The sequence below is a fragment of the Salvia splendens genome, chromosome 7 (assembly GCF_004379255.2).
Source record: "Salvia splendens isolate huo1 chromosome 7, SspV2, whole genome shotgun sequence".
Classification (NCBI taxonomy): domain Eukaryota; kingdom Viridiplantae; phylum Streptophyta; class Magnoliopsida; order Lamiales; family Lamiaceae; genus Salvia; species Salvia splendens.
In genome coordinates this window covers 36,094,284-36,216,179 of record NC_056038.1, presented here as the reverse complement: position 1 = coordinate 36,216,179, position 121,896 = coordinate 36,094,284, and the positions used below count along the sequence as shown (strand labels likewise).

Genomic DNA, 121,896 nt, shown 5'->3' with positions numbered 1-121,896 from the left:
AAATACTTTAATGATGCAAAGTTGTTAAAATTGAAAGAGAAACTTGATCTATAAATTCGGCTTCAAAGTCTGATAGTTTCCGAATCCTATTGAGCAATTCGATCAAATATGTCGGTAGTCAGATTCTGCCATTGCATGATTGGACGAATCGAATTTCTCATACAAAACTCAAAAGTCAATACTATTAATAAGTTTTTTGAAGTTATTTTTATCTAGGTGGATTCAAAATCTAAACGATGTAAATATCTCAATTCTCAACTCAACCAAAACCATTAAAGCCAAATAAAGCTTGAGCCAAATCAGAGCCACAACGGCTCCAAGATTTTTAATTTCATCATCGTAAACAGCGTCCGACGTGGACTCAGAAAACGTACGACCACAGTCCTACGTGGCGGAGCGGCTTCCCAGTGAAGCCAAGGCTCTACACCAACACGCCGTATCTTCTTCACTGCCTATATAAACCCCTCTCGATCATCATCATAAGGTCCACACTCACTCCTCCACTCCCCTCTTCTCTCAGCAATCTCGAGTTTAACATTCTCGCAGTTTATCTGTTCGATAAATTGCTCCAATGGCTAACCGGGCCGCGATTCTTGCTGTTTTCGCCGCATTTGCGATGGTGGGCCTCGCGAGTTCCTCAAAATTCGACGAGCTCTTCCAGCCCAGCTGGGCCTTCGATCATTTTACCAATGAAGGAGAAGTTGTTAACATGAAGCTTGATCATTTCTCTGGTATTCCTTCGTTTTATAGCATGAAGCTTTGTTTTATTGCTGTTTTGATTTTAATAATTTGTTCGAATGTAGGAGCTGGATTCTCTTCGAAGAGCAAGTATTTGTTTGGGAAAGTTACTGTGCAGATTAAGCTTGTTGAAGGTGACTCTGCTGGAACTGTCACTGCTTTCTATGTAAGCTCACTATTTCCTATTCTCTCTCTGTGTTTCTCATTTGTATGAATGTTCAAATTGCTTTTTTTAAACTAAAGTTTGATCTTGAGGGAGTAATAATTTGTGTATTTTGAAAGGGGTGAAAGTTTTATCTTAGCAAAGTTTACTCTGTGTATGCTTTCTTTCCTCATTTTAACTACTGTACCACATATGTCCTTTTTCTTTCTGCAAATATGATTCATTTTTTTGATGAAAGTATGCAGCTGTCACAAGTTCATTTAAGTTTTGTGATTAATTTTTATAGCTTGAAATGAATAAAAATTTGATCTTGGTAAAGTTTACTTACTATCAAAGCTTACAGCTGGCTTATTACTGTACAAATGTGATTCATATTTGATGAATGTAAATAGTTCTGTAATATCTTGTGATGTGTGGAGATTGTGTGAGAGGCTGATTGGTTTTACACGATGTGCAGATGTCATCAGAAGGCCCTTACCATAACGAATTTGATTTCGAGTTCTTGGGCAACAAAACAGGGGAGCCTTACCTTGTCCAAACTAATGTTTATGTCAATGGCGTTGGCAACAGAGAGCAAAGATTGAACCTTTGGTTCGACCCCACTACAGATTTCCACTCTTACTCCATTTTCTGGAACCAACGCCAAGTTGTGTAAGTTCCTACTGTGTGTGTGTGTGTTCCAGAGGTGAAATGGGCCTTGCTGCAGATGGAATAATTTGCTCTGAAAAGTGAAAAAAGCATAAAGATCAAAACTTGATCACCCCATGTTGTAAAAAGATCAATCACCATTCACAATTATTTGAATTAGGGCATGATTTCAAGAACATAGGGTTGTGTTGTTGTATCTTCATCCCTAATTTCAATACACAGTAATATTTTAAATTGGAATATTGTTTGATTAAAAATGTTGTTTCTCTCTCTTGACAGATTCTTGGTGGATGAGACTCCTGTCCGTGTGCACTCAAATTTAGAGCACAAAGGCATCCCTTTTCCCAAGGACCAAGCAATGGGAGTCTACAGCTCAATTTGGAATGCTGATGATTGGGCCACACAAGGTGGGCTTGTGAAGACGGATTGGTCCCACGCCCCCTTCGTGGCGTCCTACAAGGGCTTCGAGATCGACGCGTGCGCGTGCCCCGAGGTGGCTGCTGCCGACGTCCAGAAGCAATGCAGCAGCAGCGCCGATAAGCGGTATTGGTGGGATGCGCCGACCGTGTCGGAGCTCAACCTCCACCAGAGTCACCAGCTTGTGTGGGTGAGGGCGAATCACATGGTGTATGATTACTGCTCCGACACGGCTAGGTTCCCCGCCACCCCTGTCGAGTGCCAGCACCACCGCCACTAGTGTGTGTTTGTGTGTGTTTTGGAATTGTAAAATAGGGCTTGTCCATGTTTCATGCATAGCTTGTCATCTACGTTATCTTTCAACTTTTCTCTGTAATATACTTTCATTTCATTAGTTTTATAATAAATCTTTGTTCCTTGCAATTATTGGTGGGTTGGGCTATATAACAACTTACTAGTAGTATTTAGTGGCGGACTCCGGAAATGATATTAGTAGGGGTTATATTTTTAAATTTTCTCTAGAAATTTATTTTTGAGTAGTTTAAATTATTAATCAGAGCTTTTGTATAATAGTTGTATGTTGTCCCACCATAAGTAGTAAGTACTTCTACTACGACAACTTAGATCCACATGGTCGTACCTAGAACCACATAGGAATCTTCGTAAAATACGAGACTGAAACACGAGTATGCACATAGATTGGCTATGACAAATTTTGAACTATCCATAAAGTTAGACTCACATGGCAAGAGAGCATGCCTCTCTCAATCACAATTTTCGTATTTTTCAAAATGCTATGCGATAAGTTGTCATTTATCCGTGGCCTCATAATCAAAGTCTGTGAAAATAGGAGATTGAAATATAATTTATAAAACATTGATTTTGACTTGTTTTGGATTGGTGTGATGAATTTGAACACGTGAAAGCTGTGAAAAATCTAGGAGGTCTGTGAAGAATTTAAGGGTGGCAATAATTGAAAAGGATTGAAGGATTAGTGGGCACGAGATCCAATTTATCACGAGCTTAATTTAAATAAAGTTGGAAGAGGACTTGATTTGTGGGTAAATTATTGCTAATAATTAAATGAGATTAGGAATATATTTCTTCAAAAAAACAAAAGGAATATATAACCAAATTAATGAAGCCTTTCTGTAGTGTTATAATTTTTCTTAATTAAAATTGATGACTTGCTTTAAATACTTTAAGCAAAGTGACTTCGAGTTGTTTAATAGTAAGAATGAGTGTTAATTTGCTCGAAATATTTTGAATTATGTCTAGACTAATTTCAATACATTTTCTTATCCAAACAATATTTATAAGACTTAGATCTAGTATTTAATCCATCAAATGATTTAGAATTTAGAAACGGAAAATTGAACCATTCAACGGTAGAATAAATTATGATAATTACAACTAGAACTCGCATGAATATATTTAATATTTGAGGTTGTTTTGGAAACTAGTAACTTTTATTAATTCTAAGTCGTGTTAGGAAATAATCGTTTATTCACATGATAATTTGGGTAGATGAACAATTAATTTTGATTGAATTTTTAGGGGTATCATATATTCAAGTATCAAACAAATAGTATTCAACTAAAAAGGGAAAACGACAAAACATTATTTTGCAACATGAGTCACATTATTATTTCATGTTATTTAGAGGAGATTATATACTATTTTGTAATAACATTTAAAAGAATATTTAAAAACACATTTTTGTTTAATAAAGTTCAATACGAATCTATGTACGTTACAACAAAATATTCATAATGAAGATGCATGATTGCGCAAACTAATTTCACACAATATTTGATAATTTATTGTTTTAATTTATTAAGTCATATTATTCAATTGAAACAACTAAAAAGAATTTCAACTGATTCCATATTGCAACTATTTAGCGAGAGTCAAAATTAGTTTTCAAACAAGAATAATACTTTAATTCATTGTACTGTAATTTTTATATCAAACCTTTTAGTCAATAAATTCATTTTAATATACCTTGATGGATTGTGGTCCAAAAATCGGAACTCAATTATTTCCTTAAACAAGACTAATATTTATTGCAATTTTTATATCAAACCTCTTAGTCATTAAATTAAATTTAAGTTGCATTGATGGATTGTGGTCCTAAGATGAAAAGACGAAGATGGAGTTAATAAAAAGTGTTATCTATAGAAAAGTAAAGGGTTTTAGTAACCATATTGGAAAGTAGGACTAATATAGAGCATATTTTTTGTTTCTTTTTGTTATTTCAAACTGCATTAAAATTTTAGTATTATGTAAATGTGTATGTAATTTTAGAGAGAATAAAAATGAAGTTAAAAAGGATAAAAACTTGTACAGAGTAGTATATAATTAGATGCTACTAAATCTTTATTATTGGCGTTCGGTTCGTTAGATAACATAAAAGTGAAATACTATACTATAATATAGGATAAGCCCCCAATAGAATTTGTCTAAGATTAAATTATTGACAAGAGGAATGTGAGATGGTTAATCATGAGATATAATCTAATCTTGATGTTATAAAGATGGCCAAGATACATTGTCACGAACTGACCTTTTAAGAAAAACTAGTATTCACACCCGTGCTATGCACGGGGCATAAGATTTTTAACTAATGAATATAAACTAAGAATTAAAAACAATATGCAGGTTTTCACAAAAAAAATAAACGTAAGGAGGGAGGATGAAGGAGCGGTGCTCTGGCCGGGGAGATGGTTTCCGCCGCCGGTTAAGGAGGAGGAGGAAGGAGGGAGGGAGAGAGAAACTTGAGAGAGATGGAGGCATCGCATGTTGCATTAGGGTTTTAGAATATTATTAATTTATTGTATATTGTTTGAAATTTTTGTTTAATATTTTGTAGGCTTTTAGTACTTCTTATAAAACTATGTAATCAATTTATAGTACATCTTTCTTGATTAAATACTGTTTTTAATTTTCATTTTATATTTATTGAACTTTGTATAATATATATTTTTAAATAATTTTTTAATAAATATTTAAGTTTATACATGGTTAGAATTAAGTTGACTTTGATTTACTTATATTTCTATCTTTTAGACTTTCCAAAATTTTGAAATATTTATATATTAAATTTAAATTTGGCTAAACCGAAATAATTATACAAAATGAAGTTAAATTAATGTTATTATTAAATCACACTAATAAGATGTATGACTAATGAGAAAAGTATAAGTGGAGTAAAATAATAAGATGTATGAGTAATGATCAAAAAGTATAAGTTTGTTAGATAAAGATACACAAATAAAGAACCTGTTAGTTGAGTAGAGATTAAAGGAAAAAATTAGAAAGGCCCAACAAACAAACCAATTGTTCATAAGTTTTGAAAAACTTCTTTGTAAACAACATTAATAGTAGCATCACTTCTATTATCATCTTCATCTCCACAAACTAAAATCTTGAGACCTCCACGACTCGTAACTCTAGATATAGCAACATACAACTGTCCATGACTGAAGACTGGTTTTCGTAAAAATAATCCAACATGAGATAGAGATTGTCCTTGACTTTTGTTGATGGTCATTGCATACGACACAGCCAAAGGAAATTGTCGTCGTTGGAATTTGAATGGCAACCTTGGATCAGATGGTATTAAAGACATTCGGGGGATCAAAACTTTATGACCAACATTATGGCCACCCAATACTTGTCCCTCCAAAATATAATCACCCAAACGCGTAATTACCAGTCTAGTGCCATTACACAATCCATTCGAGTGATCTATATTCCTTAACAACATCACAGGAGTACCGACTTTCAATAACAATTCATGATTAGGTGTACCTGAACACTTCAACTTATTCAAGAATTCAACAGAATGTATCTCAGCTAAGCCATTTGAGGTCAAATCTGAGTTTGAGATACTATCAGAACTCAAATAAACTCGACCCTCAGACTGATCCAACGACATCATGAATTGGTTAACCTCATCGACAACCTCTAAAGTAGGAGCAAGTATGGCACGATCATGCAAACATTTCATCAAGTCCTCATGATTCATATAGGATGGATATATCGTTGAAACAATTGTTCTAAGAGGATCCCCAGAATTAGACAAAACAATGTCAGAAGGAAGATCAATAGTGACATCACCATCATTTGGACCACCAACAACTCCATCTCCAATAGAAGCAACCCAAGAAGAAAATTCCTTCAGTTGTGAAACTTCATCAGAAGATGCAGCACTCAAAAGTCGCATGTTTTTGGTCAACCTCAGAACTGTGCAATTCCTCCAAAGATATGAAGAGTTAAGAGCGGCATTCACAACATCTTGCCTATTACCCTTAGGAACAACTGGTAAGATTTGTCTGAAATCACCTCCAAAAACAACTGTTTTTCCGCCAAAGGGTTTGTCCGTACTACGTTCATTACATACACGCATAATATCTCTAAAAGTCCTATCCACAGCTTCTACGCAATGTTTATGAATCATCGGAGCTTCATCCCATATGATAAGCTTAGCTCTTACAATCAGTTCAGCAAGTGCACTCCCTGGTTTTATATTGCACATAGAATCTTCATTAACAATGATGGGAATCTTAAATCGAGAATGAGCTGTTCTACCTCCAGGCAAAAGTAAAGAAGCTATGCCACTCGATGCCACGTTTAAAACAATATCACCCTTAGAACGAATCCCGGCTGACAAAGACTTCCATATGAAAGTTTTACCAGTACCTCCATAACCATAGACAAAAAACATTCCTCCATCACTTGAATAGACAGATGACATAATAGTATCATGAACATAAAGTTGTTCATCAGTGAACTTGGTAAGAAATTCCAAATGTTCTCTTCCTAAAGATTCACGATCATAACATAACTCATCGCTAATCAACTTATTGTCAAATGATTCAAAATACTCCGATCTTGGATAAGGCATGCCCTGGAAATCGCGCAAACTTTTCCCAAAATTTAACAACAATTTCTCAATCTCCGCCAATGCAAAATTCTGAATTTCTTCGTCATCCAACATCAAACCTACGATAATACATAATTCATTACTACAACTAAACAATAATATGTAAATAAAAAAAGAAAATAATAAACTAATTGTATACCTGCATCATTTCTTAATTTTCGTTGGTTATACTGAACATCATCTGATAAATATTTCCAACAACTTCGCCAAACAAAATCCGGCCTTGAAATAGATTCTGATGTCAATAAACTCACAAATAACAATCTTATAGAATGCGCAGAAGACCAAAAGGATGCCTCTATAATGCCATCAACATATTCTTTATCATCATCCAACAATCCTAATGCATAGCAGGCATCTCGAAACGTATCATATTGAACCCCATTGACACATCTAATGTCTTCGTATGATGTAGCTCCTTTAACAATATTCAACAAACATCTCAAGTAATAGATATCACCAGAACCTGGAGCAACATAAAACAACCTCCCTATGGAAAACCGTTGTTTTCTAGGTTGCCAATGATGGGTTTTCCACACAAATTTGGTCGGAAATTCTCCATAAGTGAGATTTCGACCTTCAGAATAAATCTTATTTGCCTCCATCCAACCCAAAAACTTGCTTTGATGAATAGTATGACGATTTAGAACGTTGTCCAACGGATCTGATTCATTAAAAATAACATGTTGTTCATTCGGAAGGTGAAAACTCAGTCTTTCAACAGAAGGCTCCTTATATTGAATTTCAAATCCGAAAATTCTCCAAGCAGCTTCACATGACGATATATACCTACAATCATAGTACAAACTAACTTCATCCAAATTCTGCCTAGCACCATCCGCACCAGTTTGGAAAAAAGACGTTGTAACACGATCATGACCCTTGTTTATGTACTTGAACAAATACTTGATGGATTGCGATTGATTGCACCACTCAACATTGATGTGACCACCGTATTTCATAAGCAATGCACGGTTGTGTGGAACAATATATCTATTATCCAAGGGCACACCATCCTTCATAACAACACGACCATTATCTCTACGTCTGTAAACCGGAAAACCATCATCATCAAACTTTGTGGCATCAAGATATTGCTTTGGGAAATATTTTGAACATCTTCCATCACGCATGCAGGGAGAAGATTTACGAACAACACCACATGGTCCATGCACCATGAATTCTTTGACATTTTCATAATAGCAAGGATCAATTGCTGGATCAGGAATTTCAGCAGAAATAATCTCATCAATGCGTCTAGGTCGAGGTAATTTGTCCTCATTGCTTAAGAAAAGCAAAATATGGGCATGAGGCAATCCACGTTTCTGAAACTCAATAGTATACACAACTGCAAAGATTAATTTAACAAACATATTTATTAGAAAAATCAATAAATGGATTAGTTAGAAGGAAAGACATAATTTTCTAAACAATGATAACAAACCTGCTTTCACAGCTCCAAAAATTTGGTTGGTCTTAAGATCTCTTATCAAATTATCCAACTTCACTTTAAAAATCCTACAGACAACATCGGGTCGATCATCCGGTTTCAACCCCTTGGCACCAAGAAATCTAACAATCTCTGGCCATTTCGGATTACAAGTAAAGGTAATAAACAAATTTGGATAACCAAACCATCTACAAATTGCCATGGCATCTTGGTAATTCTGAATCATATATCTTGCCCCACCAACAAAACTTGAAGGCAAAATGATTCGTTTACCATGCATTGAACCATCTGTCTCACCTCGAAGAACAGCCTCCGCAAGACCATTATACATTTCAGCCCGTAATTTTTTCTGTTGTGTGCGTACGAACCTTAGACGACCAGTCTCAATCATAGTATAAGCATCAACAACAAATTGCTGGAATAATCGCCGAGCGTACAAAATAACAGAACACTCATTCAGTCTATCATGCAACCGGTATGCAAAATATTCTTTCGGACTAATTTTCTTTCTTTTGTTTGAAGAAGTGCAACTATCTGAAAAACCAATATCTTCGCTATAACCATCCTCACCATAAGCAAAAAGAAGTGGATACTGAAGTGCAAGATAAGAAGGACTTCGTTCCGTAATACGTTGCAATCGGCCTGATTGTTTTTCAACAATAATATCTCTATCACCCAAAGCTTCATCAAAATCACCAACCACAAGCAAAGCAACCTCGGAAACAGTAGGAAGGTTATAAGTTCTCCCATCCCTACCTCTCTTGCCAAGTAATCTTAAACTGACATTTGGATGATTTTCTTCATTAATCTTGTCTTTGACCATTCAGAAGGATTTGACCAAAACATTTTCTTCATCCAACATTTTTTGGAGATCAACAACTATTTCTGAATGCAGATTATTCAAATCATTCCTCCCCCTATAAAATAATATTTAATTCAACACAAATTAGTTACATAACAAAAAATTATTTATATTGTCTTCATAAGAAAATAAACATACCTCACAGAGTTTATCCTACGATTAATCTCATTTTCCGTATCATAAATGTACAATTGGGCAAACTTTGGAATACAACCATCTTCAGGCAATAGACTACCCATTAAATGGTAATTTTCGCCATGCAAACGAAAAGTGGGTGGAGAATGACCTGTGTTGATACTATTATCAACTTTACCTCCCATAGAGGTAAATCCAAACATCGAATTATATGATCGGATATTTTTCAAATAATGAGTACTTTTCGAGTCATTAGAAAACATCAACCGATATAATACTCGAGGAGGAGGTATCATATTAGGAATCTGGATATTCCCATTCATACAACAACCCGAATATCTTGGATTTGTCACATTACTTGGTTTCCCAAGACGTTCCTCGAACCAAAAAAATGCACCACAATGTGAACAATTTAATATAGCATCCCCGATATCCCAATATTCTGTTCAATATAAAAATAGTATTTTAACAAAATATACATTTTTCAAAAATAATAATTCCCTAAACCTTATCATGTGTATACAACAATAAAAGCATGATATTTTAATAATTCTTTTTTTTTAAGATGTAAAAATTAAATACCTCGATTTTGATTTACGGTCGACGAACAAATGATACTATCATTCACAATACACGAATTAGGCTGATCAAGTACACCATCACTCATAGATATTGAACTTTGAACGGATACACCAACATTAACTACATAAAAATGTAATAAAATTAGTAAGTTAGAATACAATACAATATGTTTCAGAGATATAATTCAATATTCACCATAAAATAATTTGCATTAAATTCTCAAAATAATAAAAAGAGTTTTAAGTACTTATTTGTCAAGAAGTTATTCATTTATATATAAATATCTATATTATATTAAAACAGGATAGCCATATATGCTGCACTTTAAAAAATATAATATATACGCATAAATTCTGTTCAAAAAAACCCAATTGAAATAAAAGATAAAAAAAATAACAAAGAGTAAATTAAATAAGAGGCCGAAAAAATTTATTTCATTAAAACGTGAACTTTTTGTTGAACACAACAATGAAACACATATTTGCTAAAAAAATGCATTAATACATAAGAGAAGTCATCATCAATATTTTACAATGTTTTAATTTTAAAAATATACATAACTCATATTCTAAACCCTATACTACAAATAATACTATAATTCACAATACATGAATTAGGTTGATGAAGAACAATATAACTCATACCTATTGATCTTGAACAAATATACCAACATTTGATAGACCAAAAAAATAGTAAGATCAAACAAAACAAAATATGATTCAAGACGTAACTAAATTTACTATACAACAATTTCATTACAATCAATATAACAATTACAAATTTAATTTTTTTCTCAAGTTATTATTATCTAATCTAAATACATTATATAAAAACAGGCCCAAAAATTATTCTACATCCATAACTTATCAGTCTAAATAAATTAAGAGAATGGCCCATTTGTAAACTAATAAACAGCCCAAATAATAAATTGCAGGCCCAAACTTTGGCCTACATTTAATCCAGTATAAACTAATGCTAATATCTTATTTTAAAAAATATATTACGTAATCTTAACTTAGGTTTTTAACTATATCATTTGATAAACTAATTACATTATTGAATTAAATGAAATGGGTTAATTCAGAGTTTGTGTTAGAATGCCTTCACCGACCAAACACGGGAAACCCTAGCGGCTCGCAGATCCGCCGCTTTACACCCCTCCACCGCTGTCTTCTCTCCCTCCTCCACCACTTTCTCCTATCCCTTCTCCACCACCACGAAAAATGCCTCCTTGATACCACCACAATCGTACTCCAAATATCATGGGTATCCCTAAGATTCCGGTCAGCAGATCTGTTCCATCCTCCACAACCACGAAGAAGTTTCACGCCATTCTCCAAATCTACTGCTTCTCGAAAGCCCTAAACGGATTTGAGGGTACAAATCGAAGAGTTTCTCCACAAATCTATACACCAACTTCGATTTCAAACGAAATAAAGGTAAAATCCATTTCTTGCTTCATGAAGTTTAACAGATCATTAATTGATTTACATTTCCGATCTGTTATCATAGAACACTCATTGTTTTTCTAATCGATGGCAGATATTTATTCATCTGTACAATACCAGATCTGAGGCAACAAAATGAACATTGTTGGCGTCGATTCATCATCGAATATAGGTTTCTAACCTAACAGAGGATGTTAACTGCGAAAGGTAACTAAAATCCTTTCCCCAGCCATTATCTATTTTGGATTTCTGTACATTATTGTCACATATTGGTGAAAACCTACACAGATCTGCCACCAAATTCGAATGCATTCATAATAGGCTTTAAAAAATTGTCTCAAAAACGTATAGCATCTTCAACATACATAAATCAATTATTTTTTCAAAGCATGTGTAAACATTAATCATAGTAGGCAGTTAAGACAATAAAAAAAATCAGATGGGTGTCAAATTCCAGTCAAAATAGAGAACTTGGTCTTTTGCACCAAATATGTACCTGAACTTGTCATAGTTAACTTCTCAGATACCATACTCTTAAGTCTTACTGATTTTTTTAATTTCTTCATTGCTTCAGAGCTGTTAATTGAAACCTGCACAGATTATAGTATAATATGAATCTCAAAACAAATACAATTTAAGAAAACAGTGAGAGATAATGGAAACTGGAAAAGATGATATTTTATAGGTTTAGAACTCCACATAACCCAAGATGACCTTTCAGTTCATCCAAGCTATGCAGGACCCTATACCTTGCAAAATGGGCTTTACATTTGATAACTTAGGTATTCCTGTTGGGCTTGTAACAAAAAAATCAAAAAATAACTTCAAAATCAGCATATATCATTTATATTTCCCCAAAATATTTAAAATTTATCCAGATACTGTGAACTCTATGGGCTCAATTTGATATGTTACTTCATACTTGTTTTCAACAGGAAATGCAATGCATAACTGCCCCAAATCAAAATCACATTTTACGTGATTGATAAACACAAAAATGGCTACAACTTGCGGAGATTAGCAGATAAGTGTATAAACTTTAATGATATTTATGTTCCTATGCCATTTGCTTTTGTATTACATGTCTTTCACCCTGCCGAATGGGTTAAAATGATAATTTCACAGATCTTGTCTTTACATATGTCTTTCACTTCTTCAATGCTTACATCTAATTGTGATGCACTACAAATATTGGGTTAATAAGCATATAAGTACATAAACTTCAATGAGATTTATGTTGTTATGCCTAACACTTTTGTACAATCATATCTTGAAATCTCTTTAACTGTTCCACATGGAAGGTAACTGATCTTGTCTGTAAATATTGGACCAAATTCTTCAATGCTTACATCCAATTTAGATGCAGTACTAATATTGGCCTTACAAAGCATGTAAAATATGTCACAATGTTAATAATCTGTTCAAGAATCTATGCAAGTGCAGCAGTGATAAGTTTATTAATAATCAGTACCAATCTATGCAAGCCTTACAAAGCTTGTCAAATATGTAACAGTGTAAAATATGTCACATTGTTAATAATCTGTTCAAGATTTTGATTCACAGTGTTAATAATCAGTACCAATTTTGTCCTTAAACAAAATATAACTAACTACAAAATTCAATCACATCAGATTTACGGTGAAAACATAGAATGCAGGGATAGTTTAGATCAATTTGATGTATTGGATGTAAGCATTGCCAGATGTGATTCACTCAGTTTTTAAAAGTTGCCTTCTGAAATTCAATCTAAAAAATCTGCATCTGATATTGCAGGTTTTTCTGTTTTGAATCAAAGGGGTTTCTTATCATTAGTTTCAAGAATGATAGACATGGCTGATAGAGAAGCAACTTAATTCCATAACTAAAAACAGGTTGGTGATTGAAGCTTAGACTTTCACTATTAATTTCATAGTTTTATCTCATATAGACATTTTTTTCACTGCTTTAGCTCTAATAGTGCATGGGATGAAAAAGTATCATTAGTTAATTTTGTTATTAGTGACTCAGTTACTCTTAAGATTGATTCATTAAAGATGTAAACCTCGATGGCACATGCTGAAATAAAAACTACACTTGGAATTAAGGGATTAAGGGATTAAATAAAGCAAAAGAAAGATCTTTAAACTAAAGCAAGAAGACCAAAACATGCTCATATAACTGTTCTGCCAACAAAACTAAAACCAAAATAGATAATCTGAGCATTCCACTCTGCCATGACATCAAAATGTTTCTCATCAATGGCACAAAACACCTAAAATGACTGAAAATCTATTACTCCTTGCTGACTTTTTGATTCTTGTTCTTCTGACAGCCAACAATATCATCACAACAATTAAAATCATCCTCCAAACACCTCTTAACAGAGCCTTCAATGTTGCGTTCATGATTAATCTCATTTGTTACACTTGACAAATCCGGAGTAACAAAACTTTTCTGAGATACCTGAAATAAAAATAATAACAGAAATATAATCAGACATTATTCAACAACAACAACATGTATTATTAAAAAGCAAAACCTCAACACAAAATATAATTACCTCTGGAAGATCAGAACCAAAAATTAGATCAGATAACTTTAGTTCTTTCCTAACTTCCTGCGAACCAAGCAGTTGAGGGGTATACTTCTCAACAACATGAGGAATATTGCATACTTTGTTCACAGTATGTGGATAAGATTTGTAATACTCCAACTGATTTCTGAATTGGAGCTTGAACAACACACTCTGCCCCACCAGCTTCTTTGCTATTTCTTTAGCAATGTCCTCCACTGGCAAAATCTGTAATGTAAGTGTTTTTAGTAAAAGCTATCATAGTATAAAAGCATAAACAATAAAAGCATAATATCAACATTGTAAATAACAAACCTGATTATCAGCTCCTATGAATTCATAAACCTTTTTTCCTATCAGTTGGATCCCCTCCCTATCCCACACTAAAAGTGAAGTGTTGCTTGTATCATCAACAATATTGACAATAAATCTATACCTACATAAGATAAAAATTTAACATATGTTACTTAACAAATATTATAAAGTTTCTGTTCTATGCTGCAAAACAAACCTAAAATATAAAATTAATGCTATGATACCTTCTATAAGCATGGGAATAGGTGCTCTTACATACTGAACAGTTAAACTTGTTATCCTCTGCCTCCACCTTCTTAAAACAGGTCTTACATGACATGTAATACCATGTATCATAATGTGCTTCCACAGATACAATCTTTCCAAAAACCCAATATAAACCATCCTGTGAATAATTGGCAGAAATGAACTAATCTAATGTAAGACAGTTTAATTAACAAAATAAGTCAATGTAAACTTATTCATTTCAATTGGACAAAGAAGTATTTAATACCTCTAGACATTCTAAATCCTCAAGAGACTTCACTGTAAGATTTTCAAACTCACTGCTAATGAATGGTCCAACTTGACCCAAAGAACCATAGGGAATAAATCTCTCATCACCTTCAATTCTATAAAAATATCATCCAAAAATCAGTTGACAATAAGAAAATAAATAACTACATAGCTGTATAACATATTCATCTTACAAAATGTGAGAACTATATTACACCTAATAGCTTATACCTTTTCCTAAAAGCAGTAACTTCATCTAATTCTGGATTAATTAGAACCTTCGACGCTTGAAAGTGTGTCGATATTCTCATTTCACCTAATACATAAAAAATCAGATTAGGAATACAGTTTATGTCAGATAACCAATGAAGAAAAACAAACAACAAAGAGACAAATGTAAGAGAAATGAAACCTCTGAATAAATTAGTCTTGCAAATTTGAACAATAACAATGGGAATGGTTCCTTTACTCTTTTTGAAATCTTCCTTGTAAGAATCAACATTTGATTCCCAAATTGTACAAAATATTTTATTATGCCTGTACACAAAAAAGAAGTGTTAACTTTCAGACAAATCCAAGTACAGAATTTTAATTTACAACTCTTCATACAACTTACTGTTCATCACTGATTTCAATCTCAATAAGCCTGTACTTAGATTGCTTGACCTCTTTTCCTGGATTAGTGATAACTCCAATAACATCTGTAAAATAATAAATCAGAAATAAACCTATGTACTGAGTATTAAAACAAACATATTACAACATAGAATTTAAATCCTTACCAAAAAAAGCTATGTCATCATACTGTCTCAATAGGGAAATTTCAGGGAATGGCTTGAAAGCAAACATCATTCTAGGAAATGTCAAATCTTTAACCTCAAACACCTCAGTGTAGCTATTCATCACCAGCCTAAACTGGTGGTTTGTAGCTTTGTTTTTTAGAGTGTTATTCTGCACCAAAAAATTTTTAATATAAAACACACAACCTTCCCTAAGTGGAGAGGCCAGCTTTTTCATGATGTTATTAGTAAATGATGCTTGTATTCTTGTCCCCTGTAATAACACAAGACATTAGTAATTAGTTCCATTTAGTTTACAATAACAGCCTACTTCATTGGTAAACAAAAGATGATACCTCAATATCATGCAACACACACTCTAGGCTGTTATCATTCTTATCTTCGGGAACCCCTTCATACCTACGGACACATCTTACTTTGATGGTTGAGGTAGTGATTGCCTTGGAAAGATTAGTTAAGCATGTTACAAAAGGCGACATTTCTTCACAATCTGCTCAATTACATGGAAACATGAAATACTGTCAGGAGATGGACTGTACTAACAGATTAAACACTTAGTCCACTTATCATTGACATAAACCAATAACAATATAATCTCTTATTTGCAGAAAAAATGCAGGGGATGAGGTTGGTAATCTGTGCAAGCAGAAAGATGCAACAACGGGAGAGCTATATGTTGAAACTAAAGGGACTTGAAGAGGAACTTTCACAAAAATGGTAAAACACTTTTCTATTCTACATACTTCCTACTGATTTGAACAGAATGAAAGAAAGAAATAACTACCAAAATGTTAAGATACTTAGATTTCTAACATTCTTCCTACTGAATGTAAAAGAATGAAAGAAAGACAGCACTACCAAAAATCGAGTGCTTAGCTCTGTGAGAAGAAGTTGATGTAAGTTTTTAAAAGTGTGTAGCTAACTTATGTGTAAACTGAGTGATTAGCCATATTTATAGAGCAAGGATACCACCATGCACTGCACACATGTACACCAATCCATATTCCAAAAAAAACAGAATGATTAGGAAAACCATTCACATATCTCATTAAAAATATATACCAGATAATATTTTAGTATGTATCAAATAGGTATAAAAACTATAAAACAGTGTTATAAATGAATTAGCAATATTAGGTAATGCATTACACGAATTAATTATAAGAATCATAAATGACTGGCAGTTGTGTCTTGGAAAACGATCTACACAGTAAATGAAATTAATTGAATGGTCCATTTGCCTTGCCCAATAAATGAATGTGTTGATTGGTATTTCCTCTACTTAAACTAATCCAATTTTGCAGGAGTTCAAAACCTTTTGATTACAACCCTAAAAAGCAGCCGCCTACCACTCTCTCCACAAGAAAAAGATAGAGATAAAGCCATTCAAAAAGAAAGCTACCTACACAGAGGCTGCTAAAGTTCTGAAAATGGATCCTTCCATAAGAACCTCTTCAAGTCTACAAAGGTTAGGAGAAGGCCAAGCAATGCATATCAAAAGGTAACATATTTCATTAATAATATTAGCTGTATATCAATTCGAATAAGTATCATAATACCCTTTCTGTATCAAATTACCAATCATTAAGTACACTTCTAACATCAATAGAATACACCTAACTATCTTCCTATCAGTATAGAGTGTGCACTATACAATTGTATAAATTCAAATACAGTTAATTCCAACCTTAATATCTCCATTTTATGCACAGGTTATGAATTCTCATAAGGAAGAGAAGCAATTCATACCATAAATTAAGGTAATTACATTGCTGTCCAGAATACTTATACTACTTATCAGGTAATTACATTACTTTCCAGAATATTTATAGCAAGATAATTACATGACTTTCCAGAATACTTATCCTACTGCTTTCAAACCATAAATTAAGGAACCTTCTTCAATTGTGTTATTTGCGGATAGAATATATTGCAAGATTACTACAAATTACATATAGCACTGTACTGACCTATTCTTCAACTTTTTCAGGGAAAAATTGCATTGGAAACAGGTTTAATACCAAAAAAATTGCTTAGCAAGAAAGATATATTTAGATATTAAGCTGTCTCTCTCTCTCTCTCTGTCTCTCTTGTATTCTCTCTCTCTCAATATCTCTCTCCTCTCTCCATCTCTCGTGTCTTATATTTCATATTACATATTCTAATTTGTGAGTTGATGCTCTTCCCAATAGTGCTAAATAATACTAAATATCAAATTTTATAATTACAAATACTAACTTGGTGAACTGTTTTTTGTACAATAACACACTAAACGAATGAAATTATGTGTGTTATTTAATTATAGATGTATTCTTAATTTGTCATAGTAACACATTTGGAATTTTATTAGATATTTACAAAATGATACTCCTAAAAAGAATTTACAGCTTTGGAAACATTGCATATTTCTTGGTTGCAGTGTAGAATGGCCAATCAGCCGTCCATTTACTTGTAAACATTTACCTAGATAGCTTTGCAATTGTATTAAACATTAAACACTGTTTTAAGTAAATAAATTTGAATATAAAATATAATTGAAAACCTGCTCTTCAATGGTTGGCCATATGGAGAAATGACAAAAAGGGTAATCACAATAGCAGCACAATTTCCCGCCAAAAAGGGTAATATTGACTTTTCAACAAACTGTCACTTTAGATTAGTATAGATGAATTGAACGTGAAATTATAATAATCATGCCCTTTAAACACAAAAAAACATGACACGAACATTCTCATAGTAATAATTGTTGACATTTCAAGATGATGGCTCCAAACCAATTAGGTGATGTTTTCATATCATAATTCTGAGAAATATACTTACCTGTGGTACGAATGACTACAGAGTTAATTATATCTATCGTTTCCGTTACATATTTGAAAGCAAAAGAAAAAAATAATTAAAATTGACGCTTCTCCTTTCGGAAAGAATGAAATAAGATAATTTTATATATGTGTATTCATTGCAGCTATAAATTATAGTAACAAAGAAACGAATTAAAAAGGTTTGCTTGGAATGATAATTCTACCCTAAAAATTAAAGTATGGACCTACAAAGTGGATGAGCTTCTATCTAGTTCTTTGGTAATGATGGTGAAGACATTGTAAATATTTTTTTTTAAAAAAACTTTGTGTGATTTGACTTGTTTTTCTTTTTCATCTTTATTCTAAAGGGTTCAAAAATGAAATATAAAAACTATTCCCTCTTTTGTATAATAGTAGTAGGTTAGATGGTGATAAAATGCAAACTATATATATTGTATAAATTCCAAACTTTTCAATACAGTGTCAACACAATGTCAACATAGTGTAAAATTTTAAGATTTTGATGTCAACACAATGTCAATACGATGTCAACGCAATGTCAATATAGTGTCAACCGTTGACATTGTGTTGATATTTCTGCTGATATTATTTTGTCATCTGTTGACATTTTCTAACGGTCAAGTTCATAGTTTGGATTTTGTACAATACTTAGAATTTGTATTTGATCACGTACCTAGGTTACATATTTTGTATTTGAGTCAAGATATACTACATAATAATCACCCTTAACATCTAATGGGGACAGACATATGAATTAAGTTCACTAAGGATTATTTATTCTAAAGTTTTAGTTCAACCTTTTAATACGATAATTTTCCTATTATGTTGACAAGGGCTTTTACACTAAAATTCACACAAAATATCAAAATTTTGATAATATTATAAATATAAAAATCACAATTTTTAAACATAGAGTGAGCCAGTGTAACGAGTGTTAGATACTCCATATTATAAAAATATATTAATTTATAACTTGGTATATTTTTTTCTCTAATTCGTGAATACTTGTGTTTCATGCTACCCTTTTAATTAATTCACATCGAATAATATGTAATGACTTTACATAGCAAACCCATAAAGTAGTTAGATTTCATGAATTGATGGAATCATGAGATCAAAATTTAAGTGGATTACAACTGTATTATAAGAACAAAGGTTGAAGAGGGTTTAATTACAATTTAGGGTCCAATTAATTTATCATATGTGTATAATTAATAAAATCATGAGTCATGTAAAGCTAGATCTATAAGAAACATAAATACACCGAATGCAATAACTATATGAGCGACATGTATAGGACACAAGACTCAAAGCGATATATAACTATATGTTAATTTTGTTGTTTTTTTATATTACTATCTATATTTAAACTATTTCTATATTGTTTTGATGCTCAATACTTTTGGTTTAAACTTTGAAGCATTTTCTTTTGTATAGAAAGAATATAAGTGCATTTCCTAATTAGATATTATTATGATTGTTAAACAGCATCATTAGGTGAAAGTAGGGCCCTATCTTGAGTTAATGGTTTGTGAATTATAAAAGCTTACTTTTACCTCACCACCATCCTTGGGAGACTCCCAATATCATTTATCAAAGATGTGACACCAATTTTGCTTTTTCAAATTATTATAGCTGTAACAGCAATAAGTAAGAGTATAACCTTTGAAAAATTACCATTATTCACCTATAATAATGCATCTAATTAGTAGGAATGGTTATAATTAAATGGCAAACAAAAAAAATCAAAATCTAAAATATAGAAATAACGATGAATAAGCGACTGGATAAAAATCTTAAAAGCAATAAAAATTACTAACACATCCATCGATAAAAGAAGTAAATGTGGCAGATTTACCGGCAATCCGATGTTGAACCTTCAGTTCATTGACCAATGTCCTAAACAACGTTCCCAAGAACCTATTCATAACTTGTCAATTAAAACATGGCCCCAGTATATAAAAAAAACTTAATTGTTGTAATTTAATTTGATCTTCCAATTTTTTTCATGAAAATATATTTCAATGACTTATGTTAATCAATCTACTTAATTGGTGATTGGCAAAAATTAGACATATTTTTGGAATGAAAGTCCAAAACATGGGTTAGAATAAATAACATTTGTACTATGAATTTTGAATTCAAAAACTAATGATGCTCACCATCCCCACATTTTGAATTATTGGGCATCAAAATCAATGGTATGTGACAACTAAAGAATTTTACTTTTTTTTAGATGAGATATATGTTGCCTTTAGGAATGAATTTGGACCACATTGATACCATGAGAGACAAAAATAATTAGATTGGTAGAGCAAGAATCATATGGTGCAAAGGAAGACCATCAATTTAGATACTACCTCCGTCCCCCAAAATTCGTCCCAGTTTGACTGGGCACGGGTTTTAAGAAATATAATAGAAAGTGAGTTGAAAAAGTTAGTGGATTGTGGGACCTACTTTTATATATTAGTTTTATAATAAAATGTGAGTAGGAATGAGTTGGTGGAATATGAGACCCACTACCAAAAATGGTAAAAGTGAAATGGGACAAATTTTGGGGGACGGACGAAAATGGAAAACTGGGACGAATTTTCAGGGACGGAGGTAGTATTATTTAACCACATAGTATATAATAGTCTAATGGTCCTGATTTTGTAACACCACTTAATGATCCTTTAGTTTAAAATTCAACTGGATACAATTTTCTACTCCTAAAATAATAGTATAACGTTTTATGATTTGCACATAATCTTTACATGTTCCCTAAATATATGAACTATTAATTCATTTAAAATTGTACACAAAATCGCAATACGCCACATCAATTTGGGGATATTTTGATTTTGTGTACAGTTTCAGACAAATTGAAACTTAGTATTTTTAGTTAGAAAAAGATGTGCAAAACATGAAAGCTCAAAGTTCGTGTATTTAGAGATAAATATTTCTTACACTTACAAAAAATAATACAATACATTATTTTTGTTTTATTCTATTCTAACACACAGATTCAATCATGGCCAACATTTTCAATTTGTAGTAAATTCATTCCTTCTATTTCTTTTGCACATACTTTCAGGCTTCAGCGTTGGATTTAGAACATTCATCCAAAGTCAAAATTCAACATTAATGAATTTCCTTATTGTTAACAAGAAATGAATTTCCAAAGTCATCAATTGATTTTGAGTTTCATAAATCTCTACTTACTTTTTTGCTGGCCTAATTTAAATTGGGCTTAGTCCATTAAAATAGATAGGCTTTTTTCGTTATCCCATTTGTTTGGGCTGTAAAGTGAGCACGGATCTGATTTAAGTTGATTTGGGGTTTACAAAAAATAGAGAATGCAGGTAAGTTATGTTGTGTCACGAATTAATGAGAAAAATTTAATCATTAATCGTATTATTATACATTTATACTATAATCATGGCCAAAATGTCTAAAAATAACAAAGTTTGATCAATTTGTGGTCAATATCGTAGCTTTAAAAATTTCTCAATATATCATAATTTTGACATTATTTAGTTTTCCAATGGCAAAGTGTCTGAATTTGTTAACACGACGTGTACTTATGTAAAAGTTAAAAACATGAATGATTAGATGTATTAACGATGTCTTTTAAGTAGTTGAAAATCTGTCCACAGTATTTTTCTTCTGCCTCATCAATTTTTCTCAAATTTGAAATTATGAGTAATTATAAATGCCAAAATTATGATATAATCGGTCAATTTTTAAAATTATGAAATTAACCAAAAATTGACCATTAACTCTTAAAATGACATACATGATCCAAAATCACTAACATACTCAAAAAAAATATTAACCATGATAAAAAAAATGCTACTAACTTTTTTAAAACGTGAACTTAAAAGTTAGTCGATCGGTTTAAAAACTACGTACCATGCAATTCTCTTTAAAAGAATTATACTGGTATACCTTTTTGTTACATATTTCATTTTATTGATATTTAATTACCAAAAAGTTAACAACAATCAATATAGTAATTGCAAATTTACCTGTATAAAAAGGTAAATTAATTGCAAAAATCGATAATAGCAACATCAGACAACTTCCCCTAATACAATCCAAATGATTTCAAATTATAATTTAATAGAAAAAATTAAGTAGGTCATAGTAACCTAGTACTACTTCATAAGACATGTCTTCTTCTTGCCAACTATATCTATATATTATGCGATTCTATTTAGGTAAATAGTGACGCTCAATTAAGACATTTTATGTTAGGTGTGACAATAACTGTTATATATTGGCCATAGTTAGTTGACCTACTATCTCCATCAAAAATTGCAATCTAATTGCATTATAATTTATAACTGAAAGAGCTAGACATTTAATGTTTGAAGTTTAAAAAAAGACATATATCACATTTTATTATCAATGCTTCTTTAAAAATCAAAATACAATTAAACTTAACTCAAAGAAATTATATGAAGACTATTTTGTAAATTTTGCATTAAAATACAGCCGTCCACAATGAAGACTATTTTTCGTGAATGTAGGGAGAATTTGAAATTTAAGGTGTACTACATATAAGTTTGCAATGAAATATTCATGGCTGAAATACAAAACACCCATATCTTTTAGATCCAGCTCTATCACATGTGTATTATTTAATTCAGTTTAATGCAGTACTTATATTTAACCAAAATTGATATTCGTGAATCACACAAGTTGTTTTCGTCTGATTTAATTTGTGGGCTCGTGTTTAAATTTTGTGATTGTAATACTCTTCAAACTTGCATTTAATGGATATATATCAATTGCAGTGCCAATAATAGAATTTTTGTGGTGCAAAAATATGCATTAATAATGAAATCCAATTATTTAATTTATAATTCATATATCATGCCCTACCTATAGAGATAGCAACCGTCATCCTACCATAGTATCATATCCATTTTTCACATTATATAGGCCCAATGCTACAAATTGAGATATAGGAGTATATCTCAATTTTAGGAAACAAGTCATCAATTTTTAAAAATATAATATCAAAAAAATATTTTTTTACACAATATCACAACTAATAAATCCAAGTACTCTACCTAATAAAAAAAAAACGATTTTAGCATGTAAAATGACAATTATACCCTCCATAGCATACTTTCAAATGAAGCTGTATTCCGTCTCTATAAATACACGAATATCTATAGTATTTCCAGCTCATTCCAAAAACCCCTGAGATCATCACACAGCCATTTCGTCGAGCACGTCATGGGCAACAAATTCCTGCTCGCTCTCCTCACACTCTCCGCGTTTTTCTTCACGCTCCACACCGGATCCCCCGCCACTGCCAAGCCGGATCTGTCGCCGAGCTTCAGGTCTCGAGCTCTGCTCCAGAAGCTGGAGCCGGAGACGACAGCTGCGGATCCTCCGTCGGCGGAGGCGGAAGCGCCGGAGGCGTTGGAGAGCGGGAAGATCGGGAAGCGCCACTCGTCGGACAAATCGGTTGCTGGCGGCGGAGTCATCATCGGCGGCCTCGTCACCGCCATTTTCGCGGCGGTTTATTGCTACATTCGAGTCACTCGAAGGAAGCAAACTGATAATTTGACTTGATTTTGGTTTTGTATTTTAGATTAATTTGATCGAGAGATGTGAATAGTAGATTAATTTGGGGGTTTGGGTGGTGTTTAGATTTTGATTATTTAAGTGGTCGATTTAGGGAATTAATTACTTTTATGTACTGCATGTGATAAATTTTAATTTGAATTAGTTTTGTTACCGAAGACTCGAATCTACATAAATGTGTTACTAAGTTATGATAATTACAAAGTTTTTGCTTCTAATCATCAAGAGGATTCTTCCCCCATTATTAAATGTTTGCAAGTCATTTTTTTTGTTTTACTCTTTTCGTGCAAAAATAAGCTATTCATATTTTAATAAAAAAATAGTACTTCTTTATACTCTTGTTCCATTCACTTACCCTTTCGAGTACTCCCTCCGTCCCGGGCTACTCGCTCCTTTCCTTTTCGGCACGGAGATTAAGGAATGAGTGTATAGGAAAGTAAAAAATGACGGCTATAGGTGAAAATTTTTACTAAAAATGGGAAGAGTGCAAGTAACTTGAGACGCCCAAAAAGGAAATAAGTGCGAGTAGCTTGGGACGGAGGGAGTATTATTTTATTTATTCCACTAATTCACAAAACACAATTTCTCAAATCTCATATTAAAATAGCAATAACTTAATTAACTTAGGAAGAGAGTATATATACTATATACATGATTCAAAATTTTGTAAACTATGTCATGGCTTGTTCGAAAACAAACACTTCATGCTTATTAAGTACTCCCCCTTGTCCGTGTAACGTTCTTCAATTTTTCCATTTCGATCTGTCCGTGAAATATTATCTACTTTGTTGTTTTTTCTTTCTTTCTATTTTTGGTAAATGAACTCTACTTTCCACTAACTCATTACATTCACATTCTATTATAAAACTAATATATAATGTGGGGCCTATGTTCCACTAACATTTTTAACTCATTTTTCTTCACATTTCTTAAAACTCATGTCGAGTCAAACATGGATTATATTTTGCGGACGGGAATATCTAACTAAGCGTAAAATAGTCTGTGGGTGCACGCTCTCCATGTGAGTTAGCGAGGATTTAGGTGTCTTAACTACTATCCTTGCATTAATGCATCCCTGCATTGTTTCGATTTGTACTAATTTATGATATTAAATATAATTTAATATTGCACTGTAAACTATATTTTGGTGCCGACGGACACGTGAGAGTCCCCCTTTTTTTGATGAAGTGAGTATAATTTGTCTTTTTAATACTAGCAAGGTAGGCAGATCCCAGTTTTGTGATAGATGTTATATTATTTTAGAGTGATGCTAAATGGCCATAATGTGGCCGGCCATAAAGAGTTAATTTAGTTCATTTACATGTATAAAAAAATTAGAATTACCGATATAAACTTATATGTGTGTGAATGGACTTGTGAGTTGATACTTATCTTTGAATTCCATTACGTAAAACACATTAATATCACGAATTACTGTATACGTTGTGCAACAATCAAGAAATGACAGTAGTCATAAGTTGAGCAAAAACTACGAAAGAGCAACACTAACATGTTGAGCAACATATAATGAAGATGATATAAAAGTAAAATCAAGTAGTATTAAATCAAAAATTTGAAAAAAAAAATAATTTTTTTATTATTTAATTAATTTATGGCTGGCCATAATGTGGCCGCATAGCTTTATTCATTATTTTATACGTCCTCCATTGATAATAAAACTTATAATGCAAAATTGATATATAAAAAACATAAAATAAAAAAAGGTAGCAAAATGTTGGCAAAAATGAAATTCATCTTATTAGAAAGAGAATCAAGCAAAAAATGACTATTTTTCGTGGACTACTAAAAAATTACAAAGAATAAAACATTATTATTAATATTATTTATTATTATTATTAATATTAATGTGCTCGTGGCATCCAGTGCATCCCCAGCAATCTGGGAACATTGAACATTATTTCTGAGTTCTGACCACTCTTTTCTTGATTTACTCTTCTTTTCTATAATAATTTCTTAACTATATATTTTGTCTTTTTGTGAAGCATGAGTATTTCATCAATGATTTCGTATTAAGTCTTGAGAAAACTTAACCATGCAAATATCGAACTTAAATAATTTAGTATTATCAGCGTAATAATAAATGTATAGCCGGTCTAAATATATAACTCCTTTTTCTCATTTAAATTAGTAGTAGAAAATTAAAGTTTAGATCTAAAACTTTCTGCATGAAAGCAATGTCAGCTTTCATAGGGAAGTATATGTTGGTATAAGATTTTAAATTAAAATATCAGTAACATGATTGGGCTTATGTGCCGACTTCTGCACAAACCATATATTTTGCGAGAAAGCTCTTTGATGGTCATTACTATGATTGGGCCTCTTAACTGATGGTTATTATTATTATTGGGCTTTTTCAAAAATAGAGAAAAAAGATTTAATTTTTATTTAGGATCGATAAAAATGTCATGATCGTCTTTCTCGGGTGTACTAATTAGCCAGCTATTGTTCCTCTTACAAGGACAAGTTTCATACGCGTTACTCACCCGTCTAACTAAAAACACCACTTCTTGTCCGACTTGCATTTGCTAAGCATGTCGCCAACGCCAACGATCATAATCCATATTATTCTTGAAGTAACCTTTTTGAAACTCTTCAGTTTTTTTTCGTGATGTACATAAATATTTTTTATTTTTTTAAAAAACATTAAATACTCATTTTTGAAACATTTTTAAATTTACATTATGAAATTAATAAACTCTATTTCCCACTAATATAGAAAACCTTTCTCGTTTTATTGATAATGCAAACATATAATAAATGAAAATGGCACACAACTGAATTCATCTTCTAACTGAAGCTCTGTTACTTTCAATTCAAGCTAACTGAAATCCTGCTTACAGCAAACGCCATGGTAACTCCTCTCCCTCTCTTCAATATTTCTCTGTGCTAACATTCAATTTTCACAGTTCAGGCGAATTTAGTGACTGATTTCTCGCTTATCATATGATTACAGGCTCTGGAAGAAGAAGAAGAAGAAGAAGAAGAAGAAGAGGCCGATTTCGCTGCTTTAACGCAATTGCGAGAAGCAGCGAGCTCCAATCCCGATGACGCCACCGTCCGTTTTAATCTGGTAATACTCGAATGCTGTTTATTTAGAGTGAGAGAGAAATTTTCAATTTAACGTTTGTCATTTTATCGTTTTTAGGGAGTGTTGCTATGGGAGAAGGGGGAAATTAATCCAGAACTGAGGCATGAGGCGGTGGAGCATTTCATGATTGCTGCTAAGCTCAACCCTCAGAATGCTGCTACGTTTAGGTATTTGGGTCATTACTATGCTCGTGTTTCGCCTGAGCCACAGCGAGCTCTCAAGTGTTACCAGAGAGCTGTTTCTCTTAATCCTGATGATTCTGATGTCGGGGTATGTGCTATGTGTTCATTTTATGCTGTGGTGTTTGCTATTTGGCGATTCATGATTTATCAGGAAATGTGGTTTAGTTTGGTGAATTATTGTAGTGCACAATTAATCATTTAGAATGTTTGTTTTCCAGAATTTCTGACCTTTTTGACGATGCAGTAGATATCTTAGTGACTAATTGTTATCAAGGTTCTAGTAATCGAAATATCATGGGCTAATCTATCATCTTCATATTTTTTAGAAATACTAGTTGTACATATATCAAATCTGACTGGATTTTGTAAGATGATTCCCCTCCAACTAGTTAATCGGGGATCAAGTCACCTAGATGGATTAGATTGTGTGTGAGTTGTTTTGTATCTTTCAAATAAAAAAAATATTACTAGATTGATGTCAAATTATTGGTGGCAGTCAATCAACATGGCTTCTACTGGTTTATTTTTGTTCAGTTTATGACAAACTATAGCTATATAACTCTACAGGTTGTCTCCCATGATAATTTCAAGACTTGGCCAATGATAGGTTAACTTTGTCTAGTGTCACTAACATAGTTCAAGACGTGAGAGTTAACTAACTTCAGCATTAAAAAAATTCTGCTATTGAAGAAGTTCTTATTGGATCATTGCAAATTGATAAGTTTAGTTTCTTGTATAATCAACATGACCGTGAATTCTAGGAAGCAATTTGTGATTTATTGGACAAGGGAGGCAAAGATAACCTGGTAATTGCTGTTTGTCGTGAAGCTTCTCTGAAATCTGCTAGGGCTTTTTGGGCTTTCAGTCGGCTGGGATACCTTCAGGTTTCTTCGTGCAGTCATTTAATGTTTGGCCTCTTCCTATCTCACTTTTTATTGAGATCAATTACTTTCTTTCAGGCTCATCTTAAAAATTGGTCCGAAGCCATACAGAGCCTTCAACAAGCCATTCGTGGATTTCCTACTAACGCTGATTTGTGGGAGGTCCTCAGCCTTATCTCCTGTTCAATTATATCTCAAATTTGTGCTTTTATAAATAGTTATGGTGGTAGTTCATAGCCTTACTGTCTCTGATTTACTTATGTAGACATTGGGTCTTGCTTACGGACGCATGGGTATGTTTACTGCTGCACTTAAGGTAAATCTCTCTTGTAGCAGAGCAACACCTCATCTGAAAACGTTTCCTAATGACCCCAAAAAATTTTGAGTCATCTTAAGTCAAAACTAGATACACCGCCATGGCGTTGTACCTAATTGTTATATTTGTAACAGTCTTATGGTAGAGCTGTTGAGTTGGACAATTCGAGGATATTTATATCCTGTGGAAGCAGCAGATGCTAATAATATTTATGGCCTTTCATTCTAGGCGCTGTCATCTTATTTATCTCAATATTTAGTAATATATTAATGACAGCCTTTGCATATAGTTAAAATGCTCATATCTGTTATGGTCATTTAGGCTGCAGACTTCCAGGTTGGTCTCGCAAAGCTTGCCATGCATTCAAGTTGCTTGTCATCATCTGAGGTACACAGAGATAATATCTCTTTCCATGAGGTTTTCTGTAATTCACATAGTGTACCATCAAAAAAATGGTGAAAGTGTATACCAATCAATTTTTTAATGGCTGCTGTAGGTCTTTGTCGCTATCCAACAGGCGTTGTTGCGTATTCCACACTATTCCTGAGTCTCACAATTTGAATGGTCTAGTATGTGAATCAAGATCTGATTATCAAGGTGCTGTCGCCTCCTACAGGTTGGCTCAATATGCCCTAAAATATTTTGCAGACGAAACATCAGAATATCATTTGGATGATATCTCCATCAATTTGGCGAGATCACTTTGCATGGTAATCTATTTGGTGTATTTAGCAGTTCAAGATGCGCTTTTATAGCCATAATACTAATGCTCTTCTGGAAATTTTTTCTAATATTTGTTATGAAAATCCTTTTCTTATTTAGGCCGGAAATGCAAGCGAAGCAGTTGAAGAGTGTGAATATATATTCTCAGTCATCATAGCTTTAGTAATTCAGTCATTTGTATTCTCAGCTGAAGAATGGAAAGGAGAACTCCTTTTGAATTCATAAAGGAGTAGATCATCTTAGAAAAGCAGTTCACATGTTCCCCAACAGCAGTGTGTTGAGGTAAACCTAGACTAGATAAAAGTATTGAGTTATACTCTTGGCTTATTTTTCGTTGAACTTTGAAGATATAACTACTGAGCTTGCAGTGCAAATTGACTAATCCACTCACAATACTGAAATAATACTGAAATGGATTCTTTCTTCACTCGCAAACTCTACATGAACAAAATTCCAAAAAAAGAAAGTGAAAGTACACCTTAGAATATATGTTCTTCCCAACTTACAGACAAGAAAGTTAGATGTTAGAACGAAATAAGCAATGTTAATTCAATAGGTCTTCGATATACTTCTCTGTTGTTTACAGACAATACCATGCAAGTGTTATTGCATCACAACAACAGAGAATTGCTGTTGTGGTAACCTTTGCAGCTGAACCTCCTAAACATCATTATATAGCAACTGAAACTTTGGTATTCTATCAGGGGGAAGCGGACAGTTTACAATCAGCTTGCCCTTCATTGCCGCTCTGTATATCGCCTGCAATTACAGAGGCTAGATTTACATCCTTGGACCATATGTTCCTTCAAAGTGAACATACACAATAGAATCAAGAATAAACTTTGCATATGCATACATGGCCAAGCAAACGAAAGAAAGCAATTTACAAGCAAGAAGTGAAACCAAGTCTCCCGATTAATTCATTTGTAGATGTTACCTCCTAGGCTGCTCGCAGAAAGACTCTGCCTTCAGCTACTTACCGAAGCTAAGCCAAATATAACGATGCCTTCATTTTCTAGAAGTCCTCTAAAGATATTTGTGCACCACTATTGATTACCATCAATCTCTACATCTGTTTAGATATTTCACAAAGAAGACTAACTACCAGATTCTTGGTTGAGTTAAAAGGTTCCATGTGTTTCCCCAAGGGGTATCATATTTCTGACATGTGAAATTAGCTATGGTTAGAATTCTTCGAAGGGGTTCAAAACATGAAGGGAGAAGATCTTATGCAAAAGTTATGAACTAAGTTAGTCCTTAATGGTCAAACATGCAAATATGATATCATATGAAAAGAAATTGCAAGTTAGCCGGCGAGCTAGTTTATGATGAAACGTTAAGGAAGGAGATGAGATTGTTCAATCAGGAAATGAAAGTGGTGAAGCATTCACTCAAGAATCCAGTGTCAGGGAGGGGGAGAGAGAGAGATAAGATACCTCCACAACATCCACAAAGTCTTGCTTTCTCTGAAATGTACCAACCCATTTAGTGTGATCTGCACTTCTACAATAGGTATGAAACAAAGATGAGTTAAGCAACTACAAGCAATGCCTATGCCTATGGTGGACAAAGAGAAAGGATTTCACCAACATCAAATCATCTTCAAACTATCAATAAACTACAACAGTATAGATTATCAACTAAATGGACAATTCACATTCCGCTTGACTAAAACTGGAATTTAGGGAAACATGAGAATTCGATATTATCTCTCTCATCCTTCCAACATAGATTCACAATTGAAGATATAAAATCAAATTAAGGCGAAAATTGAATTGTACCCGGAATCCATTTTCATGTGATGAGCATTGAAGAAGAAGACGATGGAGGGAACATATGTAATATCGAAATACTTGAGATAAACTTGAATCTCCTCCTCCGCCGCATCCACTAGCGCCACCGTCGCGAATTTCGACACGTCTTTCGCCGATTTATACAGCTTCCGACCAATAAACACATGGTAACATCAAATCAACTATGATTCTGAATAATAATCGATGAAATTTGGGGGAAATAGGAAGATTTAAGAGAAAAGGGGAGCGCGTACGACGTCGTCGAGCTGGAGGCAGACGGCATCAGAAGAGAGACCGAAGCGAAGGACGAGGACTTTGTCTAAGGTGTCTCTGATGAGAGAATCGACCTCTTGCTTCTTCCTCAGAGTCGGCAGCAAATACTCCATTGTTGAGGTTCTGGATTGTGAAAATACACATAATTTGGTTTTATTTTTGTTTTCTTATGAATTTTGAAAATGAATGTAAAAAAAATACACATTTAATTCTTATCACCATTATTCACTCATCATAGTCACACGCTGAGAAAATCAGATTTGTAGGCTACTTTACTACTACAATAACAAAAATGTACCAACCTTGTTATTTTTTCCATCTATAGAAAAAACGTCATCTGCCATGGCGTATTCAATTTATTCATGAATTTTTAAAAACAAAATCTATATATAAACGCGCCAATTGCCAATTTAGTTGGCGTCTTACCAATCACCTAAATATGACAATTTTTCCATCACCACCATATCTTCACTGGGTTCCAGTGATGTTTCACTAAGGAAACACACTACAAGCATAAAAACAACATTATAGGTTAGGCCAATGCCATCAAACATCTTTTGCAGTAAAGAAATTTGACTGCTCTACCACCCTAATTCAAAACGAGAAATTTCGGAATATGAGTCTCAATACGCTGACCTTTCGAGATGAGGGATTAATTTCGCTGACCTTTCAAAATATGGGTCCGAGGCATGCGAATTTTTCGGAATAAAGGTTTTTCACCTTTTATATTTATTCTCTTCATTTTTCCTATTATTTTTCATCCAACAATTATAAATTGACTAAACTACCCTTTAACTCAATTTCTCATCAAATTCATTCTACTCCCTCCAATTGTCCTAAAAATCAATATGCTCTCTCATATTCTCACACCTTAAATTATTTTCCCTTTTGAATTTATGAAAAATGCTTCACGATTAGGAATTCAGTGATTATTAAATTTGATACTTTAATTATATGCTGACAAAATTTCAACTTTTTGAGACATCACATTTAATCTAATAAACAATTATATTTAGGTTCACATGTAATCTGATACAATAATCATGAAGTTTATGATTATTGCTGATGATTATGTTTTTTTTTCGTTTTGCTCTTTCTCTTCTCCCTAGATTCGATTGATATATGTATAAAGGCTAATTCAATCTTATATATTCTTCCAACATATAGTAGTATGATTTTTGCTGTAATTCAAAAATGCATTACAGTTCGTCCACTCTAACAAAAATTGCATTACTTCTTTAATTCTAATGAGCAATTGCTTTTTGTGATAATTTAATGGTGACTTGTTAATAAATTGAGTTTTCTCCTCTCCAAGAACATAACACTGTAAGTTTAAAGCAATTAAATTTCATACTCTGCACCGATTTGACGAAGCAAGCTAGGGCGAAGAGCGGCAAAGAGTGGAAGCGTAGGTGGCGAAGGGTGGAGGCAGAGACGGTGAAGAGGCGGCGGCGAAGTGGAGGGTGGAGGTGGAGGCGGCGTGGATGAGAGAATTTGAGAGAGAAGATTGGCTTTTTTTAGAGTGGAGTGCAAATCATTTGGAGGGAGTAGAATGAAATTTTTGAGAAATTGGATTAAAGGATAGTTTAGTCAATTTATAATTGTTGGATGGAAAATAATAAAAAAAAATAAAGAGAACAAATATAAAAGGTGAAAAACCCTTAATCTGGAAAATTCGCATGCCTATGACCCATATTTCGAAAGGTCAGCGAAATTAATCCCTCATCTCGAAAGGTCAGCGTATTGAGACCATATTCCGAAATTTCTCGTTCCGAAAATGGTTTCTCTATGCAAAAATCATCAATGCCTAATTGCAAGTGAAATGGCCCACCAAATTCAGCTAAAAGTTTATATATCATCTTCAGCAGCCACCTATCTTGTTACTAATAATTTAAGCCGTCTATATATCTCTCTCTGCCTCTGCTATCATCAGATCATCATCATCATCATCATCATCATCATCATCTCATTCTCCAAATCTCAGCACCCTTTTTTTTTTTTATCACCACACTCTTCTGCTTCACTCAAAACTTCCACAAACCTGTTATTTTTAATACTCCAAATCCATAAGTTGTTGCTCAATATGCTGGGAAATTCAGTAAATTTAAGCACAATTTGGGGAAATTTTGAGATTTGCTCACTATCTATTTTAGTTTAGTCTTGTAATTGGCTTCATGCTAAACTAAAGTGCTTATAAATTATAATTCTCAGTAAAAACAGGTAATATAGCAAACAACAAGAAAATCTGAAATTGAGTCGTCCAATCGAAAATGAAGAAGATACCTTTTATAGGAGCAAGAGCAGCAATGGCGGTTGCGGAATTCGCGCAGGCTGGAGAAGGTTTTCGCGCAGGAGAAATGGAGGTAGGGTTCGCGAAATGAAGGTTTCCGATTTGGGAGAAATGGAGGTAGGGTTCGCGAAAATGCTGTGAAGGGGGAAAAACGCTAACTGAATTGGCGTGTATAAAAAAAATAAAATTATATAATTATTACTAACAACGCTATTAGGATTAGCGTTTTTGCCTACGAAATTATTCATAAATTAAAAATACAAACGCCTACAACCAATTTGGCGCTTTTGTCTCAGAATTTGTTTTTAAAAAAATCCGATATTCTCCATGTAGTCATATATCCATTATGTTTAGATGCTACCTCAAATAAACTATGTTTTAGATACCATGGGCCTTGTTAATTTACACATCTTATAATGCTATCTGACTTATATTTTTGCTGACAGAAATTATCTTAGTTATCTGTTGCTATCAAGCAAAGAATAGGGATATCTTTCTCATATTGGCTGGATCTGTCTAAAGTTTATTGAATCCAGATATGGCCTACAAGATGATTCTACCATTTTGGCTCTGAAATTTGAAGATTGCTCAAAAAGATCTCAAGACGTCATGGAATATGTGGACGGCTCTGTATAGTTTGGTGCAGGGTTTGGTTTCTATTCCTTGCAGCAAGATTATGTTGCTGTTGAAGAGTTCTTCTCACAAGCATGCTGTGTAGCTGATGGCGAGAGTTGTTTCGTTCTATCTCACGGCATGTACTCTTATGCTTTTGTGCCTGCATTCATATTTCAATCCGGAAACGTGAAAACAGTTCTGTGATGCTCTTCAAACTATCTGGAATTATTGCTTGACATACGAACTCATTGAGCACCAGCAGCTGTCTTTAATTCTGTCACTAACCTTGTATACTACTTAGCCACATTGTCTTTATTTTAATTCAGGCGCCATTTGCATGGAGCTCGCCAGACAGAAGTGCGAGTCACATTACATAACACGAGCAGTGAGAAGTCTCAAGAAAGCCAGAGATTCCTCTTCTGCTCCTTTTCCCATTGTTTCACTATTGCTGGCCCAAGCAGAAGGAAGCCTTGGCTCAAAAGAGAAGTGGCTAATCAACCTTTGCGATGAATGGTTTTCTTGGCCTCCAGGTTTGTTTTCCGAATAATGCATTCAGTTTCCATCTGCATATATGATATAGCCTTTTATTCGAATGCTGGATCACTCACATGGCTGGTGGCCCCATGTTTGCTTGCAGAAAACTGATCTGCTGAGCTCCTATTTCAAATGCATTTGCTATCAAGAGATTCATCTCGTGGTGACAGTTCAATGAGATGGATCCTACGAGCGATCCATATGAATCCTTCGTGTTCGAGATGCTGGAAGTTCTTGTTGAAGGACTGTACAACGTAGGAATCAGGCGACCGGGAATGCCTCTGCTGCAGTTTCGCTTAGGCTTAGATGGAGGTGGATGCATCTGTAACATTGTATTCCTGATGTGTCTCAACTGTGTAGATACAATGATCATTTATGCCTAAACTAAGCACCTCTCTCTATCTCCAACATTTCATAAGAAGACAACTCAAATCATAAAGGAAAATGCCACTATCTTCTAAACTGGGGCTTCTGCAGTTCAATCTACATACTACTTTTTTACATTGACTATATCCACACAACACGAAGCTACTACTTGTACATAGTAATTTTCTAAGCTGACGGAGCTTCATCCTTCTTCCCAGTCGATGTCGTCTTCCTCCTCGGAAACTTCAGCTTCTTCATTTAGGTCAACTTTAAATTGTCTAGTTTGGCCAACTGAAAATCAATCATGTGGCAATCGTTACTTTCTGATTTTTATACAAATGGAGTGAATTTTTTTTGTTTACCAGTTTTTGGTTAAGAAGATGTAAATCGGAACAAAAAAAAAAGTGAGTTACCGGTTGGTGGAGCAGCCTCTTCCCAATTGACATCGTCTCCTTCATAATCTTCATCGCGTTTTGACTTCGTGCCAACTTGCCGCTCAGCGGTGGTGTAATAGTCTTCGTTGGAGATCGTATTGGCTAGCTCCGGCCTATTCATCGTCTCTTCCTGTTCACGTTGCCGCATTAGTAGAGCGGCATAATAGGCTTTAACATATTCATCCTGAAAATAAGGAAACATAGAGATCAAAGAAGACTTGAGAGTTCTAAATGAAAGATAAAATCCCAAAGAAGTCTACATTATGTAAAGTGGTGCGAAGATTAAAACAAAAAGTTACAGTAATGGCAAAAAACCTGTATACTCTTTTTTTCATCATTTACTGTTGATGATTTTTTGTCATCAGAAACCTCGGGAGCCGTCAAAGTACCATCAGTTTTCATCTCTGCTTTGGTTTCTCCGCGTTGCTCTTTCGTGAGACTCATTCCGTCCTTTATCATCCATGGAGGCAACACTTTCATAGGAGTTTCTGATTTCGCCATTTCTCCTTTTTCACCAATGCCAGAAAAAGCAACTTCAACCTGCCATTGCAAAACTTTGAGGTTTTAGAGTAATACATGCAAATTTTCCATTTAGCAGAGTTGCAAAGTAAATTGATGAGCACATATGCATCAAATCAAATTATTAGGAGTTATAAAGCAACATATTTTAATGTTCACCAGGCAAATACAGAAAGTTTGATGTACACAATAATGATTTTCCAGCATGCTGATCTTTTGTATCCAGAATGAAAGAACTTCATTATATCGTATAGGCTTCAATTATTCCTTTTCTCAAATAAGAACATTCGCAATGTGTCCCATACACTCCCACAGATATATACCCCCTCCGTCCGCCATTAGGAGTCCCGATTCACTTTGACTATAAATGGTAGGTAGACCGTAGACCCCACATTCCACTAACTCATTCCACTCACATTTTATTATAGAACTAATAGTATAAAAATGGGTCCCACATTCCACTATCTTTTTCCACTCACGTTCCTTTATAATATTTCTTAAAACTCGTGTCGAACACAAATGGGACTCCTAATGGCGGAGGGAGGGAGTACCAGCTATTTAGGAAGCGAAAAATGTACCCTATTGTGATTGAGTGCAGTATATCTATAATTACGACATGCTGACGAAAGACTAAGTGGCCTGAAGGAATTGATACGAAACGCATTTTAGTAAGCAAAGTGTATATTCATCACTTCGGTCAGTGCTCAATCTCTTTGACCTATCTTTTATAGCAAGAGCAAGATAGAAAACAAAACCTCGCACATAAAGTGAAAGAAGTTAAGAAGCAAGCCCACCTTCGTCTCCCCAACATAAGGCATAGGAGTTCCGCCAAAACCAAAACCTTGAGATGATTTAGAAGGGTCATTCGCGGTAAGGTCCCCATTGGCAGAACGCCCAGCAGCATGTGCTCTAGCTTCCCAAGCTTGAAGATTTCCAAATTCAGGGATGGGCAAATCCTTAACCCTAGCAAGTTGATCAATGAGTGGTTTGAGCTGCACCTGTTTCCAACCAAACTTCCACACTAAGAAGACGTGCTTATGAGGCAGAAAAGCAAGATTTCTTGAAATTTGTAAGATGATAACAATTCAATTGGTCCCATGAATTTTTTGGAAAAGCTGTGAACATGCAAATTCATATGGAGAAGCGCAATTGGCAGCTTCAAATCCATGTACTGCCAATCTGTTAAAAAACATCTATATACATCTATTGTAAAGATTAATTAATCCCTTGAAATGACCAAACAAGTTTGGAATAAGTAAGTCGCATATCTGTAATCATTTTCTACGTTGTACCTTATAGCAGAAAGAAGTGGAGGCTAAATTTTTTTTATTAAACTGAAAGCAAGTATAGCATTTTCATATTCAATCAGATGATTGATGAGATTCGTACATGCTAAAATAAGCATCTTTACATCAATAAATAAACTAATTCGATAAATTGACTGAGAAGTATGGCAGGCTTTCATTTATATAGTTAAAAAGTTTAACATAGTCACAGAACTTGAATCATACAAGAATGATCATAAAAACTTAAAAGAGGACAAACCTCCATCTTTGACAACATGTCTTTTATTTTATCATGGCGATGCTTTCTTGCATTATCATCTCCATCTCCCAAATCTTGAATAGCTAACTTGTCGCTTTCAGCTACAAGTACTCCAGTGCAGCTTTCACAGTGGAAGTACTCATCATATGGAGTGATCAATTGGAGTGCATCAAGAGCTGTGTATCTGGAGTTTATTTGAAATAAAATCTCAAGACCCGTCAGTGATTAAATGCCAAAAGTGCAGGGAAAATGACCCTTGTTCTACTAACAGATACCTTTTGCCACAATTGGGGCAAACATACTCCTGAATAGTATTCTTGCTCTCTAGTTCATCCTTCAGCTTTTTCTTCATTCGATGCAATCTGTACCTCACCACATCATATATCTGCAATAAATTAATTAGACTATGTAAGTCAATTTCAGATGGAGGGAAGAAACGTCAATAATACTCTCAGATAGGCCCCAAAGATTGAAAATTGGGGGGGGGGGGGTGACTACTCATACAATAAAACTAAGCAATTCATACTTGAGGGATGATTCATGAATCTGAACCTCAATTTTGCTACAAACTCTTGTTTCACAGCTAAACAATATCAACAACCCACTTCCTCTAGCCACGCAATGTTCTAGACTATGATATGCATGATCCTACTGAAAAGTATCTAGGTTAAGGAGCCAAAAACCTGTGCATAATCCAGACAGCAATACGAGTGTACATGCATCTTTTGTTTGTCATCGCCTTCTCTTCCAGTCTGTTGACTATCACCAGTGGCAGCAACTGCAGCATTATATACTTTTGCACCCTTTGCAGTCTGCAAAGAATGAGATATAATGAAACAAATACGGGGGGCACTTAACAACTTTAAGTAATCAAATGAACTACCAATCGGAAAATTGAGGGGTGGGGGGGTTGTTCCAGCTTGAATTGAGGACTTTGTAACTTGTATTTAAGAATCTAATTGGTCATTAAATGAGAAAAACTAACTATACCCGGAAAATTCCTGCCATCTGTCCTCTTTCTACCTTTATTCGTTCAAAAAGAAAATAAATTAAGTAGCTAGACTCACTTTTACACGTGTAATAGTTTCCACTAGTGCATGCATGCATAATGTACACAAACACAAGCTTGATCTACGCAATATATTGAAACTGTAGTGTAACTGCATCTCTAGGACGAATCTAGGCATGGGCATAATCTTACATTCTGCAATCTGCATGGCAGCTATACGCGATGAATGGAAAACCTAGATTCACATTTACCAGGAACTACTGTTTCCTACACTGTTGAGCATACGGAGCTCGGACAAATATAAAGACAACTAAAGCATGAGATTTCGACATTATATAAGCATAATGTAGGCCAATAAACAAGTGGAAGTAATCATAATAAACATTCAAAAATATTTTGCTAGTATCAGACTGAACCAGTCAAACCAACCTCCTTCCTGTGATCTCGAGCTACTAGCTTTTCTTCTTCAAAGAACCTGAGAGTTCTTCGAAGTTGCTTGGTATGAAGCTTCAAGTCCTTAGCCAAATCCTCTTCTCTTACCCACTGTCGCCTGGACCAGAACGAAAATTGAAGCCACATCAGATTATTTTACGTGCAGACATTGTTTACCTCGATTTCAAAGCTCACATGAATTTTAATCTTAGTAATCCCAAATTCCCAATTGTCAAACCTAAACAGCAACAGTTTTTCTTCCACTCCAACAATTATTAAGCAAATGTTGATGAAATCAACTGAACATCCAAATTAAGCCAGTTGAACACAAAATAGGCAAATTCACAAAGTTTTAAGCACATTTAATTCAAATTCCAGCAACAACATAAATGAACTATACATACTTAATATAAACAAATTAAGAATTCACAAAAAAAAAACAAAATTTGCCAATCCCTTCGGCATCGAAAATTACCTAGTAAGAGCGTCGAGAACAACAACGGCAATCCCTCTATTGTCGCTTCTCCCCGTCTTCTGCTGATTTTCCCCTTTCGTCGTTATGTCATCGTAAAAAGCCCTCGCCGCAAGTTTCACCAAGCTTATTCGTTTACGTGATACAAGCAAACAACACAAAGCATGTCAAGGAAACGCTTCGCACGTAACGAGAAAACAGCACGGGAAAAAGCATAATCGCAGTTGAGAGACATAATACCGGTTGAATGGATCGATGCTAGCCATAATTAGGCTCCTTCTTCGGCAAATTGGAGCTCAGTGAAGAACCGTCAACTTGCTTGCATTTCGCTCTCCGTAAACTAGTGAAGCAGAATCACGAGGTGTTATTTTTGAAAAGTTAGGGATTTTGAGGATAAGAAAAGAGGAAAGTTGGAGAGAAATTGGGGGGAAATTATGGAATTAGAGAAGGGGAAATAAGTAGGAGTGTTTGTGATTGGGGATTAGGGCACGAGATAGAGGTGGATAATTCTTCAAGGTAAGAGTCAAGTCAAACATGTTTTGCATGCAACTACCAAGCATGCCTCGTTAACCCACGCACTGCACGAAGGGCATGTGTCGTTGCGGACGAGGAAGCACGTCGAACCATCTCAATTCTCACGCATGCAAAACTATTTCTAACGTGCGTGTGCAACACCCACAATCGTCTAAATGTGCGGTACAAGTAATCTTGTCAACCAATCGCTTAATGTGTGCTAGCAAGCGTCTCGGGCCTTCAATTTATTTGTTTTCAATTTTTGTATTTTTTTCCCTTTCTTTTTTAACTTGGAGTCGGCACCTCTTTTTTTAATCACACGTCTCTTCCTATAAATATTATCCACCCATTCATTCAGACCTAAAAATTATGTTTTCTTCAATTTCTTATCATTAATATTATTTAAAATTCTCCTACAATTTTTTTTTCAAATTTCACTATATGTTGATTCTAACTCATTCTTATAACAAATAATTTCAACAATAGGCCTAATGATGCACGACATTTATTACTATAATACTAGTATATATTGGGAACAATAGATATAAATATTATGAGACTAATTTAACTGAACTGATATGGAAAAGGCTTTAATGTCATAGTGTGATTTATTTTCGGATTGAAAAAACTTTTATATAATGTGTTTTTGAAATAAATTATTTGAATCAATTATAAAAATAGAATTGTAGCGAGTAATTCGCAAATACTCCATTGATAATATAAACGAAAAGGAATAAAAAAAGGCGATAATCATTCACAGAAACAACCTCTTCAGTTTGAATTCCCGCACTCTTCTCATGAAAATCTGTTTGAAGACTTCAAACCTCCAAAGAAAATGGCGAATCCTAACTCCTCGCATCGATCACAATCCCCATCGCCACTCCCTCACATTCACAAATCCTCCACCAGCAATCGCACCGCGAAACTCACGAATGATTCATGGAAACGCGATCCGCCAAGCGGAAGAAGCCGTGCCAGAATCCGCCGCCGGCCGACCTCGACGATGAGGATCGCGTCAGCGATCTCCCCGACGACATCCTCCACCACGTCATCTCCTTCCTCCCGATCAAGTCAGCCGCGCAGACGAGCGTCCTCTCCCGCCGCTGGAGAGACCTCTGGTATTCCTTCCCCGATCTCGATTTCACCACCGCCTACAGCCCGCCGCACATCGACTCCGCCTGCCGCGACGCCGAGAGGCGAGTGCGGCTGCACGTCGCGCGATGCGCCGGCTACGCGGATCAGATCCTCAGCCTCCTCGAGAAGCACTCCGACGTCAGAGTACTCCGATTCCGAGCGTCGCTGACGTTCTCGCGCCTCTCCGCCCTGATCCGCCACGCCGTGAAGCACAACGTGCAGGAGCTCGACATCGAGGTCTCCACCTGCGATTACTTCAATTTCCCGCGCAGCGTGATCTGGAGCAGCACGCTGCGTTCGCTGCGTCTAAAATCATGCCATCCTGGCTTCCGCCTGCCGCCTCTCGAGATCATGAAGGACGGATTCCGATCGCTCTCGGTTCTATCTCTCTCGCGCCTAATTCTGTGCGATCAGCCGCATCTCACGAATCTGTTCACAGATTCGTCGTTTCCTCTCCTTAAAAAGCTGCACCTCGAAGCGTGCTTCGATTTGAAGCATCTCAGAATCGAATCTCCCGCTCTCGAGGATTTGAGCCTCGAGAACTGCTATCAGCTACAGGATCTGGAAATCCGCGTCCAGAAACTGAAGAAATTGAGAGTGCGGAGCTGTTTTGATGCGTATAGCGTTAGCAGTCGGGTGGAGATCGTAGCACCTGATCTGCAAATCATGTTTTGGTCGTACAATGCTGTCACTGAAGAATGTATTCTGCATGACTTGACTCATCTACAAGAGGCTCTTGTAGGTTTCTACCTCCTTCCTGAAGATCTTAGTGTGTCTAAGATCAGAAGTGTGTGGAATTTCTTATCTGGAATTTTGAATTGCCACTCTCTCACTCTTGAAAGCCAGTGCATCGAGGTATATTCTTCATCCTATCCATAAATCTGCACTTCTGGAATCATATACTTATTATACACAATTCCTATTTAGCAGTTTGTTGGTAACTGTTAACTGTTAGATTCAAAAGCTGCATCTGTGATGTGATTGTTTGCTGCATAAAATCATAAGTATTATACACAATTCCTATTTTAGGTTTGTAATTAAATTTTAACTGTCGATTCAAAATCTGTGTTTTTTCTCAGAGTGTTTGCTGCATCAAATCATATGGAGTATTATACACAATTCTGTTTCAGCTGTTGATTCAAAATCTGTGTTTGTTCTGAGATTGTTTGCTGCATGTAATCACACACACATTTCCTATTTTAGCAGTTTGTTGGTAACTGTTAAATGTTGTTTCAAAATTTGAGTTCTTAAATTGTTTGCTGCATCAAATCATATACTTATACACAATTCATATATAAGCATCAGCTGCTGCATTATCCATTTAATCTTTTCACTTTCAGTTCTGTTTCTGATTTCTGCCATGGTTTTCCCAAGTTTTTGTTCATGCTGATTCAAAATCTGTGTTTTTTCCACATATGATATACTGCATCAAATCCCCTAAATTCACTCTTCCATCTTCCTAACTTTGTTAGTGGCCACAGATTCTATCAAAACACAATCAGTTTGTAGGATTATCTCTACGTTCATTCAACAAACTCAAGTACCTCGAGCTCGCCACCGCCTTTAACAAGCACAACAACTCCGGATTAGCAAGTATATTCAGGTGCTCTCCCACCATCCACACCATAACCATCATGATCATTCGCGACCGCAGCGCCCAACAACAAGTAAGTCGCCAAATTCAACTCTGTTCCCATATCTTCACTCTCCCTTAAACTCACTGTTGCCCACCAGGAATGGAACAAGGATCTGTGGCAGTCCACGAGCTCAGGCGAAGAGCGACACTGGGAGTCGCAGGCTCAGTCGCTGAGCTCGTTTCTCCATCACCTAAAGGTGGTGAAGATCCATGGATTCACAGAGTGTGCAAATGATGTAAGCCTTGTGAAGTTCTTACTCAAGCATGGGAAAGTGCTGCAGCAAGTGTTTCTAAGCGCTAGTCTTTCCAAGGGCAGAGATTCCCTTCTTAGAGAGAAGATCAAATCACAGATTTTGGGATTTTCTAGGGCTTCTTCCAATGCTAACATTGTTTTTCAGTAGTTCTTGATTTGATCATAGAATTCATTTATTTGGCTCTGTTTTTCCTTTCTAATTTCGTATTTTTTTTTTATTGTGTTTCATTTCATCATTCGACAATTTGAAATGACACTTTTTAACGAGGATTAATTGACATTTTTCCTTGATCTATATGCACATATTATTCGAGATACCATCCAATGTTCGGCCCACGAGATCCTCTATTACAAATCGCTATACATCTCGTTGTCTCTGCATAATCAACAACAACGAAGATGAAACCCGAGCCCCCTAAAGCCTACCTAACTCAACGAATCCCCCAAAAAAACAGAAAAAGAATAATCACTTCCATCCAAACTCCTGCTGCAAGGCATACTCCAGCAAGGCCTCAGACTGGTCCATGAGCTGAGGGCTTAACCTGAACATGAGCACACAAAACTCCATCTGATCGAGGGCGCCATCCCGGTCGAGATCGCCTTCCCTCAACATGCCCTCGAGCTCTTCGTCCCCGAGATCCTGCAGCCCCAAGAGAGCTGAGTTCTTCTTCAAACTCTCAAATGTGATCACCCCTTTTTCCCTATCCATCAGCAGACCAAACCCTTTGCAGAGCTCCCCAATCAGCCCCTCACCTCCCAACCTCTCAGCCATCAATGGCAGCATGTCTGCAAACTGATCATTCCCCTTTCTCCCTCCAGCCATTTTGAATCAAGAATCAAGATTTTATCACAATTTGGATGAGCAATGTTGATGATGAGGAAAAGGGGCATGAAGGTTTTATACTAAAGGGGAGAGGGTGTGGTGGATTTCAAGGAAAGAGTGGGAATTGATGACAACCAATGTACAGAGAGAGCCATTGAGGTTCTTGCATAAAAACTGCAGCTCACTTTCTTGGAAGAGGGAGAGGGGCATTGTGGTAATTTTGGGTGGATTAGAATAAGGGGATTCTTGTGATTTTTGACTTGTTCTCATGAGAACAGGAGGAAGTTTCATTGAATTAATTTAGTGAAGGTGGGCTGAATTTTGTCTGAATAAATAAGTGTTTTCACATGATTTGGATGGATGTTGTTGGGTTGCAGGGAGACTTGGGAGGTGGCGACTTGGAAACATGCATGCCTCAATATTTGATTTTGTTCATGTGAAGCTTTTAAGAAGATCACCACAAAGTTCTAATTTGATTGTGTAATATCCAAATTTGGTTATGTAATATCGGAGAATCTAATATTTTGAATTTGGAGTGCGACAAATAATTACAATGACTTCGAGCATTGAAATCTGAACAATTGTAAGCAAGAAGCCAGGAAGGAATGAGGCATTAGCCGGAGTCTTTGAGATACCGACTTTCTTAATTAGCGTCTTTTTTACAAAAAAGTTATATAGCTAATTGACTACTATAAGGGTGTACTTAAAAAATAGCTCAAATTAGAATCACAACTTCCTTTCAATCATATGCCGCCACGTGGCATATATAAGTAACAAAACAACATTATTAAACAACAAACCCAGCGGATGACTTAGATGAGCAGATTGCATAAAATAATATTTTTGTTACATTAACTGCAATTTATTTTGCATTATAGACTAAAATGTAAAATAAATTGCATTTAATGCAACATAAACTGTCTTTTATAAAATCTGAGGTAATTTTTATGTGTCATCCTTTGTTACTTAATATCGTTATTATGTTTCTAATACCAGCCATGTGCCAGTGCATGGTTAGAATAATGTTGTGATTCTAAGGATGAAAGGCCACTGGTGCTTAATTTAAAATGTTATCAGCCAAGTGACAAATAATATTTTAGAATAAATGGCTTACTGTATAAAGATTGGACTTTTTTATTAGTATTTGGCTGTACATAGTTGGATGTCTAATAAATATTTATTAATTACTATATGATATAAAATTGGGTACAACGGATTCGACGGATAAGGACTTAATTTTACCTTACTAGTTTATAAAATTAAATTAATACTAGTTGATTTAAAATAAGCACCGTCTCCAATTATTTACGTTCGAGGGTTTAAGCTGAGAGATCCTTTTTTAATTACTTTTAAATAATTATATGCAAATCCAGTTCGCACTAAATTCGCTTAAATTAACGCATAGTATCCACCAATAAGTTTCAATAAAGAAAATTATTTTCACATTTATTTCAACAGCCCACAAATATTACTCATTTTCAATAATAACCTTTCAATCAAGAACTGTTCAAAGATTTAGTTAATAAGATCAAAATCATGACCGGTTTGGAAGTTTAGTTAACGAAATTAATCACACAACATTTCAATCTTCTTTTTCATTCCTTTTCAGCCATTCAATCATGAAGATTTACTAATTGATCAAAATCATGACCTTTCAATCACGAACGGTTCGAAGATTTAGTTAATAAGATCAAAATCATGACCTTTTAATCACGAATGGTTCGAATATTCAGTTAATGAGATCAAAATCATGACCTTTTAATCACGAATGGTTCGAATATTCAGTTAATGAGATCGAACTCACACCCTTTCAATCACGAGACGACACTTCAATAAAGTAAGTTGGCAAGAAATGGACGCGGGACCAACTTAGCTCTCAAGGGCTGAACTCTTGACGTGACAACCCCTTTCCCTTCTTTCATATCAATCTCACCAATCTTTTCCCATTCAAAACATTGTATCAAACACCCCAACGCCACCCCAACCATTTCCATAGCCAGTCTTTGACCGGGGCAGGCCCTCCTGCCCCAGCCAAATGGCAAAAATTTGAATTCAAATTCAAATCCAAATCCAGTTTTCCCGCCTTCAAATCTCTTGGGCAAGAATCTCTCCGGATCCTTCCACGTCTCGGGATTGTTGTGGATCTCCCACGCGTTCACCAGCAGCATGGTGCCGCGAGGGACGCGGAACCCTTCCACGCGGCACTCATTAGACGAGATGTGCGGCGTCAGGAGCGACACTCCTCCTCCTCTCTCTTCTCTTGCACCAATCTCATCTTCCCCTCCACACCCCCAAACCTAAACCACCCCAAAATCGGCACAAAATCAACCACATTAGCCTCCGCCACAATCTCGCTAAACCCCTCCGCCTCTGCCCCCTCCGCCGCCCCCGCCCTCCCGAGAATCATCGCCGCCACCATCCTATAAGCATGCTCGAAGAAAACCGACTTCATATCCGGCGGGAGATGAGGTTGAGGAGGAAGTGGAGGTGGCCGAGGATGGGGAGGGTGGGGAAGGGGTGGTTGGTGGTGGTGTAGAGGAGGAGGAGGGGGAAGAGTGGGAGGAGGAGATCCAAGGCTAAGTTGAGAGAAATTGAATAGTGTGTTTGATTTTTTTCTTTTTTTTAAAGAGGAAATTACAATTGATGTCAAGATAAATTACAACTTATGAAATTACAAATAAACTCCTATACTATAGATAGGAGGAAATTACAATTGATGTCAAGATAAATTACAACTGATGTCAAGAGGTCTTGAACTCGACACCACATGCAATAATGTCTAAGCTCCTTGCCGCTAGGACAAAGGCTTTGGACTGAATAGTGTGTTTGATTCAAGTAGCTTTGTATGTAGAATCTATACTGCATTCGTTTACTACAAATACTTTTAGGCCACTTAACTTGTCATGTTTATTCTTAATTGGGATACAATAGAGTGATTATGTAATCGAGACAAATATTAACATAATAGAGTGATTATGTAATCGAGACAAACATTAACGTAAAGAGACACAGATTTACGTGGTTCACTGATGTTGTGTTGGCTACGTCTACGGGCAGGAAAGGAAAACGGATTGTATTCTGTGTTTTCAGATTACAGAATTATGTGCCTTACTTCTATGTAAATAGGAACACGAGACGGGTCAGGCCCAATATAACAATTAGGTCGGGGGCGCCTCTGCCCTCTCGGACCCCCACGTTTTGCTAGCGGCAAACAGTATAGATTCAAGGCATACTAACATCATCTATACTTCCGATGATCCTACGGTAAGTGAGTCATATTCCTCTTTGGATCGTTCCTACTTCCTACTAACATGATGCATTTTCTTTATTTGTTCGGCTATTTTATCCATGATAAGTGAGTCATATTCCTTTTTGGACTGTTCCTACTAACTTGGTGCATTTTCTTTATTGGTTTAGTTACTTTTTTTCTTATGCCCACCTTATCAATACCTCTTGGTCATTTCTATAATATCAAGATTAGATTTATCTCATAAATATTCAACTTATTCCATTCTTATAACTAGTTAATTTACTTTCAAACAAATTTCACTTAATTTATTTAAATTTTTTGTAGTGAATCGATGGTCGAATAACATGAGTTTTAAAGTAAAATTATATAAATATTAATGAACAAAATTGGAATATTATTCATTATAGATGGACATATAATAGAAAGGGGAAAAATACAGTTCCCTACATTAAAAGTAAATACCAAGTTATTGCATGTTGCCATGTTGGTATTATCGTTTGTCACTTATTCAATATAGAATTACTCCACCTTATAAGGTGGAATAAGATTTCATTAATTGCATGCAAAATTTTATAAATTAGTAATTTACTAGTATAATGTGGTTGGTGTCGGTGTTCGTCAAACAAGTGTCTACTACGTGCATGGAAACTTTAGGCCACTTGTCTTACGAAGAAGTTTGTTTATTAAATTCGAAAATAAAAACGTTATTCCTTTTTTAAGTCACTTTTTTCTCTTTAAACTAACTTAATTTAAACTATTTTTTTTATCATTCTCTCTTACTTTATCAATTAAACAATAAACGTGCCAACCCTAAATGAAATATTTCAATGAGACGAAGGGAGTATGTTATTAATGAGATTAATATTACTTACATTGTCAATATTAAACCATGAAAATTAAAGATTAAACACATACCATACCAACAATGTGTTGGGCCTAGCTCATTATGTTACTACGTATTCAAAGATTAACATTGGGCCGAGTTGAGCTGTTGCAAACTATCAAGCCCAACTCGCAAATTCTATAAAAAAAACATTGAAGAAAAGAAGACTCCATATCTAAAATTCAATAAATTAACAAAGGACAAAAATTAATAGTATATGCTTATTCTAATACTAATTAAGAAAAAAAGTGATATTACGTCTGTCTTCTGACAAAAATATAATTTGAGACTATACATGGTTTGGCACTGAAAAATACATAAACTAAACGGAGAAATTTTATGGTAAAAAAAAATACTCGCTTCGTCCCCGCGATTACATATTTCGTTTTGCCATTTTTAATCTATCCGTTATTACTTAATTGATTGTGTCAATTTTAATCAATCCGATACTACACACTCTATAATTCTATTAACTCATTAAATTCATATGTCATTGTAAATTAAATAATATTAGTATACTTCCTTCGTTCTCAAAAAATGGACAAACTTATAGATGACACGAGCTTTAATGTGCAATTGGTAAAGTAAAGAGAGAGATGCGAAAAAGTAAAAGAGATGAAAAATATAGTGAAATGCGTGTTAGTGGATTGTGAGATCCACATTATAAATGAAGTGTAAAATTATTATTTGTTGAAAAACTTTTCATATTTAGACTTTGTATAATTTTAGAGGACAACCAAAATGGCAAAACTGGTCTATTTTTTTTTAGGACGGAGGGAGTATAAAAATTGGATTCACGTTACACAATTATTTTCACCCACATTTCGTCATCATGTTTCTTAAAGCTCAAATTGCTAATGAGCTAGATATAATTAGTATCAAAGGAGTACCATCTCTAAATTATAGACTTTTTTTTCTCAAACTAGACAGAAATGGAAAAACATTCCATGCTTGATAAATAATTTTTTAATTTTCAAATATTAGTGTAGCAAGTTTTAATTTCACATCATAGAATGCTCATAAATAGCAAAGAGTAGTCATCACTCATAGAATGCTCAAATAGTGAAGTTGGCATACCTATATTTCTATTATAGGCTTGAAAGCAATTCTCTTTATGCACTAGCATTTTTCAAAGTAATTTTTAAATAAACTTCAAAAGCAACCAACACAAAAACATTCACTCCATTCTCTAATAAACTTCATTTTCACTGTTGCAAAAAAATACAAATATAAAATAAAGAAAAACCAATAAAAAATAATATTCGGTGTACGACTATTTCTAGCACATAAAAACAATTTTGCAATCATTCCTCACCATACAATTTTTGTCAGCCAATAATAATAAATAAACCCATCACGATAACAAAAACCGAATAAAAAAATCAGGAAATTCCACGTCATCAGGCAGGTGCGCATCAGGTGCCCCCATTCCGCCAGCAACGTCCACGTCAACAGAGAGAATGTGGGTGCCGCCACGTCAGCCAAGAGAAAAATATCCCGTGCACCAACCCAGACGTCGCCGCACAGAACCCCAGCCCACAAACATTGAAAAATCAGGTGTTGAGCCCTTAAATTGCGACACCTGTCACCCCTCTTCACCACTACTTCCTACCATGTCGTTTCACACCCCACACACATTCCCCATGTCCCGAAATATCTCCAGCATCTTTCTTAGGTTCTTGAATTCCCGACTTTGCCCCTCTCTCCTCCATTCTATTCGAATCCATGCTTAATTTAATTCTAGAAGTTAGACTTTGTCGTAGTACAAATATAAGAAATACGCATAACGTTACATAGGCTCCTACTAAAATATTAACACTATCTTAGTGGGTAATAACAATTTAATATGGATGGATGGTTGGACCTAAATTCTAAAGACTGAATTACCAAACTTAAAACATACCAATATCAATTTTCTTCATACAAAATGTAAATTAAGATTCAAACATACTCCCTCCGTCCCGGGCTACTCGCCCCTTTTTCTTTTCGGCACGGAGATTAATGAATGAGTGTATAGGAAAGTCAAAAATGACGGCTGTAGGTGAAATTTTTTACTAAAAATGGAAAGAGTGCGAGTAACTTGAGACGCCCAAAAAGGAAATAAGTGCGAGTAGTGCGGGACGGAGGGAGTACTGTTAATGTTAACTTGCTTCATAAAAGCATCAACTAAGATCAAATGAGAGATTAAGTTAGATATTATCTTAATATCAAATTTGAAAATCTAATAAATGTGTTGTACTACATAATTCTAAAATCTAGAAGATCACTAAACTACACATATTTCTGGACATGAAATTTAAGAAATTGATAATAGTAATAGTAATATTAAGCATAGAGCATAAAATATAAAAATACATAAAATAGGAGATAGACAAAGAGAATAAATTATAAGAAAAGTTTATCTAAAAAATAAGTGTTTTAAGTAATTGATTATCAAAAGACTCAAGTAATTTAATATATGTATCTAGAATACTGTAAACGAAAATGCATATCTATTGATAATATGCTTTATCATCAATCAATTGATCCCGTGTTCATCTTACATGTGTGTTGTAATGATAAAACCTTGAACAAATTAAGATTAATAAAAATATTAAGAGGAAATAGTATATAATTTCATGAAATAATTTAGGGGTGGCAATTGTGTAATTTCAAGTACGAAGAAGGTGAATTTTAGTGCTGTTGACTGCAAGTTGAAATTAAGTTATTTGTTCTTCCTTCTTTTTCTTCTTCTCTTTCATTCCTCACCCATCATTTCTTTCTCTCTATATCTCTCTCTTTCTTCATATTTCCATTCCTCTCTTATTTCAACTGCAAAAATTCCTCTCTTTTCTCATAATTTCACCATCAGTTTCTGCGATAAAATAACTCTTCTCGTTTCGATTTTGGCCTCTGTATCCACATCAGCGATTTCCGTTTCATTTTTTTTTTAAAAAAAGGATTTAAAAAAATGAAGAAAACATGTGAGTTGTGTAAACAAGCGGCGCGGTTACACTGTGAGTCAGACCAGGCGATCTTATGCTGGGACTGCGACGCCAAGGTGCACTCCGCCAACTTTCTGGTGGCGCGGCATTCGAGAAATCTCCTCTGCCGCGTCTGCCAGTCGCCGACGTCGTGGTCCTCCTCTGGATCCAAGCTCTCGCCGACCTACTCCTCCTGCCGAAAATGCGCCGATAATTGCGATGGCGAGCACGAGGAGGAAGAGAAGTCGGCGGCGGCGGCGGAGGAAGAAGAGATGGCCGAGAATCACGTCGCGCCGTGGTCGCCGCCGCCGGAGAGCTCTCTGAGTGGCGGTGAGGCTGCGCACGGCGGAGAATCGGCGTCGATCGTGAGGAAACGCAGCAGGCTCCACCACGATCGTACCGCGATTATCGTATGAATCCCTCTTTCTAGATTTGAATTATGCTATTTTGAATTTTTTTTTTACGGATTCAGTGGATACAGGAAGATCTGAATATCTGTACGGATTCGGTGACGAGAGGAATAGCGACGACGCGGTGCAAGTCCCGGAGATCCGAAGGCCGTGAGGCGGTGGCGCCGCAGGAGGAGAGAGACGTTGATCTGAATTTGACACTGGGACTTTTCAGCCGCTGATTAAGTATTTTAGTGTTAGGATTAGTATTAATGCGAGTTTTAGAATTAGTTTATTGGGAAATGATTTTACACGTTTAGAGTTTTTTTTAATTGTTATTGTGCAATATTTTACTACTACTAATTTTTATTGATTGTGCTATTTGGTGGTAGTAATAGCTAAAATGGGTATATTCTAATTTCATTCTGTTGCAGGATGCATATATAAATATTCAACAAAATCTTATGAAGTAGTATTTTTTTTGGATGGTAAATATGATTTTTTATTATGCCACAAAAATTTTCATATATGGCTACAAACGTAGGATATGAGGCGGACACTTTCAATAGCTCCGCTCTTTTTTTGTCCACAGTCTCAGTTTATTTGTCCGCGCCTAAAAAAAAGGTTTCCGCCACTACAAGCAGACACTTTCAATAGCTCCGAAATTTTATAATCAATTATAAGCAATTATAACAAAAAACGTGTATTAAAAAAAATTCCTTCTCCCTTCCTCTCTCAAAAAATGTCGAAAATTATTATTAAAAAAATAAAAAAAATTCAAGGGGGCGGCCGGCGCACCGACTAGGGGTGAGCAAAAAAATCGGAAACAGAATATCCGAACCGAACCAAACCGAAATTTTAAATTCGGTTCGATTTTTTCGATTTTTCGGTTCGGTTCGGTTTTAAAAATAAAAAAATTTTGATTTTTCGGTTCGGTTCGGTGCGGGCGAATAAAAAAACCAAAAAACCGAAAAAAACGAATTATATATATATTCTATTAATTTAATATATTATATTATATATAATACATATATTCTTTTAATATATTCTACTATATAGTAATATATATTATATGTATTATTAATTTTATATTATATATAAATATTCTATTAGTATATATAAAATAAAATAAAATACACATATATAAATATATATTTATATTATATTTATTTTTTTTAAGGTTTTTCGGTTTTTTTAAGGTTTTTCGGTTTAGTTCGGATTTTTCGGTTTTTTAAGTTCGGTTTTCGGTTTCGGTTTTTCGGGTTCGGTTCGGTTTGGATTTTGAACTAAATTCGGTTTTTCGATTTTGGCAAAAAACCGATCCGAAACCCGAATGCACACCCCTAGCGCCGACCGCCGCCCCACTATGGATAGCCCCGCCTAATCGCTTCGTCAGCCCCAGACCGGCGCTTCCTCGCCCCGAAGACGCTGCATGACCGTCCGCCCCAAATTTTTCGTCCGCCTCGGGGCGGAAGTCGCCCCACTATAATAGCCCCGAAACCGCCCCGAGATCGCCCCGACAGGGGCTATAGCTGTGGCTATCCCATAGTGGATACTCTTACTACGACTCCATATTTGATACTACTAATATTAGATTCATTTGAAAGCTGATTGTCACATTCACATAGGAAATACTTCAATTTTTGTTTCATTTTGTAGCAACTTTGAATATTATTTTTTTCATGGATATAATTGTAGTACATGTTTAATTACTAACAAACATGCAACATGCTGTTTTGATTATGCTGGAATTATGACGATTTACACCGAATTTAAAATAATATTTCTAATAATAAAATAAGTTTGCTACTTTATTGATTAACAAATAAAATAAGTATCACCGTAATATGATAAACTCACGTCACTCCAAAGTTAGTGGAACTAATATTATTATCCTATAATTTTATTTAATTGACTATGACTCCGCCAAGAAGCAATCCCCAAAAAATGTACTGGTACAGTTATATATTCCAAATTTTGATAACAAGATTTTAAGATATTTTTTTTGAGTTTTGTGATGAGAGACTTTTATATAACAATTTAGTCCTTCCACAATGGGGCGCCCTAAATCTCGCCCTATGCACCGCCACGTCAGCATTTTATCATCCTGCCCTTCCACCTGCAGTGGGGCGCCCTAAGCATTTTACTATTGTTTTGTTATTTAATTTAAATGCTTTCAAATATATAAGTGCAAACTTATTAAAAAACACAACGATTAACTAAAAGAACGGCAAAAAAACATTAATTTTAAAAAAAAGTTACACGAGTTAGAAATAAAAAAAATGACTATCCTACAAAAGCTCCAACTTCCGGCTCAACTCATCGCTCAACCTCTGGAGGCGCTCGGCTTGGGCCGGATCCGTACACTTCATAAGGGCGTTGTGCGTATCCAACAACGTCCGCGCCATCGAGACCGTTGCCAAATCCGCATAGGCAAGTGTCGCATGGATCGTCGCCGGGGTCGGGGTCGGGATCGGTGATAGGGGCGGCGGCCGAGGAGGATGTCGCCTTCGCCTTCACCTTGTTCTTCGCAGCCTTGACGCCTATGGGACGCCGCCGGGAGGACATTGGTGTGTCGGAACTCTCTTCCTCCGTGCACGTCTGGTTGAGGTCCACTGGACGAGTTCCGCTTTCGCTGGTCGTGTAACCACCAGTGTCGGTGGTCTTCGTCCTCTTCGCCGCACCGGTGTGCATAATCCCGCCTTGGAACTTCTGCTTGTCCTTCAAGAGCGCCCAGATGTTGAAATGCTTGAAGTCGTCGTACATGGACTGGTACGACAACAGCGCTCTATCGCGTACGTCGCTCAAGCTCTTACGCTTCCCTGATCCCTCGAGCACTTCTCGTACTCCGCCGCGAACAGGTTGACTTGCTTCTTCACCTGATCCTAGTGCTTGCGGATCTGCTCCCATTGGCGCTTGTACGCGCTCGGTGGCTTCACCTCATTGTAGCGCTCGGCGATGCACTCCCAGTACGCGAGCTGCTTCTGGTTGTTCGCGAATATCGGGTCCTCCGATATATCCACCCAACACCTCGCCAAGACGAGAGTTTCATCCGGCTGGTAGTTCGTACTACCGGGGGCGTACTCTACACAAGTTGTCGGAGGTAGCAACTTGTGCGCCCGATGCTTGGTCCGCTTCTTTTTGGCGGGGGCGGGGGACGCGGCGGCGCGACGGGAAGCGGCGGCAGGGCGAATTGGAGACGGCTCCATGTCGGAGAGACCGTACGAATCTGTACTGAAGTCCGGATCGTACTGCGTGTTGGCGTCAAACAACCGATATTCGCCAGGTTGTGTACCCGACCACCGTGCGCCATCTCCAAACATTGGGCTACTAGGACTTGAGTATCCACCGGAATCCATTTTATAGCGTAATTTGAGAGTTTAAAAGTTAATCAAATAGTTACAAATGAAAAGTGAAGTTGGGGTATATATATAACAAAATTTTCAAATTAAAAAAAAAACTAAAACGCGTTGCATCGTCCGCGTCTCCCACAGTGGGCGGACGATGCCCTATCGTACGCGCTTCGTCTGCGGACTAAGAGTCGGGCGCGGACGACTCATCGTCCGTCGTCCGCGGTGCCACAGTGACGGACGATAGCGCGCCCAATGCATCCGTCCTATTGTGGATGGCCTTAATAATATAAAGAAACTGACGATGCTATACAACTAAAATAATGCTACTACTGTGTTAAGAACAATGGCAGCTCATCACTTGAAAACACTTAATCTTATAACTTACATTATGTATTTATTTCTATTATCAACATTCCTATATTTGCAAAAGCACTTTACACTAACAGCATTACTATTATAATTATTAGTTATCGAAATTTATAAATATGAAAAGCCATATGGTATAAATCCATTGGCTCGCACGTACTTATGAAACACATTTTAATGTATTTATGAAATTAAACATTAAAATATATGCTTTTAGCAAAGAAAATCACACTGATATGCATGTTGTATGTCTGTCAATAATTTCGCTTATTTATATGTTTTATGTAATAATAGTAGGAGTATTAATTTTTAACTTAGAGGAAACAATTTGCAAAAATATACTGTATATTTTAATAATTACTACTATGGTTTGTTACTATGCAATTATGATGATAGCTTATTAGTTAGTAGTGCCAGTTGTTGGGGCAGAGTAGGGCTGGCAAATCGTGCGGATTGGGTCGTTATCGGGTCAACCTGATAATGACCCAACCCAATAAGGTCTAACCTGAACCCGACCTGTTAAGGAAACTGTAAATCCGAACACGAACCCGACCTGCTACCTTCAAATCCGAACACGACCCGCACCCGACACGAACCCGTTATCGACACGATATAATATGGGTTGACACGACACGATAACAACCCGAACCTGATATTACACGATTAAAACCTAATATTACACGATTAAACCTTAATTTTTAACCTAATTTACACAATTAAAATTCATTTTATACTATTTAAACCTAATTTATAAGAAATTAAAAAATTAAAGTAATATATATTTTTAAATAATAATAAAAATAATAATATTATTTCTTAACGGGTTACCCGTATCCGACCCGCATCCGACCCGAACCCGACCCGAAATTATCGGGTTCTTAATGGGTCAACCCGATAAGAACACGAATCCAATAAGACTTGACCCCAACCCAATAATTTCGTGCGGATTCGTGTCGGATTATCGTGTCGTGTCGAAAATTGTCAGCCCTAGGGCAGAGTAGTAGATGTAAGTGGATGGACTAAATTACGGCACGTCATTTCCTCATTTAGTATTGCAAATTTAAGAAATATAGTAATGTTATTTTATTAATAACGATATAAGGGAAAGCACTCATCATTTCTCTACTACATATATCGACGTGAAAGGACACATATATAAGTTGGAAATTCCTCTTTCGGCTAAACATTATCACTTTTATATTCTATTTAGATAAATCTGAGGCCACATTTCTCTTTATTGCATACGGATGTTGGGAGTTGAATGCTATAGTACACTTGGATTAATTTGACAGGTTACATAGTCTCTTTCACAGCGGAAGACTTATACAAAATAAATAAATTAGATAATGATCTATTTGATCGATTATGCGATTAATTAATTCACATGTTAAACAGATAACTGCATGCTAGAACGCAAGTAATTCATGCGTAAAGAATATAAATCCTAAAACATGATTTCTCGGTTTAGGGTTACCGATTTGTTTCTCCAAAGAATTGTCAATTGCTCGCGCCTTCTCCACGTGATGGTCTTCAATACTAGACCACGGATCTTCTGACTGGTTCCTGAACTGTATCTCAATATCAGGGTGGACTGATCTTATCAAAATACTAGGACTCGAATAAACAAAACAGAAATTTCTCACGGAGGAGAGCTGAAGAATTTTCGAGCTCCTCTACTAATTAGAGAGGGGGACGAAAATTTCATAGAATAATAATTGTATTTTCTGTCTAATTTATTCTCCTATTTATATTAAGTTCTTATTGGGCCCGGTTAGGGATCTAGGAAGGTTTTGGATATGGCCTCACTCAATTAGCTTTTTACTAATTAAATTGAACCAACGATTTAATATAAGCTTATATTGGAATATTACGAGCAACCAATACAGAAGTAATATTGCACTGCCCATCCAAATCCGAAATTACAAGTGATTCGGGTTTCCGTTATGTTTATTGTTTATTTCTCGCGCTTAAGATATAAATGTCCATTAATTAATTAATGTCTGCTATAGACTTAATTAATCAACATCTTATTTATTCTAAGAGTGGACTTAGCAAGAAACATTTATTTATTATTCATAGAATAATTAAATTCCAACTTGCCAGTTTCCAAATAATAAAACCTTGTTCAAGCTCCTCTTGAGGGCATTATCAAACGAGACTCATCTCGCGCGCGATTCAACATAATAGCAATCCTAGCACCGCTAGATATTAATCACCACTATCCAATATATCAGGATTATTGGGTTGCGAAAAACCTGCACCATTTGATAAGTCAAAGTAGTGCATAATAAATACCGTATGCTCAATGCTAACATATGTAGATTAAGAAATAGTTATTTATTAAGACCTAATCTTTCAACAGATAACATAAAGACACGTCTTGCTGTTAGATCCATTCAGTGCTATACCTCACCAACGTTATCTTATTTCAGAAAGGCTTAGAAATAATCGGACTGACATTGCAACATTTCACGATAGATAGTCTAAGCCTATCTAGGTTGTGAAATTCTTCTTTCTCTTTTGCAAAGCATTGCATAGAACCGACTGTGTTACCTTAAAGTGGACGACGCTCACAACCAGTCTACTAAGCAAAAGACTTAGATTTTGTTTGCTTCTTATACATTTAAATGTTTATAAAACATCTTATAAAAGCACAAGCGAACACAATGTAACAATATACAGATCCTATTCGTGCGATACTGCTCGAATAATACTGAATCGGGTTAAAAGTGGATTGTAGAGTTTTTCGTATACAAGCAAGATTCTATTTGCGCGAACTTGCTCGAAACATGCTTTTCATTATACCAAACCTAACATAATTTTCATTTAAGAAAGGAAATTGGTGTATCGAATTCGAACCTAATGAACAAGGTCGTTATCTCGAATGATAAAGATGACGCATCGATCGATACTTACTAATAAGGGTAATGGAAGAAAAGAAAAAAAAATCCTAGCTCTAAAGAATTAGAGCGAAGCTGTCATATATCATGGAATCGACGACAGTTCAGAAGACAAATTTTAGAAAATTTCTAAACTTTCATGAGATGATGGTGGGATCGGCCGACCCCATACACCATACGCAACTTGAATTCGTCAATAAGATTTTGAAACATTTGATTATTTGAGCCATAAATTTATTGACAACATTATTTTGTTGAACATGAATATATATACCATATTATTTATGCTAACTATATATGATGAGGTTGTTTTAGAACAAAATCTTTTTATTATACCTTCTAATGTTACATTACGTATAGGGGAAATGATGAAGATGTTTTAGAACAAAATCTTTTCATATATCCTACTATCTTTGTATACATAATCCTATATGGCAATAAGCCAAGAATTCAAATTTATTATTGTATACTACTTCATTTATTTTCGTGGACCAAATTAATTCACCAATGTGTATACGAAGTCGGCATCCGATCACTACGTTCGACTAATATTACTAATAATTAGTGTTGCATTTAATGAATACTAATTAATTGACATTACTACGTGTGCATTTTGCACTCAATTGAAATTTGCTCAACTAATTGCAAATGATATTACAATGTAAAGTGACATATGTAAATGGTAATGCATTATTTATATTAGTGATATGTAATATGAGCATTAGTCATATTAGTGATAGTGTAAAATGCTGGAAAAATTATAAAGTTTGAATTTGTTATAATATTTTATTATAACTTTTTTTTCTATAAAATTATATCTGATATAATAACCGAGAAATCATATGTAGGTATCATCACTAGTGAGTTAAACGATGCCGTCTATTCAAAAAACATGATAAAAACATCAACAATTTATTGAGCATAGACGATGATATTTTTCAACATGAGATAATTGCGAATAAATTCAAAATTTATGATTTTTCTAGCTATTTTAAGTTACGAGGTGACTATTATTTGACAAGTTTCATGATTTTTTAATCAATTTGTCTATATTGATACGAGGTTACATTCTATTTTTTTTAATCTTTGATATGAGCTTATATTCTATTTTACTATCTTTTAATTCATGGAGTAACATTTAGATCTTTACGCAATAACATGAACTTTGCAATTTGTATAGTTTGCGAAATTGTTTCAAATTAGGGTATATATAGTTTTAAAGCATTTACATTCCAAGATATAAAGTAGGCGAATCACATTATCAATAAAAAATAAATAACTATAATACTCCTATACATGCAATTATGAGTAATCCGATTTCAAATATATGTATATATAATTTGGTGGTGCGACTTAATAGCGTCGATTACAATATTAAATCACTCAAATGCACACATAAAGAAGCTCATTTCGATCATATTCCAAAAAATTTCAAGATTTAATTGGTAACGATGGATTGAAAAATGGTCGGGAAAATCAAATTAACTGCCAATGGTGGATTCATATAGCGTCGTGATGTCGACCAACTTTACTGCCAATGGTGGATTCATATAACGTCGTGATGTCGACCAATTTTACTGTCGGCTCATGAAGATTGGAAAACTATACTGCACTAAATTTGACTCTTAGAGCTACCGTTGACCTCGTTTTCTTTTTTAGTTCTTCATCCATTGATAGCGATGATCAACGCACCACTTCTATCTTACGATACTGACCACAGATTTTAACACATGTATTTTTTCTCAGACCAGCTAATAGCTAGCTATTTATGGAATAAATTATTGTTTTTATATAATAATTTTGCAACGTTCACGTATACACTTGTTCAGAAACGGACCTCAATTTGTGTAGACCACTACTTTGTCGAATTTCCCATTTTAAATATATATCACAAATTGTGACGACGACTTCGTCATCGTGCCCCAAAATTAGTGAACCATATCTCTTGCTTTTCTTGCTTGGTCCAAAACTAATCCCAATGTGGGATTTTATATTATTTTTATTTTAATTCTTGAGCCATGGGTGTTTTTGTAATTTCATGTGAAAAATATCTAGGAGTTTGTTAGGTTGTTTACTTGCTTAATAGTCAATACCTATAGGCTTTATCTCATTAGAGTAGGTTAATGACAAGTTTGTGGTCGTTAATCATATATTAATAATGTTTAATTCTTGTAAGAAATGATTGTTCGTGTGTTTTACGGCTCAATTGACAACCATTGATAACTCGCCGGCAAAGAAAAAAATAAGAGAAATTTTAATTAGTATTGACTAGTAATTTACATGCGAGTAATTTGCATATAAATTCTTTAACTATTTTTATTGTATGCCAACTTTAAAATCCTTTTATAAATTACTAAATTATTAATTAATTTGTTCTGATTTTGTAACTAAACTTTTCTTTTTGTCTGATTTTGTAACAAATCAAGATTTAGCGTAGGTATAGTTTGTTAATATACTTACGTGACGCTATCAGATATCAACTAAACGTAATATTTCCGGCAACAAAACAACAAGTTAAATAATTTCATTAGTTGAAATATGATTTACATTGAGTCATGTTAGCACCAAAATCTTACCTAGTTGCAAATCAAAATAAATCTATAGTTTGATAATATACATACAAATTTTAAAGTTGATATGCAAAATAAGAATTTGGCAAAAGTTAAAAAATTTACAAACAAATACTCATTAATCTATACTATGTGAATATAACAATATGTAAAAAATACTAGTATTTATTTTCCATTGTGGGGTGTCTACAACTATAAATTTGATTTAAATAATGATAATGGCAACCTATTGAAAATATGAAAAATGAGATTTTGAATAACTGAAACCAAGCATACTAATTATCATATTTGGCACCATTGTTCATTTTCTTGAGTAGTACAAAAAATGGAGTGCAAATAAAATAATGAGATACAAGAAAAGTCATAGAATAAAAAAAAGGTGGTGTTTAGGGCATGGGTTGTTTGTGGTGGAGAATTGATGGTTGTTGCTTGTTAAAGGAGGAATGGACGAAATTGATGGTTGGATTTTGGTGTGGCAATTAATCAAACTCCACACAACAACCTCTTCAAACAAGATATTATGTAGATGGTGGTTGGTCATTTTCAAATCATATTCCTTAATTTTCAACCTCATTTTATTGTGTGCCTTTGTCTACCTCATGTTGGTTTTTATGCACGAGGGTGAACATTTTCCCCCCTAATCCAAACTTATTTGAAAATCTAAATTTTGAAATAATATAAATTCTAACCTACCCGAATTATAAAATCCGAAAATCCAAATCATTAAAAATAAATCCGAACCACGCTAATGAATTCAAAAAAATTGAAAATTTCCAAAAAAAAACATGAAAATCCAAAATAAATAGAAATATTTAAATAAAAATATTAATATATATAATTCAGATTCTCAGATATTTTATGTTAAAAAAACCAGGTCGAAGTGAACCAAAAAATCCGAAATTTAAAAAAAAATCCGACTTGATTAGAAAATTAAAAAATCTGAACTGAATTTAATATTAAATTCGGTTTCATTCATTTAGATCATGGATATTTTCCTCATCTCTTGATGTATGAGAACGTATATATTTAATGATTTCATCCATTTAGATCATAGATATTTTCTTTATCCCTTGATGTAAGACAACATATATAATATAATTAGGTGGTGTTCGGTTTTCTAGATAAAATAATATCAAAATATAATCTAAAATTGAGTTGTGAGATCACAAGAGGTTATCTATGACTAATTATCTCATGATTATCCATTTAGGATTGAGTTATCTGATGAACCAAACACACTATATATTTAATTCGGGATACAATCTTGTAAACCGAACGCTCCATGATTTCAAACCCAAAAGTTAATCGTATTAGAAGATCTTTCTAGAAGTAGGTGATTATGACAATCTTTCTAGTTACCTCGGATCTATTTCATAAGTATAAATTAGTTTATCTTATTTTTATAACCAATTAAAAACTCAAGTTTGTCAATTTAGGCAAAGCCCGTTGGGCCATCCAATTCCAAATTCCCGACCCCCTTTGAATAAAAATGCTGGGCTTTGTTGTAGAAATGCATACCCATTTAAAACGGGCCGACCCGTTTAAGTCGCAGCTGAGAGTGCCGGCCCGGGTCCAGGATTTAAAACCCTTCTCTGCCCTTTCTCCCTCTCTCTAACTCCTGCTCGAACCTCCGATCTAGCTCAACATTTCGGCATCACTGCAGCTCTTTCTCTGCTAGCTCCTTGCTATCGGTTATCCGGCGAGTGCGCGACCGTAACGATGTCGTTGAAGGTGTTGAATCCGAACGCTGAGGTGCTGAACAAGTCTCACGCGCTTCACATGAACATCAATGCGGCGAAAGGCCTCCAGGATGTGCTCAAAAGCAATCTCGGCCCAAAAGGAACTATTAAAATGTATATATTCACTCTCCTCGGGCGTTTGTGTGTTTTATGCTTACAATTTTTGGGGTATGTTGTTGGCAATTTGCATTTGGTGATTTGATTTTTGGTGTTTGCAGGCTTGTTGGTGGAGCGGGAGATATTAAGCTCACTAAGGATGGAAACACTCTATTGAAGGAGATGGTTGGTTTCGCACCTTTGTTTTTTTACATTTGGCATATCAAGTGTGTAATCCGGAGTTATTGATTGATTGTAGATGTACACTTCTGATTTGATGTTTGTGTAAATAGTTTCGTTAATAGACTAACTGCTGAAATTTTTGTGTATATGCTACTGGTAATGATGTACTACTATAAAATATATTCTGTGGAAAATGTGTTAGAACATATTTTGACAGTGTGTTGTTATATTCTTTCCATGGATCAATTTAAGTTTGTCTTCGGTTGAGAGTTAGGGCATTTGGATGTAAGGGATGTGCATAGTGTTCTCTATATTACTGGGAGAGGAAATTTTCAGAATAGACCTGTATTGCTGTAATGGTAGATGACATAATCAAGTGAAAGAAAGGCACACTTATCTCGTGAACGATTGAATGAACATTTAGTTTACAGAATTTCTGAGATTATAACTTGTATACAAGCTGAAAATATTAGCAGCAAAGTGAATACGTCAATGTATATCTACTGTTTCATTCTTGAAGTATGGAACTTTTTTGTTCACAGCAAATACAAAGCCCTACAGCCATAATGATTGCTCGGACTGCTGTTGCACAAGATGAAACCAGCGGAGATGGTACCACTTCTACTGTTATCTTTATTGGTGAGCTCATGAAACAGTCAGAGCGATACATAGATGAAGGTAAGCTGAACTAACTTTCTTAAGCTATCCGGCTATAACTCCTTATGGGGTCATAAATACTTTTTTCGATATTGTTAGTGTCGGGCATTGCACTGATATATCAAATGTAATTACCTTTAAGTGAAGGAGAGTGAAGTAAAGTAAATAGTTCCTTCCAGAATGAGTACTAATGTAATAGGAAGCCTTTTATGGCGTATGCGATAACCTTCTTTGACCCCTTCACTGCACAAAAATTTCTATATTATGTGCACTTGTCTCGCTATTTGTACATCCCAGAGTCTTTGTGATAATGTTGTTCGTGCTTGAGGAGAAAATACTACTCCCTCCGTTCCATAGTAGTGAAGGCATTTCTTTTCGGCACGAAGATTAAGAAAAATTGTGTTAAGTAAAGGAAAATAAAGTAGGAAATGAAAAAGGTAGAGAGATGAATAGATAATAAAGTAAGTGAGAAAAATTGTGTTGACTTACTAAAAAAGGAAATGCCTCCACTACTATGGAACGTAGTCACGTACCAAAATGACAAAATGACTCTACTACTATGAAACGGAGGGAGTACATATCACGATATGTTTAAACCAGTTGCAATTTTTACACAGTGAAAATAAATGGTAATTCTGAAACTTGAGCAATCCTATTGTAGGAATGCATCCACGTGTTCTAGTTGATGGATTGGAAATAGCTAAAAGAGCAACACTCCAGTTTCTAGAAAAGTTCAAGACTCCTGTAGTGATGGGTGATGAACCTGATAAAGAGATACTCAAGATGGTGGCAAGAACAGCATTAAGGACGAAGGTTTTCCTCTGCCTCTCTATCTGTGAGTAATGTTTATAACTATTAAGTAGTATACTTACACCGTATACCTGTTTGTTTTCGTGCAGTTATACGAGTCACTGGCTGACCAACTAACTGACATTGTCGTAAATGCTGTAAGTTCTTGAATTCTAATTTATTTTCATGTCCTAGTTTCATAGGCAATGTTGATGTATGATAGTAGCTAATATGCGATTATGCACCTAAAGTAAATTGCCACTTGCCTTCTTTTTCAAATTTCAAGATGTTCTCATGATGTTTCAGGTTCTCTGCATCCGCAAGCCTGAAGAGCCTATTGATCTTTTTATGGTTGAGATAATGCACATGCGCCACAAGTTTGATGTAGATACTCGTTTGGTATGTTACTTAAATGACATATTATTCTTTTGACGTTTGCAATCAAATGTCGAATATGATTTTGTTACTTATAAGTGTAAACATTGCTTTTAAAAAGAAGCAATGTCTACCCTACCTCTGTCCCTTGTCATATACAATTGCTCTAGTTAAAGTTATGTCTGCTTCAATGGTTGTGTCCTGGGATATATTTGTTTGCTTGAGCTTGTGCCTGTTGGTTGGTGTGTCATATTGCATAGTGATGTCTGTATTTTTACTTATCACTGATGTGATCATACTCATTATCTTACCACCGTGTCTAGGTTGAAGGCCTTGTTCTTGACCATGGCTCGAGGCATCCAGATATGAAACGTCGAGCAGAGAACTGTTACATTTTGACTTGTAACGTATCACTAGAGTATGAAAAAAGGTAACTTTTGTGTGTTGTGCCTTTTTTTTTGCTTTCTCAGTTAGTTCTTTTGATATCTGTGATCTGATCTGTAAGATTGACCATATATTATCAGTGAAGTAAATGCAGGATTCTTTTACTCGAGCGCAGAACAGAGAGAAGCAATGGTTGCAGCAGAAAGGAGATCTGTTGATGAGAGGGTCCAAAAGATTATTGATTTAAAGAATAAGGTTTATATGTCACCCTATGCCATTGGGATGATCGATTATTTGCAATATTTCCAAGTCAAAGATGATAACCCCTAGTGTTTCTTTCAGGTGTGTGCTGACAATGACAGCAACTTTGCTGTATTCAATCAGAAAGGGATTGATCCTCCATCATTGGATCTTCTTGCTCGAGCTGGAGTAAGTTACCCTTACTAACTGTGACTGAAATATGACTCATTGTTTCTTATAGTTCTACTCACTATTAGGTGTCAAATTATACTTGTTTGATCTGTCAATGAGTTAGTGAGCCCCCCTTTCCGCCTTAGGAGAAAGATAAAGAAGATAGAGGAGAGGGGGTTCTCCAGTTGACATCTATTAAAGGAAATCTAAGGGAATATGGTTTACTTGTTATTCCAATTTATATGTTTTCTGCATTATCTAACTTATAGAATTTTGCTGTCGATATTTATTGATTTTGATGGGTTTATACTGAAATTTGTTTCATAACTTTGTGTCCTAATTCTGTTTGTTCTGGTTTATTCTACACCTTTTAGATAATTGCCTTGCGAAGGGCGAAGAGGAGAAACATGGAGAGATTGGTTTTGGCTTGTGGAGGAGAGGCTGTGAATTCAGTTAATGACTTAACCCCTGAATGCCTCGGTTGGGCTGGCTTGGTCAATGAACACGTATTGGGAGAAGAGAAGTACACGTTCGTGGAAAATGTCAAAAACCCCCACTCCTGTACAATTCTCATTAAAGGTACTTATAGTTTCTCATATTGATAATTCTGCGTCTCGATGCGTGTTTGCTATGGTATCCTTTATTCTGTTAATTGTTTCTACTTTTGTTGTACTCGTATTCAATTGAGTTTGAACATTTGGTTATATTGATTGGATATCAACTAATGCACTTTGCATATGCAGGGCCAAATGATCATACAATTGCTCAGATTAAAGATGCTGTTCGTGATGGTCTGAGGGCAGTGAAAAATACTATTGAAGACGAAGCTATTGTACTGGTGAGTTGATAAATATGTCGAGTATTTTGTTATTTTAAGGGATATTACACCTTGATTAGTGATATATACTTTTTCAATGGTGATGCTAAAGATTCTGAGTTGACACCTTTTGTTGTATGTGCAATAAACTTACGATCTCGTCTCTCTATTATCTTCTGTGTATCACAGGGTGCTGGTGCTTTTGAGGTGGCAGCCAGACAATACCTGGTTAATGAAGTCAAGAAAACTGTTAAAGGAGTATGTTATTTCCGCCTTTTCAAATCCAAAATATCTTTGAACTCATAATTTTTTCTGCTTTTTTCTGGGATTTGCTCTGATGCTGTTGAATCTTTGAATAGCGTGCTCAACTTGGTGTGGAAGCCTTTGCTGATGCGCTGCTTGTGGTTCCGAAGATACTTGCTGAAAATTCAGGTCTCGACACCCAGGATGTGATAATTGAACTCACGGTAAAAATTGCCTAATATCTCCATGCTGTGCTTATTTGTTGAACATCTAAATTATGATCATCACTCGAAACTGCCTCTTTCCTTGCAGGGAGAACATGATAAGGGTAATGTAGTCGGACTTAATCTTCACACGGGAGAACCCATCGACCCTCAAATGGAGGGCATCTTTGACAATTACTCAGTCAAGCGTCAGCTTATAAACTCAGGGTATATGTCAAGAAACTTAATTGTGTAATAGCCCTCATTTTTTTTGCCCCGTTTCTTATACATGTTGGTGAAATTGCAGGCCTGTGATTGCGTCGCAGTTGCTACTTGTGGACGAGGTGATCCGTGCTGGCCGTAATATGCGGAAACCAAGCTAGGTTGTAGCGAGTTTTTTCATGTTTTCTCACACAGATGTGATGCTGTGCTTGCTAATATCATTTAGTTTACCTGTTCTGTAATGGTCTCTTGAATTTTTACTCATAAATTTGCTTGGAATTATTTACGAGTTTGAAGATGGTAGTGTTTTTTATTTATACATATTTTTCTTGAGGTGTGAATCATTTGTATTTTTAGTCTATGAACCTAACATATGCTGATTTACACAACTGATGTGAGATGAGACAAGTTTATTGCATGGATATCCATAATAAGATAATCTCACTTTTTATAAATGAAATCTAATTTCAATCTCAACCTTTTTAGATGAATCTTTGCAGAACCACAAAAATTTCTTATGCAACTTTTACCCATATTTGAGTACATGATCAAGCTGAACTAAAAATATCTCAGTAATAAAAGTAATTCAACATATTTGAAAAGTATTAAACAATCTCGAAATTCAGTCAGTAAGGGAGGGCCAACTTAAGATTTAAATGATTGTTGAAACGTATAAATACAAAACTGAAAACTATAAGATAGCTTGAATAAGATTTATATGAACGAAAAATTTATTTCTTCAAGCTCCAAAATTCTTCAAGACATAAGTTGCTATCAGGCATGGTATTGTGATTAATTAGCATTTGGGGCTAATTAATCCAAACTCTAGCATTCTGATTCCGGCCACTCTTGAATCTATAAAAAGATAACTGCAAAAAATTTAAAAGAGAGAGAATTCAAGCATTAGTAGTACAACTTATAACTTGAACGTACTAGTCTTTCAATAGCAAAAAAATGCATGTACTGATGCGAAGCATTTTTCCTATACTTTTCCCCCGTAGACTAAACATTTCTATGTTAATTATAACTCACCAAGTCGTGCTTTGAGTGTAGTTTCGGGTGTTAGAAGCTGGAAGTTCGTCGGAAATGCATAGCTGAGATTCCAGAGAGTTCGCCCGGTCGGGCGATTCTGAGCTTCTAAAACGCCCGGTCGGGCGTTACGCATGAGGATTCCAGAAAGTTCGCCCGGTCGGGCGATTATTGACGACACAAAACGCCCGGTCGGGCGTTTCCCCACGATACCTCCAGAAGCCTTTCGCCCGGTCGGGCGATTATCCCTTCTAATTTCGCCCGGTCGGGCGTTTGGTGGTTCAACTGTATTTCAGCAGTTTTCTCGGCAGTTTTGCTGGGGAAATAAAAAGAGAAAGGACGGATTTTACAAGAAAAGGGGGAAGACAGAAGGGAGAAGAAGGAAGAAGAGAAGAGAAGGAGGAAAATCTACCCGACACTCCGACGATCCGACTCCGCCATCCAATTCTACTCCGAAAGAGCATGCCTTCTACGGTTTTAATCATTGAATTTATCATGTATCAAGGCTAGGCTCATTTGTTGCTCCAAGTTGTGAATTAGACTCGTTAGAATGCTTCTACACTTTTGAACTCACGTTTGATATCATTGATTGTGTTTAATGCGTAATTCTATTACTTTAGAGGCATCTGTTGTGATAGATATCTAATCCTTGTTTATTGTCTCTTTAACATAGACATGGATGGATTAATCAATTGTTATGCTATCAAATTAAAATTGTTCAGAGGATAATTTGATAGTGGATTAGGTAAGCTCGTATAGTAGTTGATGTTAGATTCCCGCGCTTCCGCAGGAGTTGAATGCCTTCGAAAATTAATTCATGGAACAAGTGTTCAGCTGACTGTGAATTATACGTCGCAAACATGTTCAGTGCAAGCGATTAGGTTGATAAGTTAATCCCAAATTTGTGTGTGATAAATGTGTAGAATGATTCGAGTCTAAGGAGCAACTTGGAGTGACCTGTTTTTCTCGTGTTTAAAATCCTTGCGTAGTTAGTTTGTTAACTTAGTGTCATTAATCATCAAAACCAAAAATCGAACCTTTTTATGCTTTGTTTAGTGTTAAGTTTTAATAATCATTCCCTTCCCTGTGGATCGACACCTAAAATACTACACACGAAGCTGTATTCTCGCAGTTAGTGATAATATTTGGGTAATTAAATTGAACTTGCGTGCGAAATTGATATGTTTTACAAACCAGTATTATCCACATCAAGTTTTGGCGCCGTTGCCGGGGAAGGCAATCGATTATTTAGCTTATAGTTTGTTTGTTTTTATTTTGTTTGATTTTTCTTTTTGAGTTTTATAGGTACATTGTTCGTGTTCTACGGTGTGATAGCCATCTACCACGTCCGGACTTGAAGACGAAGGAGTGTATTCTTTTAGGTAATTTTTAGCTAACTCTTAGTTTAGTTTTAGGTAGTTTTGTTTGCACACTAGCACACACGTTTTATAGGACTTACCCCGAAGTTGTCGAGAGGTCTCGCTTTCGGTAATTAGGAAATATTTTATGCTTGTGCTTGGTGTATTTTCTGTTGTGTAGGTAAAAATAAAAATAAAAATAAAAAAAGTGAATGCACACGCGATCACAGGGTACACCACCGTTTGGGTTGCTCTGTTATCAAAGAAGAAGAGTTAGAGGATCGCCTACTGAAATCTTCCCGGACTATCCGAGTCCAATTAGAGGCAACTTGTTCAGCGAGCCGAGTACAGAAAGAGATTCAGAATCAGAAAGTGAGATGGCAGATAACAATGAGATACCACCACCTGTTGTGAGGTTTGGCGATACACTGAGATCGGGAATTGAGTACCCCGGAGAGTTTGCTTATGCGAACAACAACATCAACATTCCACCTCACTATATTAGTTTGGTGAATGGGGGGAATCTTTTCCATGGACGGGATGATGAGGACCCGGTGAGCCACCTCAATGCCTTCTACGAGTTGACGAACTCTCACAGACCCCCGAATGTGGAACACAATCTAATCAAGAGGGTCTTATTCCCATTTTCTCTGAGGGAGAAAGCAAGAGCTTGGTATGACTCTATCCCGGGCTACAACATAGCAACGTTCCAAGAGTTGAAGACGTTGTTCCTCTTGGAATACAATTCTCCTATGAAGATTGAGAAGTTGAGAGAGGAGATCACCTCTTTCCGACAAAAGTATGACGAGTCCTTCGCGGAAGCATGGAAGAGATTCACGGAATTGATAAGGAAATGCCCAAGTCACGGACTAGCTCCGGGGCATGACCTTTTGAAATTCTACAAGGGACTCAATAATGAAGGCACGGGACTAGTTACTGCAGGCTCTAATGGAAACCTGGATGACTTAACGCATGAGGAGGTGAGAGCCTTATTCCAAAGGTTGGCTAACAATCAACGGAACTGGCACAACCCAAGGAGAGCAGCGGAGAAAGGAGGAGACACATTCGGTGCTACAAAGGATGCAGAGAGAGTATCTGCAATTGAAGCTCAACTGGCGGACATTAGCACTCAAATGTCGTCGATGACAAAGGCAGTTAAATCTCTTCAACTGACTCCTCAACCCCAAGCTGTGACGGTGATGAGATGTGGGTTGTGCCAAGGCGGGCATCATACTGATCAGTGCCCAAGTCTTCAAGGACCACCTGTGGAAGATGTGAACTATATTGGCAACAATCGCCAAGGGTTCAATCAAGGCAACCAATACAACAATCAGCAAAATTGGAGACCTCAACAAACGGGATGGAATCAGGCTGGTCCTAGCAACAACTCGGGAAATCAATGGAGGAACAACACTCAACCGCCGGGTTATGAGAAGAAGCCAACCGTCGAGGATCAGTTGGGGCAGATTCTCTCTTTCATGACTAAGAGTCAAAAGGAGAACGAAAATTTCAAGGAAAGGACGGTGGAAAAGTTTGGGCAGATGGATGCGACAATGAGGAATCTTGAGACGCAGATAGGGCAGCTTGCCACGGCATCACACACGAGGATTCCTAACACCATCCCGAGCAATACCGTACCTAATCCGAGAGGCAATGAACAGTGTAAGGCAGTGGTCTTGAGAAGTGGTCGTGAGTTGGATTCAACACCATCAATGGACGGCCAAGGTACTTCCGGCATCTCACACGCAGGGGCGGATGAGATGTTAGGCTTGCATTCCTCGCACGCAGGGGCGGACGAGGCATGTAAGGGAAGTCCCGCGTTGGTGCAGGGTGCCCAACATGGTCAAGAACAGGCTGCATCCGGCAGCAAGGAAAATGGTGTAGAAGCCGAGTTAAGTGAGAAGTTTTTGGCAGAAAAGAAGGGAAAGCAGAAAGTAGAGATGGGATCAAATGGACAGCTGATGACAAGTCCGGCATTAGACCCGAAAAGCAAGTTCAACTTCCCTGATCACATTCCTCCTCCACCATATCCACCGAAGAGGAAGAACAGAGCTCCAAAGGAGAAAAGCTTCGAGTGGATGATGAACGTGATTCGAAAAGTGAATGTGGATGTATCGTTGGTGGACCTCTTCACTAATTTCCCCAAGTTCTCCAAGTTCTTTAAGGACATGATGGCAAACAAGGAGAAACTTCAAGACGAGGGAATAGTGGCATTGAGCATGAATTGCTCACAATTGATTTCGGGAATGATGCCCATGAAGAAGAGGGATCCGGGAAGTTGTGTGATTCCTTGTGAGATAGGCAACACAATTTTTACCAAATGTCTATTGGATCAAGGATCGGGGATCTCACTGATGGCATTGAAAACAGCACGTGCCATTGGACTGGAGAACAGAATGGAGCCCATCGACATTGCTCTACAACTGGCTGATCATTCCATTGTGAAGCCCACTGGAATAGTAGAGGATGTCTTGGTCAAGGTAGACAAGTTCGTCATCCCCGTTGATTTCATAGTATTGGATATGCCCGAGGACAAAGAGGTACCTATTCTGTTTGGTAGACCGTTTCTTGCCACGGGAGATGTGTTGTTAGGAGCTAAAGACAACTCTGTCACGTTTAGAATTAATGGTGAGCAAGTGACCATTAATGTGGAGAAAGCGATGAAGCATCCTAGTGATGCAAAAGCGTGCTTTAGAGTTGATGTCCTCGACAAGTGTATCTTTGACAAGATGCGTTGCTCGGCAAGTATAGAAGGAAGCGTTTATGATAAGGGGAGCTTGGAAAGAGACTTTGGTTCGACAATTAAAGTTGATTTTGATTTTGATGAAAGTGAGGATGCTCAAATTGATCGACCAAGTCTAGAGAATGAATGTGTGGTGGATACTTTCGTGGCGGATGTGCAGCCCTCAATTGAAGTACCACCAAAGCTAGAATTGAAGCCACTCCCGACAAATCTGAAATACGCATTCCTTGGTGAGGATGAATCTTTACCGGTTGTGATATCGGCGATGTTGAATGATGAAGAGGAATTGAAGTTGATAGAGCTACTGAAGTCACACAAGAAAGCTCTAGGTTGGTCCATTGCCGACATCAAAGGAATTAGCCCCGCAATATGCATGCATAAAATCTTGATGGAAGATGGAGCTAAGCCGGTAAGAGAGAGACAAAGGAGGTTGAACCCACTTATGCAGGAAGTGGTTGAAAAAGAAGTGAAGAAATTGCTGAAATATGGGATGATCTATCCCATTTCCGATAGTGAGTGGGTTAGCCCGGTACAATGTGTACCAAAGAAAGGGGGAATAACCGTGACCGTCAATGAGAAGAATGAGGTTTTGGCAACTCGATTGGTGAACTCATGGAGAGTTTGCATGGATTATAGAAAGTTGAATACGGCGACGAGAAAAGATCACTTCCCGTTGCCATTTCTGGATCAGTTGCTCGATAGGATTGCGGGTTATTCCCATTATTGCTTTCTTGATGGATATTCGGGGTACAATCAGATTGCAATTGCCCCGGAAGATCAAGAAAAGACGACATTCACATGTCCTATTGGAACTTATGCCTTCCGCCGGATGCCTTTTGGTTTGTGTAATGCACCGGCTACATTCCAACGTTGCATGATGGCAATTTTTTCTGATATGAATGAAGACATCATGGAGATCTTCATGGATGATTTCTCCGTCTTTGGATCCTCATTTGACTTTTGCTTAGAAAACTTGAGACGGGTCCTACAAAGATGTGAAGAATCAAATCTCGTGCTCAATTGGGAAAAGTGTCAGTTCATGGTCAAGGAAGGCATAGTGTTGGGACACAAGGTGTCAGAGTTGGGGTTGGAGATGGATAAGGCGAAGATTGATGGGATCTCAAAGTTACCTCCCCCGACGAATGTGAAGGGCATCCGTAGTTTCCTTGGACACGCGGGATTCTACCGACGTTTTATAAAGGATTTTTCAAAGATTGCAAAGCCACTTTGCAACTTGCTTGAAAAGGATGCCAAGTTCGTCTTTGATGGGAAATGCCTTGAGGCATTTGAATTGCTGAAGAAAAAGCTAGTCGAAGCTCCTATTATTATCACACCCGACTGGTCAAAGCCGTTTGAGCTGATGTGTGATGCTTCGGACTATGCTGTGGGGGCCGTTCTAGGCCAAAGGAGAGACAAGGTTCTACACGCTGTCTACTATGCTAGCAAAGTACTCAACGAAGCTCAACTGAATTACACCACGACAGAGAAGGAAATGCTAGCAGTAGTGTATGCTTTTGAGAAGTTTCGTGCTTACTTACTTGGCACGAAGGTGGTAGTGTTTACGGATCATTCGGCTATCAAGTACTTGATGAACAAGAAAGATGCAAAGCCTCGGTTGGTGAGGTGGATCCTTTTACTACAAGAGTTTGATGTGGAAATCAAAGACAAAAAGGGGACCGAGAATTTGGTAGCCGATCATCTGTCTAGATTAGAGGGATTGGAAGAGACGGAAGATGAAAGAAAGAAAAGGATAAATGAGAAATTTCCCGACGAGCAAGTGTTGCAAGTGGAGGCTCGGGAAACATATGTGCCGTGGTTTGCCAATTTGGCAAACTACCTTGTCACGGGCATTATACCAGAAGGGTTGTCATCTAACCAAAAGAAGAAGTTTTTGAGTGACACCCGCACATATGTTTGGGAAGATCCGTTTCTCTTCCGGATTTGTAGTGATGGAGTGATTCGAAGGTGCGTTGGAGAGCATGAGCACCTTCAGATTTTGTCTGCATGCCATGATTCGTTGTATGGCGGCCACTTTGGAGCACGACGAACTGCTTTTAAAGTGCTTCAGTCCGGATTCTTTTGGCCATCGATCTTCAAGGATGCAAAAGCCTATGTAGAACGATGTGACAGTTGCCAAAGAGCCGGCAATATCTCGTGGAGGAATGAAATGCCGATGAATAATATTCACGAGGTAGAACTTTTCGATGTTTGGGGAATAGACTTCATGGGACCGTTTCCCAAGTCTAATGGGCAGCAATACATTCTCGTTGCTGTCGACTACGTATCTAAGTGGGTAGAGGCAGTGGCCTCGGCAACCAATGATGCCAAAGTGGTGTTGAAATTTATCAAGAATCACATCTTTAACCGCTTTGGGACACCACGAGCCATTATCAGTGATGGAGGAACTCATTTTTGCAACAAATTGTTTGAAAACCTCCTAGGAAAGTATGGTGTCCAACACAAGGTTGCTACCCCTTATCATCCCCAAACAAGTGGTCAAGTTGAAGTCTCCAATCGTGAGATAAAGCGGGTGCTTGAGAAAGTTGTAAGGCCGTCTCGGAAGGATTGGGCTCAAAAGCTAGATGATGCTTTGTGGGCCTATCGAACGGCGTATAAGACCCCGATTGGAACTTCACCATACAAATTGGTATTTGGGAAGGCTTGCCATTTGCCGGTAGAGCTTGAGCATAAAGCTTTTTGGGCTTTGCAAAAGCTTAATTTGGATTATGATGCTGCAGCCGAGAAGAGGATGTGCGATATGAATGAGATGGATGAGTTTAGGCTTCATGCATATGAGAGCGTTGATCTCTACAAAGAGCGTGCTAAGAGGGTACATGATGCAGCCATTAAGCCTCGTCAATTCCATGAGGGACAACTGGTCCTTTTGTACAACTCTCGGCTTAGACTGTTTCCGGGCAAGCTCAAGTCAAGATGGTGGGGTCCCTATGTGGTGCACAAGGTATACCCCTATGGTGCTGTGGATGTTCGGGATCAGAAGAATGGTAGCATTTGGAAGGTGAATGGCCAACGCTTGAAGGCCTATGTTGGAGTTGAAAGTGGCACGGAGACAGAAGAGGTGGTCACACTAGAGAATCCGAAAGTGTAGACCAAAGATGAAGAAGGTCGAGCCAACGACTATAAACAAAGGCGCTGATTGGGAGGCAACCCAAGTTTTTTTCTTTCTTTTATCTTTTGGTTTCATATGTTGGAGGTTTTGTTTGCTCAATTCTTTCCTCCAACATTTATTTTGAATTGAGTGTTCTTTTTGTAGTTTTTGTTTTTTTTTGTAGGAGCAACTGGGAGTTAGGATTGGAGCTTAGGAGGAAGCACACCTGCAAAGGATTTTTACACCCACCCTCCCACCCGAATGCACTATGGACGTCATGCCAAGTTTGGGGGAGTTTCCTTTCCCTTTACTTTATTTGTCTTCTTTGCATGCATTGAGGACAATGATGCATTCAAGTTTGGGGGGGGGTTATGAATGATTTGTGTTGTATGTTTTTTGGGTGTTTTGCGTGATAAAGATGTTTTGAATCTATGTAGTTGACGGGTGCATGCTTTATCTTCGGCTTTCTGGTTGGGAAATCTTGCTTAATTTTACTTGAACTTTGAAGCCTAGGATGAATAGAATGGGTGCATGGATCTTTGTGAAAAAGCATGTCGTGATAACATCCGATTTCTTGAGTTGAGGAGAGTATGAAAATCGCATGACTTGTGGAAATTATGTTGGATTGATTTGCTTTATCGAGTGAAGTGCTTGCGTTCGTTTGTGTTAACGATTTGGGAGGATAAGGCACTAGGATGAACTCCATGGCCAAATGATCACATGCCTAGTCCATCAAATGATCCCCTAGAAGCCACCTTGAGCTTAATTTCTTATTCTTTGTGTAAACACTTAGCCAAACACTTAGCCACTGAAATAAGCCTAATTTTAGCCTCATCGATAGACCTTGCTACTATTTGGGTGCTAAATACAAGTTGAGCTTTGTGGTTTGAGTTTGAGTGTGGGTGGTGAGTTGTAAAGAGTAGACATTTCTAGACTTGATAGAAGGTGAAAAGAATGAAGTTCTAAGAAAAAAAAAAAAAAAAAAAAAAAAACAAGAACAAGAAAAAGAAAAAGACGACCTCCAAATTCACAAAAGTCGAGGTCTTTACAAAAAAAAAAAAAAAAAAAAAAAAAAAAAATAAGTTTGATGAAATAAAGATAGAGCTTCTATAATTGTGCGATGTAATCTTGTCTAGAATAGATCTCAAGTTTGGGGGAGTTTGAGTTGGGTTGTAATTTTTGGTTGTTCGATCTTTGGAAGGATGTTGTAGGAGGGAAGATTTTGGCACTCAAATGTGTAGCCTTTGAGCTCACTATCCATACTTATCCTACCTCGTCCCTAGCCACATTACAACCTTGAAATAAGACCTTGGACCTAATCGTTGATGCTTGTGGATGTGTGTAAATAGCTTGGTAGAGTTAAAGAAGTTCGGTTTGAAATCTGCGAGTCTATGAGATTAGTAGTGCTTGATGAATCAATGATGACGGTTTGAGTTGTTTGATCGTATGCTCGGACTTACTTTGAAGTGCATCTTGACTTGAAAATCTAGGGGGATGAGTGATTGTTCTTGAGAGTGGGAAATCTCGATTGGAAATGTCGGGGGTTTAGGTCTTGTCACTCACGTCCCTACTTGATTCTTGTTGATGAAAATCTCTTTGCGGGTTAGACTTGGTTGAGTTTTTGTGCTTAAAATGTATCTTGCTCGGGGCGAGCAAGAGCTTAAGTTTGGGGGTATTTGATGCGAAGCATTTTTCCTATACTTTTCCCCCGTAGACTAAACATTTCTATGTTAATTATAACTCACCAAGTCGTGCTTTGAGTGTAGTTTCGGGTGTTAGAAGCTGGAAGTTCGTCGGAAATGCATAGCTGAGATTCCAGAGAGTTCGCCCGGTCGGGCGATTCTGAGCTTCTAAAACGCCCGGTCGGGCGTTACGCATGAGGATTCCAGAAAGTTCGCCCGGTCGGGCGATTATTGACGACACAAAACGCCCGGTCGGGCGTTTCCCCACGATACCTCCAGAAGCCTTTCGCCCGGTCGGGCGATTATCCCTTCTAATTTCGCCCGGTCGGGCGTTTGGTGGTTCAACTGTATTTCAGCAGTTTTCTCGGCAGTTTTGCTGGGGAAATAAAAAGAGAAAGGACGGATTTTACAAGAAAAGGGGGAAGACAGAAGGGAGAAGAAGGAAGAAGAGAAGAGAAGGAGGAAAATCTACCCGACACTCCGACGATCCGACTCCGCCATCCAATTCTACTCCGAAAGAGCATGCCTTCTACGGTTTTAATCATTGAATTTATCATGTATCAAGGCTAGGCTCATTTGTTGCTCCAAGTTGTGAATTAGACTCGTTAGAATGCTTCTACACTTTTGAACTCACGTTTGATATCATTGATTGTGTTTAATGCGTAATTCTATTACTTTAGAGGCATCTGTTGTGATAGATATCTAATCCTTGTTTATTGTCTCTTTAACATAGACATGGATGGATTAATCAATTGTTATGCTATCAAATTAAAATTGTTCAGAGGATAATTTGATAGTGGATTAGGTAAGCTCGTATAGTAGTTGATGTTAGATTCCCGCGCTTCCGCAGGAGTTGAATGCCTTCGAAAATTAATTCATGGAACAAGTGTTCAGCTGACTGTGAATTATACGTCGCAAACATGTTCAGTGCAAGCGATTAGGTTGATAAGTTAATCCCAAATTTGTGTGTGATAAATGTGTAGAATGATTCGAGTCTAAGGAGCAACTTGGAGTGACCTGTTTTTCTCGTGTTTAAAATCCTTGCGTAGTTAGTTTGTTAACTTAGTGTCATTAATCATCAAAACCAAAAATCGAACCTTTTTATGCTTTGTTTAGTGTTAAGTTTTAATAATCATTCCCTTCCCTGTGGATCGACACCTAAAATACTACACACGAAGCTGTATTCTCGCAGTTAGTGATAATATTTGGGTAATTAAATTGAACTTGCGTGCGAAATTGATCTGTTTTACAAACCAGTATTATCCACATCATGTACCCTTGTTGAATTGCTTAAGATTAACTTATCTCGAGATTGTGATTAGTTTGGTCATCCGGGAAGAAGATCAAGATTTATAAGCTAAGAATAATCTTACATATCATTGTATTGAGATTATGTATAAGACCATATCTACTCAATCAAACAACATTCATAAGATTCAATCTTATGTAGTACTCCCTCCGTCCGCTATTAGGAGTCCCATTTCTTGGCGGCACGGGTTTTAAGAAATGTTAAGAAAAGTGGGTGGAAAAAAGGTTAGTGGAATAAGGGTCCCAATTGTATATATTAGTTTTAAATGAAATGTTAGTGGAAGGTGGGACCCTATTACCATTTATGGTAAAAGTGAACCGAGACTCCTATTCGCGGACGGATGGAGTAGTAGTATAAATTCAGCAAATCAAACGCCATCTATACATATTCTACAAAGAACCTCGATTGTTGACATAAAACGCTACACATGTTCTAGAAATCCTATAATTCTAATGTTGTTATGTTTCTTTCTTGCATGAACTACAACAAAACACTCATCCATTCTATGCACACACATGCAATTAGAGGCGGTAGTTAGAAACAATGACAACAATGATTAATCAATCATTCATTCTACTAGCGCAGCGCAGCTCAGTCGGTAAGACGCATACATAAATCATAAAAAAACACTAACCTCTAAAAATTCACTTGGTGAGTTGATCATTGGCATCATGGAACTCATTCTCCTCTTCTCTCTCCTTCTCCGTCTCCTCGTCCTCGTCCCCGTCGTGCTTATACCTCACCACCACGACGGGGCACGCGCAATGCTGCACGCAATAATCGCTAACACTCCCGAGCTTCCCCTCCCTCCGCCCCCTCGCCTTGGCCCCAATGCCGCGGCTGCCCATGATCACCGCGCTCAGCCCGAGCCGCTCCACCTCCAAGCACAGCCTCTCCTTCATGTCGTGGTCCTTCACGATGTGGATCTTCACCGGGACGTGCGCCTCCACGAGCGGCTGCGCGAGGCTCCCCGCCTTCCTGGCGGCGAGGCCGTCGAGCTCTTCCTCCGTCCGCTGTGAGGCGGCGGAGGCGGCCGGGGAGGCCTTGGTGAAGGGGTTGCCGCCGGAGCCGGCGCTGGTGGGGGTGGAGGAGCCCCAGTCGGCGCCGTAGAGGACGGAGGTGGAGCGGACGTGGAGGAGGATCACGGTGTCGCCGGGGCGGATGTAGTTGTCAGCGGCCCACTTCACGGCGAAGGCGCTCTCCTCGCTGAGGTCGACGGCGATGGCGATGCGGCGGAGGGAGGGGGAGGAGGCGGCGTAGAGGGAGTTCGGGGTGGCCGGGGGAGGCGGGAAGCGGGGGGAGGAGGTGTTCACCTGGATGGGGTTGATGTGGATTTTGGGGGGATCGGCGGCGGCGGCGGAGGAAGGCGGCGGCGATGATGACATGGTCGGAGATTTTGGTTTGTGGTTGTGGGATTGTTTTGAGGGAGAGAAGTAAGGAGGGATTTTGATAACGGAAATTGGCCGAAGTTGAAGGTGGAGAGGGGGAGCTCGCCACGTGGAAGCCACGTCATTGTCATACGTGGCGCCATGTCATTGATTATTGGGCCTTTTGTGTGGGCCTTATTATTGGTGATTACTTGAATTATTGGTGTTTAAATCATAATTTTTGTTAACTTTTGATTAATCACATAATTTTTGAAACGCAAATAATTAAACCATAGATTTTTTTACAATTCACAATTGTCGTAAAAGAAAGAAAGTCCGAATAGCGAATACCTAAATCTGTGAATGTCTGAATTGCAGTTCGAGAGTTGTGAACCCCAATCTAGCTCCCACGTAGCGGTGAGTTGCAGATCACAGTCATGAATCGAAACTGCGAAGCTCATATCAAGAAATTTCTAAAATTCAAACTTAAATGATGCAAAGTAAGAAGCTATGGAATTGATTAAAAATATGAAAACGACGTCGTTTCAAGTCTATTTAAATGTGAATGGTTAAAAAAAGCGAAGTTATATCCAAGATCGAAAATCCAACTCACATGCCGCTGCTAATTTCACCGAAAAATTAGTCTTAAATCTTAATGGACAATTGCGAATTATAATAACAATATGATTTAATTTGTAGGGGTTTTAAAAGTTGTGGGATTGATAAAATGTTTAGACTGGGATTTTATATGAATTTGAATGATTTATGTCACAGCTCACAAGTTTCAGATAAAGAAAGCCACAAAGTTAGTGGAAAGTAATGAAAGTGGAAAATATCATAAATAGATTACACCTTTACAACAATTCAACCCTTGAACATGGGATAGTTGGGGTTCTAATTATAATTTCTTCTGTACAAATAAAATGTGAGGAAGAACTATTCATGGAATTCATTGTTTCAAAGAATTGTATTTAGTTTGAATCATTCAATTTCGAGTGTAGGAGAATATACTAACTTTGTATTTACCATGAAAATACACTAACTTTGAATTCAACACGATTTTATCATAACAAGTTTTTCCAGCGACATTTTAAATATGACAAAAAATTCTAATTGACGCAATATTAATTTTTAACGAATTGATGTATAAAAAGTGTAGTATGATTTAGTTCTATGCAAAAATACAATTTTGTTAAGGTTAGAAATTAGTGATAGTTTTAATTAGTTGGGAGAAGCGAGCTATGGAAATTGAACATTAAACATCTCTTAAACTATTGAAATTTAATAATAGTGACACGAGACGTTGTTTTCAAATAATTAATGTGTCACATGTTTTAAGAAAATATTTTAAAACAATATGGCCACCACTAATAATAGTGTGACCCACAAGCCATTTATTATATGTTTGTATGCCTATGCAATGAATAACTTTAATTCGTAATTAAGTCCAATTATCCAATAAGGTTACAAATGAATTTCAACCTCAAGTTTATGTTTAGTTGCTTATATGAAAAAAAAAAACACAGAAATTAGTATATTATAGCTGGCTTTAATTTCGTGTTGCGACAAATACATTTTTTTCCAAAACTTTTGATGATTATCATCCCCCTTTTCTTAATGCTATGACCAGGTCCAAAACCCATTAGCAAAAGATGAAAAATGAGCTTGATAAAAATATTAGACAAAAATTAATAATAATATCTTGATAATTTTACTTATATTAAAACTCATTTTAATTATTGTTATGCACGAGCACGACTCTCTTGCATTGACTCTTTGGTGCGAAATCCACCATTTTTCACTTTTTTTCAATTGACGAATATTCAACTGTTATTTATGAAAACCTTTGAAATGCATAACTGCTTCACTTAATCATCATCATCATCTCTCTGTAAACAGCCATGGTTCTCAGAAACCACAGCTGCTCCCCAATTCATCTCATTCTCCTCTACTTCTGCATCAGCGCTTTCGCTTCCCTCGCCGACGACACCATCTCCGGCAACCGAGCTCTCTCCGGCAACCAAACCCTCGTCTCCACCGGAGATAACTTCGTGCTCGGCTTCTTCAAACCAGGCAAGTCTCCTCGGCACTACATAGGCATATGGTACAACAAAGTCCCCAAACAAACCGTAGTTTGGGTGGCCAATAGAGAAACCCCTGTTTCCGACCCCAATTCCGCCAAACTCCTGATTTCCGCCGGAAACCTAGTTCTGATCAATGAATTAGGGGCTCAGATTTGGTCCACCGCTGTGAATCAAACATCTTCAGTCAATTCCAGCTTAGCTGCAGTGCTTCGCGATGATGGAAATTTGGTTTTGAGCGATGGCTCCGGCTCCGGCTCAAATCCGAGATCCGGACGAGTTCTGTGGCAGAGTTTGGATAATCCGGTGCACACGTGGCTTCCGGGAGGGAAACTGTCGTATGATAAGATCACGAAAGAAAAGCAGCTCTTAACTTCGTGGAAAAATGCGGAAGATCCTGCGATGGGGCTTTTCTCGCTCGAGCTTGATCCGAATGGGAGTCGGTATCTGATTAAATGGAATAGGAGTCAGGGTTATTGGACTAGTGGCGCTTGGAATGGCCATATTTTTAGCTTAGTTCCTGAAATGAGGTTGAATTACATTTATAATTTTAGCTATGTTAATAATGAAAATGAGACATACTTCACGTATTCTCTGTATAATCCTACTATTATATCGCGTTTTATTATGGATGTGTCGGGGCAGATTAAGCAGCTTTCATGGGTTAACGGTGATTGGAACTTGTTTTGGACTCAGCCGAGGGAGCAATGCCAAGTTCATGATTACTGTGGGGGATTTGGTAGCTGCCAGAATGCATTGCCGTTCTGTAGTTGCTTGCCGGGGTTTAGGGTTAGGAATCAGAGTGATTGGGATTTGAATGATTATTTGGGTGGTTGTGTTAGGGAGATGAGCTTGCAGTGTAATGGTAATGGTACTGGTTCTAATGGGAGGGGAGATAGGTTTTGGTCTGTCTCTGATGTGAAATTGCCTGTGAATGAGAAGCAGTTGACGGTTGGGAGTGTTGGAGAGTGTGAGTCGAGTTGCTTCAATGATTGTTCCTGCACGGCTTATGCCTATGAGGAAGGAAGAGGATGTTTAGTTTGGAATGGGGAGTTGGTGAATCTGCAGCGGTTGAATGAAGGAGATGGTAATGGTAAAGTGATTCACATTAGGCTGTCTGCCTCTTCACAAGTATTTTCTGCTTCTAATAACAGTAAGGGGTCTATGATTGGTATTGTTGTGGGCTGTGTTGGTGTTGGCTTGGTCATTGTGGCTGTCGTAGTAGGGTTGATTTGGAGGAGGCGGAGACGTGCAGTTGGGAATTCTAAAGCAGTGGAGGGTTCATTGGTTGCATTTGCATACAAGGACTTGCAGAATGCAACGAAGAACTTCTCGGATAAGTTGGGAGGTGGCGGCTTTGGATCTGTTTTTAAGGGCACTTTACCTGATTCAACTGTCATTGCTGCTAAGAAGCTCGAGAGCATCACACAGGGAGAGAAGCAGTTTAGGACAGAGGTCAGCACGATTGGGACGATTCAACACGTGAATCTTGTTAGGCTCCGTGGCTTCTGCTCCGAAGGTAGTAAGAAGTTGTTGGTTTATGATTACATGGAGAATGGCTCCTTGGACTCGCATCTCTTCTACGCGAATGAGACCAAGTTCTTGGATTGGGAGACGAGGTACCAAATCGCCCTTGGGATCGCTAGAGGGTTGTCGTATCTTCATGAGAAATGCAGGGACTGCATCATCCACTGCGATATAAAACCAGAGAACATATTACTGGATCCTGAGTTCTGTCCCAAGGTGGCGGATTTTGGCCTGGCCAAGCTCATGGGGCGTGATTTCAGCCGTGTCCTCACCACCATGAGAGGAACGAGAGGCTACCTTGCGCCTGAGTGGATATCCGGAGTTGCCATAACAGCAAAAGCAGACGTCTACAGCTATGGGATGATGCTTTTTGAGTTAGTCTCCGGAAGGAGAAATTCTGAGAACTCGGAGAATGGGACTGTCAAATTCTTCCCCTCGTGGGCAGCCAACGCGATTGTCAATGGAGGCGACGTTCTTGTCCTATTAGATCCCGTGTTGGACAGAAACGCTGATGAGGAACAGGTTTTGAAGATTTGCAAGATTGCCTGTTGGTGCATCCAAGATGATGAGAACACAAGGCCTTCAATGGGGCAGGTTGTTCAAATTCTTGAAGGCCTAATGGATGTGAATGTGCCTCCGATCCCTCGTTCGCTCCAGGTCTTTGTTGAGAGCCAGGAACATATAGTGTTCTTCACTGACTCATCCTGTACGGACCAGAGCTCGCAGGCGAAGAGCAACACCTCAAGTGCTTCGACTAACTCCAAGAACAGCGCGTTGTCATCAAAGGGTTAGTCTTACTTCGCATTGACACGATTTGGTTACACATATCCTTTTAGATTCTATTCCAAGAAAATGTTAAGCCATCTAAATAAAACTAAGTTAAGTTAGGAATCTTGACATAGTCAGGTGAAGCTTGACTGAGCTGTACTATAGAGTATATATATGTTTCATTTTCCTGTTTTGTATTTATAGCATTTTGTGATCAAGATTTACAGTTTGTAAGCTTGTTGAATAATAGATAGCAATATGTTGATAAAAATCATGCCTTTTTGTTATTTAACTTATATATATATATATACACTATATGTGGATATAAGAATTCCCTATTATACCCTTAGCCAAAATAGGAATATAAAATATTCATATCTTAAAAAAACAAAAAAAAATTATCCTTCAAAAATATTGTATTAGTTGAGGTAATTATATAGCTCCGTATGTAGGAATAAATACAGTGGCAAAAGACTATAAAGTTAGCTTAATTAAGTTAATAGTTCCTTATTCAAGGAGTAAGTTATATTTTATGGTCTAATTTGTTTGTGCTTTTATGAATATTTTAATAAAAAATTATATTTTTTTTGTGGCTAAAGGGTATAAAGAGAGGATTTCTATTTCTTAATCGTGTCCAGTGATCATTCTAATAAATTGAATGACTCTCTCTTGCATTGACTTTTTCGTGCCAATTTTCATCCTGACCAATCGCATAAATTGAGACTGGGTCTTTTTATTCAAAAAAATAAATAAAAAGAGGATCAATATATTAAAAAAGACCCGGTCTCAATATCTATTGACGAATATTCAACTTTTATTTTGAAAAAATTTCTTAAATACCACAAATATAAACTGCTGAATATTTTAGCCACGCAACAGAATAAAAATTAAATATTTTCGCTTCTGGTTATTGAAAGCTGAACTACCATTGCTGCTGCACTTCAATATCCAAGTCTCCCTCCCTCCCTCCCTCTCTCTCTCTCTCTCTCTCTGTTATCAGCAATGGTTCTCAGAAGCCACGGCTGCACCACGATTCATCTCATCCTCCTCTACTTCAGTGTCAATGCTTTCACCTCGTTCGCCAATGATACTATCTCCGGCTACCAAACTCTCTCCGGAGACCAAACCATCGTCTCCGCAGGGGATAATTTTGTGCTCGGCTTCTTTAAACCAGGCAAGGCTCCTCGGCACTACATAGGCATATGGTTCAACAAAGTCCACAACCAAACTGTAGTTTGGGTGGCCAATAGAGAAATCCCTGTTTCTGATCCCAATACCGCAAAACTCCTGATTTCAGGAGGAAACCTAGTTCTGCTGAATGAATTAGGATCAGAGATTTGGTCCACCGCTGTGAATTCAACATCTGCGGTCAATTCCAGCTTAGCTGCAGTGCTTCGGGATGATGGAAATCTTGTTTTGAGCGATGGCACCGGTTCAAATCCAAGATCCGGGCAAATTTTGTGGCAGAGTTTTGGTAATCCGGTGCACACATGGCTTCCAGGAGGGAAAATTTCCTATGATAAAATCAGTAAAAGGAAGCAGCTCTTAACTTCTTGGAAAAATGAGGAGGATCCTGCAATGGGCCTTTTTTCACTCTAGCTCGATCCGAATGGGAGTCAGTATCTCATAAAATGGAACAGGAGTGAGGAGTATTGGACTAGCGGGGCTTGGAATGGCCATATTTTTAGTTAGGTTCCTGAAATGAGACTGACTTCCTATTTTGATTTTAGCTATGTTAATAATACGAATGAGAGTTATTTCACATATTCTATGCATAATCCTGCTGTTATATCGGGCTTCATCATGGATGTGTCGGGACAGATTAAGCAGCTGACAATTTTTAATGATAATGATTGGAACTTGTTTTGGACTCAGCCGAGGGAGCAATGCCAAGTTCATGATTATTGTGGGGGATTCGGTAGCTGACAGAATGCATTGTCGTTCTGTAGATGCTTGCCAGGGTTTAGAGTTAGAGGTCCGAGTGATTGGGATTTGAAAGATTATTCGGGTGGTTGTGTGAGGGAGATGAGCTTGCAATGTAATGGTTCTAATGGGAGGGGAGATAAGTTTTGGCCTGTCACCAATGTGGGATTGCCTGTGAATGAGGACCTGTTGACAGTTGGGAGTGTTGGAGAGTGTGAGTCGAGTTGCTTCAACGATTGTTCTTGCACGGCTTATGCCTATGATGAAGGGAGAGGATGTTCTGTCTGGAATGGGGATTTGGTGAATCTGCAGCAGTTGAATGAAGGAGATGGTAATGGTAAAGTGATTCACATTAGGTTGTCTGCCTCTTCATTGGTGTTTTCTGGTTCGAAGAATAGTAAGGGGTCCATGATTGGTGTTGTTGCGGGCTGTGTTGGTGGTGCCTTGGTCGTGGTTGCAGTCGTGGTGGGGTTGATTTGGAGGAGGCGGAAACGAGCAGTTGGGAGTTCTAAAGCAGTGGAGGGTTCATTGGCTGTATTTACATATAAGGACTTGCAGAATGCAACGAAGAACTTCTCGGAAAAGTTGGGAGGTGGTGGCTTTGGATCTGTTTTTAAGGGGACTTTACCTGATTCAACAGTCATTGCTGCTAAGAAGCTCGAGAGCATCACACAAGGAGAGAAGCAGTTTAGGACAGAGGTCAGCACGATTGGGACGATTCAACACATGAATCTTGTGAGGCTCCGTGGCTTCTCTTCAGAGGGCAGTAAGAAATTGTTGGTCTGTGATTACATGGAGAATGGATCCCTTGACTCACATCTCTTTCACGCGAACGAGATCAAGTTCTTGGATTGGAAGACGAGGTACCAAATCGCCCTTGGGATCGCTAGAGGGTTGTCCTATCTTCATGAGAAATGCAGGGACTGCATCATCCACTGCGATATAAAACCAGAGAACATATTGCTGGACCCTGAGTTCTGTCCCAAGGTGGCGGACTTCGGCCTGGCCAAGCTTGTGGGGCGTGATTTCAGCCGTGTCCTCACCACCATGAGAGGAACGAGAGGCTACCTTGCACCTGAGTGGATATCTGGAGTTGCCATAACAGCCAAAGCAGATGTCTACAGCTATGGAATGATGCTTTTTGAGCTAGTCTCCGGAAGGAGAAATTCAGAGAGCTCGGAGGATGGGACTGTCAAATTCTTCCCCTCGTGGGCAGCCAACGCAGCTGTCAATGGAGGCGACGTTCTTGGCCTATTGGATCCTGTTTTGGACAGAAATGCTGACGCAGAAGAGGTGCTGAAGATTTGCAAAATTGCCTGTTGGTGCATCCAAGACGATGAGGACACAAGGCCGTCAATGGGGCAGGTTGTTCATATTCTTGAAGGCGTAATGGATGTGAACCCGCCTCCGATCCCTCGTTCGCTCCAGGTCTTTGTTGAGACACAGGAACACACAGTGTTCTTCACTGACTCCTCTACTGACCAGAGCTCGCAGGCAAAGAGCAATGCCTCCTCAAATGCTTAGTTTAACTCCATGAACAGCAGCTCGTTGTCATGAATGGGCTAGCCCGGTAAGACACTGACTCATGACTCGATTTGGATACATACAAACATGCTTTTAGATTCTGTTGCTAATGCACCTAAACATAACTTAGTTGTGCTGAAGATTGATTGAATTGTATTAGAGAGTATATATATGTTTCATTTTCCGTTTTGTATTTATAGCATCATGTATGTAATCAAGATATACATTTTGTAAGCTTGTTGAATAGATAGCTATATGTTGAAAAAAATCATGTCTTTTTGCCTAATCTATACAAAGAGATTGTCTTTTTGCATAGTGTATACTCTTAGCTACCGGCTCTCTTTCTCCGGCAGCTTCTGGTCACCGGAGAAAGCGGCCCCACATGGGAAACAGGTAAAGAAGCATCAATGCAAACACAACCGCTCTAACTCTGCCCCAAACCACAGTGAAAAAGAGAGTGGCAATCAACAGATACAAACCAGGGTTGATCTTGCACGAACACGGCCTTGTCTCGAGGCAAATTTCTCCATGATCAAACGACTCGTTCGAGGAGGGAGAAGAGCTGGAGCTTCCGACTGGAGGCTGCAAGACCTTAGCCTCCTCAACTCCTCCGTCTCTTGTCGTTTTGCCATTACCAAATATCTGCAGATGACCGGAGATTTTCTGGGGTTGTCGAATGCTGCCACCGGATACCTTTATCTTCTGCAAGAGGGCAGAAAAGGGGTCAGTTAACTCGATTTCGAAAGCGTTAACTAACTAACTAACTAACCAGTGAGGCTTTGGGGAGGAGGATTTCAAGAACATGAGAAAGTGGCCTTTTTGAGTTGTTTCTTTGGCTTGAACTTTTGTGACACTTTTTCTTGTGATTAGCATTGGTTTGATCTGTTTGGGTTTCCAACACCAGAGGGTGGAAGCAAGAGAAGAGACCTTTCTTCATTATCATGAAAAAAATTGCAGGGATTTGGATGTTTTTAAAGATTGAAAATTTAGAGGTAAAAAAAAAACAAAGTGGTGCATTAGTTGGGTAAGTGGCTTGAGTTGGTTATTGTAGAGCCTGCAATGCCTATTTTTGGCATTTTTTAATGCACGAACATATAATCGTATATTCTCTATTTCTAGACATGAAAGAGTAGTGCTATAATTGCTATTTGATCATATTATATTCACAAAATTTTGATTTGAATAAGAATATTGACTTGTTAATAGATAGAGAGTGAAATATTACTCGAAAAAAAATTGATCTCTTGCCTTTTTCCTTATTTTATTTTAGTTTTCCTATCTCTTGCCTTTTATCGTACTTTTTTTTTCCTATTTCTTTCTGCCATGTATAGAGTAGAATATTTGGGTTATTTAAAGGGCCCAAAAAATGTATTTTTTGGCCGGCTACTTTTAAAAATGAATACGGTTTTAGATTTGCATAATCAAAAAATATGTTGAATGTAATTCATACGAAGTCAATAATATGGAAAATTAAGTTGCTAAAGTTTTCATGTTTGTGTGTATTGTAGGATTTTTTGATGGATTTTATGGGTTTGGATCTATTAATGAGGCCCATGATCTAAGAACAGTAAGCCAATAAAACACTGGGCCTCTATCGCGATATTAGGAATTTAGGAATGCAATAATTTCATTAAAATATTAAAGTGTAACAAAAGATTAAGAAAATAGTGAGAAGAGAGTAATAAATACAAAAGGTTGACTAGCAGTAAAAAAATATGTTCACCAAAAAATATTTATAGACAAAATATCCCATCTATTCCATTGTCAAATTATAAATTAAAAAAATAAAATAACAGGCGTGACCGTGTAAGCGAGAAAAAATTAAAAAAATGAAAATAATCATTGTATTAGTAAGGATATAAATTTTTTTAGACCTAATCCCCCACAAAACATGAGAAAATTTGCACATTTTGACTTATTATTGGCGAAAAATTGGTTGCACCCTTTACAAATGCACACTCTGTAAATTTCACGAGAATTCATTATCAAAAGTTAAAGAAACTAAAAAATTGGTAGTCAACAAAGAGAGACATTTTGAATCACTTATCAAAAGTAAGAGAAATTAACCAAATAGTTACTTTGTAATATGATTGACGGACCAAGATTTGTTTAGTGGGTCGAGACCCAAATATACTAACTATCAAACAACTAATTAACTAATTAATCAGATATGAGCTTGTATCTGCACATTGAGACCATCTGGTCTCCATTAAATGTCTCATCTTTGAACTATGCGAGTTTTAAGAAATTGTTTGACTTTATGAAGAAAAATGAGCGGAAAAAGTCAGTGGAATGTGGATCATACTTTTATACTGTATTACTACTAGTTTTACAACAATTGAGAGTGTAATAAGTTAGTAGAATGTGAGGGTCCACTTGCGAAAAATAGTAAAGTGAAATGAGACAATTTATAAAGGATGTGCTACTGCTAGAGCGTCAGACGTTTTTCGCCCGGTAAAATGTGTGTTTTGGGTTGTAGACAATTTGTGTTGATTTGTTACGTTAAATTCCAAGTAACAAATCGAATACTAGCTAGTTCACATACATTCAACATGGAGTCAACTGAAAACTAAATATATTTAGGAAATTTGATTCCAATTTCTTTGTGTTGACTATATATAGAAAGTTAAATTCCACTATATGTCTCTGTAATTTGCTTTCCAGCAACAATTGCACTTACATTCTCATTTTCATAGTATATGCTGTAAAATCAACAATAATAATCATAAAAAGTATGTTCAAATGCATGTTACATATAGAATACTGAAAGTTGTCAATTATACTATGACAGCTTGAAACAGATATCAAAATAATTGAACTAAAAACAGATAGATTTCTGACCAATGCTTAATCATGCAGGAGCATGACATCAGCTAAGGAGAATGCATATTTATTATTTATAAATAAATATAGTCCCTTGAAAATTTCCAAAAATTACACAACTAATTATCTGGGTTTTTACCGTATATTACCTATGATTAATAATTCTTTTCAACGAAGATGATGCAATATGAAAATATTTTGAAGTTTGGTGGAAGTTTCAACATATTGTAACAAAAGCACTAGCAATGTGAAACCAATATTAAATTAATTATATACATATATTGGGAGTTTAAATTACCTGGTTTAACTATAAGTTGCCGCGGACTAGTTGATTTTATTGTTTGGAAGCACTTATACGGAGGATTATTATTGGATAGGGGTGAGCAAAAAAACCGAAAACCGAATATCCGAACCGAATCAAACCGAAATTTTGAAATTCGGTTCGGTTTTTTCGGTTTTTCGGTTCGGTTCGGATTTAAAAATATAAAAATTTCGATTTTTCGGTTCGGTTCGATTCGGGCGGAAAAAAAAAAACCGAAAACCGAATTATATTTTAAATATAGTATTATATATATTAATTCTATTAATTTAGTATATTATGTCATATATATAATATATATTCTTTTAATATATTTTTATATAATACGTATTATATATATTCTATTAATTTTATATTATATATATTTATATTCTATTAGTATATATAAAATAAAATAAAATATATATATTAATATATAGATATATATAATTTATTTGTTTTTTTTTAAATTTCGGTTTTTTCGGTTTGGTTCGGTTAAGTTCGGTTTTTGGTTTTTTGGTTTTCGGTTGGTTTTCGGTTTTCGGTTCGGTTTCAATTTTAGCCTAAATTCGGTTTTTCGGGTTCGGTTCGGTTTGGGCGAAAAACCGAACCGAAACCCGAATGCACACCCCTATTATTGGATAATACCATTTTTGTAGTTTTAAATTTCTAAAACATAAACTTCACAAAATCAAAGCAAATCATCTTGCAGAAATAATTAGCAAATGTAGTTTTTGGAGAATCTATACAAACACCTTCAATTAGTAGCATAATAAATATTTAAAATCATTTCAAAGTGTATATATACACCATAATAAAAGCGACGATTATTAATGAAAATTTTCTCAACGGAAAATATTCATTGTTAATTACATCCTCGTCGATGGCGCAACAACGAGCAAACGAACTAAAGGCAACTAGGGGAAACTGTTACGAAGACAAATACACACAAAAATAAGCAACAGAAGTACACAAATGGTCGTATGGCTAAAAATAGCAAGAAATAGAAAACTCTATAAACAAAGTTACTAGTAATTCAAGACAAACTAATGAAAGAGAATATATAATTTTGTGCTTTGCCATGAATTTATTCGATTTGATTAGTTAAGATTGGGATTCAATGTATCTTGTCATCAAGAACAAGGGGAGTTAATGTTACTACATCATTGATGGTGACTTGCTTCGTGCATACTATATTTATACATTTATGTTACTTGGGCAATACTTATATACATCTTGTTTAGTGGATAATTTAATCAAAATAATTAGCACACGTGTGCATAATTAATTTCCTGCCGCGTTAAAATGCTTCTTCCAATTAGTTATGGCATAAAAATGCAAATCAAAGGTCCGTCAACATTCAATCTTTGCATTGATTAAGAATGTTGTATAACAAATTTAGTAGGATATGAATGTTAGATTTTACTAGTTACATTTTCATTCATTAAAGCATATATACACGATACGTGAATGACAAATCAACGGAATTCTAGTAAAGTTTCATCTAGGGGCGGATTGCATGAAATAATATTACTACATGATACATGAACGATAGATCAACGGAATCCTAGTAAAGTTTCATCCAGGGGCGGATTGCATGAAATAATATTACTACATGATACATGAATGATAGATCAACGGAATCCTAGTAAAGTTTCATCCAGGGGCGGATTGCATGAAATAATATTACTACATGATACATGAATGACAGATCAACAGAATTCTAGTAAAGTTTCATCTAGGGGCGGATTGCATGAAATAATATTACTACATGATAAATGAATGATAGGTCAACGGAATCCTAGTAAAGTTTCATCCAGGGGCGGATTGCATGAAAAAATATTGCCCGAGACTCCTATTGAAATCTTTATACTACACATTTTGTATGTAGGACAACTCACGTGTAAATATATCAATAATGAACTCGCATGTTATACGTTAATTTAAGCCACATTAGTTTATGGTAAATTTCCAAGTTGAAATTGTTGCTCATATTCATATATTAGTGCCATAAGTTAGGACTTAATTAGCGGCTAGACTTAATATTAATGAATCAAGTCAAGTTTTCTTGCCTCCCTATCTACTTTTCAGTTAGTATAATAATCCAAATTTTAAGGCTTCGATGTAACTTCTCATGTAGACAGAAATTTACAATTCTTTTATCCTAAAACACGGTTTTGTACTTGATTACCAATTAAGCTTTGTTACCACCACTCTTAAATAGGACTGAAGTGAAGTGGATTCCACACTTTGGTAAGAGTGAGAGAGAGTGAAAGAGAGAGAGATGGTTTGGAATCAAAAGAGGGGTTTGGGATGAAGAAGAGGACAACAAATTGAGGGATCATATTGATCGATTCGGACACCTCAACTGGCGGCTGCTGCCGTCATTTGCCGGTAATCCCGATTTCTCAGATTGATCGATTTAATTGATCGATTTCGTTATTAGATCAGGTCTTTTGTTGAGTTCAAGAATATTCATAACCCTAGTTATGTATGAAAACCCTTATTCTTTGTTTCCCGCGATTCTTGTGAATTAGAGGCAGAGTTCGGAAAGGTCAAATCTTTATTACTTGGATAAGTTTTTTCTTGTTTAGGGCTTAGTGAAAGCAATTTATTATTAGTTCACTCATCCCGTGTACCACGATTTTCGATCTGTTCAAATTCACACACATTAGGTCACTCAAATCACTGTCTTAATAGTTCGTGTTAGAGTATGGAGCCTGAAAGGGCATCGTTGTAAATCACTGACCTATTAGTTCAGGGGCACATTTGAAATTTCGTACAATATATCTTTGAAGATCCCGATTGCTGTCTCTTTTATTACAAAAGATTTCATGTTATTATTTTGTATTAGTCCGAGGGAAAAGATGTTACCAAATGAGTTGCGCTTCATGGTTTAGATTAGGCCCTAATGAGTGGTGATTTACTTAATGATTCCATGATCACAAGCTCGTCTAGTTTTGATCCATTAATTTGCATATGCATATACCTCTTATTTTTAGTGACTTACATTAATTAATTAACACATATGTGATTTATTTAATTTAGGGTTGAAGAGGCGTAGGAAGAGTTGCAGACTGCGTTGGGTGAACTATTTGAAGCCTGGTATCCGACGTGGCAACTTGATACGAGCCTCTTTTTCATATTTCTATTATTATTATTTGGTTTAGATATATTAGGGATTATCGTATCTTTTCTTATATTTGTTTCTTGTTCATTAAGTTAGTAGCATTATAAATAAGAGTTATTGTTATCACTTTAATCATTCAATCAATATATGAAACTATCGTTATTTTGGCTCAATTGAGTAGCAAACAAGATACATCTTCTAAGGTTGTCGACGAGGCTGATCTCGCGCTCAACCGCCCCTTTTTGCCGTCCAAGTCACGACCCAACGTTGGACGCTCGACAACGACGACATCTCGTTTCTTGATTTTGGGTGGAAATCGACGTTAAGAATTTAGGTCCTTAACAACTGGTGCTTTCATTGAGAGTTGACCCTCCCACCATCTCGAACCGAAGCTACACCGCTGCCCGACAGAAAACATTCCGCGCACAACAACTGCTTTGGTTGTCGAGTCCCGCATGTCCGCCGAGCTCTAGCCGCAGGACAACATTACTTCTGCAACGCCCGACGGGAAGGATTCCCGCGTGCCGCGTCGAAGTCAGACGATCATCAACCACCACAGCCACGCCTCAGTCCGTCAACATGTCATACGACTACGCCGGTTATCGCCGTCGTCAATACGACTTCCCTCAGGCCACACAGCCATTCCGGCCCTACCAGCCGGCCCAACCTCGCTGTGTAACCAGTTGGGACCCTCCGAGCAGCCGGGTGGAAGTACTCCGTCCGCCGTCTTGGCCTGATCTAGAATCACCCTACGTCTCACACCACTTGGATCCACCTGATCGTCGCCCACGGCCGAGATACCAGCCCATCGGGTACCGCGATCGCGCGCAAGACGCTTGGCCCCGACACCGCGGTGGCTACATCGAGAGGGGTGGCCACCTATCTGATCGCGGAGATCATCAGACCCAATTAGAGTTTGATCGCCACCCGACAACCGCAACGCAGCGGCACCGCCCAACGTGCTGGGACCCACCGGCGCAACAGCAGGACCGCGGCTACAGCGGCATCGCCCAACGTGCTGGGACCCACCGGCGCAACAGCAGGACCGCGGCTACCTGACCGTTGACCGTCCCCGACGCTCGGAGACGTGCTGGGACCGACCTCGCCCTCGGGAGGAGGTGAGAGCGCGAGTCCAGCCCGTCTCCCACCAGTCCCGCTACTCCACCGAAAAGCCAATGCGGGAGTGCAGTCAGCCCGCACGTGTGACCAGTCAAATTCCGGAGCAGCCACGCCTGCCGCTAATACGAGTCTCCCAGGCGGAGAAGTCAGAACGGTCCAGGTTGGGTCTCTGCTGGTACTGTCCCGAGAAATGGGTGATGGGACATGTGTGTAAACAACGCATTCTATGTTATGCGGATGATGAGGATGAGTTTGGGGAGAACATTCAAGATGAGAATTTAGCCGAAGAGAAATACTTGGGAATTGAGGGTGATGCAAAAGTGTTGAATCAAGTTGACTTGCGGCTCAATGAGAAGAAATTAGTAGATGATGAAGTACGAGCTATAGAGGTGGATAAAATTGATGACGATGATGGTCTTCATGATTCAAGTAAAAGGAATGAGGAAGAGGCATATGTAGAGGAGGACGAGTCCATAGAGGAAGTGCCGAAGGTCATCGCCTCATTCCCCCTATTGTTCAAGTGCAATCCAAATCTATTGTTGAGAATTGTTGGGGCAAGAAAGGAGATAGTGCTTACACCGGTTGGTGCATAATTATTGGTGTCTGTGTGGATTTGAGTATCAGTGATGTTACAAGTATGAATCATCGATCAACATCGCTCGATACCGATGCAAGGTTGATCCCTCCGCGCAATGACATGCTCGATTCGAACATTCTCGGAGGCGTGGACAAGCTTGTCATTGTGGCGTGGAATTTTGCCGACCACATTGGGTCTCCTATGTTGATTTTTTATGGCTGTGATGAAGAGAGACGTTCCGTTGTTCGGTGGGCGTTTGATCCAGGAGGAGATATTTTGCCAAAGCTTCTGCGTTCGACTCTCGTCCTTGCTTCGTGGTTCCCACCTCGAGGACAAGGTGGATTTTAACATCAGGGGAGTTGATACGAGCCTCTTTTTCATATTTTGTTTAGATCCTTTTTCTATTATTATTATTTGGTTTAGATATATTAGGGATTATCGTATCTTTTCTTATATTTGTTTCTTGTTCATTAAGTTAGTAGCATTATAAATAGGAGTTATTGTTATCACTTTAATCATTCAATCAATATATGAAACTATCGTTATTTTGGCTCAATTGAGTAGCAAACAAGATACATCTCCTAAGGTTGCCGACGAGGCTGATCTCGCGCTCAACCGCCCCTTTTTGCCGTCCAAGTCACGACCCAACGTTGGGCGCTCGACAACGACGACATCTCGTTTCTTGATTTTGGGTGGAAATCGACGTTAAGGATTTAGGTCCTTAACACAACTTCACCCAAGAAGAAGAGCATCTCATCATCCAATTCCACAATCAACTCGGAAACAAGTATGAATTAATCACTGCATATCTTTTTATTTAGATTAGAAAAAAGATAACAATTTCATAAAAAAATTATCTAATTATTTAATTTTTAACATAGATGGTCAGCCATTGCTGCACACTTTCCCGGTAGGAATGACAACGACATCAAGAACTACTGGCACGCCCACATACAAAAGCGCCGGGCTCGCCTCAAGGGCGCCGCGACGCAGTCTTCAGACAGCAATTCTAGCACTATAACAACTTGTCCGAATCAAAACACACCTGCAGAAAACATCGGTGTGTTCAAGTCGAATGCAGATTCGGATTTCAATCTTTACAACATTGTTGGCCAAGAATGTTATGGACAGGATGAAAATGTGATGGATCTATTTCGTGATTCCTCAGATTATGAAATTGGTTCTTGGAGTTTGAGTGCTGCAATTGAACAAGACTGCTTCAACAACATGAATTTTGGTGGTGAGTACTGAGTACTATGGGAAATAGAAATATAATTGAGCTAGCTATAAATATATGAGCAACAATCGTCTTATATCATATGTAATAGAGTTGTGTTTGAAGTATACTTGAATAAGTTGCTTATCAAAATCTTGAGGGGTATTTGTGTTTTTGTTGTAATATATGATTTGGAATCATGATATGATATTGTTGTCTTAATTTCGTGATTTTATGTGTTTTTGTTATGTATGGAAAATTTTGTTAGGAGTTTTAGTAGGATGATATTTTGTTCCTATGCACTAATTAGTTATATTGGTGTTCTTATTTAATTTCCAAATTGTGGTAATTTAATTTAGTTATATACTATGAATATATGTATGGTAAATGTGTGCCTTTTACGATTCATGTGAGAATTTTGAAGTTTTTGTAACAAGGATTATGAATATAGCAATTATAGAATTTTGAAGTTTTTCTAAAGAAGATTTTGTTAGTGGAAACTAGCGTATTAGTTCTTAGTCAAATAAATTAGTGTTAGTTTTACAATTTTCATGACTAAATTAAAATAGCCACCTTCTCTAATGACATGACCATACTAATGATCCTATCGTAGATTGCACCCTCCTTAGGTTAATTAAGATTTTATTCTTGTACTCCCTCAAAAGAAAGAAAATATAATCACAAATGAATCTTTTGCAAAAAATTCGGCCTTTAAAGGTTGGATTACATTTTTCCTTAATATTTTTGATCGATTAATTGCTCAAACCAATAGATTGGCGTTGTATATACTACCTTAATACTCTTTTCGCTCACATTTATTATAGTGTGGGTAAAATATAAGAAGTTAATGGTACATTAGTTTGTGCTATATAGGGCGACATAAAATGTTAAAGAAAACGTGTTGAATTCTTGGTGAAATAGGAGGAATGGATGATGGAAAACACAACATACTGTAACACACAAAAATGAACAATGGAACATGGATGGTCACATATATGATATATCTATATTTTTGGTATGATTTCTATAGCTAGGTTCCAAGAAGATAGAAAAGTTTGACTGAAACTAGAGTCGAATAAATTTAATTTTTAACCCCACAAGACTAGTAAAAACACATGTTATCCACGTTTGTTTAAAAAGGGATGATGTGATTGCACAATTATTTTGTAGATAATCGCAATTGACAAGGATGGTATAATTAAGATAAAATTGTCACGTTTAGAAGAAATTCAAAACTATGCAACTTGATTCTTGAATATACAATTTTATGGTTATTTTGGTTTAAGATGTAAATTTACGCGTCGAATTAAACATGTCACGATTTCATTTATTTTCCTTAAAACTACTATTAATTTGTAATAAACATTAAATCCAACCAAGTATATACATAAATGTTGACTGCAATAATGAAAAGAGTAGAGATTAATTATTGGAAATTAGACAACAAAGTTGTGCTACGCTTTCATTAAATTTTAGCTTCGGCTTCTTTAAATTTTTAGTTCCGTCTCTGTACTCGTCTAAACTATTTATTTATTTTTCTGCTATTAATAAAATTTTGAGATTGAAAGGTGTTTTACCAGTAATATGCTGAGTTCGATTGTTAATTTAATTATAAAAAGATCTAATTTTGACGAGTATTTAATTTGGGGTCTATTTATTTGATAGGAATGTATGGGGATAGGTTAAAAATGTTTGAATGGTTTTACAGATTTTTGTCATGTAGATAGATAGTACTCCCTCCGTCCCGGATAATTCGTCTCACTTTGATCGGACACGGATTTTAAGAAATGTAATGAAAAGTGATTTGAAAAGTTAGTAGAATATTAATCTTATTTTTATATATTAGTTTTATAATAAAATGTGAGTAGAAATGAGTTAGTGAAATAAGAGGTCTACTACTAAAAATGATAAAAAATGAAATGGAACAAATTATATAGGACGGACCGATATAAAAAAATAATATAAATTTAAATGGAAAATAGGGAATAAGGAGTAGTATAATAATAAGTGGGGCCGGGCCAGTTGAAAATTCGAACACACGGAGAGCTATCTTACTTTTAATTCAACTGTATTTAAAATATTATTGTGTGCTTTCGTGGATAAGTGACGTTGCTTTGGTGACGTAATCATCAATTATAGGGGGTAGCAATTATTACTCCTAAAATTTCTAGAACAGTCGCTATTTTCAAACAGTCGCTATTTTATAGGGATCATATCCATTCATTTAGGCCATCCACAATAGGAATAGCCCACCAATAGCTCAGTCATAGCCCAGCCACTGCCACATCAGCAGCACTAAAAATCCTCCTGCCACATCATCAAAACAAGCAAATAGCCCAACAATAGCCTAGCCACTAATATCCACATCACTATTAACAAATATATACAAAATGAAATAATTAACAATCACACAATATGCGAAATTTAATTTACGAGACATATACGGGAAAAGTTTAATAATACTATTAAAATTTTAAAAAGTACAATAATTTAAAAAGTACATTAATTTAAAAAAAATACAATAATAAAAAAAGTACATAAATTTTTAAAAAAATACAATAATAAAAAGAAGTGACAATTCACTCCTCGTCTCCGTCGTTGCCACCTCAAAACGGTGTATATATAGTGTTTCGAAAAAAAATACGAACAAAGCGCGTATATATAGTGTTTCGAAAAAAAAAAATTTATTTTTTCGCGCTAGGCGGTGCGCTGGGCGATCCGGGCGCTGCAATAGCGCCGAACGGACCGCCCAGTGCGGTTTCTCTCTCCAATCGCCCGCTGGGCGGCTGCAATAGATCGCCCAGCGAACCGCCCATCGCCGGCGCTCGGCTGGGCTGTCGCTGGGCGCCTATTGTGGATGGCCTTAAGACCACATGTAACGTTCTTTATTACTCGTCTTTTAACCGTCTCTTAAATTACTATTCAAGGACTTCATTATATTTTTTTACTCAATCTCTTAACTAAGGTACGGAACCTGCAACCCTCCATCTTTTATCCGTCCCTTAGCCGTCTCTTAAATTACTATTCATTCAATTTCATTTTTTATTTTTATTTCCAACAAATTCAATTAATAAAAAACACACTTCATTAAATAAAATAAAAATACAACTTAAAATCCTAAAAAATACATAATTAAATTCGTGGTAAAATAAATAAAAAAAGACATAATTTAAAATATTAGAAATTAAAATGCAAATTATTGACCATAAAAATTCCACGGACGGAAGAAAATCTTAGTCAAACCAAATTTATAATAGATGCGTATGAGAAAAAGCAAACGTCATCGATCGCTGTTTGATGAAGTCCACGTCACGTCATTCAACTCTGTATATTTTGATGCTTTAAATTCATTTTCATTTTTTATTTTTATTTCCAACAAATTCAACATTTCATTAAATAAAATAAAATTACAACTTTACATTCTTAAAACAATAAAACAAAACATAATTAAAAATCCTAAAAAATGAAAAATACATAATTTAATTTCTACCGGCGATGATGTGCGTCTACCAGTTGCCAAAGTTTGCCCAAATGTGTTCAATTAGATCATCTTGGAGTTGGGCGTGGGCGGTAGAGTCACGTATCCTTGCCCGAATAGACAATCGTTCTTGTATAGACGGATGCACTCCACTTCAAGGCGGACTACTTGCGGTTGAGCTTCCAGGGGCTTCATGGTCGAACCAATTTCCCGCCTCGCGTCCTTCGTCTTGGACAATCATGTTGTGTAAGATTATGCACGTATACATGATGTCGACCATGCTCTCCATGAACCACGTACGAGCCGGGGCTTTGATAATGTTGAAGCGCGCTAGGAGAACCCGAAAGCCCCCTCCACATCCTTCCGAGTAGCCTCATGCTTCTGCGCAAAAAGAGTCTGCTTTGCGTTCACAAGCCTGGTGCACGTCTTCACGAAGGTTGGCCACTTTGGGTAGATGCCGTCGGCAAGATAGCACCCCATTTTATAGCGCCGGTTGTTAGCGGTGAAGTTAATGGCCGACGCTTTACCATCCAAAACTTCGGCGAAGAGGTCGGATTGGTGGAGCACGTTTATGTCGTTGTTCGAGCCGGGGACCCCGAAGTACGCATGCCAGATCCATAGCAGGTAGTCGGCAACTGCCTCGAGTATAACGGTGGGGTGGGTGCCTTTGTGGCCGCTCGTGTACGACCCCCTCCACGCCACCGGGCAATCCTTCCATAGCCAGTGCATGCAATCGACGCTGCCAAGCATCCTGGGGAATCCGTGCACTTCTTCGTGAAGGCGGAGCAGAAACTAGCAATCTGTCGTGCTTGGCTTCCGGAGAAATTCGTCGGTGAAGGCTGCCAGGACGCCTTTACAGAATTGGATCAAACACATTCTCCCAGTGCTTTCTCCAATGTGGAGGTATTCGTTGAACACATCCGCCGTTTGTCCAGTCGCAAGCTGACGGATTGTTGCAGTACATTTATGCAGCGTCGTGTGGCTGGGACGGCCGACGGCGTCAAACCTTTCCTGGAAGAACTCTTCTCGGGCCGCCAATATATTTGCGATGTGGAGAAATAGCGGTCGCCGCATGCGGAAACGACGACGGAAGTAGGTATCTCCCCATACCGGGTTATCGCAGAAGTAGTCGCGTACTAACCTTGCGGCGGCTTCCTCCCGGTTACGATGGATGTAAGTCCGGGAGCATCTTTGGGGCGGCACGGCTTCCTCCGCCTCCCGGCGTCGATCTTCTTTAAGTGATTCTTCCATTAGTCGACGCATTTGCTCAAATGGATCCAATAGATCGATTAACTTTGAGAGAAGAATAAATGAGATGATTTGAGATGAAAATTGGAGTGGAAAGAGAGATGATTTGAGAGGATTAGATGTGTGTTTGTGTGTGAAATGAGGATGAAATAGGAGTATTTATAGAGTAAAAAAATAAAAATAAAAAAGGGAAAACGGTCGAAAATGGTAATATATTACCGTTTTCGAATTAATTTTTTTTATTAAATTCGATTTTTTTTATAAAAAATGATTTATTGCGTCAGCTTGACGAAACCCACTCACGGGCCGGCGAGTGGGCGTCACGCATCGCCCCGGAGCGCGCCAAGTCGCGCAAGCGCGCGGCGAGATAGCTCGCGCGCTGTCTCGGCGTGACAGGGGTCTCGGCGGGATGGTGACGGGACGGGACGCTGCAACGCGTCCCGCGCCCGTCTCGTCACGGAGGGACGGGACTCGAGCCACCGTGTAAGCGTTGTGGGTGGCCTAAATGGATGTTATAAAATGATAATTAAACTTTAATTTTATATCCAAATAATGAGCTTGCAGTCGTATAATTCAAACTTTTCATAACCACGCATTTTAAATAATGAAAAAGTTTGGTTAATTTTAGTCCATTACACAATATCATTCACTGTTCTCAGTTAGCACACAACGAAATATTTAAATAGTCTATATATTCCCTCCGTTCCTTTATAATTGAGGCGGGACATTTCAGCATGAAGTTTAAGAAATTGATATTTAGTATGCTAAATAGATAGATAAAAAAGTAAGAGAGAAAAAAAGTAGTGAGAATATATAGAGTAGAAAGTAAAGTAGAGTGAATAAAGTAACAGGGAGAAAAAATGTTTATTATTACTCCCCATATCACATAATAAGAGTTACATTTGATGCGGACATGAGTTTTAAGAAATGTAAAAAATAGTGAGTTGGAAAAGTTACTAGAACATGAAGTTCACTTTTTTGTATTGATTTGATAATAGAATGTAATTGAATTGGGTTAGTGGAATGTAAGACCTACTTACCATTTATGGTAAAAGTGAAATGTGACTCTTATTGTGGAACCAACCAAAATAACAAAATGTAATTTTTATTGTGGGACAGAAGGAGTACTATATATAGAAATGACTCAACTATGAGAGAACTTTCCAATATTGAAAAAATGACTCAACTATGAAGGAATAAAGAGAGTACTACGCCCTCCGTCTCAAGTTACTTGAGTCGTATTCCTTTCTAGGTTGTCCCAAGCTACTTGAGAACTTGAGTCATTTCTTTTTTTGGCTAAAAACAAAACATATAATCTCACATACTTTATTCTTTCTTTTACTTTACTCTCTCTTCTTTTTCTTACTTTATTATCACCTCTACTTTATTTAACTCACTAAATAAAACTTTCTTAAATTTCGTGATGAAAATAAACGCCTCAAGTAACTTGGGACGAAGAGAGTATATATTATTAAAATGACGTATAATGTGAGTAATTAAATATATATATATATATATATATATATATATATAAGGATTGTGATCAAGATAGAACCATTCTTAAACGTAGAACCATTCTTAAACGTAGAACAAATGCCAAACGGAGGTCGTTAGATCTTTTAATCCAATGGTGTTGATTTGCACAACAACTTCCCATTACAACCAAAACTATTATTAATGGGTGAATGCAGATAAGTGAAAAAATAAAGCATGCATGGACTCTTCTTCGTTTCATTCATTCTTCCATCAACATGTGAGTTTTTTCACATGTTGAGTCCGGAATGTCGTGAAAACATAGTCTAATATGTATGATTTTTAATCTTGACCGTCATTTTTTCCTCATCCAATGAATAAAATATGTAGAGTTCTAGGTTCTACACTTAAGAATGGTTCTATCTTTAACGCAACCCTATATATATATATATATATATATATATATATATAGGGATGTATTCATTTCCTTTTCCTATATTTCCTCCTTTTTCCTTCTTAATATCAGCCATTAGATTAGAGAAATGGACGGTCAAGATCAACATTGGGTAATTAATCCCGTGTTGCATTATTTGTCCTATTTTGTGCATTATGAGGGTACAATAGTAATCTAATAATGGCTGGAAACCGCTACGAATAATGCACCACATGGTCACGAGTAATGCATATAATTGCCTATATAATGCACAATATGTGAACTGCAATGCATACGAACAAGATGTGCTGTGTTATGATGTTTGACACACGTTTCTTGTTTCCCTAAGGGTTTAATAAGCTTAGGGGCTAGGGTATAGTACGTAGACATGTATGTAATCTTCACATGGTAACGAGTAATGGATATAATTGACTATATAATGCACAATTTGTGAACTGCAATGCATACGAACAAGATGTGCTGTGTTATGATGTTTGACACACGTTTCTTGTTTCCACTAAGGGTTTAATAAGCTTAGGGGCTAGGGTATAGTACGTACGCATTAATAACAAATTATAAAACGATACGAATAATTCACCAAATTGTCAAGAGTAATGGATGTTATTAACTATATAATGCACAATATGTGAACTGCAATGCATACGAATAAGATGTACCATGTTATGATGTTTGACACACGTTTCTTGTTTCCCCTAAGGATTGATGCCACGTGTCATTTAATAATGCAGATTTTCAGTTGAATAATGCACACCGACTAATAATGCACCATTATAGTGTAATAATGTAAATTTTCAGTTGAATAATGCACACTGACTAATAATGCACCATTATAATGTAATAATGCTGATCATCACAACCATCCAATTCAAGGATCCAAGGACTGTGATCTGATTGAAGCTTGGACTGAAAAGCTGCGAAGGACCTTAACACACCCCTAGACATAGATCAATTGTTAACTAATTAATAATCCAAAAATAAATTTATTTTAAATAATGATAAGTGTATTATATTTTAAATTTAAATAATTAGTCATGAGAATAAAAGATCTAATGATTAAAATAATGATAAGTGTATTATATTTTAAATTTAAATAATTAGTAAATAAATTTAAAGGGTATTAATGTCAATTATCTCTTATCAAAATCATCTCAAAAAGTTAAATTTACGTAACTCTCTCGATTTAAATTATTTTTTTGCAAAAAATATATCAAATTGTAGATAATTTTATAAGGATTCCAATGAGATCTCAATTGCATATGTTCCGACGATGTTCGGGAGATGAAATTTGATAATTTATATTTCAATTTTCGTATTTGTTGATAAGCAGATTTTGTCAACCAATGCAAAAAGAAATCTCAATATAGTGTAGGTAAAATCTCAATATTGTGTAGGTAAAATCTCAATATTGTGTATGTAAAATATCAATAAAACTGTGTTGATATTTTTTCTTATACGTGTGTTGATATCCTCATGCCATATTGTTGATATTTGTAATACATTATGTTGATATAAAAAACACACGAAAATTATCATATGATAACATAATGACGATATTACCCTTTTGTTGATATTTTGTCTACTATTTATTAATATTTGTGAGCTTTATTCTCATCCACTCATTTTAAAATCTAAGGCCATCCACAACGCTGTTCCTATACCGTTCCTAAACCGTTCCTTAAACTACTATTTGGGGGCCCCACTGTACTTTTTTACTCCATTCCTTAACTAAGGAACAGAACCTGCAACCCTCCGTTCCTTAACCGTTCCTTAAATTACTATTCATTCAATTTCATTTTTTATTTTTATTTCCAACTCAATTCAATTAAAACAAACACACTTTAATAAAAAACAAACACACTTTATTAAAAAACACACAACATTAAAACAAAGTTACAACTTAAACTTAAAAAAATAAAAAGCACACAATTAAAATCCTAAAAAAATAAAAGTACACAATTTTAATAATTTCATCCGCCAAAATTTGCCCAAATGTGCTCAATTAGATCCTGTTGGAGTTGGGTGTGTGCGCTAGAGTCGCGTGTCCTTGCACGAATAGATAACCGTTCTTGTATAGACGGATGCGCTCCACTTCGAGGCGGACTACTTGCGGTTGAGCTTCCGGGGGATTCGGGGTCGAACCAATATCCCACCTCGGGTCCTTCGTCTTGGACAATCATGTTGTGCAAGATTATGCACGTATACATGATGTCGACCATGTTCTCCATGAACCACGTACGAGACGGGGCTTTGATGATGTTGAAGCGCGCTTGGAGAACCCCGAACGCCCTCTCCACATCCTTGCGAGCGGCCTCCTGCTTCTGCGCAAAAAGAGCCTGCTTTGGGTTCGCAGACCCACTGGACGTCTTCACGAAGGTAGGCCACTTCGGGTAGATGCCATCGGCGAGATAATACCCCATTTTATAAAGCCGGTTGTTGGCGACGAAGTTGATGGCCAGCGCTTTACCATCCAAAACTTCGGTCAAGAGGTCGGACTGGTGGAGCACGTTTACGTCGTTGTTCGACCTGGGAACCCCGAAGTACGCGTGCCAGATCCAAAGGCGGTAGTCGGCAACGGCCTCGAGTATAACGGTTGGGTGGGTGCCTTTGTGGCCGCTCGTGTAGGACCCCTTCCACGCCACCGGGCAATTCTTCCATTGCCAGTGCATGCAATCGACGCTTCCGAGCATCCCGGGGAATCCGTGCACTGTTTCGTGAAGGTCGAGCAGGAACTGACAATCGGTCATGCTTGGCCTCTGGAGAAATTCGTCGGTGAAGGCTGCCCGGACGCCTTTGCAGAATTTGAGCAAACACATTCGCCCAGTGTTGTCTCCGATGTAGAGGTATTCGTCGAACATGTCGGCCGTTTGTCCAGTCGCAAGCTGTCGGATTGCTGTAGTACATTTCTGCAGCGTCGTGTGGCTGGGACGGCCGACCGCGTCGAACCCTTCCTGGAAGGACTCTTCCCTGGCTGCCAAAGTATTGGTGATGTGGAGAAATAACGGTTTCCCCATGCGGAAACGGCGACGGAAGTACGTATCTCCCCAAACCGGGTTATCGCAGAAGTAGTCGCGTACTAACCTTGCGGCGGCTTCCTCCCGGTTACGATGGATGTACGTACGGGAGCGTCGTTGGGGCGGCGCGGCTTCTTCCGCCTCCCGTCGTCGATCTTCTTCAAGTGATTGTTCCAATATTTGACGCATTTGTTCAAAAGGATCCATTAGTTTGATTTAATTTGGGAGAAGAAAAACAGAGTTGATTTCAGATGAAAATTGGGGTGGAAATAGAGAGGATTTGAGAGGAATAGATGTGTGTTTGTGAGTGGAATGAGTATGAAATAGGAGTATTTATAGAGTAAATAAATTAAAATAAATAAATAAATAAATAACGGCAAAAAAAACGGTAACAATACCCTTGCAAATTTTATTTTTTTTTATTAAATTCGAATTTTTTTTAAAAAAAATCGAATTATTTCATCACCGTGACGACTCCCACTCGCGGGGCAGCGAGTGGGCGTCACGCGTCGAATGGGAGGCCGCCACGTCACCTCGGCGCGTGGCGGAACGTGTCGTGCCGCGTCTCGCGGGAACGGCACCGGCACGGAATGGCGACGACACGGGCGGCTGCAACGCGTGCCGCCGCGGTTCCGTTCCTCCGGAACGAAATAAGGCACCGCAACGGCACGCGTTGCGGGTGCTCTAAGGGTGTAGATTTAGTCTTAGTTTTGGATTATGGTGTTAAAAGTATTAGAAGAGAACCATATATATATATATATATATAATTAATTAGTATGTTGTCAAATTAATAAAGATTATAAATATAAAAATTCAGATATTAGTTTCATATCAGACTTGTGAATATTTATGAACACTGATAAATTAAAAAAAATCAATTATTTTTAAATTGTGAGACAGAATAATAATTTGACAAATTCATAATTTTTTTGGCAATTGGTCCCTTAGAAGTAAGTAGCAAAAATTTTAATCACAATCCAATCTTTATTTTTCCTTTTTCAAAATATTAACTCTATTTATTTCATCCAAAATTAAAATAAAAAGCAGGCAAAAGTGAATTACAATATTATGTGGCTAACGTGGTCAATTACTCAATTCAATAATTAATTTTGTTAGTCGAAATGCAGTTGAGTGTGAAATCCTTATTTTCCAACGCGTTTTTGATTTTATTAATTAGTTGACGTTTGTTTACCCACTATGCAAAATTAGACGCCAGAATAAATTCAAGCTGGTACCGCGTTTGCTTTGCCTTTTAAATTTAATTTATTGCAAATACATTCTTTCAAAAAATAAAAAAAATAAAAATACTACCACAAATATTTGAAGTGGACTGGTGAGGGTGGACAGAGGTGATCAAAATATCTGGAATCCAAATATTGAACTAAATCGAAGCGAAATATAGATCGATTTCGTTTCTGATTGTTTGGATTAAATTTTTTTCCTATAATAGGACAATAATTTTGAAATGTTTTTCCTATAAATGTAGATAAATTATTTCTTCCATATGTGGACAAGAAATAGAAGAAAAAAAGGAGCAAAAAAATGGGACGCCACCAAGCAAAATTAGTAAATACAGTACATAATAAATAAATCCTAATTAAAATAAATCAAATATTTTAATTCAATAATTCTCAACAATTTAAATATGATTTATTTAATATATTATAAAAACATAAATCTGAAAAAATAATCCAGCTAAGTGAGTAGTAATTGTTTATCATCACTTGGTGTGTAATATAAGCAGAAGGAAAACTGGAAAAGTATCTCATCAATTAGTATGGTGTGTCAAAATCTATTGGACATGCTAAAATTAGAATTAAAATACTATCGAAATGCGAACACCAACCAAATACAAATATACTATATACCATTGGATAAGAATTCAAGATAATAAACAATAGTCTTTTTAATGAGATGAACCTGCAACTATTGGAAGATAAATTTTGCAAAATATATGAAAAACTTACAAATTGATGGAAAAAACACAAAATCTATTCTTTCCTGGTCAAACATATTTCAAATGGCACTTTCCATGAAGTATTCTAAAAACCACACGTTTTTTTCCTAATAAAAAAGGCTACAATGATTTTGTAAATTGTCGTGTAATGGCTAACATCACATACCCGTACATGTGGACATGAGACAATCCTAAAATCACTAATATTACGTAAAAATTATTAAAATTATTTAATTAACATTAACCTCACATAGACTGGAAAAGGGATTAGTCAAAGATGGAGAAAAACTTTTTGAATTGAATGAATTTTTAGTGAAATAGAATCATTTTGAGTGCCTTGGTGGGGCGGAAGTTGTTGTTCCACCATCCATTCCATCCATCTTATAATCGGATTTAAGTAGTTACACATGATTAAAGAATTCAAACAGTATAATTCAAAATATGATTATATGATCTGTAATTTTTTATCTGATTATGTAGTTTTTTAAAATTAATTATGTAAATTTTAAAAATGTAATTTTATTTTAATTTCAAAATATTGCAATAAATATACATAATAAATTAATTTAGAAATTGGAATATTAAATCACAAAGTTTTAAGTTTTCTCAATAGTTTCATCCATTCACAAAATATCATCTTTTAACGATATTCAAAATGAAGCATTTCATTAATATAAGTATTTTTTCTCTTTTATATTCCTTTATTTTCTCATTTTTCTTCTTGTTTTATTGAAATATTGTCGTTTATAACATAACAGAAAGACGTCGACTTATGCATCTGTGGGACAACTGAGACAAATTGAAACTTCGTGATCAATATTCCAATTTCAGAGTTCATGGGACGTACAATAATTTAAACAAACTTTGTAACTTAAATTACTATTATCTCTAAAATAAATATATAAAAAGTGATGAATTAGCGGTTTGCCATTTCTCGGTCGTGTTAATGTTAAAAAGGCGACATGACGTATACATAGTATAAATATGATATCATATTGTAATACATATAGTAGATGAGCTATAAATGTTAATTCTTACGTTGTCGAAATTGTGCCTTCTTTGAATCTAGATTGCGTGGAGCTTATTTTTCTATTCACAATTAATTAAGTTGTTATCGTGCACGTGATTTCAATTAGTCATCGAAGAAAATATGTCTAGTCTATTATTATGAAGATGTGAACACTCTTTTTTTATTCACGTTCACACGTTTCGTACATTTCTTATTTATTGTTTTTGTTGCTTTCAAAAATTGTATTATTGGTTTCAATTTTCACCATTTAATTTATTGATGTGCCAATAGTTATGTATCTAATTTTTGTGATGAATGTGTCTCTGTGCCATGAGTCCGGAAAAACATTATCTTCTCAGAAAAATTATGTGTCACAAAAATATTCGGATCTGAGATACGGGTCAAATTTTAGATTTCGAATCTGATTTTTGCATAGTGCGTGATATGAAAATTTGAATTAAAAAAATATAAATTTGAACCAAACTGAAAAATTGAATTTAGAGTATATATATAATCGAATCTATCTTAAACTTGAAAATATGTGAAACGATTTTTCGAATCGTTCTGAAAATTTGAATTAGAGAAAATATATTTCAAAACTGTATGAAACCTTAAAATATTTGATAAATGATTTTCCTAAGGATAAATAAATAGAAGTTTTATAGGTCACGTCGATAGACTCAAATCTGAAACCTTTGACTTCGAGCATCAGCCACTCTACAGTAAGATCAACATCCACTGCACAAACAAATTTTTTTTGCTACGTGTTATGTCAAACAATTAGAAACTCATAAGTCGAATCTTTAAATGGTATATCAATTTCACACTTGAAAGTCATTGGAAGAAAATAGAGTGTAGTGAGTTTACATGTCTGTGGTCCATATATGTTTCTATGTTTATATTGAATTAGGTGATTCTTTTTGTCATTGTTCTTTGTAGAACCTTAAATAGTACTCTCTCTGTCCCATAATAAGAGTCATGTTTTACCATTTCGGCTTATCATACAATAAGAATCTTGTTTCACTTTTACCATAAATGGTAAGTAGGTCACACATTCTAACAACTTATTTCACTCATATTTTGTTATAAAAACTATATATAAGTGAGACTCATATTCCACTCACTTATTCAACTCACTTTTCTTTACATTTCTTAAAACCCGTGACATAACTAAATAGGACTCTTATTCCGGGACACAGGGAGTGATGTCTTATTCAATTTTTGTGGGCGTAAACCGTAATTTAGCTTTTGTGGTAAGGTTTAAGATATTAACGTGACACTAAAGTGTGGCAAAATTTTGTGGCTGGGTCATTATTAACAATAATGACAAAAATATTAATATTATTTGATTCGGTGTCTAGATGTTTGATTTTTGTTTTCTAATCCCTGAGCATTCACATCCGTGCTCTTGTCAACGAGCACGGATGTGGGCCCGACCCCACTTTTTTTGTCTGCTCTTAGACAAGAGCACAACACCCACATTCGCACTCTTCCGCAAGGACGAGCACAAGGGTCCCACCATTCCATTATTCAATTTAAATAAAAACATTTCCACAAAATAAAAATACATTAAAAATACCCGGAATAATATTAAAAAATACATTAAAAATTACATAATTAAAATCCTAAAAAAATAAAAATTATATAATTAAAATCCTAAAAATTAAAAATTACTTAATTAAACTCCTAAAAATTAAAAATTACATAATTAAATTCATAAAATTAAAAAACCCACTACTTGTGGCCGAATTTCGCCTACATGTGTTTGATTAGGTCTTCTTGTAGCTCAACGTGGGTTCGGGTATCGCGCATTGTGTGCCTTGTTTCGATCCTCTTACCACCGTCGTATGCACACCTCGGCGTGGGTGAGAGCTCGCGCTTGAGCTTCCGGCTTCATCCTCATCGTAAAAGCTAGCCGCCCTCGGTCCTTCGTCGACTATAATCATGTTGTGTAAGATAATACACGTGTACATGATGTCGGTGATATTTTTCGCGTACCACAGCCGAGACGGGGCCTTCACAATGTTGAATCGGACTTGAAGGACCCCAAAGGCTCTTTCGACGTCTTTCCGTGCGGACTCTTGACGCTGCGCAAAAAGAACCCGTCTCATGTCTTGCGGGTTGCTGAGCGTCTTCACGAAAGTCGACCACCTTGGGTAGATACCATCGGCGAGATAGTAACCCATGTGGTATACATTTCCGTCGGCGGTGAAGTCGATCGCCGGTGCTACACCATTCAACACATCATTGAAGAGGGATGAAGAATAGAGCACGTTCAAGTCGTTGTTGGATCCGGCAACACCGAAATAAGCATGCCAAATCCATAGGCGGTAGTCGGCGACAGCTTCAAGGATAAGTGTTGGACCGCCGCCTTTGTGGCCATTTAACTGTTGCCTCCTCCAAGCAGTCGGACAATTCTTCCACCTCCAATGCATGCACTCAATGCTTCCAAGCATACCGGGAAAGACATGGACTGTTTCGTGAAGATGAAACAACCGTTGGCAATCATCGGTGGTGGGTGCCCGAAGGAATTCATCACCGAAAGCTGAACGAACGCCCTCGCAAAAATTTTTAAGACAAAGGATTCCAGTGGACTCACAGACATACAAATACTCGTCGAAGAGGTCGGCCGTTTGCCCAGTAGCGAGTTGTCGGATGGCACACGTACACTTCTGCAATGCCGAGAGACTTTGCCGACCGGCTGCATCTGGATCTGTTTGGAAGTATTCAACACGGGCGGACAATGTGTTGACAATACGCATGAACAAGCGCTTTGACATGCGAAAACGGCGCCTAAAGTAATCTTCAGGAAACCGCGGCTGGTCGAAAAAATAGTCGGCAACGAGCCTTTCGTGGGCTCCCTCCCGGTCACGAAGGATGTAGCGGCGAGTTGATCTAGTTGGTTGAGGAGGAGGGGCGGGGGTATTCGCTGCGACATATGCTTCATAAGCGGCAAGATGTTGTTCGTAGTATTCTTGTTCTTCGCGCTCCGCTTCTGCAATGAGATGGGTGAAATCCATTTGAGGTTTTGAGTGAGAGATGAAGGTGTAGATAAGTTGTATGAAAAATATGAATGAGAGATGATTTGATGTGAAAAATGGATGATGAATGTGTGTATTTATAGATGATTTTGGGGAAAAAAATAAAAAAAATTCAAAAAATTACAGAAAACGGGCAAAAAAACGGCCATTTTTTTGGGATTGTGAATTTTTTTCATTTATTTTTTAGTATTATTTTCGATTTTAAAAAAAATAATTTTCCAACGGATATGTCGTTGGCCAATCAGAACGCGCCACGTCGCCTGCTCGCTGGCACGAACGTGCTCGATGCATCGAGCAGCGCCATGCCAGCGGCGGACAGCGTCTCCGTGCCGTGGGCACGGACGGACGGACGGCTGCATGCTCGCCGATATGGATGCTCTAATGCTTGATAAAGTATTACACTATGAAAAGGAGACACGGACGCCCTTTAGTAGTTGAGTAAAAAGTAATGAGAAATAGTTGCGTCAAAATTTCAAAAGAATTGCTTTTTACTAATTTGTGAAAATATTTCCTCTCTCAGAAATTTTTTTTTAAAAAATATTGATTATTTAATCGATATCCATTGACTCCTGAAACTATAGGGGTGACATATTTTTAATTCCATAACAAATTATTAAAATTCCCGATTTTAATACGTGCTTGTCTATATATATACAAGTAGAAATTAATATTGTACTTAATAAATATTTTAATTACGGAAGGTATGAATCCCATAAATTTTATAGTTATAAATTTATCAGGAATTGTCACAATTATTATAGAATGTGTAATATATATATAGAGGTGTGATCAAATACAGACTCTCTATAATACAAACTATACAAATTGATGTTAACAGAGTGTACAAATTATATCAACGGGGGCTGATGTCAACAGGGGCTGATGTCAACGGAGTGTACAAATTCTGTCAGGGGGGGCTGATGTCAACGGAGTGTACAAATTCTGTCAACCGGAGCTGATGTCAACAGGGTGTACAAATTACGTCAACGGGGGTGTACAACTTCTGATTGTTCGATGTCAACGGAGTGTACAAATTTGTAGGAAATGTTGACATTAGAAAAATATCTTATATTAACCGTTGATTAATTGTATTAAGTGAGTAGGATTAAAGTTTGTATAATTTATATTATAGAGGGTTTGTAGTTTATCACACCCCTATATAGATATATATAAGTCGTTGAAAGTTATGTCCATAGGTGTCTCTAAAGAGTCACTAGTATTCTCATGAGTGAATTTGAAATTTACCAACATATTTATATTGATATTATATGACATATGTATTTCAATTAATAAGAATATCTGGAAAACAAGAAATTGCAATTTTCTAAGTTTAAATCTTGAGGTTAATTGTTTTAGATTCAAGTCTTTAAAATGGATAAAATCGAGTTAAAATTAATTAAACTCTTCAATTTTACATTGCAAATAAGATTTAGACATTTATACAATTTTAAAATTCAAGTTATTTAGAAACTTTTCAAATTTTTACTAAAGACAGCCAAGAATGACTTATCATCAACCCAATGATGACTCGAACATCCAACTTAGGAAAATATATTAGCACATGAATTGCACTTCACCCTGATGATTTATCATCAACCCAATTATGACTAGTTCACTATTTGTAAATCTTCATTTAATGTTAACTTTTCTACTAGACAATAGACATCAAACAACAAAATTGATCTGACCGATAAACTTAAAATGTCTAAATTTAGCTAAAATATCGCACAAAAGAAAAGAAAAACATATTAAAATCACTACAAAATAATTTTCAATTAAATATATTTGAATTTAAATAATACAATCATCGAAGCAACATATTCAAGGATATTTTTGTCAACTCATAATTCCGAAAACAAGACTTACCAAAATTTATATTTCATAAAGTTACGACAGCGACATACGTAACATCCATATCCCCACACAAGACACACAATAATTAATTCTTGATTTTTATTTACACAAATTTTCATTGTGTTTTTCATTTATCTGAAATTCCATCTTCCTACGTTGTTTCCTACGTCAACACTTTCACAGGGTACAATTGTTTGTCTTCTCTCTCCTCTCTATATAAACACTGAGCTTCCTTCCTCACACATCACTCAAAATTTAACAAACTTAACCAGCAACACAAACTCAAAAAAAAAAAAAAACACACACACACACACAACGAAAAACAAAAAGAGCAAAAGAAGATGGTGAGGCCGCCTTCAATCGACAGCAATGGAATGAAGAAGGGTGCTTGGAGCGAAGACGAAGACGAAAAATTGAGATCTTACATACAAAGATATGGCCATTGGAATTGGAGATTGCTCCCCAAATATGCCGGTGAGTTAATAAATAATCGCGATCGTTTATACACATAGAGATGCGGCCAGATCAGCATTGCCTAATCTGACAGCATCTACGAGACAAGATTCAAGATGCTGTCAGATCAAAATTGTCTAGATCTGACAACATCTACTAGACAAGGTGCAAAGTAGAGTTGATCAACCACTTGACTTCACTTGTAATAATAAGTGATGTTATCTAGCCGCGACCTTCTCTTGAATTCTTGAAATTTGTGCCTAGTTTTAAGAGAATATACTTCATTTTTAAGTATATGTAAAAAATTGTACTATTAATATAAGAGATTTGGGTTTTTATTTTATGTAATTAACATAATTTTTCTTGATTTTAGGACTAAAGAGATGTGGGAAGAGCTGCAGACTGAGATGGGTAAATTACTTGAAACCGGGGGTCAAAAGAGGCAACTTCAGCAAAGAAGAACGACAAATCGTTATCAAATTACACGCTGAGCTCGGAAACAAGTAAGATCTGTTCCCGAATTTCGCGTCTTACCAATTAAGATGTGCTTATTAGTTTGAACAATTACTCAAACTAACTCTTGTAATAAAACAGGTGGTCAGCTATTGCTGAAAAGCTGCCGGGAAGAACTGACAACGAGATCAAGAACTTCTGGCACACACGCGTGGAAAGACGGCGCAAGCCAAATCACCTGACAAAGCCTATAAATACAATTTCTTTCATAGAAAAAACAGATTCCTCGGAAGCTACTTCTCTCTCTACATCTCAAGATCTCTCAGTACCATTCGATGATGCTTCTTTCTCTACAAATTCATCACAAGAAGAGCTTGAACTGATGCTGTCGGAAATGCTTAAGGAGGATGTTGCTCAAAACGAGGGTTTGGCGGCGCACGTGTTTAATGAGGAGGTGTTGGAGTTCGACTATCCTGAGCTGCGGTACAGCGAGCTATCGTGCTCCTACGGAAGCTTCTGGAATGAGTCTTCGAATGCTTCGAATTCGGAGAGTGAGACAAGTAGTTATAGTTATAATGCTAATCCGCCTGTGGAGGAAGAGGGATTGTTGCTTACTTATGATCCTCTCCTTCAGTATTTTGACTACGAGACGAGTCTCTTTTGGTAATAGACGAGGTTTACTCAGAGTGCATTTTCTACCAACCTATTAGGGACTTGTTGTAGCTAGTTGTGAATATAATTAATGTTTGCACACCATTGTATGTTGGATAATCATGTAGCTAATGAAAAATATGTATGCTGGTGTTCGGTTTGATGAATTATATAAGATTTTGAGTCTTTATTATGTTGTTCGATTAAGTAAATATGATATTCTACTTTTTTTACAATAGAAAAAATGCCTCAGACGAGCTCACACCCAATCGCAGAGAAAAAGAAAGGAACGGAATGCTGCACGGGCACTCCATATAGAAGAAGATAGCAAAAGATAACATGTGATAACACAAACAACACCAAGAAGAAAACCACACATAGCCTCGACGATAAATAACATGCGATTGCTTGCAACATACTAGAGACAAATCATAAAGCGATTGGCTGCGGTTGTACTAACTTTTGTACGAACTTCTTGAGTCTTTCAGTCCTCTGAGGGGGTGTTCGGCTGGCAAGATTAAATCTCATGATTAAATATGTATCATGTTTGGTTCATAAGATTGAACCCTTCAACTTAATCCTAGATAGATAGTCTCATGATAATTAGACATAGCCTCCCCATTCCAACTAAAATAATCACACAACTTAATCCTAGATGGATAGTCTCATGATATTAGTCATGGCAACCGAACGCCACCTGATGAGACTATATTTAATCACGTGACAATTACTCATAGATGATAGATTAGTCTTGGCCGTCCATGTGAAAAATTAATCTCCGGTAATCTCAAGTTAATTAGTGATTTCCTTAAAAAGAAATAAAAATGCTACTCAAGTGATGATAATCAACTAGATTCTTGACTTTTTCTTACAAGGGAGTTTTGTTTGCGGTAACTAATTAGTCGGAACAGTTAGTTATGATGAAACAATAGAATTTATTATATAATTTAAAACTAGTTAATTAAATATTGTAGCTAGAATGCATGAAATTTGACCTGGTTAGTTCGTTGAAACTAGCCGGCAACCACGATGGTTCATGCATGTGTTACATAATTAATTAAACCAAATGAATATAAATTAATTCCATCTTGTATAGTTATCAAATGATATATATTAGCTTCTGATTTGCTAATTAATTACCTAATTCAACTTTCTAAGTATTAACCCCAATTATGAAGAGATCACAATCACATCTGTTAATTCATCCATCATCTGTTTATAACGATGATCGTAGCACTGTCTCTACTTTACGATGTTAGCATAATCTTCTTCATTATATCTGATTCTAAGAGTGTTTTTTTTCCTAGATAAAACTACCAAAAACATTATACTACCAAAAACTGGGCTGTTAAATTTTCAACTTATAGGCCCAAATAAATAAAAAATTTGAAGAAGTGGACTGTCACATAAATTGAACCCAAACTATTGTATCCAAATTACTATCATTTATTGCTAATATTTAAAGTTTAAGGAGTCTATATACCCTAATATGAAATTATCAACTAAGTAGTACTTAATAATGTTCTATATTAAGTGTTAAAAAATTCACAAAATTTATTTGGATATAATGAATCCAACATTATAGTTGTTATATTTACTCTATATGTTTCCATTTTTTATTTCTAAAACCAAAAAACCTTCATTGTCAAGAACTGTAAATGTTACTTACCTCTTTATATATATGAGAAATGAAAAGCAAATATAAATAGCTATATAAAGTTTCTAGTTTGAAATTCCAAACCTGTCCACTTTGACTATTACAGAACAAATTAATTGTTAAATTTGGACACAGATAAAGACTGACACACATAGTTTCAATCATTTAAGAAGCATTTATTTTTAAAAAATAAAGTTACAACAGTGAAATTCTGTAGAATATGGCAATATGTATTTATATATGGTGGTCCAAATTTATGTTTGTGATTGTAAGGTAATTGTCACCTACTGACTATAGAGATATCAAATGTTGGTACATAATTCATGTGACAATGAAATTTCAGTTCTTATTTTTCGGGACCATATCATAATTGTTTGGATTACTTACCCAAAAACAAATAATGAGATCATAATGTAAAAATTTGAATGGAAAAACTGCAGATTATGACCTACTCATTTGACCATTGAATAAACTGCCGAATACTGCTTTATATCATTGTTTAAATTTTCACTAGATTCACTTTACTATGAGGCCATGTTTGGTTGACGGAAAAGTAAAGTTGGCAAGAAAAATGATTCATAGAAAAATGAATCCCATGAATATGATTCCTAATATCTTTACTTTCATGTGTTTGGAAATATCAAAATTTTAAATTTTATATTTAATTTAAATATCAAACTAAAAATATACTAATTATTCTTTTATTTAAAAAAAGAATAATAATATAAATTTTTTAATAAATTATTAATTACAAATAATAATAATTATATTATTATATTTATTATTACGATGTATAGTTTAAATATGGATTATTTATCATAATATATAATAATCATAATAAATATGATTATTATTATTATATTTAAAATATTATAATTGAATAAATTTTATAATTCAAAAGTTCCCTACAACTTTATTGATTAATTATTAATGTATAAAATAATAATAATAATTTATTATTATTATATGATTTATATTATATAATCATATTTTAATTGTTTAATAAATTATTAATTATAATAGTAATAACAATTATATATAAAAATTATAATAATATAGTTATAATTATGATAATTTTAATTATAGTTATTTATTATACGAGTATGATTTATAATTTTAAATTATTTTTAAAACATTGTAATTAATAATAATAATAATAATAATAATAAATAATAATAACTATACTATATTGCATTAAATATGTAAGAATCCTAAAACTGAGAAAAAGAATACCTAAGAAAAGTTAGGATTTAGAATTCTGGAAAGTTGTACTAACTTTCCTTGTTCTCGGATTCTGATTACTTTCCCAATTTGATTAAAAAACCCAAACAAACACATGAATTTAAAATTTAAGGAATCAAATTACTTTCTCAGACAGAATCCCGACAACCAAACATGGCCTGAATGTATTTTCATTCACAAAATACGAATTTTGATTGAACAAATTTTATCAAAAGTATTATTTTTACAATAACCCAACTTCTTGCTTTCAGTATGTGCGTTTGAGTTTAAGAAGGAGATTATAGTAATGCCCCTTGACTAAGTAGTCAGTAAATACAATTAGTTCTAAAACATTTAATATAATTCATTAGGAAATTCTTACATTGTTCTTATAAAAAATTGAAGATTTTAAACTATTCTAGTTTATTTCCAGTTCCAACGGTATTATCGTAGCCTCAATCTGAAACGTCTCTTTAATTAATGGGGAGAATCCAAAGGTACAATTTTCGTATATAGTATTTTTTATTTCATAACTTTATGTCACATGCTAATGTAGGTCGATTTTACCATGCATTTTTTATTTTATAACTCATATAGACTTAAAAAAAATTGGACCGTTTAATATTACATTAAATATTATGGATTTAAGTCAGAGCATGATTTCAAAGCTTACACAGCCACAAATTTTAATCTATAATCATATCTTATTCTTCTATATTTTAGTTGATTTGGAAAAACTATAAATTCTCCTTCCAAGGAAAAAACTACCATTATATTTTCTATCTTTGCGTCCGTTATAAGAGATTCGATTTTGATTTTATAAAAGTAGCCTAGTATCAAAGATCTTGCGATTAAAAAAAAAAGTCCAAAAATGCAATGTCTGTACGCACAAAATTTGAAAAACCGATCATCCCACAAATTATGTTAGCCGATTCACCAAACAAAAACATAGTTCCAACACGAAAAATTCATCATTCAAATCAGAAACCAACTAAGATAGACCGACACCGCCGGAACCCGGCCATTCGCATCGGGATGTGAAAAGACAAAAATACCCCTGCCCTTTTTCCAGACTTTTTAAGTGGCCAGAGCTGATGTCCCTTTCTCATCAAATGTACACTACTAGTCACTGATTTCCCCTTGAGAAAGCTGAGTCGATTTATTAGTGGTGGAATTATCAATCACTCCCTCACTCATTTGATTGCTATCCGTCTCCGAGATCGAGCAGCTGAAGTCGAGCACATTGGGCGGCGTTAATGACTCCGACACGAACGTTGAGGCCACCTCGCACCCGGCCTCCGCCTCCGCCATCACATCATAACAATGCTGCAATTCCTCCTGCCAAAAAATGCTAATTAGCAACATTATAGACATCCACGGATTTAAGTCGGGCCTAATTTTCCCTTAGGGTCGGCCGAAAGCGCCAAGGCTCTCCATTTGTAGCATTTTTCTCCTTTTTTTCCCCAAACTTACGTTGTAAAATTACAATTTTATCCTTATTAAAGTAAAAAAACACAAAGCTTTGAACTCGAGTTTTCGTACCTTGATCAGATAAATGCAGCCGCAGATGGCGTCTCGGAACGGTTCAAACTGTGTCGGGAAAAACTCGCGAGATGCCAAGAGAAGGGCCGAGGCGGAGACGATTGACGGCTTGAACTCGAGTAATTTGATATCTACGGTAACATAACACAATTAAAAAAAATGACAAAAAATATTAAAAAAAACATAACATAATTAAAAAAAGACAAAAATCATTATAAAAAACAACTATGTATTAAAATAAACTGACTGATACCAACCACTCTGAGATTTCAAGATAATCTGAGTTCCCCTGTTTCTCAAAGCCTGAACGGATTCATCGTCGCCGCAGTCGAAAAACGAGACGAAGTAACCGAGAAACGAAAAGGGGCTGACGGAACGCATCCGCCATTTCAGAGCTCCGAGGATCAGCATCTCCATTCTCTCGATTGTGAGAGAATCGAACATCAAACCTCCATCATCCTATTTCATCCCCAATTAATAAAAATCAAAATTAAAAACACTGAATTCGATGAATAAAGCTGCAGAGTTAATTACCATGAGATCGAAAACAGAGTACTCTGTTTTCTCTGTTTTCCTCATTTTGAGTGCTAATGAAATGCAGGAAACCGCAACTAATCTGAAGATCCATGGCTTCTTATCCTGCATTATTACAGCCTTAGTTGCATCAAATGGAAGATAAAACTTTAATGAAGAGATGGAGGAGGAGGTTACCGGAATGGGGTGGGCGGAGAGGAAGCGATCCATGTAGTTGACGGCAAGGTAGGGGAGGAAGGGATCGGAATGTCGGGAGATATGGACGATCGAGGAGGCGATTTGATGGCGGACGGAGAGATACGAGCTCGATGAGGTTAAGGTTTGGATGTAGTTTTTGGAAGGCATGTGATCAATCTCTATGTGGAATAATGAGGAGAAGATGTCATTTGAATGTGGCAATGGATTCTCAAGATCAAACTCCATTGAATTGATAGATAGCTCTGTTTCTCTCTTTAGAGTCATGGTTCTTGCTCTTATATAGGGTGTATGGTGTGTCAAGGGTGGGGGATGAATGGCAAAGAGGAAAAGGAAGAGAGTTTGTTTGGTGTCTTGTTTTGAAAAGAAAATGTGGAGAGAAGACTTCATCTTAACATTAGGATTTGGATCAAATTCTTTTTAGAGATTGTTTGTTAGGCTCACTATGTTGGGTGGTTTCTAATAATAAATTAACTCAGTGGATAAATTTCTTCATTTTTTTCTTTTTGTTTTTTGGTGTGTGCTATGTCTAATCTATAGACATTGAGTGGTATATTTAATATGTGCATTTTACTAAAATTTATGAAGGTTTATTTATTAGGGAAGTGTTGTTATAATACTAAAAGTAAGTGTCTAAGTAGTATCCAAGGAGAGGTCTTGGAGATCTTGGGTTCGGTGAAAGGGTGTGAAATATTCGATTGTTCATTTTGCATATATACTTTGGCCTGTTAAGGTAAATTCCACTTTATCCTTTTTTCTTTATTCCTTTAAAAGCAATTACAAATACATGTAGTAATATATGTTATGACAGAATAGAGCAATTGTGTAATCGACAAACGAAAGAACATAAAGAGACACAGAATTTACGTGGTTCGCCTATTGGCTACATCCACGGGCAAGAACAGAGAACAAATTGTATTATGACTGCAGTTACAGATTTCAGATCTAAGATCACGATCACAGAACTATGTGCTCTGCTCACATATAAATAGACACACATGAGATCCTATCCTAATTCGAAAACATAATCCTATCCCAATTTGAAAGCATAATCCTATCCCAATTAATAAACAAATTCAAGGCATACTAACAATATAATGGCTCTTCATTTATGTTTGTAGCTGTAGTGACTTGAGTTTCTGGCCTAATAATTAGAGAGGAAACGTTTTACCAAATAATAAGTTTGATTTTGGCCTAATAATCGTCTTTTATCTTGCAATTTGTATTCTCCATAACTCCAAGTTGTGATGTGTTTTAGATTGTTTCATAACTACTTTCGTATTGCTACTTTGTTGTGCGTCTATTTTTTAGCTCTAACCATTTCTTTTATTTCAAAAAATATTGTGAAATCTAAAAGCCTAAATACCTATTTATAAACGGAAAAGATAGACAAGAGAAAGTACATAGACAAAAAGTTTGGACCCCAAATTGATCATACATTTGTCATTAGCCTAAACATCCAAATTTACACGAACTCTTGTAA

General features: G+C 36.4%; 15 protein-coding genes, 1 long non-coding RNA gene, 1 other non-coding gene and 2 pseudogenes across 22 annotated transcripts; 10 read left to right on the top strand and 9 right to left on the bottom strand.

Moving 5' to 3' along the window:
* The first annotated feature begins 241 nt into the window (after window positions 1–241).
* On the top strand, window positions 242–2,389 carry LOC121742221 (xyloglucan endotransglucosylase/hydrolase protein 9-like). Its single transcript, XM_042135302.1, has 4 exons — window positions 242–731; window positions 804–904; window positions 1,359–1,552; window positions 1,829–2,389. The coding sequence occupies exons 1-4, from the start codon at window positions 572–574 to the stop codon at window positions 2,244–2,246; spliced, it is 873 nt and encodes a 290-aa protein (XP_041991236.1). The 5' UTR covers window positions 242–571; the 3' UTR covers window positions 2,247–2,389.
* A 2,920-nt stretch (window positions 2,390–5,309) lies between these two features.
* LOC121810834 lies at window positions 5,310–9,187 on the bottom strand. Its single transcript, XM_042211555.1, has 3 exons — window positions 8,359–9,187; window positions 7,054–8,262; window positions 5,310–6,973 (listed from the first exon to the last, which is right to left on the bottom strand). The coding sequence occupies exons 1-3, from the start codon at window positions 9,185–9,187 to the stop codon at window positions 5,310–5,312; spliced, it is 3,702 nt and encodes a 1,233-aa protein (XP_042067489.1).
* A 1,958-nt stretch (window positions 9,188–11,145) lies between these two features.
* Window positions 11,146–12,369, top strand: LOC121741545. Its single transcript, XR_006037897.1, has 3 exons — window positions 11,146–11,382; window positions 11,486–11,598; window positions 12,327–12,369. It is a non-coding gene; the product is annotated as an uncharacterized LOC121741545 (long non-coding RNA).
* Window positions 12,370–13,662: 1,293 nt separating this feature from the next.
* On the bottom strand, window positions 13,663–16,456 carry LOC121810833 (replication protein A 70 kDa DNA-binding subunit D-like). The gene is made up of 11 exons (XM_042211554.1): window positions 16,411–16,456; window positions 15,888–16,042; window positions 15,535–15,805; window positions 15,369–15,453; window positions 15,165–15,289; window positions 14,984–15,068; window positions 14,751–14,868; window positions 14,482–14,642; window positions 14,258–14,378; window positions 13,931–14,170; window positions 13,663–13,833 (listed from the first exon to the last, which is right to left on the bottom strand). Exons 2-11 carry the CDS (start codon window positions 16,029–16,031, stop codon window positions 13,663–13,665), a joined length of 1,521 nt encoding a protein of 506 aa, XP_042067488.1. The 5' UTR covers window positions 16,032–16,042; window positions 16,411–16,456.
* Window positions 16,457–26,599: 10,143 nt separating this feature from the next.
* LOC121810831 lies at window positions 26,600–34,997 on the top strand (annotated as a pseudogene).
* LOC121741306 (thioredoxin-like protein 4B) lies at window positions 29,570–33,674 on the bottom strand. 4 transcript variants are annotated; one of them, XM_042134027.1, is made up of 7 exons: window positions 33,518–33,674; window positions 31,661–31,739; window positions 31,537–31,571; window positions 31,216–31,357; window positions 30,950–31,107; window positions 30,605–30,671; window positions 29,570–29,971 (listed from the first exon to the last, which is right to left on the bottom strand). In XM_042134027.1, the coding sequence occupies exons 3-7, from the start codon at window positions 31,551–31,553 to the stop codon at window positions 29,906–29,908; spliced, it is 450 nt and encodes a 149-aa protein (XP_041989961.1). In that variant the 5' UTR covers window positions 31,554–31,571; window positions 31,661–31,739; window positions 33,518–33,674; the 3' UTR covers window positions 29,570–29,905. The 4 variants fall into 4 exon arrangements, with proteins under 4 accessions (XP_041989961.1, XP_041989957.1, XP_041989960.1 ...); XM_042134023.1 differs by having other exon boundaries at window positions 29,570–29,927; window positions 33,518–33,672; XM_042134026.1 differs by lacking the exon at window positions 31,537–31,571 and having other exon boundaries at window positions 29,570–29,927; window positions 33,518–33,671.
* A 103-nt stretch (window positions 34,998–35,100) lies between the features above and the next one.
* LOC121741305 (transcription initiation factor IIE subunit alpha-like) lies at window positions 35,101–39,933 on the bottom strand. 2 transcript variants are annotated; one of them, XM_042134021.1, is made up of 10 exons: window positions 39,691–39,933; window positions 39,454–39,576; window positions 38,976–39,096; window positions 38,221–38,349; window positions 37,813–37,922; window positions 37,538–37,721; window positions 36,787–36,990; window positions 35,789–36,013; window positions 35,453–35,657; window positions 35,101–35,330 (listed from the first exon to the last, which is right to left on the bottom strand). In XM_042134021.1, the coding sequence occupies exons 1-10, from the start codon at window positions 39,714–39,716 to the stop codon at window positions 35,242–35,244; spliced, it is 1,416 nt and encodes a 471-aa protein (XP_041989955.1). In that variant the 5' UTR covers window positions 39,717–39,933; the 3' UTR covers window positions 35,101–35,241. The 2 variants fall into 2 exon arrangements, with proteins under 2 accessions (XP_041989955.1, XP_041989956.1); XM_042134022.1 differs by having other exon boundaries at window positions 35,453–35,603.
* An 846-nt stretch (window positions 39,934–40,779) lies between these two features.
* On the top strand, window positions 40,780–43,164 carry LOC121811522 (putative F-box/FBD/LRR-repeat protein At4g03220). Its single transcript, XM_042212403.1, has 3 exons — window positions 40,780–41,952; window positions 42,579–42,764; window positions 42,832–43,164. Exons 1-3 carry the CDS (start codon window positions 40,903–40,905, stop codon window positions 43,132–43,134), a joined length of 1,539 nt encoding a protein of 512 aa, XP_042068337.1. The 5' UTR covers window positions 40,780–40,902; the 3' UTR covers window positions 43,135–43,164.
* A 73-nt stretch (window positions 43,165–43,237) lies between these two features.
* Window positions 43,238–44,021, bottom strand: LOC121811524 (calcium-binding protein KRP1-like). Its single transcript, XM_042212404.1, has one exon. It carries the CDS (start codon window positions 43,807–43,809, stop codon window positions 43,453–43,455), a length of 357 nt encoding a protein of 118 aa, XP_042068338.1. The 5' UTR covers window positions 43,810–44,021; the 3' UTR covers window positions 43,238–43,452.
* Window positions 44,022–45,638: 1,617 nt separating this feature from the next.
* On the bottom strand, window positions 45,639–46,261 carry LOC121810830 (cytochrome P450 81D1-like). Its single transcript, XM_042211553.1, has 2 exons — window positions 46,148–46,261; window positions 45,639–46,106 (listed from the first exon to the last, which is right to left on the bottom strand). The coding sequence occupies exons 1-2, from the start codon at window positions 46,259–46,261 to the stop codon at window positions 45,639–45,641; spliced, it is 582 nt and encodes a 193-aa protein (XP_042067487.1).
* Window positions 46,262–50,676: 4,415 nt separating this feature from the next.
* Window positions 50,677–51,766, top strand: LOC121811366 (B-box zinc finger protein 23-like). Its single transcript, XM_042212207.1, has 2 exons — window positions 50,677–51,315; window positions 51,387–51,766. The coding sequence occupies exons 1-2, from the start codon at window positions 50,893–50,895 to the stop codon at window positions 51,534–51,536; spliced, it is 573 nt and encodes a 190-aa protein (XP_042068141.1). The 5' UTR covers window positions 50,677–50,892; the 3' UTR covers window positions 51,537–51,766.
* A 10,332-nt stretch (window positions 51,767–62,098) lies between these two features.
* Window positions 62,099–66,943, top strand: LOC121742096 (T-complex protein 1 subunit zeta 1-like). Its single transcript, XM_042135131.1, has 15 exons — window positions 62,099–62,336; window positions 62,441–62,504; window positions 63,044–63,179; window positions 63,820–63,971; window positions 64,058–64,105; window positions 64,254–64,346; window positions 64,646–64,752; window positions 64,847–64,961; window positions 65,049–65,135; window positions 65,492–65,696; window positions 65,861–65,955; window positions 66,124–66,192; window positions 66,294–66,401; window positions 66,490–66,608; window positions 66,688–66,943. The coding sequence occupies exons 1-15, from the start codon at window positions 62,203–62,205 to the stop codon at window positions 66,761–66,763; spliced, it is 1,608 nt and encodes a 535-aa protein (XP_041991065.1). The 5' UTR covers window positions 62,099–62,202; the 3' UTR covers window positions 66,764–66,943.
* A 302-nt stretch (window positions 66,944–67,245) lies between these two features.
* On the bottom strand, window positions 67,246–79,214 carry LOC121810829 (universal stress protein PHOS32-like). The gene is made up of 2 exons (XM_042211552.1): window positions 78,464–79,214; window positions 67,246–67,471 (listed from the first exon to the last, which is right to left on the bottom strand). The coding sequence occupies exon 1, from the start codon at window positions 79,212–79,214 to the stop codon at window positions 78,474–78,476; it is 741 nt and encodes a 246-aa protein (XP_042067486.1). The 3' UTR covers window positions 67,246–67,471; window positions 78,464–78,473.
* Window positions 68,842–74,931, top strand: LOC121741576. The gene has a single exon (XM_042134409.1). The coding sequence runs from the start codon at window positions 69,202–69,204 to the stop codon at window positions 74,836–74,838; it is 5,637 nt and encodes a 1,878-aa protein (XP_041990343.1). The 5' UTR covers window positions 68,842–69,201; the 3' UTR covers window positions 74,839–74,931.
* Window positions 69,754–69,860, bottom strand: LOC121742813. Its single transcript, XR_006038149.1, has one exon. It is a non-coding gene; the product is annotated as a small nucleolar RNA R71 (small nucleolar RNA).
* A 1,759-nt stretch (window positions 79,215–80,973) lies between the features above and the next one.
* On the top strand, window positions 80,974–83,843 carry LOC121741103 (G-type lectin S-receptor-like serine/threonine-protein kinase At2g19130). The gene has a single exon (XM_042133797.1). The coding sequence runs from the start codon at window positions 81,098–81,100 to the stop codon at window positions 83,594–83,596; it is 2,499 nt and encodes an 832-aa protein (XP_041989731.1). The 5' UTR covers window positions 80,974–81,097; the 3' UTR covers window positions 83,597–83,843.
* A 129-nt stretch (window positions 83,844–83,972) lies between these two features.
* Window positions 83,973–87,305, top strand: LOC121741104 (annotated as a pseudogene).
* Window positions 87,306–113,946: 26,641 nt separating this feature from the next.
* Window positions 113,947–115,457, top strand: LOC121810877 (transcription factor MYB10-like). The gene is made up of 3 exons (XM_042211601.1): window positions 113,947–114,181; window positions 114,534–114,663; window positions 114,755–115,457. The coding sequence occupies exons 1-3, from the start codon at window positions 114,049–114,051 to the stop codon at window positions 115,278–115,280; spliced, it is 789 nt and encodes a 262-aa protein (XP_042067535.1). The 5' UTR covers window positions 113,947–114,048; the 3' UTR covers window positions 115,281–115,457.
* A 3,595-nt stretch (window positions 115,458–119,052) lies between these two features.
* Window positions 119,053–120,847, bottom strand: LOC121811432 (putative cyclin-D6-1). 2 transcript variants are annotated; one of them, XM_042212287.1, is made up of 5 exons: window positions 120,396–120,847; window positions 120,219–120,314; window positions 119,942–120,143; window positions 119,685–119,815; window positions 119,053–119,480 (listed from the first exon to the last, which is right to left on the bottom strand). In XM_042212287.1, the coding sequence occupies exons 1-5, from the start codon at window positions 120,801–120,803 to the stop codon at window positions 119,265–119,267; spliced, it is 1,053 nt and encodes a 350-aa protein (XP_042068221.1). In that variant the 5' UTR covers window positions 120,804–120,847; the 3' UTR covers window positions 119,053–119,264. The 2 variants fall into 2 exon arrangements, with proteins under 2 accessions (XP_042068221.1, XP_042068220.1); XM_042212286.1 differs by having other exon boundaries at window positions 120,219–120,323; window positions 120,396–120,844.
* Window positions 120,848–121,896: the final 1,049 nt, after the last annotated feature.

Bases quoted from the DNA above. Each gene is read 5' to 3' on its own strand.
- LOC121742096 (XM_042135131.1), top strand. From the start codon at position 62,203: ATGTCGTTGAAGGTGTTGAATCCGAACGCTGAGGTGCTGAACAAGTCT. The intron at 64,106-64,253 runs GTAAGTTCTTGA...ATGATGTTTCAG, and splicing joins CTGACATTGTCGTAAATGCT to GTTCTCTGCATCCGCAAGCC. The intron at 66,402-66,489 runs GTAAAAATTGCC...CTTTCCTTGCAG, and splicing joins ATGTGATAATTGAACTCACG to GGAGAACATGATAAGGGTAA.
- LOC121742221 (XM_042135302.1), top strand. From the start codon at position 572: ATGGCTAACCGGGCCGCGATTCTTGCTGTTTTCGCCGCATTTGCGATG. The intron at 732-803 runs GTATTCCTTCGT...GTTCGAATGTAG, and splicing joins GAAGCTTGATCATTTCTCTG to GAGCTGGATTCTCTTCGAAG. The intron at 905-1,358 runs GTAAGCTCACTA...CACGATGTGCAG, and splicing joins GAACTGTCACTGCTTTCTAT to ATGTCATCAGAAGGCCCTTA.
- LOC121811522 (XM_042212403.1), top strand. From the start codon at position 40,903: ATGGAAACGCGATCCGCCAAGCGGAAGAAGCCGTGCCAGAATCCGCCG. The intron at 41,953-42,578 runs GTATATTCTTCA...TAGTGGCCACAG, and splicing joins TTGAAAGCCAGTGCATCGAG to ATTCTATCAAAACACAATCA. The intron at 42,765-42,831 runs GTAAGTCGCCAA...GTTGCCCACCAG, and splicing joins ACCGCAGCGCCCAACAACAA to GAATGGAACAAGGATCTGTG.
- LOC121811524 (XM_042212404.1), bottom strand. From the start codon at position 43,809: ATGGCTGGAGGGAGAAAGGGGAATGATCAGTTTGCAGACATGCTGCCA.
- LOC121741305 (XM_042134021.1), bottom strand. From the start codon at position 39,716: ATGGCTAGCATCGATCCATTCAACCG. The intron at 38,350-38,975 runs GTTGGTTTGACT...CATTCTTTGCAG, and splicing joins CTCGAGATCACAGGAAGGAG to ACTGCAAAGGGTGCAAAAGT. The intron at 37,722-37,812 runs GTATCTGTTAGT...AATAAACTCCAG, and splicing joins TGCCCCAATTGTGGCAAAAG to ATACACAGCTCTTGATGCAC.
- LOC121810834 (XM_042211555.1), bottom strand. From the start codon at position 9,187: ATGGTCAAAGACAAGATTAATGAAGAAAATCATCCAAATGTCAGTTTA. The intron at 8,263-8,358 runs GTTTGTTATCAT...TAATCTTTGCAG, and splicing joins TTTTGGAGCTGTGAAAGCAG to TTGTGTATACTATTGAGTTT. The intron at 6,974-7,053 runs GTATACAATTAG...GTATTATCGTAG, and splicing joins AAAATTAAGAAATGATGCAG to GTTTGATGTTGGATGACGAA.
- LOC121741306 (XM_042134023.1), bottom strand. The intron at 30,672-30,949 runs GTACAATTCAAT...TACCTATTGTAG, and splicing joins CACATGAAAATGGATTCCGG to AAGTGCAGATCACACTAAAT. The intron at 29,928-30,604 runs GTATCTTATCTC...CTGTAATTGCAG, and splicing joins ACTTTGTGGATGTTGTGGAG to GCGATATACAGAGCGGCAAT.
- LOC121810877 (XM_042211601.1), top strand. From the start codon at position 114,049: ATGGTGAGGCCGCCTTCAATCGACAGCAATGGAATGAAGAAGGGTGCT. The intron at 114,182-114,533 runs GTGAGTTAATAA...TCTTGATTTTAG, and splicing joins ATTGCTCCCCAAATATGCCG to GACTAAAGAGATGTGGGAAG. The intron at 114,664-114,754 runs GTAAGATCTGTT...GTAATAAAACAG, and splicing joins CACGCTGAGCTCGGAAACAA to GTGGTCAGCTATTGCTGAAA.
- LOC121811366 (XM_042212207.1), top strand. From the start codon at position 50,893: ATGAAGAAAACATGTGAGTTGTGTAAACAAGCGGCGCGGTTACACTGT. The intron at 51,316-51,386 runs GTATGAATCCCT...CAGTGGATACAG, and splicing joins ACGATCGTACCGCGATTATC to GAAGATCTGAATATCTGTAC.
- LOC121741103 (XM_042133797.1), top strand. From the start codon at position 81,098: ATGGTTCTCAGAAACCACAGCTGCTCCCCAATTCATCTCATTCTCCTC.
- LOC121741576 (XM_042134409.1), top strand. From the start codon at position 69,202: ATGCACACGCGATCACAGGGTACACCACCGTTTGGGTTGCTCTGTTAT.
- LOC121810833 (XM_042211554.1), bottom strand. From the start codon at position 16,031: ATGTCGCCTTTTGTAACATGCTTAACTAATCTTTCCAAGGCAATCACT. The intron at 14,869-14,983 runs GTATAAGCTATT...ATATTTTTATAG, and splicing joins GTTACTGCTTTTAGGAAAAG to AATTGAAGGTGATGAGAGAT. The intron at 14,379-14,481 runs GTATCATAGCAT...TATCTTATGTAG, and splicing joins TATTCCCATGCTTATAGAAG to GTATAGATTTATTGTCAATA.
- LOC121810830 (XM_042211553.1), bottom strand. From the start codon at position 46,261: ATGAAGTCGGTTTTCTTCGAGCATGCTTATAGGATGGTGGCGGCGATG. The intron at 46,107-46,147 runs GCTAATGTGGTT...GGGGTGGTTTAG, and splicing joins TTAGCGAGATTGTGGCGGAG to GTTTGGGGGTGTGGAGGGGA.
- LOC121811432 (XM_042212286.1), bottom strand. From the start codon at position 120,803: ATGAAGTCTTCTCTCCACATTTTCTTTTCAAAACAAGACACCAAACAA. The intron at 120,324-120,395 runs GTAACCTCCTCC...GTAATAATGCAG, and splicing joins TCTCCGCCCACCCCATTCCG to GATAAGAAGCCATGGATCTT. The intron at 119,481-119,684 runs GTACGAAAACTC...ATTTTTTGGCAG, and splicing joins GCTGCATTTATCTGATCAAG to GAGGAATTGCAGCATTGTTA.
- LOC121810829 (XM_042211552.1), bottom strand. From the start codon at position 79,214: ATGTCATCATCGCCGCCGCCTTCCTCCGCCGCCGCCGCCGATCCCCCC.